This window comes from Oryctolagus cuniculus, chromosome 8 (genome assembly GCF_051225735.1).
Source record: "Oryctolagus cuniculus isolate XC-2025 breed Fujian yellow rabbit chromosome 8, ASM5122573v1, whole genome shotgun sequence".
NCBI classification, from domain to species: Eukaryota; Metazoa; Chordata; class Mammalia; order Lagomorpha; family Leporidae; genus Oryctolagus; species Oryctolagus cuniculus.
Window position 1 is genome coordinate 70,618,272 of NC_142874.1, and position 144,179 is coordinate 70,762,450.

Below are 144,179 nucleotides of genomic sequence, written 5' to 3' on the forward strand. Positions count from 1 at the left end.
GTCTCAGCATTTCTCCCAAATGAAGACTCTTTCCGTGGCTAATAGCCTACACAAGGCAATATAAATGCTCAGGTACCTTTGGCTATCTACATGGAAAATCCACAGCAATGCTAACATCCCAAAGGCAGGCCTCCAAAGACTCTCTCTGCTGCAGGCTGTGAGAAGCTGAAGCATTCAGAGATCAATGTAAGGGACACAGCAAAACAGAAATGGGGTCTCAGGGCATCTGCGCTAAGTGCTGACAGAGTTCACTGGAATCCACCCTCAGAACCACCACCCATCCTTTTGTACCTCACGTTCAGTTCACTCTATCCTATCTCATTTTCTGCAAAATGGTGGTGGGTAGCAATTTCTGGGGAAGAACTCACAAGAGAAAAGCTAGAGCTCATTCCAGCAGCTACTGCTGGTGGAACCATGGTCAGACCTAGTTTTGTAATCTCCTTCTTCTACCATTTACTGTGGATCCTCCACACCATGGCTTGTAACCCTGCTAAACTCCAAGGTTTGCTTGGTGAGATGACCAAGACATTCATCCTTGAAGGAACTGAGACCTTAGTTACAAAACCCTTCTTAGAGAGTTTGCTATACTTACCTATTCACAAATAAAACTAGGCACAGGAACAATGAGGAACAACCCAGTGGATGCCATGGGGTTCAAACACATTATTCTCTGCCTACATAATATCACAAAATCCCTCCCTTCAAATGATGACTGGGGTTAACTACATATGTTTGCCAGTGTGGAAGATCTTTCTTTGCCTGCCAACCTAGCAACATCTGAAGCCCAAAATGACCAAGCGTGTTCTTGCACCGTTTCTGTCTCAGGGGTTTTAATGTGTCCTTCCAGTGGAAGACTTTTCTATGGGAATCAGGATATCTAGACTCACAAAACCTAAGGCTGCAGAGACAGAAAATACAAATTTTTCCCAAGAGAACCACTTTGAATGATAACAAATGAACAGGTCCTCTTGGCTCCTAGACTTGCATATTCTATCTGTCATGAATAAAGTATCATATCAAAACGACTATTTTCAGATTTGTATTAGGGTTTCCCAGAGAAATAAGCCCAATAGGATGTATACATGTTGAGAGAAAGATAAAATTTATGGAACTGATTCAATAAATTGTAGGGCTTGTCAAGTTCAAACTCTGCAGAGTAAACTGGCAGACCATGGAAGAGCCAATGTTGCAGTTCAAGCTGGAAGCTTTCTGTGCAGAATTGTGTCTTGCTCAGTGAAAGTCAGTCTTTGGTTCTACTCAGACCTTCAACTGATCAGATGAGGCTCATACAAACTGCTTTACTCAAACTACACTGGTTTAAATGTCAATGTCATCCAGAAACACCCTCACAGAGACATCCAGAATAATTTTGACCAAATGTCCGGATGCTATGGCCAACCCAAATCTAAACACAATATTAAGCATTACAAGGTATACAAACTCTAATAAAAAAATTCCTGGAAAATGCACAGGAAAAAAAATCTATGCATGGATTTCAAAAATTGTGGCAGTAAAATAAACCTCTTTCAATAGTATTTCTCCGTCAACTTTTTGAAGTACTCAAAGGACAATGCTTTAAACTCAGACGGTTTGCTGTGCCTATAAGAGAACACTCCAAAGGTCTATTGAACTCATTTCTGAATGATGAGTGATGTGGCATGTGGTAGGCTAGGGTTCTCTGGTCATTTATCCATTGCTGCCTCTCCTTTGCTGAAAGGTGGGTCCCTTGGTTCAAGGAAACTTTATGCAGGATCTCATGTAAATAAATCAGATCTTCTGTGAGCCCTGCGTTAGCAGGAAAGCTGAGGAACTATAAGCAGATCTGGGAATACATAGAAATCCTGGCCATGACAAATCACTGCCCCATGCATGACAGAAAGTATCTTACCTTGGTGGAAGAGTGTCCTACTAGGTGATTAGTTGATCTCCCTGAGGGATAATATTATATTGGGGCCTCAGCCTTGGTCTCTGCTGCTGACAAACTGCAAATTGAGCAGCAACAGGTCATCCGCTTGGGGAGAACTAAGAAATGCCTTTTGTCCCTGCCAGCATGGCCACTCAGTGCACGGGAACATTGTAACAGCCAAAGACAGCACACTGTATACAAAGGATCCCTGGCATCTGCCGGATGAGTCATCCTGTCCAGCTGGTGGTTAGGAGTCAATTCAACACAGAATGGTCTCTGGTGGCCAGTAACATGCAATAGAAAGAGCCCCATGCTTTGCACCCACTTCCATAAGTCCAACCAACTGCCTCTAGCCTGGCCCCTGTCCTTGATCTTCCAATCTTGCTGCCTTCAGATCCCTGACTAGTCAGGAAAACCATTGTCTATTCCTCCCAGGAGTTTTTGTGTATCCTTACATTGGACTACTTCTCTCTCTCTCTTTCTCTCTCTCTCTCTCTTTCTCTCTCTCCACATGAAATGGATAACCAGGTACACTGACCAAAGCCCTACTCACTGGAAGAATTTTCTACCACTACCAGCTTTCTGGGCCACCCATAAATGGGCTGAGTGACAAACATGCTGAACCGACCCATCTGTGACCTTGCTCTTCCTCCATGAGAAAGTCACGACACTGTAGTATAAACTAAGATAGAAGCACTAGTGCTACAAAGGTGGGTGACATGAAGGTCAGAATTGCATTTACCCTCTGGAATTACACATAGTCCCTGGACTTGCTTGTGCCTGATTCTAGATGTACCATTTCCATTGTATGATGGATTGCTGCTGGGTCGACCTAAACCAATAACCTAGGGATCCGAAAACACCTAACTCAGGATGGGCAACTCTGATCATAGAGTTAATTGGTGTCTTACAGCCAGATGCTAAGTATCTACCAGGGCCAAATAGGATACCAGAAGCTGCTTTGTGACTGGTGTGTAATCCTGGGTTTCAGCTGACTGCTCCAGAAACCTGGACTCTGAACTATGATTCTCCTAATAGACTGTGCCCTAGACTCCATGTGCAATTGTCATCATATATTTCTCTTGGAAATCCACTGTGTCAAAGGCCAAAGAGCCAGTGTTGCTTGTACCATAGCCTGGACTCTGCAACTCTTTTTTCTCTGTGCCCCACTCAAGAATTGGAAGGCTTCCACACTATCCAATGACTCTAATCTAGGAAAAGGCTAATCTCTGTCATTCACTTAGCACTGGGGGATGAAATTGCTTTCGATTTATCATCTTGACCTAGGGTAGCATCCAGTCTGTCTTTCCTATTACAACAGCTCTCAGTCCACAGGTTAGAGAATCCATGTGAGTATTCTGTCAGATACTAAGTATATCTATCTTAATTATTCAGCTGGGAAATTGAAAGAAAGCTTCCAACTAGGTAGAGGCCCATTGGGTCCCCTTTGAGATGGTCCCAGACCAGAATTTCATTTATCACCTAAGCTCTATTCTCTTATGCGCTAACACAGAAGCCATGAGAGTGTTCTTGATGCTGACGTATTAGTACCATCTCAGCTTCTATATGGAAAAATCCTCAAAATTCTGAGTAGTCCCTAGAATCTGTCACAAAAGTTCATGTGCAAATGATCTCTTGGGAAAGTGCTCCCAGAAAGAACTGGATAGGAAGTGGGAGAAGGGGAAGGAGCCAAGAAAAGGTATAATTTCAGGTCAAGTCCCAGCTTTCAACTGATCTAACTCTTGAGCTCTCGACTGTAAAATCATAACTAAGGGCCAGCGCCACAGCTCAATAGGCTAATCCTCCACTTGCGGCGCTGGCACACCTGGTCTAGTCCCGGTCAGGGCGCTGGATTCTGTCCTGGTTGCCCCTCTTCCAGGCCAGCTCTCTGCTATGGCCAGGGAGTGCAGTGGAGGATGGCCCAGGTCCTTGGGCCCTGCACCCGCCTGGGAGACCAGGAGAAGCACCTGGCTCCAGGCTTTGGATCAGTGCAATGCGCCTGCGGCCGCGGCAACCATTGGAGAATGAACCAATGGCAAAAGGAAGACCTTTCTCTCTCTCTCTCACTGTCCACTCTGCCTGTCAAAAAAAAAAAAAAAAAAAAAAACATCATAACTAAGAGTGAGTTGTCAAAACAGGAGACAAAAGAATCGGACTTTCACACTCCTGCAACAGGCAGTCATTGGGTAGAGCCCCTGGGGGCAGGAAGGAGTGGAATAATGTTGAGTTTTAGGACCTTCTTACTTCTCTCTAAAGGGGGGCCACAGTGATGATCCTCTACACGTGGTCTTGGCCAGAGGCTGAAAAATGGTGTTGTGGTCTTCCAAAGAGAATTGCACAGGACCCGTGAGCAGCAAAGCCACATGCAGACCAGGGAAAGGAAAGCCCAAATGAAGATAAAAGGAATCCAAGGGGTTCTTAGGAAGCACCCGCTATCTCCACAAGAGTGGTTAAAAAGGCAGAAAAAAACCCAAAGGCAATAAAAAGTAAAAAATAAAAAAGGACCAAACAATTGGTGAAGAGGAAATGTTAAATATTGAAAATAAGCTTAGTGTGTAAAATGAGCCCAAATCCTCACTTAAGTCCTTTCATTTCTCCAAAGCTATTAACACTGCTCCAAATCTACTCTGCACTACACACTTGCCTCAGAAGAATTACCAAGAAACAAGCACCCACACGGTATCATCTCATTGAACGTGTTTTATCAGCTTATTTGCATCTCAAGGGAAACACTTCCTCAGTAGCATGGTCTAGCAGAATTAAATTACTGACAGCAGAAACCCTGGCTTTTAGGAATTGAGCAGATAACATGCACAGTACAAGGAGCTGGGAAAATTTAGTTGTAAAATCTATCAAGAAACTCTTAGTACAATGTCATATAATAGGTGCTAAATAAAAAAATAACTTTCTTGTTCCTTTAGACATGTCCCTGAACTTGAATATACTTTTCAATGTTTCTGAAATTCTTGAAAATAACTGGATCCCTGTTGGTACCTGATCCTAGAGGAAGCCTGTTAAACACAAGCAAAACAAAATCCAATACAACACTAGCAGATCTCTCAAATGTGGAGGACTCAGTTCTCTTTAGTTTTAGTGATGACAACGAGCAAGTTTATTTTTATAATGCATTTGAACAGAGAACTGATTTATATTTTAAGATAACTGAGGTGAATTTCACGTACGAGGAATCTTCAAAAAGCTCCTGAAAATGCATATTATGAAAAAATACATGGATTTCCATTTTTTGCATCAAAATAAATATCTTTAAATTCCATTTTTCCATGAATGTTTAATCGTGTATCATGACTTTTTGCCCTTTGTGACTGTCACCATTGTTTTCCACTTGGACATCAGTGATGAGACCCAGCACACAGGTCTATAGGTAAGGCATCTCAGAGAGAGTGCAGGCAGAAGGCCCGGCTTCCCAATCTTCTGCCAGGGTCCATGTTCCCACCTAGACTGAGCAGCAAAGCATCAAATAGAAGTGAAGCAATGGTACCATCTATAAGTTCTTAGAGAAAGAAGAAAAGAAAATATGTTCCAGAGTAAGATAAAAAGGAAAAATGTGTATAAGGGAGTCGAGATTGTGATGTGGCAGATAAAGTCGCCTCCTCCAGCACCTGCAGCCCATAACCCGGCTGGTTCATATCCCAGCTGCTGCTTTTCCAATCCAGCTCCCTGCTCATGTGCCTGGGAAGCTACAGAAGATGGCCCAAGTGCTTAGGCCCCTGCACCCATATGGGAGACCTGAATGAAGCTCTTGGCTCTTGCTTCTGCCTGGCCCAGCATTGGCCATTGTGGCTATCTGGAGAGTAACAGGAATAGAAGAAATTATTTGAAAGAATAAGAAATTAGTGAGCAATTAGCATTAGCAAATAGTTAATGTAAGAAATCTGTAGTTGTACCTTACTGCTTATATGTTCTGTTCTTCAAAATAAGTATGTCTAGATGGATGGGTGACAGATGGATGGAGAGATAGCCATAGCTTTCAGAGATATTACCATAGATTGACAGTTGCTGAACTGAATTATTAAGGGGGAACGTATTCCAGATTTCTAAATGGTTATGTGCTACAGTTCCCAGATGGAGGCTTTATTTTTCCATGTGTCTTTGTCATTTTCCTTCTATGTATTACCACCTGGCGCCCTTTTGTTCCCCAGCCTGGCCCCATAAGAATGCAAGTTGCCTGGCAACTGATCCATCCACTCAAAGTGTCTTGAGGAAATAACCCTAGTTCCTAGGATGGTGCATGATCCAAGTTATTATAGTAAGCTCTAGTGTTTACACCTAAGCCTGAAGAGATAATCCTTGTTCACAGTATTTCCATTGCAGTCTATGAAAAGCCGTGGACAAGCCAAAAAAGGTAAATGAGAGCAACACAGTCTGTTCTTTCTTTCCAGAACTATTAATTTGAAAATATGTGAACAGATGCTCATGCAAGTTACCTAGAGTAATGCTGAAATCTTCCTTGGCCAAATGCAGCAAAAAAAAAAAAATGTATGGATGTTTGGATGTTTGTAGCCAAAAAAAAAAAAGATTGCTAACAGGGTTTACCATTATTCTAAATAACAGAAGTCATAGCCCGTACAATGGGATCAAAACACTACTCTTTTTTTTGTCTCAGCTCTTCTAGCCTAAAACTTCAAAGCGCATGTATATGCACACATTTACCTGTCTAGCTAAAGGTGCCATTTTTCACTTCTAGAGAAGGCAGTAAAACACAGAGGGAAATGTGTGCACCCCTATTGCTTGCTTCAAAGGTGTCAGGGCTTGTGGAGCTGGAGACGGAGGTCATCTCTTCAGAGCTTCAAGGCACAGAGAAGGGAAGGGCCTGTTGGCTTACACAGATAGACTTAGCCCAAAGCCCATAAGTCTGCCAAGCGGGACACAGGAGAGTGGCTGGGAATGTTTCTGTCAACTAAAATACTTATTTTTTTTCCCCGGAAGAGGCAATGTTATCAGATACAGGAACTCTTTACAAAATTAATTCTCCCATGTCAATGTTCATATATACAGCTGTCTTACAACAAAACACAAACTTCTTTATTACTTACAGATAGTTTTGCAAAACTCAAAGAATGGGGTAAGAAGAGCTCAGATACTTCCAATAAACTTTTCTAAATCTAATGAAATAGAAGCATGGGGTCATTGGAGATGGTCTCCAGGTCTGCACGGGTGAGGTTATACTTTGGGAAGAGTGATTGTCTTAATATAATTTTTTTAAGTATTACACACTAAGAAAATCTTCCTTGTGGATCCCAACTAACCCAGCATCTGGCATCAGAATCAGAACATTTTGCTCCAAATATCAAATATATATATCAAAATAGTTTTAAATAATCAGGTTCCTTTTTCCCAACTAACATTCGGGAAAAATTTGAAGGATCATGCCCAGTATTTCTGAGAGGCCAGCGAGATCAACATTTCCATATACTATGGTAGAGGGCTATTCACTGTAAACTTTTTGGAGGAAAATTTACCACTACACGTCATTTTTTTATTGTGTACAAAATTTAATGTAGAAATTCCATTTCAGGATTTTCCCTTAGCAATTTTAGGAACTAAAAAACAACTGAAAGTTTTCTGTAGGAAGTCGCTTATAATAATCATTTTTGAAAGGAAACAACTTACCTATTCAATAATAAGATATTTTGATCAAGCATTCATTCAATAGATTTTTTTTGCATGTATACCATGTACTAGGCACTTTTATGGAAATACAACAGGAAATTTTTAAAAATTCTTTGCTTTCTTGAGTGTACATCCAAGTGAGGGAAACAGCTGATTTAAAAATGCATAATTCATGCAGAGAATAAAAGCAGCTGATGTCACTGATGTGGGATGTAAGAGAAGATTCAAAGATGAATCTTGAGTTTTCAGACTGAGCAACTGAATGAACTATAGCAGTGAATCTGTAAGGAAAAAAGACATCATTTCATCCCACTCCATCCTATCACAGGGGAAGGAGGGAGCTAATGAAAAACTCAGTCAAGTTTCGGGGGATCCAAAGGAAGCAGAAACATGTGCCTCTCTGGGCAGATGGACTCTCCCACACACTGAACAGTAACCCCAGAGAAGACCTACCTACAGGGGAAGTCGAGGCTCTCCTGTGCCACCAGAGACAGGTGTGTGGGAAAGAGTGGGAGACCCCCAAGGAGTCTCCTGGTCCAGAATTCAAAGCAACTCAAAAGGCCAGATGATGGGCATCAAGTTCAGTGTTGTGAACAAAAACTGAAAGGAATACATTAGAAGTCAGCACAGTGCCCACAGAGAATCAAATAAGGCCGAGGACTCGAAGTCCGTTCCATCACCTGCTTGCATCATTGCATGCTGTAGCCACACCCTCAGCCCCACTGCCACTGCCACTGCCAATATCCGACCCACAGCTAAAGGCAGAGCAGGAAGCAGGAACTGTGCTCTCACCTGCACTGCTTGGATGTAACTGAACCACTGTTTCCCAGAAAGAGACCAGATCTTCAGAATGGAAGTCCAAGTTAGTCTAGGTTGTGTCATAGAAAATTAGTATTACTCACTTTCCTTCCTTCCTCCCTTCCTTCCAACTTTCCTTCCTTCTTTCCTTCTTTCCTTCTTTCTTCATTTTTCACTTTTTGCGTACTGGGGTTTGACGCCGATAAATGCTTACCCAGGACGCAGCTCCAGGAAAGACCTGCTTGACAAATGCCCCTGAAGGAACAGCAGTACTCCCAAGAGGCAGGATGTGAGCCCAGCCCCATCTGAGTCTTGGGGATGTACCAAGCAGACAGTGATGTGGCCTCGGGGGCTCTGGAGCCTGCTGCACTCAGCACCCATCCAGTCTACTCTTGGGGAAAAAGGTCTGTACTCAGCTGTACACATTCTACTAACAAGTGGTGTTTCAACAGGAGGAAGTTTCCATTGCTCAAGATTTGGGGGAAAAAAATAGACTTATCTATAGAAAGAAAGTGTCAACATCCTCTTTCCTACCTCTGTATGGAGAATGCCCACGGTGAGAAGAAGGATCACAAGACGATTAAGGGTTAACAGAAACTGCCCCCACAAAAGGAACCCAAACATTTTGGCTCTAGCTCAATCCTAACCTAGTAGGAGGGGAGCCTTGTCCCAGGGTCAGATGTTTCTCTGCTCATACATTAGAAAAATGGGATTTTGATTTTTCGGTAAATCCCTACTAAAGTCAATGACTATCAGCAAATCCCCCAGAGCCAGAAACATCTGCACAACTGAATACCACAATGGCCCACAGCTGTCTCAGCAGGGCGCCTTCCTGCACTCCATGACACAGCCTTTTTGCTTAGAAGTTTTTGGACAGGAACGGAAAGTGGGGCCTGCTGGGACACCACCTTGAAAAGGGCCTGCTGGCACTGAGAGGCCTGGAAGTCGTGCCAACCCCAGGCCTGGAGATAAGCACAGCACACATCCTGCTGCTGCTGCCCCCACTCCCCTCACCCAACAGCCAAAGACCCAGCTCTAAGACCGTTCTAAGAGAATTGTAGGAAAAGTTCTCAAAAACCTTCATTTCATTTCTGGGTTCATGACTCTAAAATCTCATCATCAAAAAAAGAAAGAAAAAAAAGGCAAAGGATGAGTGCCAGAATAGTAGAGAGGCTGCACATCTTCCAACACCCCGAGCACATTTTTACTCACCGCACTCTTACAATTAATACCTTTGTGCCAGATAATGCCTTTAGAAGGAAGCAGTTCATTATACAATCGCTACACGCTGTTTCCAACCTAGTGTGCAATGTTCAAGCTCTTTAAGTTTATTCAGGGTAGGGTGGGGACATTTTCTTGGATTGGAAATTCATTTCAGAGTGTTCTGTGTATAGAGTACCAATTCAGCTGAACACACACACCAAAAAAAAAAAAACTAGAACTTTCCACATGCCTATTTCTGAGCTCCTGAAAAAAATGGAAAATGAGATTTGAAGCTAGGATACAACTATCAGGAATCCAAAAATCACTTGGTCCATATGCAGAACAGTCCTTGGAAGCATTTAGTCATATCATCACAGAGGTTATAAGATCTTGTAAACACTCGGTGCACCATCTGAGAGTCATGTGTGGTTGTGTGGTCCCACTTTATCATAGCCGTAAGAAGTTGCATGTGGGTTTGTGTGTGTGTGTGTGTGTTTGTGGATTTGTTCTTTTCTACCTCAGCTCAAACTTTTCATTTAAAGCCAAATAAGGACATCAAATTAAAACATTAACTTAGGAGACAGATCGGCAGGAAATTCCAAAGCTGAGTTTCTCATTGCCATTTTCACTTTCCCATGATACACATTTTCTGTCCTAGTTAACATCTTGCATGTGCAGCTTTGCACAAAGAGCCAGAGTCTGCCCTCAGTCACACTCGTTTTCGTTTGCCTGAAACCGTAAGGGGGAGCAATGAAGAATCAAAGTAAGGCCAGAGGTCAGCAGCAGGTTCTGCAAGGCACGCAGACATGGGCGACTGGGAGCGGAAATTCAAGGCACAGATGGACTTGTGTGAGTGGATGTGCAATTGCATTTCAAGATTTCTCAATACGCACATTTTCATGGACTTCTTTTCAAGTAAGTGTTAAACAACAATTTGGACCACATTCGCTTTATTTTTCTTATTTATATAGAACAGGAGCATTTGGTTCTCTTTGATTTCACCTCTTGCTTATAAATCTTCTGACCAGTCATTAACTGCTTATAAAGCCCTGGCACCTCATATATTGTCACTTAATTATGTTATGCTACAGTGGGCTTCCTAGGAGGCAAAAATTCTACACAAAAACACTTATAAAGAAAGCCAAGGCAGACAGCCTGGCTAAGCCAGTAAGAATAAAAAATTGTGGCTGACAAGGGAATAGAATTGACAACTAAAGCTTTCTGAACCAAAGGGGAAAATGAATAGCCAAGACATGTGAATTGTTGAGGAAAAGGCTGTTTCAGATCTAGGCAAGGGGGAGGAACAGAGCATAAAACTGGAAATAGAAGATTAACCACTAAGCCTGCTCAGAATGAATCATAAAGAAAGACAAGGGATTATTAGCCCAAAGGATCCAGGCAGGAAGGGCCCGGGGCAAAGCGTCCGGGTGCATCCCGCCTTCAAGTCTGAGACGTTGGAAAGCCTGCCCTGCTGGAGGAAGGGCCTCGCAGGGATAGAGGGAAGGAGGACTAACTCACTGGAACTGCGGGCACTACTAAATTCAGAACAAAATGCGATCATTTCCATGAGAATACTCTGTGCCAGCGCTTGCAACAATGCAGGAAGACCAGGACCCATGCATTCCTGGGATAGGTGTGGGCAGCACCAGTTGGTTCAATCTTTCTGATAAACAATAAACAATACCTATCAAAAGCCATAAAAGCATTATGGAATTTTCTTTCTATTCTAAAGAAATACCCTAAATACAGAAAAATCTCTACTCACAGAAATATTCATGATGTTACTAGACATCAAATGAAAAAATAGAAACAAGCTAAATAGAGATATATGTAATAAAAGATAATTAAGTATATTATTATACAAACACACATGAAATAAAAAGCTATTATAAAATTCCTGATTATTAATGTACATGGCATCATCTCTGAAGTATTCTTGCCTGCTAACACCACCCAAAAAAAAAAAAAAACTTAGTTGAACATTATTTAAAATGTTAGATAAGGCCTCCAATGTACAAGAACGGCCAGGTTAAAAGAAACAAGCTAAACTCTTATAAGGAAATAATTCAGAGTTATGGAGTTGACCTAATTTCAATAATTTGGTGATGTGGGGGGAAGGGGATAGGAGCTAATCTCCCACAGAACCCATCCACTGGGATTTTGTGCAGTGAAGAGAATGTGGTATAGCTCTGCACTCCAACATGGCAGTCACTACTGAGCATTTGAAAGGCACCTACTGAAACTTTCATCTGAATTTCATTATCTCATTAAATTTTAAAAAATTTTAATTTAAAAAGCTACTTGTAGCCAGTGGCTACCATAATGGATAATGTATTTCTGTATTTAAACGATTAAGAGACATACACTACAGGCAAAAAGTGGATTTTGATGGATCCTGAAGCAAACAAGTGAACTTAATCTGTCTGGGTCTTTTGGAGAACTCTGAGAATGACCTGCTTTAGACACTAATTTCTAATTGGGATAAGAACGTGTGGTCATGCAACAAAATTGCGTATTTTTAGATACTCATGAGGAAATGGCTGGAGGTAAAATGTCAAAACGTCTCAATTCCTGGAGATTCACTTTAAAATGTTTCTGCCAGTGTAAGCATTTAATCTAGCTGTTAAAGCATGGATCAAGACGCCCAGGTTCTACATTGGAGTACTTGGATTCAATTCCTGACTCTGACTTCCGACTCCAGCTCTCTGCTAATGGAGACCCTGGGAGGCAGCAATGATGGATTGGCTCATGTGATTGGGTTCCTGATACCCACATGGGAGAGACCTGGATTGAGTCCCAAGCTCCCAGGTTGAGTCCAGCCCAGACCCAATAACTGTAAGCATTTGGGGAATGAACCAGCACATGGGAGCTTGCTCTCTTACTCTCTCTGTCTCTGTCTCTGTCTCTCTCTCTCTCTCCTCTTTCTGTTTGCATCTCAAATACTTTCTATAAAATGAAAATAGTGAAAAAAACATTTCTGCCAAAAGAGAGAAAAGAAAGTAGTTGTAGCAAAATGTCAGATAATTGTTTAACCTGGAATATATGATCATCATAATTTTCTCATTGCTGTGTATTCTTGAAATATTTTCATAATTACAATTTCTAAACTCATAATTATAAGGAAAATGTTTTTGAATAATATTAAGTGAAAAGGCAGAATGTGAACTTGCCCATTCAACATGACTATAACCATTTAATAATGAGCTAAATGTGTTAATGCTGACTTGCAAGTAAATCTATTACAATGTTCCACTTCGCTAATGATTTTACTCACATTTCAGTGAAAAGGTATAATCAACATGCTAGCAAATGTTTATAGGAATATTCTGGGCATGGTTAAAGAAAATGTATTAAGTGTGGCAGGAAACAAAAAAAAGTATGAGAATCACTATTACAAACACAGAGACATGTCCATATATACCCATATACCAAATGAAAGCTAGACACAGACAGACACACCATGTCATTTATCCTATTAAAGGTGGGTTTGTTTTGTTCATGTGGCTGAGCTAGATAAAGAATAGACAAATCTTTGTAATACGGTTACATTACTGTTAAAATGACATGAAAGCCACATTTAAAAGAAGATAATTTTTTAAAAAGACCCATGGTTTGGAATATTGAATTATTCTTAACGGACCCCAACAACTTCTACTCACGTCCTTTTCCTCCAGGAGCTTCCCTGTCTCAAGTGATATCAGAGGCACATGAACAGAATTAAAAAAAAAAAAAAGAGTACTCTCAAACATATTTGCAAATATCATGTAAGGAGAAATTTAATGAATTTAATGTAATTTAAAGAGAAAGAGAATTGTATTACCTTAGAAGTCAAAGACATTTCTTCCTTCTTCTGACTTTAATGGTAATGTCAAATGATAAAAATAACATTTACCATCTGTAAAGTGGTGACTATAATCAAGCACTGTTTTAAGCACTTTAATTAGGCTAATTCACTTAACTTCCACAAAAACCCTCTGTGAAATGAGACATTACCATCCCCATTTCGAAGCTGGCAAAACTAAGACACGGAGAAGTAATATTTCCAAGGTCACACAACTAGTAAGCAGGGGAGTTAAGATTTAAACCCGGTTCTTCTCTGGAGCCCACCCTCTCGGGAGCTGTGCCACACTCACTCAAGGTAATATCTCTATAGCCCTTGTTCACTGACAAGTGAGAATGGAGTATATTCGACGCTCCCTACAACAGGCACACCTCCTGGTACGGACCAAGGAACTAAGGACCTGCTATCATATGAAGAGAGAAGCCTGTTGAGCCACCTAGGAGGTCTCGGCTTGCCAGGATTGCTCTTCCTATAACAGTACCTTATGGATCACATCTCATCCAAATTCCCACTCAGCCCGTGGGGTGAGAATCCTCCTCCCCATCTCCCCTTCGGTGGCCTTCAGTTGACCTTGGTGAGAGATCAGTTCAAGTGCTGCCTAGAGCTGCCCATCTTGCTGGATGTGCTTATTGAGGCGATTTGTTCACAAGTCTGACTCCAAACCTGGTCATGGATAAAAGTTTCCCTGTGTGTTGCTTTTTCAGGAACACCTGAATCCAGCCTCACTGAGAAGTAAGGTTTCCCGTGAAATTAATTATTCTCGACAGACCTAGAAGTAGAGTTTAGCCTTTTTAAGGGAACTGATTTTTGTAAGCACTTCTTTCTAACTGACAACAAGCAGTACACCGCCTTGTTAGACTAAGTATGCAGAATCTGATGCAATTCGCTCTCACCGTGGAGGTAGTTTTATGACAGCATGCATGGGACTGCAGCACATTGCCAGTCCTCAGATTATGGAGCGGGTAGGCATTTTCAAGCCTGCTTGCAATGGTCTTGGGCAGCTGTGTTTTTTGAGTTCCCAGACTTGTCTCTTTATGACGGTTTTCTGGCATTCTCAGTGGAGCTGATCAGTTGTACTATCAATTAACATTGTTCCTGTCCTTTCTCTAGCAATCATCCCTCTCCTAATTTGTGGCTTCTAATTTGCTGTGGCTTTGGAAACCATATATCCAGTCATGCTGCAAGCATGGATCTAAGGATGTGTTTATGTATGAATTTATGAATGTGTATACACTTATCCCTTTCCACAAAGGATTTGTGGCAGCTTTTAGAAATTATGCAGTTAAAAAGATAATGTTTGAGGGCATTTCAGCAGAAGGAAAATAAGAATAGATAAATAGCAAAGCCAAGGGTGAAAGCCATACACAGCCTGCATGCTCTGTAGCCTTCCGTCACTGCTAGTATGAGGTCACAAGTTCCTACAAGCCAGTGAAAAATGATCAATTGGTTACAGGATCACAATGCTCAGAAAATAAAAACAAGCCAGCTCTTCAGAAAAAAAACTGCTACCACTCATGACATAAAGACCTAAAGGATGGTCTTCTTGTAAAGGGATCATATAAGATAGAACAGATGGTATCTTCACTGGCATTCTGACAATCATTGGTAGAATACATTTCAAACTTGCTTCTTTGAAAATCCTGCAGTAAAAGTCAAAACCAGAAACCCAAGCAAATAACATCTACAATCAGACTGAGGAACTCTGAGACTCTCAGTAACACGCACACGCCTTCCTCCGTGGACTTTCTGGTCCCTGTTTTCTTAGATGGGAGACCACTGACACATATTTACGAACCGATGGCCATGTTCCAGATGTTTATAGACATCCATGCATAGTGTGTGGGAAATCTACTTCTCTTAGGTACTATCTATTTAGAAACCTTGAACAACCCACAGCCCTTAGACTTACTTAGTTTTTCATTCCAATTCTGTTGCTATCTTCACTTTATGAGAAGGGACAAAGAAGTCTTATCACGTGAGCCCTCTCTGCAATTGTGGGCTTCCAAACCTTCATTAAAAACACAAGTGGCAGATTTTTAAAGAAAACTTCTAAATTTGTAAATGAGCAGAGTGAACTGAAGAAAGACAAACTCTCATTCACACACTAACTAGCAGATAGTCTTTCATTATTGAGCCCGGCTCTGAAGTGAATTTAATCAAAGTTTATTCAGTGAATTTCAAAGCAAATCCACCAGGCCGCTTTACCTTCCATTTAGGTCCCTAACAACAGGATTTGAGGACTGTTCCTTACTTTAATTCTTTACTTGTGCAGTGCCTACTGTATGTAGAGAATGTTTGCATGTTTGGATTCTCTGAAAACACAATGAATTCCCTACATGATACCACAACACAATTGCTCGGCTATCAAGTCAAGCTTTTTGATCCTGCTGAGTTCAAAGTTCAAAATTTATTTCTGCGCTTAATGCAATGCTAGTGCAAGTGTGTTTAATATATTCATTCTAAATGCCATCAGAGGACGGTGGTGTCAACATTTTGGCTTTGTTTGGACAGCTTTTGTGCAAGTGCAAACACTGGGTGTATGAAATCTAATGAGATTAGGCGCTTACTGCAAAATTAAAGGCAGGCGACTAGACTTCAAAGACACTGCCACACCACAAATCCCTCACAATATTTCTTGGGCCGTTTCAGCAAACTCAAAGTTTTAGAATCACCTTTACCGAAAGATTTTCTTCATAGCAACCCTTTATTAGAATACTTGATATTAAATACCTCCTAAAGAATATGTGGTTTTTAAGGTTTTTTTAAAAATCATCATTACAGAGCACTATAATTAAGGAGGATAAAATTGAATGAGGACAAGTAAGAATTCACCCAAAGTTTTTACAGACCCAGAATTACTCTTGCATCTTTTCAAAGATGTGGATGTGGGATGTGGGGTTTTGAGGGTTTTGCTTTTTGCAGAAATATCGAAAGCAAGGAAGAGAATTTGACTCCAATATGAGTCAAATTTTCTGTTTTCATTAATATTTAATCCAGGCTTCCTACATCCCAGGCACTATTCTAGGTGACTTGTTTGTGTTCAGCTACTTTCACCCACAACCTCTGAGACTGTTAATATCAGTAGCCCCAATGTATAGATTATAAACCAGTTTACTGAAATTCAAATGTGTGTTAATAAATGGGCCTGGGGAGAATAGGAGAGGTGCACTGGAAAATTAATTTCAAACAAGAGATAACAAAGGATTTACTAAAGAAATAAATTAATACTACCAAATATCACTACTCTGGGCCCAAATCAGATATAAAAGGGGAATGTGAGCTTCATTATGGCAATTTGGAGATAACCTGGTTAGGAAGAAGAAAAAAAAAATCATTGAACAGAAAAACCCTCCTCGCTTGTCTGCGGAGGAGGGCGCTATTTCAGATGCCTCCAACAGCACAGCCTAGCAATCAAATGTCCAGAGATGTCAAGGGTAGTAATAGGCTAGTTGGAGAAAATCCAAGTTTGAATGAAGCCATGAACTTTTGTTTGGTAACATAACTATTAGACTGAGTTATACAATATTTCTATTTGACCATTTTTTACTTATAAAATTAGTAACTTTCGGGGTGGACATTGAGTTAAGACACTGCTTGAGATGCCCACATCCCATGGCAGATTGCTGGTCTCTAGCTCCTACCTCCATTTTCCTGCTAATACACTCTCTGCAAGGCAGCAGGTGTTGTCTCAAATAATTGGGTTCCTGCCACCTACATGGGAGACCTGGGCTGAGTTCCTGGCTTCTGATTCCTCCTAAGACCAGTCTCCATTGCTGTAGGCATTTCAGGAGTGCACCAACAAAGATGAGAGCTCTTCTTATTTCTTTTTCTCTCTCACTCTCTGTCTCCCTCCCCCACCTTCCTTCTGTCTCAAATAAATAAACATTTTTGTTTTAAATGTGTAACTTCATATGGTGCAGCCTGCTATACCGGACTTGTGCTGGTTACACTAAGAGCCGCATGTATGAATTTAAGAGTCATCTACACACAGCTGATTACTTGAAACCACCTCAGAGGCTGCATTTCCAAGGGGTGGCAAAGCAGAGGACTGCCAGGGATTCTCACAGTTAGCAAACAGGAAGAAGTCAATGATGTGAGGATAAACAAGAAATTCTACTGTCCTTGACATTGAGGCCAGAAATGATTAATGCTTAAAGGGGCAAAAGCAAAAACTTTGAGTACAAAGATGACTATGGTATAAGTCATTTCCATTTAAGGGCACTTGCAGAGGCCAAGGCTGTCAGATATGGGAGAAATGGGAGTAAAGAAACACGGATATAAAAATATTGGTACAAGTTCCAATAGCTTACACTTGAAGCGAAGATAAAGATGCTTCATTTCCTTTATTAAGGAGATCTCGCCATAAATGGATGGAGGTGGAGAGCACGTGGCATCTTTACAAAGATGACCTGGATGTCTTTCATAGTAACAAAAAGCACAGAAAGATCCTAGAGTCCCAGACAGTACCAGAAAGAAAAGGGTAGGACTACAAGGGGTCTTCAAAACATCCATACAAAATGTAGATTATAAAAAAAATAAAAAACTATGCACGGATTTCAAACTTGTTTTGAAGCAAAACAGTTGTGCATTTTTCCACAAAGTTTTTGGATGCACCCTTGTTCTGTATCTGTTTATAGAAGATAGGATCACCCACCGAGAGAAACCACAGCTCCAAAATGGGTGAACATGCTAGTGGAGACCGGAGGAAGAGAATTTCTACTACATAACTCCAGGGTACAGAAAGTTTTAGAAAAATAATAATAGTATGCATGTATTTGAAAGTCAGAATGACAGAGGGAGAGGCGGAGAGAGAGACAGAGAGAGACAGAGAAAGAGCTTCCATCCACCTGTTCATTCCCCAAATGGCCGCAGTGTCAGGTCTGGGCCAGGTCAAAGCCAGGAGACTGGAACTCCATGGGGATCTCCCACATGGGTGTCAGGGACCAAAGTACTTGAGCCACTGCCTGCTTCCTCCAAAGGTGTACATCAGCAGGAATCTTGAATCAGAAGTGGAGCTTGGACTTGAACCCAAGCATTCCAATATGGGATCTGGGCAGCCCAGGCAGTGGCTTAACCTGTATACCAAATGCCACTGCCAAGAAAAATTGGAGATAAAAACTTTCAATAAAAACAACAATATCTCTTATCTTCAATCACATCCTCAGAAATAATTGTAAGTGCTGATGTCCACTAATGCACGCATGAAACACGGGAGACCTTTAAGTAGAGAAGAGGGAGAGCGTCAATGGTGTTAACCAGCTTCCTGAGCCTAGGAGCAGGATTAGCCTTTTGGAGGAAGCCGAGACTTGTTAGACGTTATTGGAAGTTGTCAAAATCCATTGAAGTTGCTGGAAGAGACACTTTTAAGGGACAGGTAGTAAATTATATGCAAACGCCAGGAAGAATAGACACAGAATAGGATGATATATTATGTCATCCAGATTCACCATTTCCTTTATACACTGCTCATCTTATATTACACTAACACACACATACACACACACAACACACACACACATCATTTCAGGGCTTGAATTATTCCATACTCATATTTCCATTTCTAAAAGGGCACAGCACAATGTCTTACACATAACAGCACTTAATAAACACCCTGATGAATGGAGTGACCTTACACTAGGTTACTAGTTATGATTATTAGAATGTATAACATAATGGTTTTAAATGTACTAAGTGATTCACGAAAGTGAATGTAATGATAACATTTATAAAGTACTGCCCTTGGGCTGAAGTTTTTATATAGGCTGTCTGATTGAACACCCATAGTGATCATAAGAGGTACAGACTGCTGCTGTCATCATTTTACAGCTCAGGAAAAAAAAAAAAAAGGTTTGAATGGGTCAAGACACTCCCAAGGTCACATTTATGTTAAGGGGTACTGCAGGAATTCAAATTCGTGTGCCCTCAAAGTCATATTGTGTGAAGACATCTGGCCAACTGCCAGGCGCCTGGGAAGTGGAAGCAGTCCCACAGGTCCCGACGTGACAACTGGCCTGTCACCCAGCACTCACAGCGACAGTGCGGCTTTATCTGAGGCTCCACACTCTCCCGTGTCCTTGTGTGTGGAATAAGAAATTGGATGTTTTCTTTAAGTACCTTCCATGTCTGGACTTCTGCAGGCTTAGATTTATTCCCCATCATGGAATTAAAGATCATTAAAATTCTTACATCATCTTGGTTGGCGAACCCCCAAAGCACCAATAATCACATTCTACAACAATGAAAGGAGGTTGCAAAAACGTGAGGCTTCAGAAAGTTATCTGTGCTCCTTAGAAACGTTGTCAGTCTCAGACAACTAGTAAGGTCAACAATGGACAACAAGGCAAAAAAATTTTTTTTTCATTTTTGGTACAAACAACTCACAAAAAACACCCAGACAAAAAGTATATAATGTCGTTCTGACAGTCTCCTTAGCAATGAGAGCATCACACATGAAGTGGAACTGGGACCCCATCTCGAGTCACGTGAATTGAGTGACGCGACTTATGCCATTTCTCTTATGAGAAAAACATGTACTTTTAAAGCACAAGGAACCCAGATGACAATGCTGTTTTTGAAACATAATACCAGACACATTAAATTACATCCTCCCAGCGATCAGAAGACGCAATGCCTTGTCATCTGACGACTGCGAAGTTATCATATTTATACCAGGACCGAAAAACACATTCTTCGTCCCTGGACTGTGCAGAACATCAAATATTTAATATTTTACAGCTCTCTACTGCGGCTTCTCAAATGATATTCAAAACCTTCTCAGAGGGTCAGTGCTGTGGCAGAGCAGGTTAAAGCCTCAGTCTGCTTGCTGGCATTCCATATAGGTGCTGGTTCAAGTCCTGGCTGCTCCACTTCCAATCCAGCTCCCCGCTAATGTGCCTGGGAAAGCTGTGGAAGATGACCCAAGTCCTTGTGTCCCTGCACCCATGTGGGAGGCCTGGAGGAAGCTCCTGGTTCCTGGCTCCTGGCTCCTGGCTTCGGATCTGCTCAGCTCCAGCAGTTAAGGCCATTTGGGGAGTAAATCAGCGGATGGAAGACCTCTCTTTCTTTCCGTCTCTGCGTCTCTCTGTAACTGTGTCTTTCAAATAAGTAAATTATATCTTTAAAAAAGAAAAAAACCTTATCAGGCTGAAATAGCAGACTGGGGAAGGAACCCCCTTGTGGAAACAATGGACTTCCAGCCAGGAGACCAAAAAAATCAAGTATCCATGTCCTGCAGGTGCACAGTTAAGTTACAGAATCTAAGGTTGTAGGAAAATCAATGCACATTGCTTTCCCAAGAAATGAATGACTGAGTTCTGTTTAATTTGCCTTGATTAGAAAAGTGCCCCCTCCCCCGGATTCTGTCCTGGTTGCCCCTCTTCCAGGCCAGATCTCTGCTGTGGCCAGGGAGTGCAGTGGAGGATGGCCCAAGTGCTTGGGCCCTGCACCCCATGGGAGACCAGGATAAGTACCTGGCTCCTGCCATCGGATCAGCGTGGTATGCCGGCCGCAGCACGCCAGCCGTGGTGGCCATTGGAGGGTGAACCAACTGCAAAGGAAGACCTTTCTCTCTCTCTCTCTATCTCTCATTGTCCACTCTGCCTGTCAAAAAAAAAAAAAAAAAAAGAAAGAAAGAAAGAAAAGTGCTCCCTCAAGATAAAGATGTATCCCCTAAAGATAAAGTTTTGTGTTCTCCCAATGAAGAAAAATGTGAATTCTACCATATTTTAGGTGTTTCATTACAGCAACTCTCTCTACTTATATTGATTGTACTTGATGTGTACTGAGGTACATTGTCAGCAACCAAAAAATTACCATTATCTTGTGGTTTCTCATTGTTTTAGTCTCTCCAAATAATTAATGTGGTCCAAACCTTTAAGTTGCAACAGATTTCTTTTTCAAGAATTTCTGAGCTTTTTTAAATGATAGACTGCGGGCTGGTGCTGTGGTGCAGTGGGTTAAAGCCCTGGCCTAAAGCGTTGGCATCCCATATGGGCGCCGGTTCTAGTCCCGGCTGCTCCACTAACGATCCAGCTCTCTGTCATGGCCTGGGAAAGCAGTGGAAGATGGCCCAAGTCCTTGGGCCCCTGCACCCACGTGGGAAACTCAGAAGAAGCTCCTGGCTCCTGGCTTCGGATTGGCGCAGCTCCATCCCTCGCAGCCATCTGGGGAGTGAACCAGCGGATGAAAGACCTCTCTCTGTCTCTACCTCTCTCTGTGACTTTCAAATAAATAAAAATAAATCTTTAAAAAAGTGATAGATTTGGCCGGCGCCGCGGCTCACTAGGCTAATCCTCCGCCTAGCGGCGCCGGCACACTGGGTTCTAGTCCCAGTCGGCCGGGGCGCCGGATTCTGTCCCGGTTGCCTCTCTTCCAGGCCAGCTCTCTGCTGTGGCCAGGGAGTGCAGTGGAGGATGGCCCAGGTGCTTGGGCCCTGCACCCCATGGGAGACCAGGAAAAGCACCTGGCTCCTGGCTCCTGCCATCGGATCAGCGCGGTGCGCCAGCCGCAGCGCGCCGGCCGCGGCAGCCATTGGAGGGTGAACCAACGGCAAAGGAAGACCTTTCTCTCTGTCTCTCTCTCTCACTGTCCACTCTGCCTGTCAAAAAAAAAAAAAAAGTGATAGATTACTTTTTCTGTTCTTCAGTGGAAGCGGAAGATCCTGACCTTAGCCAAAGACACAGAAAAGTATTGGAGGGCTCACCATAAGACATTAGAGAAAATGCTTCAACTTCTCATCCTTAGAAATGTGTTAGCATTTTGCTTGTGATTCAGCTCATGGGGAATTATTTGCAGAAGGGAATAAGGACAAAATGTGTCCTTTCTCGGGCTAAGGGAGGGAGGGAGGAGACGCACACGAGGCCATGACTGTGAGTGCTAATTGAAAGGAAGTCTTGCTTTCACAGGAAAACCACCTGCGGTAAAACCGAGGACAACTCTGGCCCACCAGGTTGGCAGCTGGGTGCAGATTCTTGGGAAACCAGTCCCCATGGTTCACCTCACTCCCTGATAATAACAGGCCCTGCCTTACCCGCAATGCTGAAAAAGGGGGGAAAAAAGGGAACACTCTAAAAATAAGAAGAAAGACATAGAGAAGGGTGTCCTTGCCAACACGAGTAACCAGGAGGCCTAGAAAGAGGCCACTGGATACTCTGCTATTTACTGCCCGTTTCCACCCATAGGAAGCTGGCACGAGAGCTTGCCAAAGGGGAAGAAAAAATGCGCTCCCTCCTTTCTGTTGACAGGAATAGAACAGTCACGTGCGTCAGTCCAGCCCCGTTACTTCTCCCTGCTGCATTGAGTAGGTCCAAGATTTATAAAGAAAAGAATTTCTAATTCTATCTTCAAGTTTTAAGCGTCCACCTTTCCCACATCCTATGCTTTGTTCTATTATCGCAATCAAACTGATGAAAAGACCACTTATCTGATGGGGCCGGGATTTTTTTTCTTTTAATAGATAAAAGCTAAACAACTAGAAGTCCACTTAGTCTACTGTTCTAAGATAAACCAGCTATTTATGGAGATCGAACTCACATTTTAAAAAAAATAGAAAGAAATTTTTACCATAGGAAAAGCAAGGCCAAATTCCTGTAACAAGAAACCAGAATAAATTTCACTTTGCTACAGAAGCCAATGGTTTGAGGAAAGTTCAAACACAATCCTCAATTCCTTAAATCACTTTATGTTTAAAACAAAGGAAGAAAACACTGCTATCGATCCACAGTTATTGGTATACTTCTCTGAGTAGGAATTTTATCAAATATAAGAGCTCCCCCTATAAGGAAGAAGTTGATTGATTATAGGCTATAAAGACTTCAGAGAGACAAGGGTGTGCTCATGGTGCATTTGTTAAAATTTTAATATATATTTGAAAAAGAGGAAAAGAGAGAGACACTGAGAAAATTCTCATCCACTGGTTCACTGTCCAAATACCCACAATAGCCAGGAATGGGCCAGGCCAAAGTCAGGAGCTCAGAATTCTACCCAGGGCTCAGGATCCAGAGGCAGTGATCCAAGTACTGGAGCCATCACCTACTGCCTACTCCCAGGATGCACATCAGCAGGAAGCTGGATTGGAAATCGATCTGAACTGGGCACTCTGATATGGGATGCAGACATCCAAACTACTGCACCAAATGCCTGCGCTTTTAACTTCTCATATGCACACTCGACAATTTCCCCCAACAAGCCAGGACTCGGCTAACCAACCCTTTGTCGGCTGCTATGAAACTTCTAGATCTTTACTTCCTTCAGGCTTCTCACCACTCTGTTCCCCCTGCCTGGATTCACATCCCGCTCCGCCCCGCCCCCCCCCCCCAGTCCTTTTGCTCCTCTAACTCAATCTGATTCATCGTGTTCTAGTGCAAGCATAACTTCCCAGAGAAATATTTCTCTGAATTCCAAGCTTATATTAAATCCCACTCTTGACCTGCTACCTGCCATAATTTGCCCTCACATATCTAACTTATGTTTCATGGCCCTTAAAATATTGATGGTAATCAGCTCTTTGTGTAATCTTATTTCTTTGATGGCTATGTAACTAGGAAATGCCTCCCCTTCTGAATTTAACAAGATCAGAGGCAGCAGGAGCCATGTCCTTCGTGGTCACCACTAGGAGCATAATGTAAATACTTTAATGAAATATTTCAGATGAGCAGGGAAAGATTTGCACCAAATGTCCGTTACTCTTCCATCAGCTCCATATCTGTTTCGATTTTCTGGAAGCCCTCCAGTGACTATTTCATCAGCAATCATCCTGCTTGAAGTAATGGAATTTTAAAAGGAAAGCAGCCAATGAATCTCTTACCTGTGGGGAAAAAAGTGGTAGTTAAAAGTCAATATTTGGCCGGCGCCGCGGCTCACTAGGCTAATCTTCTGCCTTGCGGCGCCGGCACACCAGGTTCTAGTCCCGGTCAGGGCCCCAGATTCTGTCCCGGTTGCCCCTCTTCCAGGCCAGCTCTCTGCTGTGGCCAGGGAGTGCAGTGGAGGATGGCCCAAGTGCTTGGGCCCTGCACCCCATGGGAGACCAGGAGAAGCACCTGGCTCCTGCCATCGGATCAGCGCAGTGCGCCGGCCGCAGCAAGCCGGCCGTGGCGGCCATTGGAGGGTGAACCAACGGCAAAATGAAGACCTTTCTCTCTGTCTCTCTCTCTCACTGTCCACTCTGCCTGTCAAAAAAAAAAAAAAAAAGTCAATATTGATTCAAGGGGGGAAAGCCAAGGGCAGCAACCAATGGGGAAAATAAAATTCAGGTTAAATATCCCTTATCCAAAATGTTTGGGACGTGTTTTGGATTTCAGATGTTCTTGGATTTTGAAATATTTGTGTCCTCACAGTGAGAAACATTGAGAAAGGGACCAAATCTAAGCATGAAATTTTTGTACATGGCCTATACACCTTATTCACATGGCCCAAAACTGATTCTGTGCCATGTTTTTAATCCATCTGTGTTTGAGCTGTGACCCGTCACTTGGGATCAGCTGTGCAGCTTTTCATTTGCGGCCTCATGCTGGTACTACAAAGTCTCGGAGTTTGGAGCATTTTTGATTTTAGATTTTCCAATGAGATGCTCAACCTGTAATCTAGATCTGACCTCAATTATTGTGGTAGGAGTGGGAATGGGAAGGAAAGACTGGATTGGAAGAGCTTGTGAAAGAAAGATTGATACAGATTGGGGAAGGAGAGCTCAACATTGCAGGCAACATCACTCATAGGTGGATGCAGAGAACGGATGGAGGGATGAGTCCTTCATACAGGACTCTGCTCCAAACCTCCGGGGAAACTTTAACAAATCACTCGGCCCCTTTCACCTCACTTGGTTCATCTGTTAAAAATAGGAAGGCTAGACCAGATTAGCACCAAAATTGAGCATCCTTGAGTTCAGTCATTCACGGAAACCAGGGAGATAGCCAGAGACAAAAGAATCCTGTCTCTTATTGGATACTGTGACATAGTAAGAAATTTACATTTTGAGTTCTAGCCCTGGCTCCTGAAATAGCTCAGAGTTCCTTAAGGTAAAAGGAACATCTTGGGGCCAATGTTATGGCATAGCAGGTTGAGTTGCTGTTTTCGATGCTGGCATCCCATAAAGGTAACGGTTCAAGTCCTGGCTGCTCCACTTCCAATCCAGCTCCCTGCTAATGCTCCTGGGAAAGCTGTGGAGGATGGCCCAGGGGGAAGACCTGGAGGAGGCTCCTGGTTCCTGGCTTTGGCCTGGTCCCATCCTAGCAGTTGCCACCATTTGGGGAGTGCACCAGAGTATGGAAGATTTCAATCTCTCTCTCTCTCTCTCTCTCTCTCTCTCTCTCTCTCTCTTTCTCTTTCACTCTGTAACTCTGTCTTTCAAAAAATGAATAAATAAATAAGCTTATTTTTAAAAAAAAGAGTATCTTGTGTTACTCACATCAAGCCCCATTTAACCACATCAGAGCTTATGTTGATGAGATGACTTCTGGAAAGCCCCCAGGGATGGGGGCTCAGTTGTCAGGGAAACCAACCAAGTGAGAAGAGGGTTACAGCTTTCAGCCCCACCCCCTCCCTTGACCTTGGGAGACAGGACAGGAACTGAAGGTTGAGTTGATCACCAATGGCCAGTGATTTTACTGGTTGTGTCTACAGAGAGAAGCACCCATAAAAACTCCAACTGAAGGGATTCAGAAGCTTCCAGGGAGGGGAACAAGAATACATTCACACATCAGGAGGTTGGCACCCCCCAAACTCCAACAGGACAGAGGCCACTGTGGTTGAGACCCTACTATAGTTCACTCATGGATCTCTTCATCCAACTATTCAGCTTTATCTTTTAAAACGTCCATCATAATAAATCTGTAATAGTAAGTAAACTTACCCTTCCCCCAGTTCTGTGAGCCATTTTAGCAAACTATAAAACCTGAAGGGATCATGAGGACCCCTGATTTGTAGCCAAGTCAGGCAGAAGTCAGGAGCACCCTGGAGACCCACCGTTTGAGACTGGTGTCTGAGTTGGGAAGGGACAGAGCACTTTAACCTGTAGGATCTATGCCAACTCCAGCAGTTAGCATTGGAACGGAGTTAATTTACAGGATACTGGGACCAGCATTGTGGCTCAATGGGTTAAGCCGCCGCATAGAAATCCAGCGTCCCACATCAGAGTGTGAGTTCACATCTCAGTTGCTGCACTTCTGATCCAGCTCCCTGCTAATGTGCAAGGGAAGGCAGCAAATGATGGACCAAGTTATTGAACCCTGTCCCCCATGTGGGAGACCCAGATGGAATGCTTGGCTCCTGGCTTCAACCTGGCCCAGCCCTGGTATTTGCAACCATTTGAGAAGTAAACCAGTGAATGGAAGAACTGTGTGTGTGTGTGTGTGTGTCCCTCTCTCTCTCTGTTGCTCTGCCTTTCAAATAAATAAGCAAACAAATTTTTTTTAAAAAAAAAATTATATAATGCCTAGTCAGTGTCCATTGACAATTAGAGAATTGGCTGCTGTGGGAAAAAAAAATCCACATTTGGTGTCAGAAGTGTTGAAAGGTTGTAACGGAAGAAAGAAGAGTTTTTCATGCAAATCTGGTGAATTGAGGCAAATTGGAACATCCAGAAAAAGACTTCCAACAGGTAGTTGGGAACACAGGACAGATGAGCCTAGAAGAAGGGCAGCCTAGAAGCACAGGGTGGAGAGGAAGGGGCCTCAAGCCTTAGTAGCAGCAATGGGAGTGCCCAGAATGGCAGAGAGAGGTGTGGAGATGGAGGACAGAGGGGCCAGCTCAGACCTCTAATCCTACAAGGTCACTTCCTGTCAAAGCTCTTCCAGAGGCAAGGGAGTCATTTCCGCCCCCAGGAAAGAATTTCTGACCTAAATGTGCACTTGTGCCTTTTTACTGAAAATTCAGACTAGTGGCCAACTAATCAGTAAGGTGGAAAATCCCTAAACTCACTTTGCAAATGCTAAAGCCTTTCACCTATTACAAACCATTTTGCCAGCGCCTCCTCCCCAGGATGGTTTCAGAGCTGCGTAGAGGCAAAACTGACCGAACCATTCACATAACAAATGCCTCAATGGCAGTCTTGGCGAAGACCCTGGTCCTGGGTCTTTCAATCGAATGCTGTTTGCCAGTAATCATTCCACCCAGGAAAAGCATATTTGCTACACCTTTAAAATCCCCTTTGCCCTTAACTGTGAATACAGTCTCATTGTCTGTTGCCATCCTACCAGAGAGGGAGCATTGTGTAGTTGGACAGAACTTGCACCCCGGAGCAGCTGGGAGCTCAGTTTCTCTAATGATCCCCAGGCAGGCACACATTGCCAAGGGCATGATTGTATATGGGTTCTCCTTGAATTGCATATGAGAATATTGTTGCTATGTGGCTGAGCCAAACAACCCCAGAGTCACCTGACATCCTCCATCCAACATTTAGGAGTCATCAAACTTAATTTCCCCTTTGTGCAATAAAACACCAAGAGGAAGCTTTAATAGATCGTATTATGTAACGGTTCTATAAAAATAGCAGGCCAGCACTGGAGCACTTCCTTCCTGGGGCCCAGGAACCTATGCTGAAAGGATACACACTGGTTGCCCAGGCAACCATGAGAGATGACACTAGGGGAAAAAAAAAACAGCAACAATAGGACCATTTTTTGGCTCAGTCAAATGAGTTCTGGTTTCAAGCTTGTGATACAGTGAATACAGACGGCCCAGCACAGAGAGAGGGAACCGGTTAGCAATTCTACTCAGGCACCAGCAGCCTTGCAAACTCCCCCTGCTTTCCTGGGGGTTTTCTCTCCCTTCTCTTAAGAAGGGGGGAGGAATGCTTTTCCCTAGCCTTTTTATTTTAATAAAGCAGAATCTCTGACTGAGTTTGAACTGTAGCAATCTGCACACTGTTGTGTACTCTATTCTTTCTTTCTCTTCCTGGAGCTCCAAGAATAATTTCAGTTATGTGCAATTGCCTTTTTATTTACTCCTAATTTATTTGGCCTTGAGTTATGCAGGAAGCAACTGGTTTAAAGGCAATAACTTTTATTAACAACCTCTGAATAAAAAAGTAAATCAGAGACACACAAGCAATAATGCATGTCAACATTTTTATTTATTTATTTATTCACTTTTTATTTGAAAGAGAGGGAGAGAAAGAGATCTTCCACTCATTGGTTCACTCCCCAAATGCTCACATCAGCCAGGGATGGATGAGGCTAAAGCCAGGAGCTCTAGCTGGGTCTCCTATATGGGGGGCAAGGGCCCCGCTGCTTGAGCCACCAGCTGCTGCTCCCCCAGGGTGCACATGTACAGGGAGCTGGGTAGGAGGCAGGCTGGGAGTGGATTCCAGGCATCTCAAGGGGAACCATAGCAAGAGTCCCGAATTCCCACCCGACAATAAGGTGTCTTAAAAATAAACAGCAGCCACTTCTGAGACTCCTCTTCATCGTCAGACTTTGCTTTAATAGATTAGAACCTCCTCCCTCCTGCTGCACTGAATAATCCGAGCACTATCGACACCACCATCATCATCAATATCTGGCAAAACAGACTGACCTTTTAATGGCAGAAAATTGGTTTTCCTACCACCCTGAGAATAATGGCAGAAGTTTCTAAGTTCCTAACATGCACGGAAACATTTTCCCTCCCACAGGAGGAAATGGACCCGCAGGGATTTACAAGCATGATTTGGAACCTCCAAAAAATATATCCAAAGATGAATCAAATGAGATTAAGTTCAGATCTCCAATATAAAGCAGCATCAATAGTTCTTTCAAAGTGATTCTTGAAATCAGTGCTCATAAATATGTAATGCACTTTTGATCCAAAAGACCTGTTTAAATCCTCATAGAGTAAATGATTTATTTCAAGATTAGGCACTCCACACAGACACCTCTGATCGAGTGGGAATCAAATCTTTGAAAGCCCGTGGTAAAGCATTATGCAAATGTAAACGGCTGTGATTATGACTACCCTGTGAACTGGTATTTTGAAGGAAGAAAGCCAAAAAAACAAAAAAGAATCAATTATGGATTCTTCAGAAAAATATCCTCCATCCTCAATCCTGTGTCTTGAGGTCCTGTTCCTGCCTCTGGGCCTCTCACAAGTGAATGCAGACCCTAGCAGCGCTTTTCAAGCATTTCCTGGCTGGCAATTACCCAGTGCTCAGACTGCCTTCCCAGACCACGGGGACACAGGGATTCAGAAGCTGCTCCTTTGTGTTTATCAACCTACGTTGCCCAGCTAGAAATGCTGGTTCCTGAGGGATACCATCTAAGGCCAAATTCCAATCCTGCCCCAGAAACTTGATGTAGTCATCCCTGTTTCTCCCAGCCAGGCTCTCCTCATGGTGCACTGATTTTTAAACATCAGATGCTGTGTGAAACATAAAACATCCCTTATTATCAAAGTTGCAAACCCAAGCTCGAAGCCCTGTGTCTTCGGGGAGAGTAGACACAGAATATCTGTGCATTAAAGTTACAGGACTTCCTTTCCTTTTTTTGTGCTGAGCTTTTTTAAATCAACAGGATTAAGTTGCAGATAGTTGGGTCAGATCCAGATCTTTATTTCAACTCTAAGAACTAAAGAAGTCTTTGATACAACAGAGATAGGGTTTGTATGTATTAGTAGGTCAGGTCCAGAGGAGAAGCCTGACTTAGAGGAAAGAACAAAGTGCATAGTGCCTGCTTTCCTGATCTGCAATCTCCATTAAGGGATGTGTCAGTTCATGGCACAAAATACACTACACGGGAGGGACAAAGCTTGGGATGTGCCCTTAAATTCACAGATCCCTTTCAGTTCCTGAAGAAATGTTAAATAAAATGAAGCGGAGGGTAAACAGTCCCCAAGCTGATTGCTTCCTACATGGACTGTGTCAGCATGATTAGTGATGTTCACGGTAGGGCCATTCCCTTATTCCCTTCATCAGCAGGAATACAGCGCTCTTGGTGTAATTATACACAAGGAAAAGTACATAACAAAGGATGAGATACAGTTCCAGTGTTGGGCGAAGCTTGCTTACATGCGACGCTGTTCTGCCTGGAAGGAGCAGACAGTCTAGATTGGGGTTTAACGGATAAACTTATACAAAAATAGCTCTCAGGGGCTGGAGCTGTGGCACAGTAGGCTAAGCCTCCACCTGTGGCACCGACATCCCATATGGATGCCAGTTCGAGTCCTGACTGCTCCTTCTTCTATTCAGTTCTCTGTTAATGGCTTGAGAAATCTGAGGAAGATGGTTCAGCTCCTTTGGCCCCTGCACCTGCATGGGAGATCTGAAGAAGCTTCAGGCTCCTGGCTTCAGATTGGCTCAGCTCGGGTTATCGTGGCCATTTGGGGAGTGAACCAAGAGATGGAAGACCGTTCTCTCTGCCTCTCCCTCTCTCTGTCTGTAACTCTACCTCCCAAATAAATTAATTAAAAAAAAAAATAACCATCACTACCAGACAGTTGGTAAGCACCATGGGCTAACCAACGCTACAGGAGGAGGTCAGGAGGTTTTCAAGCCACAGCCTTTCCAATCTGTCACAGAGACCTGCGTGGGCTGCACAGACCACAGAAGACCTGCCAGAGGAGTGCCGGCAGAGGTCATCCTAAGAAAACAGGCAGCGGGTGAGCACACAGGAAGGAGCAAAGCTGAGCCGGGGCCCAGAGCCTAACAGCAAAGAACATGCAGAGGGAGGAACTCAAAGTGATAGCAGAGTTTGGAGGAGACAGAAGGTAGAGACTAGAAATGCCATTATTTGAATTTATAGGAAAGAACATACATGGATTATCCAACATAAAATACTGAGTTACAAGGAAACGTAGATATCATTTGCATGTGATTTGTGGCAGGATTCTGAATTTCCCTGTCTGTAAAATGGAGATAATGGTAATAGTAATGCTGACACTAATGTGTGATGCATTCAAAAATGCATCTTGCCCGGCTCCCCCAGTTTCCATTTCTATTTCATTTCATATACCATTTCCAGGTTGATTTATTCAGTCTTGAGTTACGATGTCTATACCATAAGATTAGACCACCATCACCACCATCACCACCATCTCCCCAATCTTCAGCCGATCCTTTGTAAAAGACCCGCAGAGGAGTTGAAGGCCGTGAGTTCCCCGACTCTGTCCAGTGGGCAGGAAAATGCCCTGAAAGAGAATGACTGTCTCCAGATTGAGCCAGGCCCCAAAGGAAGTCCCACCATTTACCCCCTGACATTCTCACCCGAGGGTGTCCAAGAGGAGAAAAGAGTGGAGGTCAAAGCAGAGGGAACACCTGTGTGCCACGGGCCTGGTCTGCCACGGAAAGCCAGCCCTCCCACGTCCTGTGTGGTCATGTGATCACACGTGTGGAAGGTCAAGGATACTCAGGACATGGACACCAGTTCTCAGGCTCCTGGGAAGGCTCTGACCGCAGCCAGTGCCACTTGCTTCCCGACCTTGGCACTCTGTTGACATCCAAGACAATAGAAAACGCTTGCCTTGACCCATTTTTGCGAAGCGTCTTGATTTGGAGTAAGGCCTCTGGTCCTTGTTGTACATCAAGCCTTAGACTCATGGAACCGCCTTCTTGTGGCCCACTTCATTTTGTTTACTTAAAGATTGTTTTCGTGACTTTTCAAAAGCCTTGCTTGCATCTGGGGTTTGTAATTCTAAGTCAGAGAAAGACAGTTGTTATGTATTGTTTAAAATTTGTTTAATAAAAAGGAATTTCTTTGAAAACATCAGGCCGAGCTTATGATGTAAATTTACTGTCGGGAAATATACAATGCAGTGACAGGAACTATAACACAGTATGTTAATTGATCAGCGCTGTAAGAAACATTCACTACTGCAACAAAAGAGTAGATGGTGTTCTGTTTAAAAGATAGATATTAACCCAAGAAGAGAAATAAGATGTTTTTTCTTCTGGGTAATTTTTCCTTTTATGGTTTTTTTTTTTTATCTTTTATGGTCCCTCTATATCTGCTAACCTTTCTACAAAAACAACATAAACATCTCACATTTAGAAAAGTAAACAAGATGTTAATAGTATGACTTCACTACCCAGTAGGTGACTTTCCACTGAAAATCACTTGACACCAAGAACTTAAGCCGGCCCTTCCAGCTGACCTGCACAAGTGATTCCAAGCAGCTCCCTGAGGCTGAGCCAGCCAGAGGTCTGTTACCCCCGTCCTCATCTACTCCAGAGCCATTTTGTAGATTGCTATTAAAACTTTTCAGAAATGAATCCTGGCCTTGACTAGGTATAAGGATGAAGCTTTCAAAGAGCAGTCATTGAATACCTCCAAGTTCACAGCTTACATTTTTGCCTGGCTTCAGATGAAAGACAGTAGGAGGTGATGAGTTTTGTTCCACGATCTTGCATATAGTGCCCCTCCCTTTTTTTTCTAAAGATATATTTAGCAAAGTGCCAGAAAGACTGGAGAGACAGAGAAAGCGATTTTCCATCCTCGGGGTCATTCCCCAAATGACAACAGCCAGGGCTGAGCCAGGTCAAAGCCAGGAGCCAGGAATTCCATTCAGGTCTCCCACTTGGGTGGCAAGGGCTCAGGCACTTGGGAAACCTTCCACTGCTTTCCCAGGTGCATTAGCAGGGAGCTGGATTGGAAGCAGAGCAGCCAGGACTCAAATCTGCATTCTGATATGGGATGCTGGTGTTGCAAGCAACAGCTTATCCCACTGCATCACAATGCCAGCCCCTACTCACACTGGTTTTGTGTTGTGTGATGTATAGTATACCTAAGAAGACAAAACAAATACTGGGGCTGGAAGCCTGTTGTTTCTAGAATTAGGGGAAAAGTCATAGGAGTAGAACTCTAATTACCTATTCAGAAAACATTGGAGACCTGTCCTGATTACAATGGGGCAGGGAAGGTAGTAAATTCAACACTCACTCAGACTCAATGGGCGTGAAGTCCCAAAAGAACACCTAAAACTTGAAATATACCCTGATATAATTACTAATGATGCAAGGTGTGATGTGGTCACCGTGAGTGCAGTTCCCTCGTGGGGGGAATGTTCCTTCCTGCCCTTTTAAAGATGGTTGGGGCCGTATAATTTGCTCTGGCAAATAAAACGCGAAGGGAAGTGCATTAGTCCCTTTGCACTACTATAACAAAACACCCAAAGCAGGCTACTAGTTAACAGAAGAGGTCTATTTTGGCTCATGTTTCTGGTGGTTCAAGATCAAGGAGCTGCATCTGGTGATGACTTTCTAGCTGGCAGAGTCTCAAAGTGATATAGAGTATCAATCACTTGGCATGAGACAAGAATTGTGCATGTGTGTGTGTGTGTGTGTGTGTGTTTTCTGGTCTCTCTCCCTCTACTTATAAAGCTACCAGGATTCAGTCATGAAAGCTGCACTCTCTGGATGTGATCTAATCCAAATGAGTTCCCCGAAGGTCCGACTTCTAAGCATGGTAGTTGCATTAAGTTTACATCCTCTTAATCCCACACCGTGGGGGATTAAATTGCAACAGATGAAACCTGAAGAGACACTCAAACCATGTCCACACCATAGCAGTAAGTCACATGCATTACTTGTAGGTAAAGCTTTAGGAACCTAGCCATAAATCACCACATGCCCCTCCTCCCTTCACAATGACCTGCATTATTCCAGAGAGAGCTAGCTCTGGAGGACAGGGCCTCTGAATACAGACAGTAAGAAGTAGAGTTCCTGTCAGCCTGGGACAAACATGTGGTATCAGCAAGGAATAAAATTTTGTTTTCTTAAGACATTAAGATGTGGGGTTAATCTTTCTGCAACAAAACCCATCACATGCTGTTTAATACAAAATGAATTCTTACACCAAGGCTATAATATTGGTTACTCTTGTGAGGGAGCCACAGAAAAGAATAGAAGTTCCAATGAGAGGATTACATACCATACCCACTTTAACTCTGGGGAAACTGAGTCTTATACAAAAGTGACCTAAGATCAGACACATCATAAATAAAACGACCAAGCCTGTTCTCAAGATGTTTCTCAGTGAGTCATTAGGACCAAACAATTGGTGGAGACAATAATAAGGGGCCTAAATGGGAAAGATCTCTTCACCCCAAAGCTAATGGGGAACTCTCAGGAAAGACCTAGGATCTGAACGCGCCTCATGATGTTCAGGTTGCCAAGCAGTAAACAGGCAAGAGAAACAGCATCACACGAAGATGGAAGAGCAGGAAGACCATTTGACAGCATCAGATCTATGTCCAGATAAGGAAGTTCGTGGTGGAGGATCCTGAGAAAGGAGACTGGGGACAGACTATATAAATCTTTGAATGTCATCCTTAGGAACACTAACTTTCTATAGGTGACTGGGAGGCACTGAGCGACTTATTGAAAGTGAAAGTGAGGATTAGGTGTATTCGTTGAGTCACATCTCTTCATGTGGACCAGAGGCAACGAGGACCCTAGCCATTCCAGTGATAGATGTTAAGGGCCTTTGGAATCGACAGGAGAAGATGCATCCAACATTGCTCATGAAGGAAGACTCCCAAGACCAAGTTAGCTGCTTGAGGAGACAGGCAGGTGGTTCTGGGTGTGTAAACATCTGTGTTGAGTAGAACCCAGATGCATGAATGTGTGTGAAGATTCTGATTAAATATATGATGCTATATATTTGAAAAACTCCATCCATTTCACTAGCAGCAAAAATGTATGCATGCTGGAAAAATAGACTACAGTGGGCAGCTGGAATTCATAAAGATTGGCATGTCACTTGCTACTTGCGTGATCTTGGGAAGGTTCATTAACTCTTCACAAATCTCAGTTCCTGCATTTTTAAAATAAAGCTAGTAAGACCATCTCCAAGGTCTAAGGATACCAGTGTATAGCAACAACCTTTAAGGATACCAGTGTATATTAACAAAATTGCTAGTTGATAGAGGGCACACAATAAACATCAGTTCCTTCTATTAGCATTCTAAACTACGGGGAGATACACATTATCACTTCATGTTGTTTCCCAAGAATCCACAATATAGACTTACAAATTTTGAATTAGTTAAAATACTTTGCAAATACTCTTGCTCATTTTCCTCAACGTACTTTTTCTAAAAGAACTCACCATTAACTTATATTTGTAGCTATATATTCTTTAATTTATTCACTTAAGAGACAGAAAGAGAAAGACAGAAAGAGAGAGTTCCCAGGCACTGGATCACTCCCCAAATACTCACAATGACCAGGGCTGGACTGTGCTGAAGCCAGGAGGCAAGAACTCAATCCAGGTCTCCCACGTGGGTGGCAGGAACCCATTACTGGTGCAGTCACCACTGCCCCCCAGGGCCTACATTATCTCTGGAAGCTGGAGTCAGCAGATGGAGCTGGGACTCAAACCGAGACACTCCAATGTTGTATGCAGGTGTCTGCTCCTAGGCTGAATGCCTGCCTCTATCTATAATTTAATTTTAAAATTTTATACAGGGCCAGCACTGTGGTGAAGTAGGCTAAGCCTCTGCCTGCAGGACCAGCATCCCATATGGGCACCAGTTCAAGTCCTGGCTCGACCTCTTCTGATCCAGCTCTCTGCTATGGCCTGGGAAAACAGGGGAAGATGGCCCTAGTGCTTGGGCCCCTGCACCCGCATGGGAGACCTGGAAGAAGCGCCTGGCTTCCAGCTTCAGATCAGCTATCTGGGGAATGAACCAGCAGATGGAAGACCTCTCTCTGTGTCTCTCCCTCTCTCTGTCTGTAACTCTGCCTCTCAAGTAATTAAATAAAATCTTTTAAAAAAAATGGTATACAGCAGAGTAGAGTTGCTCCCTAGGTGACATAGACAGAGCTGAATTGAGAACCATGAAGTGCCTTTAGGCCTGTTCCCCAGTTTAGAGACCATAGCAAACCAACGTTCACCATCATTGTTAGTGAAATGGTGCCGTCTTAGCTAAAAGTGCCATCTCAGGCAATGGACGCCATCTAGGGCTCTGGCCCAGCCACCACCCTGTACACCAAGTTTGGCATGTCCGGGACCCAGCCTGGCTTGCTAGAAGTCAGACCCTAACGGGATTCACTGCTCACACTTCCCAGCCCCCTGCAAGAGTATAACAAGACCTGCTTCCCCACTTACGTGTTCTCTCTTTCTTGTCCTCTCTCTCTTGACCCCCTCCCTTTCTGCCCTCTCTTGCCCTCTCCCTGCAACCTGTTGGGTTTCCCTCACCCAACAATAACCCTTTTTTTTTTTTAACTCCAGTGTTTGGTGTGTTTTGTGGTGGCCTTCCAATCATGAATAGAATGGGATTTAGGGAAAGATGCTGGAAGTTCTATAGCTTCCTTCAGCTACTTATGCAGGACCCAACTGTGGAAGAAACATCTCCATCCTGGCAAACCCAAAAGCTACTTACCAAAGACCAAGTATAATAAATGCTAAGCAAATATACACTGTAAATCTGTTGCACTTGTGTGCATTTTACTATCATTCAATAGTTGTTATACATGTCTTAGGGGCTACTTTCAATCATTAGGAAATAAACTTATTTTAAAATTCTTTGGCAACACAAGAAGGAATTCCAGAAATTGTGATGATGCTAGTATAGTATGTTGCTTTATTGTATTAAGTATAATTTGCTTTTTAAAAAAGTTTATTTTCATTTATTTGAAAGGCAGTGAGAGAGAGAGAGAGAGAGAGACAGACAAAGATCTTCCAACCTCTGGTTCACACCCCTAAATGACTGCAACAGTTGGGCGTGGGCCAGGCGGATGTCAAGAACTCCGTCTGGAGCTCCCAGTGGGTAGAAGAGGCCTAAGTATTTGAGCCATCATCTGCTGCTTCTCAGAGGACACATAAGCAGGAAGCTGGATTGGAAGTTGAGCCAGAACTCTGTCCCGGACATTGGATATAGGATGGAGGTGTCCCAAGCCACAGCTTAGCTCACTGTGCCACAATGAGAGCCCCACAAGTATAATTTTCTTAGACATAAGAAGTTCTCTTATGTCTTTTTAGGGCTACAGCATAAAACAGCTGTAGAAATATTATAAGTTTGATGTATAAGAAACATAAGAAATAATATGTAAAAAATATTGTAAGCTTAGTTCATGTTTGAACCGTGAATTGAGATCAAGAGGTGAATAATTTGGTAAACAAATATTTTATGTAAGCAATCCCTCCTCCTAAAATGAATTTGCATGCTAGAAGAGAAAAAAAGTCCACACAAAATTATGACACATAAACTGAGAGGTTCACCATGTGTAACTCACATATTATGAATTAGTTACAATCTCATCCTTTGTAAACAAAGCCTTTCCTTCACAAGACTTTGACATGATCAAGAATAAAGAATCAAGTTACTATATCTTCCAAATACCAGCAGCTCACAGCTTTGTCAGTCCTGTTCACTGTGGTCCAAAGCAAAGTTTAAAATGTGAAATAATTCTACTAGTGTTTCATTTAGCCATTAGTCTCTTCACTACTTGAAATAACTGAACTGGAGTGGAGATTTGGTATGGTGGTTAAGGCATGGCTTGGGGGGCTAGCGCCATGGTGCAGTAGGTTTATCCTCCACGTGGGACGCCAGCATCCCATATGGGTGCTGTTTCTAGTCCCGGCTGCTCCTCTTCCAATACAGCTCTCTGCTATGGCCTGGGAAGGCAGTGGAGGATGGCCCAGGTGCTTGGGCCCTGCACCCACATGAGAGACCAGGAAGAAGCACCTGGCTCCTGGCTTCAGATTGGAGCAGCTCCGGCCAGCCACTGTGGCCATTTGGGGAGTGAACCGTCGGATGGAAGACCTCTCTCTCTCTCTCTCTGTCTCTCTTCTCTCTGTGTAAATGTGACTTACAAATAAAAATAAATAAATCTTAAAAAAAAAAAAGAAAATGGGGAATATACTTAATTGAATAAAAAGTGTATTCTTTAAATTGTAAAGATTCTATTGAATACACTATTGAAGATTAATGATATTGCCCCGTAATTCATTTTCACCATTTATTCTAAAAGAACATCTACAAAATGCTCTAAAGAGTCCAACTATTCTTATCTCTATCATGTCAGTTGTTTGTTAGCATAAATTTACCACTTTTTTATTAAAGGTAACTGCAGTAGAATTGGTTGTTGTAAAGGGAAAGGGGAAAATTAAATCATAAAAAGAAAAAGGATTTTCTCCAACTAACATCGTTGTTATTAACAGAGCATGCAAGGAGGAAACCAGAAAATATCTTGCTAATTAGAACTGCTTCCAAGTAAGAATTTTCCAAAGGTTATCACAGGCCCCAGTCATTACTGGTTCTTAAATTATATATGTTTACATGCACTGTGGTATATTTTTTTAAGTTTACCAATAACCCAGAAAGCTCTGGGCACTTACACAAAAAAATAAAATAAAATAACCACAATTAAGTTAGACTCAGTGGTAAAAAGAAAATCTAAACCTTAAACTACCCCATAAAAAAGGAGGAAGGAAAAAAATGCAGTTAAAATAGAATGACAAACTGAAACCGCATACATTTGTTGTCCTGATGTCAAAGAGCTTGGGATGAAAGCAACCCTAACACCACCTTCTGCCTTATAGAGACACATGGGTGGTGGGCAGATAGATACCACCCATGGTATTCCAGAAATAAACACATCTGTAAGTCTGATCAGCCATTTTTTTTCCAATATAGGAAAGATCTATGGCTTTCCTGTCACTGTCTCTAATGACAGAGACAAGCCCTGGGTCTGAAGACACACCCTAGCACCTCCTATCTCCAAACACCCCAACTTGGAAACTATGGAAACTGTACAACTTCAGCTCCCTTCTCTGATCCAGTTATTTGCCAAAACTCTAACCAGATGGCAAAATACACTGGCTTGGGTTTCAGCTTTGACTACCCTTTTCCACCCACTAGGGGCGACCCTTAGGAGTAGTGAAATCACCAAGAACTAGCCAGGCTGAAATCTCTTAGATAATCAAGAGATAGCTGGGGTTTCCTGGGAAAGCAGAGCTCGGCCCAGGACACAGCCAGGAGCCAGGAGCTCAATCCAGGTTTCCCAGAAGGACGGTGGAAACCCAGCTACCTGCACAATCACCACTACCTCCCAGAATGTGCATTAGCAGGACACTGGAAACAAGAGCCAAACACCTGCTAGGCACCAAACACAAGTACTCTGATGTGGGACACAGGTGTGTTGAATGCTAGGCTAATTGCCATCCCCGCTCTAGTTCTTTTAAATACCAGACACGTTTCATCAAAATGCACTAGGGCAGAGGACAGTGGAAGGTGAGAGACTGGAGAAGCAGGGTGAAAATAATCCGATGGGGGCAGGCTCCTTACATCTGCTCTTCTAGAGCACGTGAAGAAACGTGCTGCTAGAATCATACCCTAACAAACGCGGTCATGAGATTAAGCTCTAGCACAAACCCTGGCTTGGGGACAAGACCCATAACCACCACCAGCTTGATTCAGTCCTTCTCCTCCAGCTGCGCCTCCACCATCTGCCAGGTAATGCCAGCTTTTCCCGATTGGGAAAGACCACTCAACTTTAATGAATATTTTTTTTCCCTTTTTGACAACACACATACTAGTCCTCAAGACTTGGAATTTACCAAGGCTGGTATAAGGACTTGGGCTCCAAAGCAGCAGCTGTGAGCAGGGGGTACCTGTCTCCTGCATAGGCCATTCTCAGGGAGTCTACAGAGGTCTAATTTTCACAACAAACCCCAGTATTTGCCACATGCAAGTATTTTACTTCCAAACCTCAAAATAATCCATCTCTACCATATTATTGCTCTTTAGCAGGCAGAAATCTCTTCACAGACTCTAACAGAAATGCTGGTAATCCTTCAAAACGCTGATGGGCATCTTTTCCAAACTGTCCTGGAACATCCTCCTTTATCATCATCCTCCAAGTAGGACTCCAGTCAGGACTGCATTGAATATCTTCACGACTCAGGTGGGGTCAGACACACGAGTGGACAAAACAGACTTCCGAGGTCTCTGCCAATGCAGGAAGGAAACAGTGGCACATTTTCTCTCCCCTAGCGACAAAATCTGTTCATAGGAATTATTGATTAAAAATATTAAAACAATTTCTTGGTCACAGAGTAACTTCTGCATGGTGATTACAGCAACCAAAAAAGAAAACAATCTATGGTTAGAATAGGTCTTAGAATATGGACCATATTAGACTGGAAAATCTTTCAGCAGAGCTCTGTCTTGAGGGGAGTCCTAGAAAAAAAACAACAATAAAAAGGAAGCAGAGAAGAAATTCTTACCTAAATGGTCATAAATGAAACCGACCCACAAAATCTTTCTGCCTCTTGTCTTTGATTTACCAAATTGTAGGGAGAATGGAGAAACTGGGACTCAGTTATCCAGATCCTTAAACAGCAAGCCCTTCAGTCCCCAGTTAATTGTGTAAGCCTCCATTTTTGTCTGTGGGTGTGGGGTGAGGAGGGAGAAGGAAAAGAGAAAGGGGACACAGAAAACAGATGTGGAAATAAATACTTATCAACGGAAGGTCTTGGCAAGCCTGACTCTTTCTATTGCTCATGCACTACATTTTCCAAGTTTCCTCATTTCTCCGAAGCCCGAGGAATTCACAGCTCCAGAGGAAGATAAAAACAGCACAAGGCGCGTTCCGCGGGGTGAGGCGAGCTGCTTTGGAGAATTCTGATGCTTCCCACCCTTAATCTACTATGAACACATGTTTTTGACCTGAGGAATTCCTGCCAGAGAACGGGAGAAATAAAAGCTTCAGCTAGCTGGTTTGTCCCGTCCCTGGACTTCCAGGCAGGATAAACAGCACCTTGTGACAAAGGCGGGCCGCACGCTGGCCCCACTCCAGACAGACACTGGGGCAGGCAGTCTGTTTATCAGACAGCATATTGTCTTCACCAGGATGCGGTCAGTCCTGCAACAACAAGTATGCAAATGAGTTTCCCAGAGCCCGACACCCTGTCGTCCCTTCGCTCCACAAACACTCACGGTGCCTGTGCTGAGACCGGAAGACTGAGCGAGAGAAAGCGAGGGCAGGAGGAAGCGTCCAGAATTAACCAGATTAGCCTCCCAGATCTTTTCAAGAAGCACACCACAAAGAAGACAACTCCAAACCACCCTGCTTCCCGAAAGAAACCTCTTTTAAAATAGGATTGCGCGTCTTGTGTAATGTACAAAAATTAAAAGAATCCGGCTTCTGGGTTCATTCGTTCTCAGTGTAGGGGAAGGTGACGAGGCTATCAGATGGTCTATTCTGTCTCTGGGGAATTCAGTCAGCAGACTCTTCACCCAAGTACTGCCAAGAGGGTCTCTGCAACTCCAGTCACTCCGTAGGCTAAAAAAGGAAAAGGATTAATAATCATACCTATGACACTGGGCTGCTGGGAGGGGTACATAAGATAATTCCTGGAAAACAGCTTAGCACAACGCCCAACTCATGGTCTGGGCTCTGAAGATGTCACTAAGTTTTTATAAAATGCACATTACTGAGCTGTGTATCATAAACGCACAAAGAATGAGAGAAAAATATCAGAGGGAAAGAATTCAGGACAGGAAAGGTAATTAATGAAGAAGGAAGACCAGTACCCCACTTGGTAGTTTAAAGGGTTTAATGAGTTACTAGTTTGTATAGACTTTGGAGTCGGACAGGCATCCATAACCTTGGGAAAATTCCCCAATCCTAGCCGAGTCTTGGTTTCTTGGCCTGGAAGATAAGCTGACAGGGTCATGACAATGAAATGGAACACACTGAAGCACACAGGACTAGACACATACTCAACACTCAGTAGTGGTAGTTATCTGCCTTCTTTCTTCACACAACCCTATGGCTGGGCTAAGATTCCAGCTCTCTGTTTTGTTGTAGCTGTGCAACACTAAGTAAATTGCTTAATCTTTCTGGGCTTCGATATTCTCACCAGTAAAATAGCAATCATAGTAACAAAATACTTCTCTAGTTTTGCTGTAAGGATTAAATGAGCTGATGGCTGCAAAGACCTAGCTCCTAGTACTAAACAAAGACTGACCGTTATGGGTGGTAACTGGAGTCTAATTTTACTGCTCAATCCAGTGAGGCATGGGGTGGCTACAGGGTGCACCTGTGATCAGCCATTTTAGGCCACTGGAATTGCACAGAAAGTCTTCACAAACTTTCATACGGTCCTACACACTCACATTGCTGATGCTTCCTGACTTCAAAATGTTTTCTTCAAAGCGGTAAATAATAATTTTCTCCTGATGGTTTGCTCACCTTCCCTCTGTCCCTTCACATCATCTTCCACCTGGAAAAGAGTCTCTCCCTCAGCCAGCTGCAAGAATAGGAAACCAAAATCAAAATCACCTCAGAAAAAAATCCAGTCCTACTAACTTCAGCTTCTCAACATGTTTAAATAGGAAAATGTTTCATCTGCTGTCTCCATGGTTCTACAATAATGACGCCAAGCACCTATATAACAAATATCAATACAACACATAAAAGAAAACTAATGAAAATACATCGAAGTTTTCTTACATATTTTCATACCAAAATGTTTCACTAATATAAGCATTGATTTAATATAAGTAAGATATCTGACTCATGTACTTCCCTAGCCCTCCTTCCTCGCCTGTGATGTATTCCTAACCACTGAGCATTGTTCTGCCTGTCAGCTCTGTAACCCCTAGGACTAACACATAGCCTTGTAGTGTCTGCAGCCTTTGCCTGGGCTCAAATCCCAACTTTATCCTTTAGTTACTGTGCAACCTTAGGCAAATCACTGAAGTTCTCTGTGCCTCAGTTCTTCCAACGATAAAATAAGAATAGTACCAACCTCCTGGGATTGTAATGTAGGTTAGGGAAGGAACCCAGTGGATGGACTTGGAACAGAGCCAGACTGAGGAGTTATGGTAGCTGCCACATTATTTGGTCATTGCCTGTAGTGATAACTAACAGGCATGATCCTACTTTCACACAGCTTACATACCAGTGCTTGCACCAGACAACGAACAAATCCATTAATAAGAAGAACCAAGTAATAACACGCCGTGTGTTGAATACAGGTAATGTGATAAAACTCGACTAAAAGACTACTTGGATTGGATGGTCAGAGAAGACGATCTCTCTAAGGATATGGCCATTGAAAGTAAGATCAAGAAGGACTCAGTCTTAGGAAGGCTTGGGGAAAGCACATTCCACAGAGAGAAAATAAGCCCCAAAGCCTGAGGGCAGGAAGAAGCTCATCTTGTTCCAGAGCAGAAAGAATGTCAGTGTGGTTTGGCTGGAGCGTAGTCAGCACAGAAGGAAGGCATGGGAGACGATGCTGGAAAGGTAGGCCTTGGCTGCAGAAGACAGACCACAGAGAATCTGAGAGAGAATCTGGATCATTTTCCAAGTGTGGAGAGATACCTTTGTTGGGTCTTGCAAACTTACATGATCTCATTTATATTTTTAAATAACCACTCTGGCTGCTATGTAGATTGGAATCGGGGAGATAAATTTGGAGGCTCTTGCAAAACAAGCAGAAAAAAAAAAAGTAGCTTATATTAGGATGGGAGTGGTGGAAACAAAAAGCAGATGGAGTTGTGATAGGTTTTGAAGATAAAATCAACAGGAAGTGCTGATGGATCAACAATATCGTTAATTGAGGTAAATACACGTATTAAAGTAAAAAGAGGTTCAGATGATGTTGTAGTTTTTAAATACTGCGCTTTAGATGTATTTCTGACTTAAAGCACACAATGACCAACAATACTTGAAAGTTTAAATGTAGACAAACATAGCCCTACCTATAGAAACTTTCCAAAGCAAGCAAAGGAACTTGAAAGAATCAGGGCTAGTGACCCTTCCCACGTGTCCTGCAGAGAGTGCCAGCCTCCAGGGAGATCCCTTCTCACACTGCCTAGTGCCATATCAACAGGACATGGGGAAAACAAGCACTGTGCATTGCAGAGTGCCAAGCCAATAGGAAGAACGTCTGCCCAGTCCATGAAAAATCAATTACACAAAAAATACTTAAGAATGTTGCAGATCAATTATACAACTGATGAGTTAGAACACAGTAGATGTATCTTAATAAATAAAGAAGTACATCTACTTTACAAGAATTCATACTGCATTTATAAAATTTTGACAGTAAATCAAACCAAAAAGAAGAGCAGAAATAGCACAAAACATACCATGGTGAATTGATGATACTAAACTATAAAAGAGGAAGAGTTGAGAAGGAAGAGAAGGACAAAAAGAAAATCAGTCTCATGAAACTAAGTAACTTATTCTTTTTTTTGGAACCAAATATTTAATATTTTAATTAAAAATTACAGAACATCACGAATTTGAGAGTCATCCTATTTTAGTATATGTGCTGCCATAGTGAGCAGGCAACTAATTATTAATCGACTTGGTTCAAAATTAAAATCAAGGGGCAGTCATTGTGGTGCAGTGGGTGAAGCGCCCACTTGGGACATCCGCATCCCAGATCAGAGTGGGTGGGATCAATCCTTACCTCCATTTCTCAGCCAGATTCCTGCTGATGCACATCCTGGGAGGCAGCAGATGATGGTGCAGGCACTTGAGTCTCTGCCACCCACGTGGCAGACTCAGATGGAGTTCCCCACTCTTGGCTTCAGCGTGGCCCGCCCCTGGCTGTTGCAGGTATTTGGGGAGTGAGCTAGTAGATAAAAGATCTCTATCTGTCTCTCCCTCTCTCTCTGACACTCTGCCTTTCAAATAAATAAAAAACGTTAAGAAATAATGTGAACAAATTGAATATTCAATATTTCAGAGAAAGGACAGCAAAATAAAATTGACAAACATAAAAAGAGAAATAATATGAATTAGACAAAATCAGTTAATGGTATTAGAATCCAAAAAAATCAGTAAGTAAGAATATTAGTGATTAATCCAAAAACTGATTCTTTTCAACAATTGATGAAATGACAAAACATTAGCCATGTTAACCTAAAAAAAAATAAAATGAATGGAACTATAAAGGAAAAATAGCCACAAATATAGAAAAATTGAAAACAATCATAAGAATCACTCAATGAATATATCTTTATTCATGCTTTCTTTCAGTTGGTCTAAAATACTTCATACAGCTTGTATTTCTATTTTTTTAAATTTGAAAGGCAGAAAGAGAAGAGTGAGAGAGAGCTTCTACTCCCGAATTCACTCCCCAATTACCTGCAACAACCAAGTCAGAAGGCTGGAACTCAACAGGACCCCATCTGCTTGAGCCATCACCTGCTATCTCCCAGGGTACACATTAGCAGGAAGCTGGGATTGGGAGTGGAGCTGGGACTTGAACCTAGGCACTCCAAACAACATCTTAACCACTGTGCCAAGCCCTTCCTCCTTTGTGTTTCTTTTTATTGTTCACATTATCAATGTCAAAAAGGCTATGGCAAACCAAAAGAATTTTAACACTGGTAAATCAAGAAAATGTTCAAGATTGTTTAAAATAAAACTTCTATAGGTTTTTAGTTTCCATTTTTGTCAGCAGCAGGTTTTTTTTTTTTTTTCAGTTTTTGGTTTTTTTTTTGTGTTTTCTCAGAGAATGTTTCACTGACTTGGCTGATTACTTCATGACCATAAGATTCACTGGGCACCATTTCTTAATTATTTTGCCCTAAATATAGAACCTTCTGATAGGGGCTAAATCTTAGCTTCAGCCAGCAATGAATTGTTAAATATACTCTCATGCCTCCAACCATCCCCGAAACTACCACTCAAATAAATTCCACAAATGTACTCTAATTAAAGCTAAACCGTGTCACGTGTGCTTTAAATGTCACTGCGGTAGTTATACCTGAAGGCAGGAACCCATCAGGGCCTCTTTTTTTAAAAATTAAACTCAGATGGAAAGTGAAGGAGTCGAGGGATATTTGCAGCTAATTAGTTCCATCCCTATCTTCCCTGGGCTGTTTATGGACGCTCAACAGATTGATGCATTTTTTGGAAAGGATAAATAAGGATTCTGTTTTTATTTTTGTCATCTCTGTTCCACCCTTTTCCGCTGGGACAGTTTCATTGTGAATTTATAAGAAACTGAGACTTCCATCTGAGGAGAGAATATGCAAGTTAAAATACAAGAATGCTTGTAGAATTGCATTTGTAGAGTGCTCTCCAGGAGGATTGGGCTATGCCACCCCAAAATATGCCACTTAGGCATAGGACCATTTTGATCCAAAGCAACTGAGAATTAATAGATGCAGGAAGGGTTCTATGCACCCCCAAGCCCCACTTTTCTGGCTAAAAGCAGGATGTACATTTCCCTGTAGGAAGGGGCATCATTACCACCAGGCTTGCCAGGAAAGAAAGGGCAGCTCTCATCGCCAGAGACAAGGAGTCAACATCAAAATGAGTTTGCCTCCGCGCATCCTACTGAAATAACTCTTATCTTCCATTAGTTTCCCCCATGGATTTCCTACTCATGTCCCACAATTCATCATCCTTTGAATTTCAAATCCTCTTTCTTTTTTAAAAAAGGTGATTAGTCCCCAAATCTAATGACTTCTTTCAGTTTCCATCCTTTTCTGTGAATGCCCTTGCATGGAAATATCATCAAAACGTGTATCCCTCAGCTGGGTGGGTGTTTGGCCGGTAGATAAGATGACACTTGAATCCCGTATAATGCCTGGGGCCAGCACTGTGGCACTGTGCCTGCAATGCCAGCATCTCATATGGGCACTGCTTTTGAGTCCCAACTGCTCCACTTCGGATCCAGCTCCCTGCTAATGTGCCTGGGAAAACAATGGAAGGTGGCCTAAGTTCTTATACCCCTGCACCCACATGGAAGACCTGGAAGAAGCTCCAGGCTCCTGGCTTCAGCCTGGCACAGCGTAGGCTGTTGCAGCCATTGGGGAGTGAACCAGCGGATGGAAGATCTCTTTTTATTTTTAAAGATTTTTATTTATTTATTTATTTGAGAGGTAGAGTTACAGACAGTGAGAGGGTGAAACAGAGAGAAAGGTCTTCCTTACGTTGGTTTACCCCCTAAATGGCCGCAACGGCCCGAACTGTGCAGATCAGAAGCCAGGAGCCAGGAGGTCTCCCACACGTGTGCAGGGGCCCAAGGACCTGGTCCATCTTCCACTGCTTTCCCAGGCTATTGCAGAGAGCTGGATTAAAAGAGGAGCAGGTGGGACTAGACCCGGGGCCCCTATGGGATGCCGGCGCCACAGGCAGAGGATTAATCAACTGTGCCACAGCGCCAGCCCCAAGATCTCTCTCTTTCCCTCTCTCTCTCTCTCTCCCCTTTCTCTCCCCTCTCTCTCCTCTCTCTGTAACTCCACCTTTCAAATAAATTAAAAGAAAAGAAGAAAAAGAAAAAAAAGAATTCCTAGGTTCAAGTCCTGGTTCTGCTCACAATTTCAGCTCTCTGCTAAAGCACACCCTGGGAGGCAGCAGGCAATGGCTCAAGTCATTGTGTCCCTGCCACCTACAAGGGTGACTTGGATTGAGTCCTGGCTCCAGGCTTCAACCTGATCCAGCCCAACCATTGCTAGTATTTTAGGAGTGAACCAGCAGATGAAAGCTATCTGTCTCTCTGTGTCTAAAATTTAAAAAGAAGCAAAAAATACAACCTTGTGTGTCTTGCTCCTGTTAGTCCAATTCATGGGTCCCCATGCCCCAGACCTAAAAGGGAAGAGGGCAAGTTTTTCTCCACGACCACGTCATATTCTCAAAATGCTTTCACAGACACCATCTCATTCCATCCCCACAACAGCTCTTAAAGTAAGTGGGCCAGGTATCATCATCTTTTTCACAGACAAGGAAATTAAAAATTAATCATTAAACAGTACTTACTGCAAGGTCATACCTCAATCAGAACTAAGCAAATTCACTGCCTATGTACAATTACTTTCTCCTTGTATACATCCCTGATTCATCAAGGTACTCTTTCCTGCAGAGGTCAAACACCCCCTGAGTCCTTCGCACTGTGGTTACCATGGAACCACTTCGCTCTGCCTAAACAAGGACTTCCCAGTCATTCCTACTGTCTATTAGCAGCTTTCCATTGTCAGCCTTTTCTAACAACAGAAAGGTATCTCTGACTCCCTTTCTTTGAGAAAACTCACTTTATTCTAAGGAATTCTCTGGGGTAGGCATTTGGCCTAGTGGCTAACATGCTGCTGAGGACACCCCCAGCCCATACTGGGGTGCCTGGGCTTGAGTTCCAGTGCTGCTGTCAATTCCAGCTTCCTGCTAATGTGCATCCTGGCTCGAGTAGTTGGGTCCCAACCATCATGTGGGAGATCTGGATTGAATTCCTGGTTCTGAAGTCTGGCCCAGACCTAATTGTTGAATGATCAAGTGGATAGGAGCGTACTATTACATTCATTCTCTCTCTCTTCCTCTCTCTCTCTCTCTCTCTCTCTCTCCCCTCCATCTCTTTCTCTGTTTCTCAAATAAATGATTAAATGAGCAATTATAATCAAATCACAAATCAACCCATCTCATAAGTTTTTGAGAACAATGTTTAATTTCATTAGTGATCACCAAGGAATACTGGATGCTTCGTCTTGAAAGTAGGAAAAAGGAGCCAACATGTGGCACAGTGGGTAAAGCCAGCGCCTGTGATGCTGGCATCCCATACAGGTGCCAGTTTCAGTCCCAACTGCTCTGCTTCTGACCTAGCTCCCTGCCAATGCGCCTTGGAAAGAAACAGAGATGCCCCAAGTGTTTGGGTCCCTGCCACTCACCTAGGAGACCCAAAAGGAGTTTCAGGTTCTTGGCTTCAGCCTAGCCCATTCTCAACCATTGCAGCCATATGGGGCATGAACCAGCAGATGGAGGATCTCTCTCTGTCTCTGTCTCTGTCTCTCTCTGTCTCTGTGTGTGTGTGTGTAACTCTGCCTTTCAAATAAATAAATAAATCTTTTTAAAAGAAAAAGAAAGAGAGTAGGAACAGAGAAAATGGCTTTGATAAAATTATTGTTACCTCTTATTTGGTAGAGCCAATCCTATGATGCTAGAAAGAAAGGCAATATCTTTAACCTCATTTTCACAAACATTTGCTCATTGAGACACACAGACACCACAAGGGAAAATCATGACTCACCTTAGAATGTGTTTGTCACCCTATGTTCTTTATCTCTAAAATATTTAAAGGACCAACTGGATATTCTCAAAACAGAGCTTGGTTATCCAGAAGTGCTCAGGAGTTGGATTTTAATTTCCTTAGTCATAGACTAGTACAAAAATAAAAAACACATCTATGAAGACATCTCTACCTGTGTGCATCCTTAAAATTTCGGATTATAAAGATGAGTGTGTGCTGCAAATGTTAAGTCACTTCTTGGGACACCCACAATGTTTTTTTGTGCTACAAAAGCAGAGTTGAGTAGTTGGGACAGAAAACATATGGCTCATAAAACATAACACATTTACTATCTGACCCTTTACAGGAAACTTTGACAACTCTTAATTTAGAAGATCCCTTGGGAGTCATTAAGTCAGTGGCAATCGTCACAACGAGGCTTCACTTATAACAAGTCACAACATCCAATTAGAATGAGACGTCTTCCTGCCAATGGATCAGTCTCATCTCTGACCTCCCCATGTGTCTGAGGCCCTGGGATCTTTCTTATGTGCCTCCTCTTATTTCTTATTACTCAGGACATTACTAGGAGTTCTGCTGCCATTGGGTTCCCTTCCTCATTAAACACAATATAATAATTCTGTCAGTGAACGACAATGGTAAAAAAAAAAAAGGCTCTAATAACACATTTGGAAGTAAATAGCAGGGATTGTAAGCAAACTTTGTCATTTTAGATGGGATACTTGACATAACCCATCAAGCATCTTTCTATGACATACCTAAAGACTTTTACTTTGAAAATTGAATGAGTAAAATCAAAAAAGAAATATGTGCAGTGCACTCTGTGATCACAAATATTTGCATTCTAGGGTAGCCATGCGGTGCAGTACACTCTCCACTTGAGACGCCCACATCCTGTATCAGAGTGCCCAGTTAGACTCCCAGCTGCTCCGCTTCCAATCCAGCTGCCTGCTAATAGCTAGGAAAAGCAGCAGAAGATGACCCAAGTGTTTGGGCCCCTGTCATCACCTGGGAGACCTAGATGAAGTTCCTGGCTCCTGGCTTCCGCCTGGCCCAGCACTGGCTGTTGCAGCCATCTGGGGAATGAACCAACGGATGGAAGATTCTCTCTCTCCCTCTCTCTCTATCTCTCTCTCTCTGTCTCTCCCTTCCTCTCTCTCTTTCCCTCTGTAACTCTTACTTTCAAAATAAATAAATAAATCTTTTTAAAAAATACTGTGCAAAGGTAAGGATAATCTACATTGTCTCACAAGAAATTTTATCCCTGAGGTATGGCAATTTTCCACCTGATATTCTGTAACTGAAAAATATATACATATAAATGTTGATTATATTGGGTTTTCCTTCTTTCCTCTGTAGTTTTTGACCTATTCAGCACACAAAAAGAATGATGAAAATTATATTTCTTCTCTCAGAGAAAATGAGAAGTACTTGAACTTTGAACTGGAAGAATCTTAGTTCAACTTTCTGAATTTAATAGATGAACTCGAGATCCACGTCACACGACTAGCTACAGGCCAAAAATTGATCTACAGCTCGGATCTGACGCTAGTCCCAGTTTCTTTTTGCTCCAAGAGGATGCGTTCATTTATCTTTGCCTGTTGCATAGGCCAGCAGCTAAGTTTCATGGTGCAGAAACATTAAGAGGGTACCGTGTTGCGCACACTTCCTGTGCGGTAAGGTAAGTGAAATTCTGAGGCCCCTATCCCTTCTGATGAACAGCTGAAAGCCGAGAGATAAACAGCTGGGCAATGAGCAGTCCCTCCCGATGCAGGCTGCCCACCCTGAGATGCAGGCAGTGCTGGGCTCCAACCGTAGCTCCCCCCACCTCCGCCCCCCTCTGCCTTTGCAAAGACTTCCAGTTCTGTTTTTGGTGACTGCCACCGCCCCTCCTGTTCCCTGGAGTGCACAGTAATGACTAGCTGCCTTCTGTATAATGACTGTGGTCAGCTATAAATATACGGAAAATGAACACGCACCATCTTGATGTCGGGCTAATTTTAGCTTAACAGTTTCATTTTCAGTGTGCCCAGCCTAGGCCGGGCACATCATGGTTTCCATCTAAGAAGTTTGAAAAATGGAAATTATAAAAACCACAGCGTGGAACCAAAATTGTTCAGACTGTAGTAACAGTGATTGAGACGCTTTGGGCGACACTGCCAAGAAGAGGCCCGTCAGTGTGCAGCGGTGAGTTCTTCAACCACAGGGGTAAATAGATCGGGTCATGGCGTGAAGGGAACAATAGACCCTATGTTGTGGCTTCCGCGTTGTTGTCGCGAATGTAAATAGTTTCTCAGCATTCGCATGTGGACAATGCGCTCTGTGTGCTCTAGGACACGTTTTGTGGGCAGATGTGATCCGGGATCTCGGCATGTTGTCCCGACCGACTTCTCCACCTTGTACCTTAGCTCCCAGCGTCGGTCGAGTGTCTGACTACTGTTTTCAATCCACAGAACAGCTCCAGAAGATGTCTGAAGATTCCAGCCTGTTATTTTTCTCCAAATCTGGGTTTCAATCTTGGTTAATGTTTGCCCAGAAATATGTAATTGCGGACTTCCTCCTCATAAACCCTTCCAGAGCCTGAGCATACTATTATTATCTCCTCGCCTGGAGGCTAACGCAGGGTGTGCCCTCAGACTCACAGGACAGATAACCTGCTCCCTGCCAGGAAACCTGCATGGGTAGCAGCTGTGGCTCCAATAATGTTGGTGTTTCTTCTCCTTTGGCTAAACCAATGCTCACTAGTTCCTTTATTTCAAAACTCCCAATTGCCCTTTCTCTGTATTGTTTTGGGGAGGGATAACTCCTCATTGACTCTGGTCACGTTAGTGGCGGGGAGAGGGACGGACCCGCTCCCTCTTCCTCTCCCTCACCCAAGGGGACTTACGGGGGAGCTTTCTTCATCACTTCCGGGAGAGGTCCTCCCCACCCCGGCTCTCCAGCAGGAGCACACACACACATGCACACACAGATAATTAGAGTTCATTGCAACCTTCTCTATGCTACCCTCGCTTTTGTTACACCTCTATTATGAAACATCTTGGTCTCACTAGTATTATACTTAGCTCTGTGCCTTCATGTTTACATCCTCAGCTACACTGACCTAAGTGATCTCTTTATTCTCAGTGCTTAGCGGTTGTCTCAGTCCTGGGATGAAACTAATATTTTCTTAGATTACGGTATAATTTACATGTCAAAGCCTCCTTTGTTAATGCACAGACCTATGAGTTTTGACAAAGGTATATGGTCATGTAACTACCACGGCAATTAAGATGCAGAGCAGTTCTGCTGACCCCAAATACACCCTCATTCTTCTTGTAGTCAGCTCCTTCCCTCACCCTCAGCTCCTGGCACCCGCTCGTTTCTGTCCTGTAGTGTTGCAAGTTTTACAAATGAAAGTATATACATTTTGCAGGCTTCTTTCACCTAGCCTAATGCTACTGTAGCAGTAGTTCAGACCTATTCATTACTGAGTAGTATGCCACTTACAAATGTGCCACAGTTCATCGACCCATTTTCCAGTTAGTCTTTTGAGTTGTTTTTAGTTTGGGGCCACAGTGAATAAAATAGCTACAATCCCTTTTGTGTGATCACAAGTTTTTATTTCATTTGGATAAATAACTAGGAATAGGATGGTTGGGTCAAAAGGTAAGTGTGTATTTTTTTTCTATTTATCTGACAGGTAGAGTTAAAAACAGTGAGAGAGAGAGAGACAGAGAGAAAGGTCCTTCTGTTGGTTCGCCCTCAAATGGCTGCCACAGCTGGCGCACTGCGCCGATCCGAAGCCAGGAGCCAGGTGCTTCCTCCTGGTCTCCCATGAGGGTGCAGGGCCCAAGCACTTGGGCCATCCTCCACTGCACTCCCGGGCCACAGCAGAGAGCTGGACTGGAAGAGGAGCAACCGGGACTAGAACTGGGTGCCCATATGGGATACGAGCACCGCAGGCGGAGGATTAACCAACTGAGCCACGGCGCTGGCCCAGTAAGTATGTATTTAACTTGATAAGAAACTGCCTGACTGCCAAAGATCCTCTTTCATTTCACAGTCCCACCAGCTACCTACGAATTCCAGTTTCTCCACACCCTTACCATCGCTTGGCATTGTTAGATTTCCTTCATCTCAGCTACACTAATTGGTGTGTACTGGCTTCTCACTTGGGTTTTAATTAGCATTTCCCTATAGATGTTAAGCATATTTCAGTGTGCCTACTTGGTACCCTGTACATCGCTGGAGAAATGTTTACCCAAATTTTGTTAATTTGGCGGAAGGGGTACTTGTCTGTTTTCTTGTTCTTGAATTTTGAGATACTTTGGATATGTCCTTTGCCAAATATTTAAATTGCAACAATTTTCTCCCATTCTTTTAATAAATATTTTTAAATGAAAAATGAGGAAAAACAGTTATTTTGTAAAGGGCTTATGAGGCTTTGAATCTGTACATGTTGCATATTTATGTCTTTACATCTTTAGATGAGTCTACAAGGTGCTTGGACTAATGTGGGACAGTTTGGGGGTGGGAGGGTGGGTATGGGGGGAAGAACCACTATAGTCCAAAAGTTGTACTTACGAAATTTATATTGATTAAATAGAAGCTTTCTATTAAAAAAAGAAGTAAAAATATAACAAATCTAAACCTACTACATAATTGGATATTATCTAATTACTACACATTAGATCATTTGATATTTGATCTAGAGGATATGCATATCTCTCAATTCACTAAAAAAAAAAAAGATTTATCACTACTTTTCTTCTTTGAAAGAAAACCATAAGAGAAAATATGCACTGTATATATTGTTACTGAAAAATCAGAAATTAGTCTTTCAAACAATTCCTATCACAGATATCAATATCAATGATGAGAATAGGTGTGTATTTCTACCAGGACAAATCTGCCAGATAAAACTGTTCCTACTGAGAACATGTTACTGACTCCCAGTGCCAGGGCACAGCTCTGGAGTCCGACAGCCTTGGGCTCCGACTCCAGCTCCATGAGAAAGCAAACCACCAAGGACCTGGGCCCTCAGCAGTCCTTAGGATCACACCATGCAGGAAGGCCACCTTGTACGCTGGTTCTCAATATGTAAGTTCCTGTGGAATATCCACTTAACAGTGCAACATCTTTTTTGTTTTAAAGTTTCGTTAGACCCACCATGGATTTTCTGCCTGGGAGATTACAAGGTACAAAGTCAGTGACCTTTTGTGAAACCCACACTTCCAAGCTTATCAAAACATTGCCCGAGTGTTGCACATCGCATTTTTTAATGGTATTTAACTTATTGTTTGCTATTTAACTTCTCACCAACTGCCTCACAATAGGCTTGTCTCCCAGAGGACAAAGACTGTCTGTATCTGTCTCCTACCACTACACCCAGCCCAGAGCCGGGCATGTAGCAGCTCCTCAACACATATTTCTTGAATGAAACAAAGCCTGTGGAAATGCTTCAGTCTCTGCGAAATAAATGGAATTGCATTCATATGGTGAAAAAGCACCTCTTCCTATATTTGTGCCACTTCAGCTATGTGCCTCAGCCTACATAGGCAGGTAGAGGATCCGTTCAAGGCACTGTGGCAGTCACACAGTGGAACGTTTTGCAGCCTTGCCTAATCACTTTTATAGACTAAGTCACCACATAGAATGTAGTAATGATGCATTAAGTTCAAAAACAAGAAAATAACAAGATGTATATATAGAGAAGTGTACTACTAGAGAATATGGTACAATGAAACTCCCTACTTGTTAAGGTAGAATGATTTGGGGCCGGCGCCACGGCTCACTTGACTAATCCTCCGCCTGCGGCGCCGGCATCCCATATGGATCCCATATGGATGCCGGGTTCTAGTCCCAGCTGCTCCTCTTCCAGTCCAGCTCTCTGCTGTAGCCTGGGAGGGCAGTGGAAGATGGCCCAAGTGCTTGGGCGCCATGCACCCACATGGGAGACCAGGAGGAAGCACCTGGCTCCTGGCTTCGGATCAGCGTAGCTCCAGCCGTAGTGGCCATTTAGGGGGTGAACCCAAGGAAGGAAGACCTTTCTCTCTGTCTCTCTCTCTCTCTCTCTCTCACTGTCTAACTCTACCTGTCAAATAAAAAAAAAAAAGAAGATAGAGTGATTAGATATGTTCTTTTTCATTGTGCAGATTTTTTTCTAATGTCTGAAAAACGTGCCAGTATGCCCAAGAATAAGGATTTTGTGTGGATGTTTCCTTTAATTTGGTAACAAGATTTGGTCTAATAAATAAGAATTCAGAGGCAAATAGCTATCTGAGGATTCTTTCTGTAAGAGACAGGGAAGCACAGTGCAGAGAACCTGTTGGCATTCCAGACATTTCCTCTTGCCCTAATCCTGATTCAACTTCCAACAGCCAGCATCGGCATTTCCCTGCCTAAGGGCTGTCTCAGATCACCTGGGTCTACTCTGTCCACATATGTGGCTGCCCAGAAATGCCAGGGAGTTAGCACACCCAGAGCAGCCCTCTATCTATGACTAAATAGATACCCCAGCTCTACCACTGCTCTGGATTAACCTTGGCATGTATGTTCCAAATTACGCCTGAATCCCCAGAGATGAGGCCCCAAATGCCCAGTTTGTTAATTGGCTCTCTAATGCACCCCTATCAACCTTGCCCATTCCTGTTTCATTTTCACCACTCTCTCACTGTTGCCTCCAGGGGTCACCTTCCAAATAAACCATAATGAATCCTTGTACGCGATTGTGTCCAGGGTTTGCAAACAGCCGGTCTGGGTTCCATTCCTGACACTGGGTGGTACTTACTAATTGTGCAGCCTTGGACATGTTCCTTGAGGTCTATGGGATCCATAAAAAACCAATGTGTGAACCATTTCTATGTTGAAATGTTATTATGATAACTGGATTATATGCGGCATGGTATATAAGCCCCACACATAGTGCAAATGGGATCCTACCTCTGGTTTTAATGGAAGAAACAATAAGAGAGGCAGTAGCAGTGATGCTGAGACCACTGCTCCTTCAACTTCAGGGTGCACTGGAGTCTCCTGGGATGTCTTGCTAAAATGTAGGCTCTGATTCAGAATCTTGGATGGGGCCTGAGATTCAACTTTTCTGACAAACTCCCAAATAAAACTAAGGCTGCCAGTCCTCCGACCATGCTATGAGTAGCAAACATACAGAATATCATCTTCTGCAGGGCAAGGAATGAGGGAGAGTAACAACCTGCATAAAAACTCCCTCTAGGGTGGTCTCTCAGTGCTGCATAATCACCACACACACACACTTTCAGCTGTTTTCAGCTCAGCAGATAGTTCCCTTTGCACCTGGATATCACACACTTTAATGCTAAAGGATTTCTCTCTTTTCCACTTGTGGTACCAAATTCTATCCCACTGATCCATTCCAAGGCTGTATAATGAGCTACTTTCAGATTTTGTGGCTCGGAGCAACAACGTCTGCATTATATCTCACAATTTTGCGGGTCCACCATTTGGGCAATGCTCAGCTGGGTGATTCTTCTGTCACGAGTAGTATCAGTATAAGCAATTCACTAGTATTCAACTAGTGACTGGGTTTGTCTGAAGGGTTCACAACAACTTCATCTCCAGGTCTAGCACCTCCATATGTTTACCTCCAGGCCTAGCAATCCTAACCTTGGTGGGGACGGGGAGGCCTGCAGAAACTGTGGAGCAGAGCACTTATGTAAGCCCTCTCTAGAATGAGGGTTCAGTCATCTCATCACAGGGCAGTGCAGGGTTTCAGAGCAAGTGCTGTGAACAAAGCAGAAGCCACCTAGTCTTATATAATCTAGTCTTGGAAATTGCACAGTGTCCTTTGTGTCATATTCTACTTTTTCAAGTAGTTATAAGCCCTCCAAGATTCAAGGAACGAAGATAAGACCCCAACTCTAAATATGTTTGCAGCCATGTTTAAAATGGCCATTGTCCATGGGCCGGCACCATGACACACTAGGTTAATCCTCCGCCTACGGCACCGGCATCCTATATGGGCACTGGTTCTAGTCCTGGCTGTTCCTCTTCCAGTCCAGCTCTCTGCTCTGGCCTGAGAAAACAGTAGAGGATGTTGCAGGTGCTTGGGCCCCTGAACCCATGTGGGAGACTGGGAAGAGGCATCTGGCACCTGGCTTCAGATTGGCACAGCTCTGGCCATTGAGGCCACTCCATGAGGGAGTGAACCAATGGACAGAAGACCTTTCTCTCTGCCTCTCTCTCACTGTCTGTAGCTCCACCTCTCAAATAAATAAATAAATAAAATCTTTTAAAAAATGGCCATTGTCCTCCCACTCAACACAAATTACTAAATTCCCCACACAAGAAAGACGTACCCTCTTAAAACCCTCCTCTCATTGTGGCATCAGACCCTGGCTTGAGTTCAGGCTAGAAGTGCAGAATCACATCATTGAAATTGGGTCCTTATCAGAAGCTCCCTCCAGGCAATTCAGTAACAAAATTTTTTTAAAAAGATTTATTTATTTATTTATTTATTTGAAATGTAGAGTTAACAAAGAAGCAGAGAAAGAGAGAGAGAGGTCTTCCATCCACTGGTTCATTCTCCAAATGATCACAATGGCCAGAAATGGGCTGATCTGAAGCCAGGAGCCTGGAGTATCCTTCGGGTCTCCCACAGGAGTACAGGGGCCCAAGGACACAGGCCGTCCTCCACTGCCTTCCCAGGCCATAGCAGAGAGCAGGGTTGGAATTGGAGCAGCCAGGTCTCGAACCAGTGCCCATATGGGATTCCGGCACTACAGGCAGCCGCTTCACCCGCTACACCACAGCTTCAGTTCCAACAAATTTTAAATCTTATATAAGAGAGTTCAGTTGCAAGTTCGAAATTCAGCTGTAAGTTAAACTGAGAATTATATTTTCCATGAAAAGATAAGAGATACCACAAAGAAACACTTTAAGGAATGCTTTCAATTTATTTCAGATAATAGATTGAATAGTAGAGACAATAAAACCCAAGGAGCTAAGGTCTCCCCCGAGGTTTGCCATAAATGAGCACTTAGAAAAGCACAGTGACTCTCAACCCACCGGGGGATCACTTAATGTTCCATTTTAGGCACATTCCTAAGCATCTTTCTCATTCCCAGGAACATTGCTCAACTAACATTTATTCAGTATGTAAAGGTTCTGACCTGTTGTTGGAAGTGCTATAGGGGTTCATTCAAATATGCTTAATCCAAACATGCCTACATTCTCTCCTTAACTCAGTGCCAACAAGGAGCAAGTAATTTATGATGCAATTCTCATACTATCATTAGAAGCCTAAACAAAAAACAAAGAGGTCTGGTGGATTTTTAACATTACCTCAATGAAAATGATGAACAGGCCACATTAGTAAACAAATTTACTACTCTGCAAATTAATGGGTCATCAAGTAAAGATGAAGCAGCAGAAAAAAAATGGCAGGAAGTAGACAGGAACCCTGTAAATGTGGATTCACAGTCTGGTTTCTGTCACTGTTATACTCTCTGCAAGTTACTTAACCTCTTTATGCTTCGGTTTCAACAAATGAAGATACTGGGAGCACCTTACAGATGGTTGCAAAGATTAAATGACTTATGAGAAGGGGAGTGGAGATAAATATTAAAAACTGTTGTTGGGCCCTGACTGGCTTCAACAGTAACTTTTCAGTTAAATCTCTACCCAGGGAGCCAGCATTGTGGCACAGCGAGCTAAGCCGCTGCCTGCAATGCCAGCATCCTATACGGGAGCCAGTTCCTGTCCCGGCTGCTCCACTTCCAATCCAGCTCCGTGGTAATGGCAGGAAAAGCAGTGAAGGATGGCCCAAATGTACAGGCCCCTTCCACCCACATGGGAGACCCAGATGAAGCCTCTGGCTCCTGTCTTCGGCCTGGCCAAGCCTTGGCCTTTGCGGCCATTTAGAGAGTAAACCATCAGAAGGAAAATTCTCTCTCTCTTTCTCTCTCTCTCTCTCTCTCTTTCTCTCTAACTCTGATTTTCAAATAAATAAGTAAACCTTAAAAAAAAAAAAAAAAACCCTACCCATGTACCCATGTATGTGAAAAAGTGGGGGACAGTTTCCCTTCAGATCAACCTATAGAAAGGAATACTTGTTGAGCACAATTATTCCCTATTTAACCTTGGACTTCGTGTCTGGCTTCTGCTTTTCAGATTAATAGAATTACAGATAGGGTCTATGAGTGACACATGTCACCTTGTCTCACAAGTGTATAAAGTGAATTGCGGCAGAATTAAGGCAATCTGTCCCCAAGTGCTTCCTTCTGTCATCACCTCCACCCATTCAAATCTCTGCCCCTCTTCCTGCCACAACAATGGCTCCATGGGAGTTTCTCCAACATGTGCTTCATCTGATTGAGATTGCGCCAATACCATTTTCTTATACTAATATTCCAAATATTCCTGATACTAATATTCCAAATAGTTCCCCAAAACCCTTTTCAGTATTATTTCTCAGAGAATTTTACAAATAGCTATACTTCAGTGAAACTCATCACCCTTGTTTTTCCTAGCACTCTCATTTTCTCCTTGCCTGAGCTATCTGCTCACATGAGAACCTCTGCACCCATCTCCTGACCAATACTTTAAGGAAACTTAAATGAAGCAATGTCAGTAATGATAGCTTATCACACAAAAAGTCACAGGAACTAATTTGATGGACCAGGCCAAACCATCACTTAGAAAATTAATATCAGTCTCAGCTACAGCAAAAGTTTCCGCCATTCCTGGTATAAGAGTTTTGGAAAAGCTCCTCACCCTGGGATTTTACTATACTGAGCAAGTAGACAGTACCCAAAAACCTGTCAACTATGACGATAACTGGCTTTCTTTTATGTACAGTTCTCATCACATAAGCTCAATCTAGATGGTGCCAAAACAATCCATCATTTTGTTTTATTTGGTATTTTAATGCAAAACAGGTCTCCCAAAAATCCCTCCAACTGTTGTATTTTCCAGACCTTTGACAAACAAGATTCTTAGTTGTTTTGTTTGGTTTTGTTTTTATGTCTTCTGAAACCTTGGTAAAGCAATTGCAAGCATATATTATCTTGCATATTTTATCTTCACAGGAGCTTAAAAAAATCAGAACCTCCTGGTATTATAAAGTGTGGACAAAGAATCCATAGGCAAGAAAAAGTAAAGTTAGATCAGATTTTAAACCATCGATTATTCAAAGAAAAGTTACTTTATACTGCCCAAGACAGTTTTATTTCAAAAAGCTTTCATGGGTTCCAAACATTGCACAGAGTGGTTAACTCAATGCATAAAGTGCCACAAGCCTATAAAAGTAACCCTTAAACAGAGGCTACAATGAGAAAGGGCCATCCTCTGAGGTTAACAAACCCAAATCCACATGAGGTGGCTGGAATTAGCCACTGACTGCTGAGGAGGCAAAGGGAGCCTCAGCAAGAACTACTGTAATTTTTAAATCCATAAAACTTCCCAACAATGGCAATATAACAACCACTACATGCGCTCTCGCTTTCTCTCTTTCTCTCTTTCTCTCTCTCTCTCTCTCTTTCTCTGTGTGTGTGTGTGTGTGTGTGTGTGTGTCTGGCATATTGAAAATATAAAAGGCATTGGTCCACCAGATGATTTCCCAAAGTGATCCGTCCTTGCAATGATATTTGGAAATAATTAGCCACCAACACCTAAAACCATCAAGGAAGAGTCCACTTTTAAATGAAACTAATTTACCCAGTGCATATTAAGCACCTATTATGTACAACACTTCACAGAAAGGTTAAGACAAGAGAAGACAAAGAAGACAACCTTCACTGAACACCTGGTACTAAGTATTCAGTTCCAAGTGCTTCTACATCTACCTCACTCAGTCCCTTTGAAGCCCTTGAGTTAGGTATTCCTATTTCTAGATTAATAACCTGAGGTCAGAGCAATTAAGCAACTCTTGTAGGTCACAGACACACAGACTGTGGTGAGATGAGGGACAAATTGGACCCAGAGCTCTCTAACCAAAATTCATGCCTCTTCCAGAGTACACCCTGCCTCCCCAAAACACAACTCTTCCTTCAAGGAATTTACTGTCTGGGATGTCTGTAACCTTTGAGAATCATAAGTTTAAAAATATGCTGGAATAAGACAACTTGGGTATATGAGCAGAGGACCAGTACCTTCAATATAAAATGAAATAAAGAGGGAGGAGATGGCAGGCATTTGGCATAGTGGTTAAGACACCATTTGGGATGCCCACACCTTTGTCAGATGGCCTGAGTTCAAGTCCCAGTTACACTCCCAAGTCCAGCTTCCTGTTAATGCATACCCTGGGAGCCAGCAAGTGATGGCTCAAGTACTTGGGTCCATGCCACTCACATGAGAGACTTAGGTTGAGTTTCTGGGCTTTGACCTGGCTTGGCCCTGTCTACTCCTATAGTGGAAGAGTGACCTTTCTCTCTCTCTCTCTCTCTCTCTCTCTCTCTCTCCAATAAATAAATTTTAAAAAGAGAGAGAGAAGAAAGAAATTTAGTGGTGTTTTGCAGACATTGTCACTAAAAGAGAGTAGGGGGGTCAGCTCCATGGACCAGTAGGTTAATCCTCCGCCTGCGGCGCTGGTATCCCATATGGGCACCAGTTCTAAGTCCTGGCTGCTCCTCTTCCAATCCAGCTCTCTGCTATGGCCAGGGAAGGCAGTGGAAGATGGCCCAAGCTGTTGGAGCCCCTGCACCCACATGGGAGACTGGTAAGAAGCACCTGGCTCCTGGCTTTGGATCACCACAGCTTTGGCCGTTGTGGCCATTTGGGGAGTGACCCAACAGAAGGAAGACCTTTCTCTCTGTCTCTCCCTCTCACTGTATGTAACTCTACCTCTCAAATAAATAAATAAAATATTTTAAAAAAAGAATTTCTTGAATAAAACAGCTAGAAGAAAATATACTTTTAATACCAACCAACAAAACTTACCCAAACCATATTTACCATATTTTTGTTCTAAGTCAGTTCCTCAAACAAGAATATCCTGACCAGCTAACACAAATGTCCAATGTATTAAGAAGTTAGATTCTGCATAGTAAAATCATAAACTGGTCTTTAAAAATGTAGTGTCTAGTCTCTTAAACTTACATAAATAAGATTCACATGCCCCTATCCCATTATCTCTAAATGAAATAAAACCAAATACCCAAATCTGCTTGGTGGTGATTTTTACCAAAGTGCAGAACTCCAAGCGCCACCCCCAATCCGAGAGCCAGCCTCCACTAGGTGCTTCCCTCAGCATTGCCCAGGCACTCTGTAGAATCTCTTCCCTTCCATTTACCTGGCCCATTCAGGCACAAAGGGACAAAAGCCCTCTGCCCATGAACACCTAAGTACCTTGAGGAGACAGTATTGCCTTAAATCACCCTCAGGGAGAGGATCGATACTCAGAGACGGAGGGCGTGATCAAAATCTAGGGCATTCAACTCCCACTGTCACACTGTACTTCACTCTATTCCCTAATTTTTAAAGCTTTATTTATTTATTTATCTGAAAAGCAGAGTTACGGAGAGGCAGAGGCAAGCCAGAGAGAGAGAGAGAGGCCCTCCATCCACCAGTCCACTCCTCAGATGGTCACAACAGCCAGAACTATGCTGATCCAAAGCCAGGAGCCAAGAGCCTCCTCCAGGCCCCCTACGTGGGTGCAGGGGCCCAAGGACCTGGTCATCTTCCACTGCTTCCCCAGGCCATAACAGAGATCTGGATCAGAAGCAGCGCCCACATGGGATGCCGGCATTGCAGGCGGCGGCTCCACCCGCTGCGCCACAGCATAGGCCCCATATTCTATTCCCTCTTAATGTAACACTCGCAGGAGCACATGTCCCTTACTGCCAGGGACAGCTGCTAAACATATCTTTACATTGCAGAGGTGGTTGAACCATACGAAGTAGCCAGTGGTTAACCTGGGTACTTTTGCATACAGAAATAGCAATTTCATAGGTATCAAGCTAACAGAACGTGCAAGTGCAAGATGTCTTCCAGCAGCACTCTCTCTCCCCCAGAGGACTGCAGTGCTTCCCTGATAGACGTCTGCTGGTTCCTTCCAACACCGTGGCTACAGGTCGAAGGTTGATCCTATAACTACCTTGGGAAGTTATGTGTCGGAGAAACTATAAAGCAGAAAATCCAGCCTTCTCTCAGTGGATAATTCCAAAGCCATAGGAAATAATGAGGAGGGAAAAAAAACCAAGACCTTTTAACTGTGAAGGCAATAAAAACATGTTCCAAGTATAAACAGTTTAAGATGGTATAATACCCGGCTCTTCTACCTCGGCAAAGGAGCTTGTTCCATCGCTGCTACAGAAAATCTCCATCAAGACATTACAGGCGATTGAGCTCCCAAACTAGTTGGGTCCTGTATGCGCTCCACCAAATTGTATTTATGGACTTCCATAAAGTGAAAGCATCAAAGACGCTTCACCCAGGTCCCCAGGCTGGGCTGGCACCAGGGCCAATGAAAGCAAATGCCTGATCCCTTAATTCTCAGGGCTTCACTGTTCCCCCAATCCCCCCTTTCTGCGGCTTGTCCCTGCCTAGCTAGGAAGTGTCAATGGAGAGATTTGGCTTTATCCCCTGGGAGGCACAGGACAGAAACACAGAGTGAAAAGGAAGTATACAGGATTACACACTTACTCTTACGGGTGAAAATGTTTATAATGCAGGTCCTCGTGGCAAGATCCTTCTCTTCCTCTGAACTGGTCTCTTCAGGCTGGCATAAATGGGTCTGATTAATGAGGTGACCTAAGGGCAGGTGTCTGACCCAGCAGGTATGCATCCCACACCAGAGTGCCTGGGTTCAAGTCCCAGCTCTAGCTCTTGATTCCAGCTTCCTGCTAGTACACAGCCCACGTAGCAGCCAGTGATGGTTCAAGCAATTGGGCTCCTACAACACATGTGGAGACTCTGGATTGGGTTCTTGGCCCCCAGCTTAAACCCTGGCTATTGTATACATTGAGAGTAAACCAGTAAACAGGAGCACTCTCTCTCTCTCTCTCTCACTTTCTCTCTCTTTCCTCCTCTTCAAATAATTTAAAAGAAAGAAAACTAGGTCTCTTAGGCCTTCTCTGCATAAAATAGCTTTTCTTTACAAGAATATGTATGTGCAATGTACATTTGTGTATACATACATGCTTATAAGAACATGTGAACTTAAGCCTTTCTCTGGGTCACACCCACGCGTTCTGGCCGAAATTCTGAAGTTACGATTCACAGACAAGGCAACAGCAAAGAGGTAAGAGATCTGGCTTTCCTCAAATGAAGGAAATGAGCCTGAAGTAGCCACTAACCTCACAGACAGAGAGACAACAGATACTAGGCACATCCCTTAAATTATTCCTGCTAAAAAGAAAAAGAATCTAGCCTGAATGAGATCAAGTCTCCCAATCTAACTACCAGTTCACAGAAAGATAGAGGCAACAGGGGAGCACAGTACAGTGCACAGGTAAAGGTGCAGGCACGTGGGTCACTGCGTCTGTGCACAGCAGGTGAAAGTTCTATATCAACATTAGACAAGGCAAAGGCCCAGTGCTTGAATCCATCGACACCATCCCTGCCACTGCTTCTAGAGCTAGTTCAGACTTGGACAGACTAAAAGCCATCCCTTTATTTCTGCCTTTTAGCTTCTAAAAAAGGATTTACTTATTTATTTGAAAAATCAGAGGTCAGATTTACAAAGAGAGCAGGAGAGGGAGAGAGGGAGAGAGAGGGAGACAGAGAGAGAGGGAGACAGAGAGAGAGAGAGAGAGAGAGGTCTTCCATACACTGGTTCACTCCCCAGAAGGCTGCAACAGCCACAGTTGGGCCAGGCTAAAGCCAGGAGTTTCATTCAGGTCTCCAACATGGGTGCAGGGGCCCGAACACTTTGGCTAGCTTGTGCTGCTTTCCCAGGCCATTAGCAGGGAGATAGACAGAGATAGGAAGTGAAGAAATGGGGACACAAACCAGCGCCCATATGGGATGCAGGCAACAGCTTTACCCATTAGGGCACAACGCCCAACTCTATTTTTTTTATATATATTTTTTGCAGATTTATTTATGTGTTTAACAGGCAGAGTTACAGACACGGAGAGAGAGAAATTTTCCAACTACCGATTCACTCCCCAAATAGCCTCGACAGCAGCGGATAGACCAGGCTTAAGTCGGGAGCCTGGAAGTCCATCTGAGTCTCCTCCGTGGGTGGCAGAGGCCGAAGCACTTGGGCCATCTTCTGCTACTTTCCCAGGTGCATTAGCAGGGAGCTGGATTGGAAATGGAGCAGCCAGGACCTGAACCGGCGCCGATATGGAATGCCAGCAACACAGGCCGAGGCTTAACCTGCTACACCACAACTCCACCCGCTACTTCTTCCTTTTACTGTTTTAGCAAAAGCCTGCCTCTTTTTGTGCTGTTTGCCTTAGTCAACTTGGTAGTCTGGCAACTACACTTCCTTTCCCCTAAGGATTCTGCGTTAGCGTTGCCAGCAGAGGAACTCAACAGGATTTGAGAAGCAAATGAAGGCTTCAGCCTCAGACCTGGTGACAGCAAAAGATGCAGAGGAGCCTGGCCAGGGGTCCTCACTGGCCCTTGCTCCTCATTTAGTCTTCCCAGCGATGACCCTGCTGAGCCACGGCAGCCTGGCTCCAGTCCCTCCGTCGCTCACCGACTCTGTGCAGCCACCCAAAGGCAGCAGCTTCCCAGGTGCTTCACCGGCTCCCCTTGTCAGTCCCACCCCAGCAGCCCGATGGGTTCAGCTTCTCAGATTTCCCTGCGAGCTCTGACTTGCTTACCCAGGCCAGAGCCTCAGTCAAGTCTGAATTGAATGACTCCGTCTCCAGTCTTCCTGCCCTCTCCTCTGGGTCTTCCGTGCCCCTGATCCTCCCACAATTGAGTAAGCTTTAATTCCTATAATAAATACCTCAGCCCACACTCCGAGCAGCCCTGCTTCCCTGTAGAACTGAATGATCCGTCTCTTTCCGACTGGTCCCAGTCGTGCTTCCTACAGCTTCCCACGATCTGCGACTCCAGTGCCTCCCCGAGGGCTTCCCAGCCCTGGGGAGCTGACGGGGTTTCTCACTGCAGATCTCCCTCCTTGCACATCTCCTCCGTAGCCAGCCCTTCAGCTTCCCCTGGGATAGGCTTTCGTGCCCTCTCACATCCAGACGGTCTCTCTCCCAAAAGCGCAGGGTAGTTTAATCAGTTTCACTTGCTTAAGTGCAGCTTATTCATGCCAGCTTTTGAAAATCGTTTTTCCTAGGGCTATAATCCACATATTTCCCCCCAACTGTCACATGTGACCAGCCCAGTGAACAACGGGCAGGGGCCAAAGACAAGTCGCTGCTGTTAGACTCCTCTTCAGGGTATGATTGTCAAGTCCAGGTTTCCACATCACCCTGGTTCAGGAGATGTGGTCAAATTAGATAGTGCAGAGGCCAAATAAATAAATAAGGATGTGTCACCAGTGGCTATAAACTTGGGAGGATGGCTGCATCACCGCTAATGGAAACAGACACAGGGCAGATGGCTTCCACGCTGTATGCAAGATACACACGATGATGATTTAATTTGATGCGCCTTGCTTGGATTGAGGTGCCTGGAGAAACACCTGACCTAAGCGTACATATTTAAGTCATTTGCATAAAAGTGATACTTAAATGCCTAGGGGTAGATTCATTCCTTGAAAGACAATAAAAACGGAAAACCAGGAGGTCAAGAATAGTATCTGTAGGGGGCCAGCATTGTAGCACAGTGGGTTAAGCCACCGCCTGTGACTCCAGCATCCCATGTGAATTCCAATCCAAGTCCTGGCTGCTCTGCTTCCAATCCAGCACCCTGCTAATACTCCTAGGAAAGCTGCAGAAAATGGTCCAAGTCCTTGGGTCCCTGCCATTCATGGGGGAGACCTGAATGGAGTTCCAAGCTCCTGGCTTTGGCCTCGCTCAGCCAGCCGTTGAGGCCATTTGGGGAGTAAAGCAGTAAATGGAGGATCTCTCTTTCTCTCTCTTTCTCTCTCTCTCTCTCTCTCTCTCTCTCCGCTCTGTAACTCCGATTTTCAAATTAATAAATAAATATTTTTTAAAAAAATAGTACATTGTTAATGTCTGTGACATGTGCATATGATCTTCTGAAAGTTAGTTGCTGCTCCTAGCACATTACTATCTACACATGAAAAGTTAAGGTCAGAAAACCACATCAATTTGGATCTACAGGTCTAGGAGCCACCCAGATAGTTAAGAAATCATATAACCTTGATTCTTCTACTATTGCTTCCCCGAGCCCAGTACTGTTGAATAAGGAAAATTCTGTGATCTTACACGTGCTATTGTGAATGGGAGACTATGATGTAAATTATAGAAGTTGTGCTATCTGATCTTGACCCTTTGCTGGATTGGATTTTTTTTTTCCACACAGAAATGCCTTTAGAATTTGATCAATATGTGTACAGCTCTTTAAGCAAGATTAGAAACAACTCAAACATCCATCACTTGGAGATTGGTTGAAGAAATTATGCAGCTCAAAAGTAATGAGAGTTATTCGCTTATACTGCTAGGGAGTGAATGCTAAAATAAATTGTATAAATAAAATTGAAATAGAGGAAAATACGCATAGTAAACTAACACTCATCTAAGTGAATATAATGGAAAAATAAGTGCCAATAAATATTTGCTTCAATAAAAAAAGAAAGATAAGCCATGAAGTTAAAAAAAATGGAAGAGTGGGAAGACGTAAATGGCAGTGAAAATTCTTTGAATATACTTTGTTTTACACACCTTTTTAAAAATTAATGCCACTATCAAAAAGATGAATGACAACCAGTGTTGGTGAGGAAGTGGAGAAAAGGGAACTGTTGTATACTATGAGTGGAAGTGGAAATTAATACAGTCATTGTGGAAGATAGCATAGAGATCCTTCAAAAATTAAAAATAAGACTGTCATTTGATCCAGCAGTCTCACTGCTGGGAATATACCCAAAGGATATAAAAGCAGTGTGTCAAACAGAAGCCTGCACCACCATGTTCTCTGCAGCATTATACATAATAGCCAAGACATGGAATCAACCAAAATGTCCATCAGTGGATGAATGGGTAAACAGAATGTTTTATATATATATATATATATATATATATATATAAATATAAATGTATAAACATGTATATGTATAAATGTATAAATATGTTTTATACACACACACACACACACACAAGATTTTTCCGCCATAAATCAACTCACTACCACTAGTTGTGAAAGGTATCCATCTAGTATTCATCCAACCTTCTCTCTGGAAACTGCTCTTCAAGGATAGCCAAACAGTTGGTATAGGGAAAGTATTTCAGCAAATAAATAAAGAATAAATGATAGAATATTACAGTTCATCAAAGCTGCTGATGTCACACAAAAAGGAGACTACAGATAAGATGTGTATCCCATTTAAAAACGTGTGATTGTTTTTCCAACTCTGTTTGCTTTTTCTTAGCAGTACTTACTGAAGCTAAGAGATGAGGGAAGCAGATGGAAATATAGATGGAACAAAACTGGCCAGGAGTTCATGATTGTTGCCTGTGTGGGGTGGGTAAACGGGGGTTTATCACATAGTCTCCCTAGTTTTCTGTATGTTTGAAATTGTCTATAATAATTATTTTTAGTTGATTAGGATTTGAAACTAAATTGCATAGGTTTGAATCCCAGTTCAGCCACTTGATAGTGATGTGATTCAAGTTGTACCACCTCTCTGTAACTTAGCTTCCCTATCTGCAAAAATATGAATGCTTACTGCCTCAATGGTTGGTAAGAGGTTAAATTAAGTGATACACATAAGTGGCTAGAACAACTCCTGAAATTCGAAAGCACACTTAGGTGTCAGCTACTATAATATTTAGAGTCCACGACACTGGTTGAATCCCTGACTGACTTAGAGTTTCTGGGCTTTCAAACCCATAAGAGGGCCTCATAATAAATTGTCATTCCTTCTTCTCGGTGAGGAATATGTCATAAATCCGATCTCCATCACCCACACAACCACTAAACAGACCACAAAGACTGGCGAACTTTGAATTCTGAACATGTTTACAAACGATCAGGGCCACCGGAAGAGAGGCTTCAGGACAGGTCACATCCTCATCTACACTCAAGGCACCAGCTCCTCTCTCAACACCACCTCTAGGGGGCAGCCCAGTGTGTCTCACTGCGACCTCTAGTGGTAGTGTAGAAAACACAGCGAACCTGAGTCAAAGAGCCAAGATTCTCACCTGTCTGTACCTCTGAATAGTTGTACAACCTTGGATAATCAGATTTTCCCAGAATTTAACTAACACAAAGTTGACATTTTTGGAATTTCTTTCTTGAATTCCTTTTTGAGACTATTAGAAAATTCTTTTGTGCGCCTTTTGCTCACGGTCAATCTTCAGACTTCCAGAGTAAAACCATGATCACGCAAAGTCAAAAATCACTTGAATAGGGGCAGGAGCTATGGAGTAGCAGCACATGCAATGCTGGCACCAGTTCAAGTCCCAGCTGCTCCACTTCCAATCCATCTTCCTATTAATGTGCCTGAGAAAGCAGTGTAAGATTGCCCAAATCCTTGGACCCTACACCTATGTGGGAGACCTGGAAGAAGTTCCTAGCTCTGGACTGACCCAACTCCAGCCATTGCAGCCATCTGGGGAGTTCAACAGCAGGTGAAAGTGCACTCTCTCTTTCTCTCTCTCTCCTTTTCTCTCTTTTCCTCTTCCCCACATTTGTCTCTCCATCTCTCTATAAACTCTGCCTTCCAAATAAATAAATCTTTTTTTAGAAAATCACATGAATGGGGTAGATAATATCACTGACTTCAGTTTAGAACCAGATGTAACTACAAATAAGGATGAATATTAATACTAATATTAATATGCTTATTTTAGGAAGCACATATTGGTTTTAAAAATATTCTTTTAAAAAAGCAGTGACAAAATTCTTTTTTCATTTATTTATTTTTATTTGAAAGTCACAGAGTTACCGAGAGAGAGGGAGAAACAGAGAGAGATCTTCTATCTACTGGTTCACTCCCCAAATGGCCACAACAGCCAGGATTGGGCCAGGCCAAAGCCAGGAACCAGGAACTTTCTCCAGGTCCCCCATATGGGTGGCAGGGACCCAACCTTTGAGCCATCTTCTGCTGCTTACCCAGGTGCATTAGCAGGAAGCTGGATCCAAAGTGGAGCAGCCAGTATTCAAACGAATATGGGATGCTGATAAAACAGGTGGTGGCTTTACCTGCTATGCTACAGATGCTGGCCCCTGACAAAATTCTTAGATTAAACATAATAGCTCCTTTAGAAAATGTCTGCCTTAGAAAACTTCTTTGGGGTTTGTTTACTAATTTTTCTTTAAACCAAGTTCATTATTTTTAAATCTCACCTGGAGCAGGCCGGCGCCGCGGCTCACTAGGCTAATCCTCCGCCTAGCGGCGCCGGCACACCGGGTTCTAGTCCCGGTCAGGGCGCCGGATTCTGTCCCGGTTGCCCCTCTTCCAGGCCAGCCCTCTGCTGTGGCCAGGGAGTGCAGTGGAGGATGGCCCAGGTGCTTGGGCCCTGCACCCCATGGGAGACCAGGAAAAGCACCTGGCTCCTGGCTCCTGCCATCGGATCAGCGCGGTGCGCCGGCCGCAGCGCGCCGGCCGCGGCGGCCATTGGAGGGTGAACCAACGGCAAAAGGAAGACCTTTCTCTCTGTCTCTCTCTCTCACTGTCCACTCTGCCTGTCAAAAAAAAAAAAAAAAAATCTCACCTGGAGCAGAACCACAGTTTTGTCATTTACAAAGGACTTGAATGTCTAGGGTTTGTCCTTTGTGAAGGTGTAACCATATAGATAAATTTGCAAGTCAAAAATCACATTCCAATAGCACAGCTTTAAGGAACTCATAAGTACAAGGAGTTAATTCAGTTGTGTTTCACCCTCTGTGAAATAAGGGTGATAATAGTGCATCTGCTTCATAGCATTATTTCAAGGATTAAAGAAGTTAATATATGTAAAGTATTTAGACAAACTACCTAACAATAAAAGTCATATAAATATTAATTACTATTACCCCTGTTAATACTTCACTGTTTTCAATTCTCAAAAAAGTAAATGTCTCTCATTTAATCTCAGGTTTTTTTATATAGTCAGAATCTTTTTTAAAAAAATATCTATTTATTTATTTGAAAGTCAGAGTTACACAGAGAGAAGGAGAAACAGAGAGAGAGAGGTCTTCCATCCACTGGTTCACTCCCCTATTGGCTGCAACAGCCAGAGCTGCGCCGATCCGAAGCCAGGATCCGGGAGTTTCTTCTGAGTTTCCCACATGAGTGCAGGGGCCCAAGGACTTGGGCCATCTTCTACTGCTTTCCCAGGCCACAGCAGAGAGCCGGATCGGAAGTGGAGCAGCCAGGACTCGAACCGGCGCCCATATAGGACGCTGGCACTGTAGGTGGCAGCTTTACCCACTACACCACAGTGCCGGCCCCAAGTTTCAGTTTTAATTTACCCTGGTTATGGCAAATGCAGATTCATATTACTGAAGGCACACACATGGTTAAGGATTTGGAAGGCTCTTGGCGCGTTTTCAATGTTTAGGCAGGGTAGTCTTATCTACCGAGATAAACTTATATACAAAGAAATTGGTTTCTACATAAGGGCTCCAACACATACATTAATTATAAGATGACAACATCCTGTTGGTTTCCAAGAAAATGTCAATAAATATCTATCAATCAATCAAATATTTTTTGCATGCCAACTCTACCAACGGCCACATGTTAGGAACTACGGAAATACAAGGACAGAAAGGGCATGAGACTCATGTCCAAGGAGCCTGCCTGTTGAAGAATGGAGGGAGCCACAGGTGCATGTGAACATGGATGCCAGTTTAAGGAGGCACATGGGGAGAGCTCTGGGCGGGAGCGCAGTACCCAACGATGAGCTCAGGAGAAGAGCACAGGTGCAGGGTGGGCAGAGAAGTCCCCGAGGACCACGACACTTCAAAGACGCTTTCCAAGAAGACGGTCTTGCGCCAAGGCTTCGGAATGAGTGAGAGCCTCGGGACACGGAGAGGAGGAAGACGGACGTGAATAAGGTCAAGAGACATTAGGTAGCCATTCAGAGGTAGACACCGACTGACGCAGAGACCCTGCGGGAGAGACAGCTGGAGAAGGTACTGAGAGTCTTAAAGAGCAGCTTAAACTTTATCTTCCAAGTGATGTGCAGGGACAGGGCTTCCGGACGAAGTTGTGGCGTGCGGAAAGTGCTATGTTACGAGAACTTCCAGGATGTGGGGTCGCTGCAGGCTCCGATGACTGCAGTGTCTGCAGATGTGTGTGTCCGTGGCTCCCTTCTCTCCGTTTGCAAGAACTGCAGGGTCCATTTGCCTGTGCCTCCAGCACCGTGGGTTCATAAAGCGCCTCAGGCTAGCCTTCAGCTTTCGAAAGAGTAGACTGAGGTGTCAGGTGAGTGAGTGGCCACACACCAGAGTCTGCCTTGTTCTCGGAGCATGTGGCCACGTGCTCCTTCCAGATTTGGTCTATGGGCTCTGGCAGGCCTGAAATCCCCGGAAAAGACGTGTCCAGCTTCTCTTCCTTTGACACAAGAGTTACAAAAATAGGAAAGCATTGCTTTTCTCTTTTCCTCCTATAGTAAACATATTTTAATGCTTTTCCTGATTATCAAAATAAGACATGCTTATTGTCAGAAATTCAAATGCACCAAATGCAAGGATCAGAATACCAACCCCTCTAACACCACCACCCCTGATATCGTAGAGACCCTCTTTGTACCTCTCTTCTTGTGTAGAGACACATGCATACATTTTGTCATTTTCATCACTCTATTGGCGTTGTGTTGCTAATGGGAGTATTGTATTATTTATTGTGCTGTTTTTCAACCTCCTTTCTCCTTTGTTAGCCCTCCGTGGTGCCCTTCACACAGCCAGCTTCACACACCCAGCACACATCTTCTATGATTTTACCCTCTTATAGGCATCCTAAGCTCGTACCTATGGAGAAATTTCCTCTAACTAATGAATTTATTTATTTATCTGAAAGAGGGAAAGACAGACACAGAGAGACAGAGAAAACTTTTCTGAGGGCTAACTTCCCAAATGCCTGCAACAGCCAGAGCTGCGTCAAGTCAAAGCCAAGAGCAGGGAACTCCATCTGGGTCTCCCACGTGAGTGGCAAGAACCCAAGTACTTGGGCCAACATCTGCTGCCTCCCAAGCACATTAATAGGACGCTAGATTGGAAGTGAAGTTGGGACCCAGTCCTAGGCATTTTCAAGCTATGACTTAACTTGCTGTAGCACCACAATGCACTCCCTCCCATAGGAAGGATTTTTATTATCATTGTTAGATTTGCAACACTAGTATCCATTCTATGTATTCCTCCAAATTATACATCATGGAAATTGATTATACTTCATGGAAATACCTCCAAGTTAAAATTGAGCCATTGCCTTTACTGTTTCTTGAAATAATAGTAACTGATATTTATTAGGCACTTATTATGTTCCAGGCACAGTCCTAAGATATGTTGCCTATATGAATTCACTTAATTCTCACAAATTCTAGACTAGCATCAGTAATTTTTAAGGTTTATTTATTTATTTGAAAGGAGAAACAGAAAGAGAGAGAGAGATTGTCCAGCCACTGATCCACTCCCCTAATGGCCGCAAGGGTTGGGGCTGGGCCCAGCCAAAACTAGAAGCCAGAAACTCCATCTGAGTCTCCCACATGAGTGGCAGGGGCCCAAGCACTTGGGCCATCTCCTGCTGCTTTCCCAGGCCAGAGCGGAGAGCTGGATTGAAGCATAGCAATCAGGACTTGAACCAGCGTTCCTACATAGGATAACAGCATTGCAGATGGCAGCCTAGCTTGCTGTGTCACAGTGCGAACCCCTAACTTGTACCATTACTGTCTGCATCTTAAGGATAAGAAAACCGAGACTCGGGACCTGCATATCTTTCCCAGGGCTGCTCCTTAGACAATCAAGGTGAATCCCGAAGTCTAATGCCAGAACCATGCCAAGCTCCCTACACCACACTGCCTAGCCTAGGATGGCAGAGCTCCCTACCCACCCCTGACAGGCATTTTCTTTTATACAGTTGTTTTGTTGTTACACGAATGTTACACTAAACAACCCTGGACACACATCCTAAGGCCTGCATGTTTTATTTCTTGCATTCAATAAATATTTAGTGCCAATGTGGCGCCAGGGACCATTCCAGATGCTGAAGTTCCCATGGGGAGGGAGACGGACAGGGTCCTCGTTTCCACAGAGCTCACAGTCTGGTGGGACAAGACAACAAATGAATGATTCAGTCAACCAATGAGCGAACAAATGAGCAACAACAAAAATAGGAGATAACGGTAAGTCATACACACAGAGTTAACAGAGCACAATGTGAAAGTCCATGGGTGATAACTGTAGATCATTTTTATATAGGAGAGATCCCTGCATTAGATTGCCAAGTTGAAATGATATATGTAGTTTTGATTTTAATAATTATTGCTGCTTTCCTTCCCAAAAGGCAGATTTCCAATAATTCTCATTTTTACCCACAACCGAAATGCAGATTTTAATAATAAGTATTTTTTTGTTTTCCTTTTTTGACTGTCTAGGAGAACTTGAAAAGATTCTTCCTTATCAGTTAACTGCTGGCCTATTTTATTATTATTATTATTATTATTATTATGTGAGTATAGGGAGACAGAGATCCCTTATATGCTGGTTTACTTCCCAAATGCCCACAACAGCTGTGGCTGGGTCAGGCCAAAGCCAGGAGTTTGGATCTCCCACCTGGAGGGCCGGGACCCAGACACCCCAGCCAGCATCTGGTGCCTCCCTGGGTACACATCAGTAGGAATAGGGAATCAATACTTGAGTCAGAACGTGAACCCTGCACTCCAATGTGGAACACAGTTATCCCGAGTGGCATCTTAACCAATAGGCCAATGCCCACCCCATTTAACTGACCTATTTTAATTGCAACATATATAAATATACATCTGCTATAAGGTAAACACGTAAAATTATATTATGTAAGCACATAATGCACACATGTATTTCTATGAAACAAAAATGCGCATCTTGCGGAACACTCTCAGAAACGCATGCCCTTGTCTGTTGGTAAGGAGGAGGAAGGGTTGTCTTGTCTCGCATTCTTAACACAGATTGCAAAAGAGTGAACATTTTTAAAAGAGAGTTAAATGCAACTAATTTTTAAGACACAGAAAAAAGGCACGTCTCATAGGTCGAAAGAGACTCCCCTAAAGATAAATCTTGATAAACATTAAAAAAAAAAAAAAAAAAAACAGCCCTTGAGGAGCTGAAGTATGTTCAGGAGTGGCAATCAAAAGAATGCCACCAAATCTCCCAACCGTAGCCTATGGGGTCAGACTCCCCACACATCTCCTACCCTCCCTTAGGGGGCCGCCTGGTTATCACAGGTTCTCAGGAACTGTCATTACTTAGAGAACTCATAAATGTGCAACAAGAATTTTATGGGAGAAATTGCAAACGGAAAAACTTCCAACCACCCTCAAGGTAGAGAAAGGAGAGCGCAGTGCACTGCCTCTCACCAGTCCCACCACCTCTGCGGCCACTCTGAGGACACGTGGGGCAGTGGGGGGACACCTTGTCTCTGTAGAAAGCCCTGCCTCATCTGCAGGAGGGGATGCCAGCCTCCCACCTCCATGTAACCTCTCCCTGTATACGGCTGCACGCTTCGTGTGTGCAAGAGAGCAGGGTTTCAGTGTAACCGTATTCCACAAGCAAAAGCAATGGAAAGAATTCCAAGCCTAATCTTTTTTTTCCCCCCTCCCTTGAAATTTGATCATATTCCTAACTTTAGTCATACTGCCTGGTTTCCTTTCCTTAATGGAGTGAAATTTATGTCTGTGATTAGAGAATTGGCTGGGGAAAACCATTTGAGTTTTAAAAGTTATATGTTTTAACAATAATAGATATGGGAATCCTGGAAGAAAACCAGTGTGTTTTGGATGTTAATACAGACATCATAATGACCTGCTATTTCCATCCAGAGTTCAGGTAATGGCGGGTATTAAACTTATTGGGGTGAGGGGGTGGAGGGAAGGAGACAAGACACTGAGTTGAAAGTTTTCACAAGGATAGCATAGTGATAAATTAAAAATTACAGCCTAGATGTACGACTATTTTGGCTAAGATATCTGAGGGTTATTTTGAAAATAAGTAAGGTGCCAGGCATTAAAAGAGTAGCTTTCCTGGACATGCATTTACCACAATTACGACGCTTGTACCCAGCACTCACAGACACAGAGAAACAAAGAAACGCTCCTTGCTTTATGCAGCGTGCACATTCCTTAATTTGACCAATTTTTTTTTCCAGTGCCTCAGGGAAACTCACTGTCCAGGAGACAATGTGATCAGACCTCTAGGGGAAGCGAATCAAGGCAACGAAATGCCCTTCACCAAATCCCTCCGGGCTGGAGGCTGCCGGGGAGCGGCCAGAGCTCTGTCCTCACAGCTGCACACACCTGGATGGAAATCCCTCGACCTGCCTGCTGTGGGACTGGGAGCAGTTACTACAGATTTCTGAGCTGCAGCTGCACAATTCAGCGCCTCCCCCCAGGGTGCGTCGTGAGCAGGAAACCGGAGAAGTAGGTAAAACAGGGAAGACAGTTCCTACATTTTAGTGCCTTCCTGCTTCCCACTCCACTGTTATGTTGGCTTTGAGATCACTGAATTGGAAGAAAGGAGTCCAGGAGCAAAAGAAGAGGCAGATGTGGGGTGAAAAGCTGTGGTTGGCACTTGGCAGAACGGCCTCAATTAAAACCCCAAGAAACGCCACCCATACCTGAAGCAGAACCTGCAGCCAGCACCCTCCTCCAGGGAGGAACGCTTTTGCAGTGTGACTAATTGCCTTCCAATGCTTTTCCTTTCTGAGATTTTCAAGGCAAGGCCGACCCCTTCATTTCGGCAGCTGCTTCTTGCAGTTTGGGGACACGACAAATACTTTGTTTATGTCATTCATTTCAACACAGCTCATTCAAATATTATAGGCTGGTGATAGTCTCCAAGTTCGTCGTAAATATTTATCAATTCCTACACCATGATAGTTTAAAAAATATATTTTCCAAGACATCCTGAGCTTAACAAAAAAGAAAAACCAAATGTGTGACCCCCAAGCTGGTCATTTAAGAACATAAATTCTCAAATGTCACCTTAGCATATAACATCGTCCATAATACGTCAGAAAGCATGTTTCAAGAACCTAAGCAACTCTTTAGGTCTCAATAAGTTAATGAATCGTTAACGCACAGGATTGAAAGTCCTATAAACAAATTGTCTCGCTTGCATTTTCTTAGGGACTCATTTGTCAGCTCCCACAAATGCGCAGGTGACTTTGTTTGGAGGCCCACTTTTCACAAAGGAACCAAATGTTGGTGACTTGCCAAGAATTACAGGCGCATCTCCAAGCTGGTAAGAAAAACAACAGAATCACCCTGAGGTGTCGATGCTAAGGTAGCCGGCCAGTTCATTCACTCCATGTGGGGCTGACTCTCACACCCAGGATGAAATTTCAGAGCTTCGGGCCCCAGATGGACCTTGAGGATGGCCCCTGAGCAGCTGAGACTGCCGGTGGCAGCATTATCTGCCTGAGGCCCAGCGTTAGGGCCACAGGAGGCAGATGCAGTGCAGTTGCACCCCCCCCCCCCAAGTCTGAAGCATGCCTGGGATCCGGTAGGGAGTAGTGTGGACTTCCAGCCAACGTCAAGGCCAGTGTTGTTTTGCAGATGGATGCCTCTTTCGAACAGAGGTGTGTTCAAATCAGATATGTGTTGGGAAACCCAAGCCCTGCCTCGTAGATCTAACTGACGATGGGAAAACTGTCTTCGTTCAGGAATTTAAATTACCCAATCTCACTGCACCACCGAGTGAGCCATCATTTGGCAACGGGCATACTGAAAATCATCTCTTTCCTTGCTCTCTCCTTCCCTGAGACATAACTACAGAGTTAGCAAGGTACCTGGTTTCGTGGACAATTTGTCACTTTTTTTTTAACTTGTAACTACCAACTACTAAAATATTTGAGACTCTCTTTTTCATTCCACGCTATAAAAACAAATCATTCATTTAAGCTTTTAAGAATCCAATTTAATCAAGGAGAGGAAAATGACACAAACCATTACTCATGTAATAAAAGTCCACACATCCAATAGTCCCCTGTCTTTAAACCTTCAACCAGTTGCTCTGGCATCATATAGATACATATTTAGATGGTTTCCCATGGCACCAATCCCCTGATAAAAATGTTTAAGTGAGATTTCATACCAACACGGCTTTATGCTAGCATTTCTTAAACAAATGCAGAAAAATTCCATTATAGTAAATTCTCTGCTTCCCACTCCTGCCAACATCCACTCCATCACCACCAGCAGCCCCAAATTGCTTTATTGCAGTGGAATTATGTTATAATGCTAAATTGCCATAATTCAGTTTCCAGGCTAGAGGAAAGAGCCTGCATACAGTCAGTCTTTCAGAGGCAAATTAGCAGATGAAAAGAGGTGCATTGCAGGAGAACTAAGGGAATGGGGGAAGGCACTTTGTGGGGAACAGAAGGAAGTAACCCCCACAGGCTAGTTCCATACCCTTTCACACACCACCCCCCCTTGTGTACTGCCAGGTTTTGTTTTCCGGGACACAGAGATGTTTGAGGTAGTGATGTCTGCAGAAAACTTGATGACAGGGCTAAAGAACCTTGGTGAGAAGCAGTAGTTGTGGCATCGCAGCAGGTTAAGCCACTGTGGGTTGAATCACTCGGGATGCCCGCATCCCATATTGGGACTGCTTTTCACTTCTATTCCAGCTTCCTGCTAATCTATCCTGGGAAGGCGACAGATGATGGCCTAAGTACTTGGGCTCTTGCCACCCATGTGGGAGACCCAGATGGAATTCTTGGTTCCCAGCTTCAGCCTGGACCATTGTGGTCGTTTGGGGAATCTTGGTGAGTTTGCCTGTGGCTCCTATCTTCTCCCCACTTTCCAGACGCCTCAAGACTCAGCCGGGTGCTCCCCGTGTGAAAAGTGACCCACCCCGGGAGCGAAGCAAACGTGTTTTAGGACACAACTGCTTGTGGTAGGCAGTGAGAGGAATCGCATCAAGACGGCAGCTTTCCGACCCGACACGGAGACAACACCGCTGCGTCCCACATCCGCGTGATCGGGAATCCCACCTCCAGTCAACATGCGGTCTGAAACATTGCGTGCGGAGTCTAACGCGCCACACAGGACGGGGCGGGGGAGGACGGCCCGTGTCAGTGTCCTGCGCAGGGCATGCGGACGAGTGAGAGGAATGTCCAATCTAACTTCTTCCTGTAGCTCTTGCTCCTCTTTAATCAAGCCCACATGTGGGACACCGGGAAACTAAATGTGGTGAGGAGCGAAGGATTATAAAAATGTTCACTTTCATCCTACAGATATGAGAAAACAAGAACATATTGCCATTACTCGACAACTTTATTGCTCCAAATAATGCTTAACACGCAGTAAATCAGTGGAGACTTTCGCGGGCTGTGTCATAGGGGTGCCTCCCGCTCGCTCTGGGAGGCAGCCCCTGTGAGTCCATCCCCGTGCCAGGCGGCCGATGGCCCTGGGTGGGATGGAGGAGAAAGGGCTGCACACCACGGGAGGCACAAAAGCCCAATCTGCTCCCTGGGGCCAGCCGAAGTTCTCCCACCCCCCAGGCCCTGAGCAATCTTTCTTCCCTTCTTAAGAAATGACAAAAATCAGGAAATATTACTTTGGCTTGCAGGCTTCTGTCCTGGCCTATCAAACCCACAGAGAAGCCCCAGCAAATTACTGGAAACTGCACTTTGAACTTGGCCCTTGGCAAGGAGCCCAGTCAAACAGAAATGTAAAAGTTCCTTTCCTCCGCAGGGCCCCTGCACCAGGGTGTCCCTATAGACGCTCCAAAGCTGATTGCAACAGGTTGGAATGAGGCGTCGAGCCAGGAAAACAAGCCCTGACCAGTATGATTTCCTACTGCCTGTGTTGTTTCTTAAAAAGGTTTTCTTTGGCTTGTTCTCCCTCGTTCTGTTGGCCTGCATTGCAGGCTCAGGTCCCATCGAGGAAAAGACTGGCACCACTTGCAGAAAATGCTTAATCCTTGTTTAGTTCCTAAAGGGCTCCATCAAGCCCACCAGTAAGTGTAGTAGTGTTGGGGGCACGGTTGAGGAGGGACTGGTCAGGCCAGTTGCTAAGCAAACACTTAGAACACCCAGGAATTGACAAGTAATTAGCTTGTAAACCCCCGCAGATACTTCCACCACCGACAAGGGAGAGGCTCTCTCTCTGCCCACCAGGCTGCCCTGCACAATCTTAAAATAAACCAACCACAGGCACAGTCACACAATGGACAACCCCACAGTGCACGGCTCGCTATGGGTTTCTTCCGGGGAGGAGGGAACAATCAAAACACTGGCGTCTTTCTAGCTCTGGTCTGTGTCTCTCTAAGAAAACTCCATTTGCACAAGCAAATAAACAGACTCATTATAAAACTAGGAAGAGGTCAACGAGAGGCAGATAAAACTAAAGGTTAGACAGCTGGAGAAACAAGTCTCTCTCGCAGCTGCAGTGGGAGCTCCTAGGAGGAAGCCACACATCCCTCAGGGATCTGTCATGAACCTGTGAAGGGGAGGGGCCAGCCGGCCGGCAGGAGGAAGGGCTGGGCGCTTCGGGAGCCAGATCTGTGGGCAGTGACCTAACTCTCTTAATGTGCAATTATTTTAACTGCTTGCTCCTCACGGGTTTGTTTCCTACAAGCTTTGCATGGTTTCATATGCAAAGTGTCAACACAGCAGTGATCTCCTTACTCTTCTGATCATTTCATAACATTTCCCAAGCCTGTTTTTAAAGCCCCACATATTGGTGGAGCTGCTTGTTCCCTCCCTCAGCCCACAGCTTCCCCCACTGCCTGCCTCGCTGACCTCCGACTGACCCAGTTCTGCAATTATCAGCAGTCAATGAACACCACTCAATTCAAAAAAAAAAAAAGCTGCTATCTGCTAAAGTCTCATTTTCCAGCACTCCTGGTCAGCCCTGTCACATTGTAACATTGTAACATGGTTCCCACCTGTTTTCTCCTTTTATTGTTAATGCAGGACTCTCAGGCAGAATTTACCATTTGTGTCCCCCTCTCCTACCTCCCAGTGATCCTAGGAGAAGCAATGGGAGAGAAAGAGCAAACCCAGGATTCACGGGAAGTCTACAAAGATAGCATGTCCAAGGGAGTCATTCTCTCACCCATGGACATTTAGTATGCCTCTATCACAATTATCCCAACAAAGTAAGTCCCATCACACACATCCACCATAGCCTCTCTCCTGGATCACAAAAAAAAAAACCTGATAGAAAAACACCAAGGTGTCATTCAAATAGAAGGCAAATGTGAGTGGTCACACCCAGCACACAGGAGATTCACTCGAGAGACGAGAGCAGATGCTAGAGAAGAGGGGAGAGCAGGAGGGGACTCTCCAGGTGGAAGGAGAATGACACCTGCCAGGCATAATCTCTCCAAGGAAAGGCTGAAGGATGGTGCCATGTGGAAACCGGAAGCGAGCCTGATGGTCCTCTGGAAACAGAACGGTATGTCTTAAATGCTGGTGAGCATGGGGTGCCCAGGAGCACCTGAACAACAGGCAGAACCTCCGCTGCCCCTACTCACTCTAGATGTTCTTTATTTTTTTAAGATTGACTTATTTATTTGAAAGGCAGAGTTACAGAGGCAGAGAGAGAGAGAGAGAGAGAGAGAGTCTTCCATCCTCTGGTTCACTCTGCAGATGGCCACAATGGCCGAAGCTGCACCAATCCAAAGCCAGGAGCCAGGAGCTTCTTCCGGGTCTCCCAATGCCGGTGCAGGGGCCCAAGGACTTGGGCCATCCTCCACTGCTTTCCCATAGCAGAGAGCTGGATCGAAGTGGAGCAGCCGGGACTAGAACCGGCGCCCATTTGGGATGCCAGTGCTGCAGACCGGGGCTTTACCTCTGCATCACGGCACCGGCCCATCTAGGTGCTCTGATGCAGTAGCCTCATCAGGTCCCAGGTGATTCTGATGCTAGGTATCCACAAATTTTGCCGAAGGTTAGAGAGTAAGAGGGAGAACAGCAATCAGGAAGGGTGAAGCAGAGAGGCAAGAAAGGCAGCAGGCGGTGACCTCAGACACAGAAGACCTACGAGTGCAGTAGTTGTCCCGAATTACAGGGGGAGTTTGTTTGCTAAGGAGTTGGGAGTAGGTAGAGGCCAAAGCCAAAGCCACAGGGAGGGCAAAGCCAGGAGAACTCTGACCAGGCCTTGACTCTACATAGCAAAGACAGGTTCAATAGAGAGGAGGATCGCTCACATGATTTGAGTTTATACTGTTGAATTCTCAATTTCTATGAAAAATACAGTACACAAGCCAGCATTCTTAAGTTGTTATTTTGCTGATTTGATATTCTAGCAGAAGTATTCTAAAACTCAGCTGAATGCACCTGTCATTGTGCAACATAGCTTCACTCAAGAGATACAAGTAGTTGGCTGCCTGGAGACAGACAACTGAAATCATCAGGATCTATGCACAACTAAAATCACCCTTTGTCCACTGGAAACAAGTCACTCATTTGTCATCACCTGCTGCTTCCATTTACATCACTGACTAAACTCCAAACTTGGGGTGAGCATTCGGTACAGCAGTTAAGACACCTGCAGCCCATGGGCCGGCGCTGTGGTGCAGGGGGTTAACACCCTGTCCTGAAGCGCCGGCATCCCATATGGGCGCTGGTTCGAGACCTGGCTGCTTCTCTTCCGATCCAGCTCACTGCTATGGCCTGGGAAAATAGTAGAAAATGGCCCAAGTCCTTGCACCCCTGCACCCATGTGGGAGACCTGGAAGAAGCTCCTGGCTCCTGGCTTTGGATTTGCACTGCTCCGGGCCATTGCAGCTAATTGGAGAGTGAACCAGCAGATGGAAGACCTCCCCCCCCCACCCCGTCTCGTCCTCTCTCTGTGTAACTCTGACTTTAAATTAATTAATCAATCTTAAAAAATAAAAAAAAAGACACCTGCCCCAAGTGCCTGGCTGGAGTCCTGGCTCTGCTTCAGATCTGGCTTCTTGCTAATGTGCACCCTGGGCCACCACTCCCATTCTGAATCCAAGGAGCCATTGAACTTCAGCCATGTCAGATCACACAGATGACCAGGGCCTTGTGGGTGATTACCAACTGCAAGTGCGGGTAAACACAGGCTTTCTCAACAGAGCTGAGTCTCAATGCCAAAATGCCTTCCCGATTTCGTCTCCACTCATTAGACTTGACCACCTTCTTGATGACAGGAGGGGACAAATATGAAACGTAAGACAATTTTTTTAAAAAAATTAAATTGTCTTATAAAGAAAGCTATATTACAATCCCAACTTTAACAGTAAAGGGATGAGAATTTGGAGAAAAAAAGATATCCAAAAAATCCAGCATGTGACTAATAGGGTTTCCAGAGAGAACAGAGCCTGTCACAAGGCGGAAATGGTCAATGAAATGACGTGAGAGATTCCCCACTCCTGAAGGGCATGGGTGAGGGCCCATTAAGGGAGCAGCACACTGAATGACACAAGGCGTCTGCCAAAAAGCATTCCACACCAGACTAGGGAGACTCCCAAAACTTTTAGAAAAACAAAAAAGGCCATAAATAAGGAACTCGTGGCACAGCGGGTTAAAGCGCTTGAGATCATGCCGGCACCCCATATCAGAGTGCTGGTTTGAGTCCCGGCTACTCTTCTTCCAATCCAGCTCCATGCTAATGTGCCTGAGAAGGCAGCAAAAGATGGTCAGGTGCTTGGGCTCCTGCCACCCACGTGGGAGACCCAGATGGAGTTCCTGGCTCCTGGCCTTGGCCTGACTCAGCCCTGGCTGTTGCAGCTGATTGGAGAGTGAACCAGCCGCTGGAAGACCTTTGTCTCTCTGTCTCTCCCTCTCTCTGTTGCTCTCCTTTCAAATAAATGGCTTTTAAAAAAAGAAAGGCAAAGGAATAGCAGTCAGGATCGCTATCCTTCCCAGCATCAGCTCTTGCTGCCGCAGGCCAACAGAACAATGCCTTCATGATTCTGAAGGGAACAGGGAACGCCATCCAGCCTGGTTCTGACCGTGAGGCCCACCAGTAACTAGCATCCGGCATTCTGCACAGGCTGGAGGGAGGTCACTCTCTCTTCTCTCACTGCACATGTCTTTTTTGAGTCCTTTGTTCACAATTATATGACCCAGGTTGTCTCTTTTAAGGCAAGAAGCACTGGAAACAATCTCCATAATGCCCTGAGCTCAAGGATTTACATCCTACTACCAGGGCTGGGCTTAGGCACGGGGGTTAAGTCACCGCTTGGGACGCTGCATCCCATATCAAAGTGGGTTCAAGTCCCACCTCCACTCTCGAGTCCAGCTTCCTGCTCATGTGCACGCTGGGAGACAGCAGGTAATGCTCAAGTACTTGGGTCCCTGCCACTCACGTGGGAATCCCAGGTGTGAATTCTCAATTTCCAACTTTGGCCTGGCCCAGCCCTGGCTGTTTTGGTATTTGGGGAGTGAATCAGTGGATGGGAGATTTCTCTTTCTGTATCTCTGTCTTTCAAATAAACTAAATAAAGATTTGTATAATTAATTAATTCTGCCATCTAAGCTCATCACCCCTTGCCTTGCTTCTTCATGTCTTGATTACCTTCACTTTAACCTCGCTGTCTGTGTCCACTTCCATTCAGTTTGGGCACTCACTTCATATTTTCACTGTAAGCTTTGCTCTCAGACCCAAAGATTCTGCTGATGATTCTTTACTTACACCCTTGCCGGATGTAGGGGCAGCCCCCACTTTGTCCATTCCACTCTGCCAATGAGTCCAAAGCAGGAGAGATCAAGCCAGGCCACATTGAGGCTCACAGCAAAAGGGAAATAAGGAACTGTGCTTCCAAGAAATGCCCTGAACCGGGCAGAATCCGAGAGTGTTGTGCATTGTCCAGTGTGCACACTAAGGTAGAATCCCAGCTAGAGATTCGGGGCAAAAGTCCCTTTAAGAAATGTGCGTTTTCCTGGAGCATGTCTTGGTCATAACTGTCAGGATCCTTAAGCCCAGCGGGGTTAGGGGGAGGGAGACACTATGTAGGTGGAGTATAGCAGAGAAGAGAAGAAGATACCGTGTTGCCTCCATCCTAACTTAACAGAGGCCCCTACAAAATGACTCACAAAGCTCCAAAAGCGTCTGAGATATGAGGACACCCTAGACTTTAAGATAAAAAAGAAACAGGTGAACTTAATATTCACTTGGAAAAGTTCGATACAAGGGGTCTTCAAAAAGTTCGTGCAGAATACATATTATGAAAAAACTATGCATGGATTTCAATTTTTTTTTGCATCAAAATAAACTTTTAATTCCATTTTTCAGCAGACTTTTTTTTTTTTTGAAGTGCCCTTGTGCAAAATTCCCGAAGCCCTAGTCTACTGAATAAACTCAACATGGCCAAAACCTAATTCATGTCCTTTCCCGACACTTCTTCTCCTTATTTTAGTCAATAGCATCACCAGGATCCCTTCCATGTGGTTCCCAGATGAGGTCTGATCTCTGCACACTGCCTCTCCCAGGTGCCCAAATGCCATCCAGCCTGGAGAGGGCTTCTGGCCTCCCTCTGCAGTAAGTCTCCCTTTGGTGCCCTCCTCATCTTGCCTGGGGCACTCCAATTCAGGCCCTCAACCTTCCTGCTAGCCCAGTTTCCCAACGGCTGCCCTGGACAAATGAAGCCAGGGCAGAGGTCCATTCCTTTCACATAGCTGCCTCGCCATTTCCCTTCTTTTTCCTAGAAGAGAAATCTCAATTTTAGCTGGTCACATCACTGCCCAGAATAAAGTCTCCATATGCCATAGCTCTGGTCAGTAAGATGCAAAAGAAGTGAGCTGTGGGCCTGCGTCGCCTGGGATGCCTGCCCCTCTTCCCACTCTGTCCCCTAGCCTGCAAAGCAAGTGTGGTGGGTGGCATCCAGCCACCATTCCAGACCAGGAGGTGACTGTGAAGAGGAAGGCCTGTTTCATTAGAACAGAAAAGAAGAAAATAGGAGAAAGCTGCATCCCTGATGACCACATGGAGCTCGCACACCTGCTCGGAACTGTCATCCCCAGAGCCTCTTACAGGAGGAAATAACTCTTGGTACTTCAGCCACTAGTCTCTGTTTTTCACAGCTGCAAGCAAATCATAAGTGACCACATTTTTCCTTCAAAAATCATTGATGGCTTGGGAATTCCAGTGAAACAATGTCCTGACTTCTTGGCCTAGCACCCACGGCGATCTGGAATCTGGACTTAAACCTTATTTCCAGTCTTGTCTTCTACTGCCTTCCCTCACACACTTCATAACCCAAAGTAGACAGCTGTGAGTCCCAAGCTGCCTGGCCATCACTAACATGTGTACAAGAACCATGGATGATGGTTGGAACTAAAGAGGAAGGGGAGCTCAGCCAGCCTCTGGAGCAGGGGTCACAGGGGGTTTTTCCACTGAATTCCCCTTTCTGTTTTTACCTAAATGCCTTACACAACACTCCACTAAGTCAGACATAAAAGGCTGAGCTGTCCTGATTAGAAGACTACCAGCCTAGTCCTAGTGCTCAGTTTATGTTCAGATGAGAAAACGAACGCTCACAAGGGGGTTGGGGGATTGGTGTGACTTATTAGTAGCAGGCCCAGAACCATAATCCAGGGTTCCCAGTGCCCAGTCTGTCCTTTCCATTGTTTTTACGCAAGAAGGGACGCAAACAGAGGTGCTTGATAGAAACAAAGCCAAGTAACAAGTCTTCAGGTACCCAGATTTGGAGTTACCAGAAGGGTTTACACTAAACAAGGATTTCCAGGCCTCCCAATCCCCGCCAACCAGGCTGACTAGGGACTCCACACAAAGAACAGCATCCTGGAGTTAATTCCTTCCAACCCGGAATTTTCCTAACACCAGACCATTTTCCATTCAGACCCATGCCCAAGGGAGCTGCAGTAATTAGCCTAGCGTCCAGAGAAGTGAGATTATACACCAGGTCAAAGGATGTGTCTCCCCATGATACTCATAAAATCCTATTGGCTGGTCTTGCACACTATTAAAAAATATCAAAATGTTGGCTTACCTGGGAAAACCACACTCTGTTTGGTCTTTAGTCATCATGAGGGAGTTCAACGACCATATGTGGCAAGCTGAGTGGAAGACGCCCATCCTGTCAGACTGCCCTGGGGGTACCGGGGCTACCTGCTGGCGCTTGGGGAACGTTAGAGGGCAGGATGGAGCGGCTACCGAGCCCCACTCCGCCAAGGTGAAGTCTGCTTTACGGAGGTAACTGTTTTCCATGAGGTCTCTCCTGTCTACTTGGATAACACCACAGAAGCCAGGGCAAAGTGCAGGCACAAGACCCATGTTAGAAACGAGCCTGGGTGTGAATGCTGAGAGCAGAGCTGGTGTAGGGACGGGGTGGTAGAGAAGGCACTCCTGGGTGACCTCTGGCAGTGTCCTGGAGTTCCCAGGGGAGGGCACAGCCAGGAGAGCTGGGGGGAATGCAAGCCGCCACTCACCTTCCGTGGGTGCTAACAGGGCCACCCTGGCAAGCACAGCTGGCTCCCCTGGAGGGGCCGGTCCTGCACACTCTGTGCCCTGGGGCAACTGACCGCTCTTAAGGGTCTGTAAAACTAGCTAATACGGTGTCTGCTGGCTGGGGGGCTATAGGCAGGAAGGGGCCACCAGAGTCTGGCACGTGGGAAGAAGGCTGTAAATGTTGGCTACCATCACGGCTTAAACTCACATACCCCGCGTGCCAGCTGAACCTGTCCATAGCCTGACTTCCCTGCAGCACCCAGCACTCACACTGGATGCTGTGGAAGTGTTGGCTGATTGGTTAATGGGCACTGGAAACGAAGGCTAGCTCATTAGATTACATGTGACAGCATGTTCCTTCCAGTTCTCAAAGAAACGCCCTCCGAGCCCTTCATTTGGCGAGAAAGCAGCAAATCCTCGTGTCTTTTAAAGGATATCAAAGTGTCCCCCAACGCGCCCCCACCCGCCCCCCAGCTCCCAGATCAAAGAAGAAAGCTGTCAAGAGAGAAAGAGGGCCCCCCGCGAGAGCCAGGGAAACGGGGCAGAGGGCTGGGCGGCCCAGGCGAGGCCTGCAGCTGGCAGCTCGGGCTCCTGGCAGCACGGCCCTGCCCTCCCCGCGCCGAGACTCCGCGTCCAGACTTGTGCCGCTGCTCCCATAAAACCCGCTCCGCCTATTCCTCCCCGGGATGGCGCTGCCTTTGTCTTGCAGCTCGGCTCACGCCATAAAACCCCACGGCCAACCGTGCCTTGTCATTTAGGATGATCAAAGTGATAGCTGGCTGAGGCAGCCAGCAAGCGCCCTTTTCGTAAATACTTGTTTGCAGGGTGCAAGCCTCGCGAGCGCGCTCCGGGCTCACCCGTCCCCTAGTTTTCTTAGCTAGGTAGGTATGCGTTTCCCCGCAGCGGGCAGGCAGGGTCACGTGGCCGCGCCTCCCCTTGGCTGCGGCTGCAGCCGCCGCCTATCCCGACTAGGGGATCGGGTTACCCGGAATGCCACGCCGCTGCAGAGCCTGGGTGGAGGTGCGGGCCGTGGAGGGGCGCGGGGAAACTGGGTGGAGAAGCCAGAAACCCGGGAGGAGGAAAACAGGTTTCCTTTTTTAGGGCGTCCTGCTGCAGGCGCAGGTAGTTGGGGGCGGGCGTGGAGAGGGTGAACTGCCAGCTACTTTTGTGTGTCTGAAACAAAGACAGGAGAATGCTGCTTTCTTTTTTTTTCTTTTTGCCTACAAATATATGTGAAATGCATAACTTGAAGTTGCACTGAGACCCCCCAAGTCCCTGGCAACCGCATCGCAGTGGGGCAAATCACAAGGGTCATTGTCTGAGCACTGGCCACTGAGCATAGCGGTATAATAGGCGCATTATGGGAGGCACACCTGGCTCCTGAAAGCCTGGGAGTGAAAAATGTGCTTTTATAGAGCCATCGAGTGAGCAAGTGGATGACGGTCTTCCGCTGTGTCAAAACAAGGCGGCACACAATATACAATCCCAGGCATTGTGCACAGAGCCCCTCGGATGCACGAGTATGCATGCCAACCATTACCGGCCACGTGGGGCTTCCCTTGTCCTCGTGATCCCTCCTTCAAGCGGAGGGGGCACAGTTTCACTCTGGTCTCCAGGCGTTTGGGGAGATCAGAGCCCCACGACCCTGGTTTCTCCTCGGGTTGCACTCAGTAATCAGGAAGAAGGGGACAGCTGAGCTCAGCCTGCAGGAAGGCAGACACCTCTGCAGGGGAAATGGGGCACCGTCCAGATTAAACCTTAACTGGAAGAGGAAGAAAAATCAGATAATATCCTTTCTGCCATCCCTTAATACCTTGAGGAGTTCAAAGGTTTTCCAAGCCTGCGGCACTTGGCAATTATAATTACACAGTAAAATACCTAAGGTTAATGAATAACCTCTAAAGGAAGTTACTTCACATAATGACAGCAATTGCTCTGAACTAAATGTTAATAATAAGGCCTGTAATACTGCGAGAAGGAAATGGTGGCAATTGGCAAATGGAACGCTGTTGCTTGGTAACAAAACCCAAGGTATGAACGTCTTCTTCACCTGCTGGCGAAGATCGCAGCTGCAGCCGGAAGAGCTTGACACGCGGGCCAGTGGCCGACCCGCAGCACCTAAAGTGGAAGCAGATGTGGCCGATCCTTGGGGAAGCCGGCAGAAGTTGGGGGGCGGCGGGGGAGTAATCCGCGAAGAATTACTTAGCAGCCCGGGAGAGGAAATGGCGTGTAATCTGCACAGAGACCGAGGGCAGCCTAGTTCACGTGAGCTGGTACAAATCACTGCTAGACAAATAGAACATTTCAGCAAAAGCCACCTAAGAGCTGGATCTTCTCTCCTGTTTGTTCCAGCAGAGACAGACACTTTGATCTTCCTGTTTGTTTTTTCTGTTTTGCAGCAACTGTGACATTTGAGCAATGAATTAGAAAAGGAATGCAATTAAGACAGCCCGAAGAGTGCAAGGTTCCCCTGTAGAGGAAAACTTTTCACATTTGAACTGCAGGCATGTATTTAGTTGAGTGGTTATTGGCAGTCGGAATTGAAAGATCCTCTAGACAACTTCTTCCAGCTGGTCATTAATCAACAGGAAATAGCCTACAACAAAGTCATTATGACCTTAAACCATTACAGGAGCATATTCAGGGAGAGACTAGCATAAGGTTGTGAGTTTTAAATCTCTGTTTGCTTTATGACACTGGTTCTCAAATCTGCCAGACCATATCACCTCAACAGCCTTTTGTTTTTGTTTTTGTTTTTTTGTTTTGTTTTGTTTTTCTTTAATGAAGAGTCCCAAAGTCCTGAGGCCCCACACTTGGACATTGCTAAGGTAAATCAAGGGCATGTACCTGGGAATCTATACTTTAAATTCTCCGTGGGGTTCTGATCAGCAGCCCTGCATGGGAACACTGCTCTGAGTGATGTTAGCAGTTGTTTGTTTAGTTGACCAAAGATAAAAGTCAGTAACTTTTTGCACTTGAAATTTAATGTGCATGCTTTTTGCTTTTCTTCAAGAAGTTGACTTATACATTTCAAAAAAAGAAAATGAGAGACGAGTGTGTAGCCTCTCCCATTAAGATGTCCATGTTCCATTCACATCAAAGAACCTGGTTTCAATTCCCAGCGCTGGCTCCTGACTCCGACCTCTGCTGCTGCAGACCTTGGGAAACAGTGGTGATGGCTCAATGACTGGGCTCCAGCAAGGCATATGGAGCACCTGGAGTGTGTGCCCCACCCTCTGCTCTGGCTTCAGCCTGGCCCAGCCCAGCCAGTGGACATGTGGAGAGTGAACCATTGGTTAGGGGCTTACTCGCTCTGCTGCCTGTCTCTCTCTCTCCTCATCCCTCTGCTTCTCAAATAAATAAATAAATATTTTTAAAAAGAAAACTAAATATACTTATTTCAAATGCATTATTAGCTCATGTTCATTTTTTAGTATTAAAAAACTTTTAAAATTGGATGTAATACCAAAACAATTGACTTTCTGTCTATATCATTTAATTGGAGGCTATTTATTGTAACTTTAGCATCTTCCTAAGTAGTCAAATAAAATCATCTTCGTTTAGGAACCTTAAAAGGCTTACCCTAGGGTTTGATGTTGTAGCACAGCAGATAAAGCCACTGCCTGTAACCCTGCTGGCATCCCATAGGGGTGCTGGTTCAAGTCCCAGCTACTCCACCTCCAATCCAACTCCCTGCTGATGCACCTGGGAAAGCAGCGGAGGATGGCCCAAGTGCTTGGGTCCCTGCCATTTGGGAAGTGAACCAGTGAATGGAAAATCTCTCTCTCCTCCTTACCCCTTTCTCTCTATATATCTCTAAGTAAATCTTTGTATTAAGAAAAATCAAAATCATTCAGAATAAACACTATCAGAACGTGTGGATCCCCAGAGCCTCAAGAAATGGGGGTCAGAAATAACAATGACAAAAGCCATTTATGCTACCCACAAATTACATACCAGTCATCAACACAGTTCTTTAGAAGTGAAAAGCAGGTTTATCATAACCCTAAGGCCTACTTTATGGGAAGGTTCTGTAGAAAGACGTTACTACTCTACCCCGTGTCCATGCTCTGGAACTAGCAAGAACTTCATGAAACCTCCACTCTGCTGCTAATAACTCCCTTGACATTTACAACAACGCTTCTCATGCCCAGTTCTACCACACAGATGCAGAGTACCTTACAGATCACATGGAAATCCTGATTCATCCACCCAACCCATCCACACGGAGGTTGCCCAACACTGCTGAAAACCACGAGAGCTGTTTGACCCTCACATCTCACAGCTTGAATGTGAACCTTAGAAAATGTGACTGACTAGGCAAGAGAAACTCCTGGCCGCCCCCAGCAGCTCCCTCTACAGGGACACCTTCACATAAAGAATTGTGATAGCACTAACATATCTGTCAACTGTATTGAAATATAAACTCACTGAGGGCCAGCCAAGGATTTTGTTCAACCTCACTCTTCGGGGTTGAGCTCATACCAAGGACAGTAAAGGATTAGACCCCAATGACAAACGAATACCTAGAGATTGTCAAGGAAACCCAGAACTGCAAAGTAGTTAACTTGGTAAAAACAGATTTTATTCAGGACGATTGTAATAGAGGAAAAGAGACCTCAGTATAGAACTGGGCTCAATTCCAAATACAACATGAACAAGTGGCCATTTGTACTCAGAGAGCAGACTGGACATTGGTAGATGCAAAAATTACTAGAGGAAACCTCATGAGCTAGGGGGGATTCTGACTTAACTGACCTAACAGGATTTTGCTAGAAGACAGGCCAGGACGATCAGACAATACCTGGGGGATGGCAAAGGATGAGATATCCAATTAGATATCAAAGTGATAAGATGGGGGGGGGCGATTCTGACCAAACTAACTTAGCAGGGTTCGGTCAATCAAAGAATTTTGCCAGGGGTTGCTTTCTCTACTAACTATTATCTTCTCTTCTGCTTTCTTTCCTTTTGAAAAGACACAATGTTTAGTGATAGCATGTAGTCACTGATACTGTGACATGAATTGTTAACAGCTGGTGATAGTTGTCCAAGTTAGAAGCTGGTGGATTTCAGACTCAAGCAGGGACAATCACAAAAGTCAGAGCAAAGAATAATAAGAGGAGACATTTTTTAAAAAAAGATTTCATTTATTTATTTGAGAGGTAGAATCACAGTTAGAGGGAGAGACAGAGAGAAAAGTCTTCCACCCGCTGGTTCACTCCCCAAATGGCCACAGTGGCTGGGGCTAGGAGCTTCTTCTGAGTCTTCCACACAGGTACAGGAGCCCAAGCACTTGAGCTATCTTCCACTGCCTTCCCGGGCCACCAGCAGAGGGCCAGATAGGAAGAGGAGCAGCCAGGACACAAACTGGCGCCCAGCAAGGCAGGTGGAGGCTTAGCTTATTATGCCACAGCACCAGCCCCCGGAAGGTTTATTCTTCAAAATCATGGACCCTGAGACCTAGTTGTTTGAAATCCTATCAGGGATTACAAATCCAAAGTGAAACAACTTTAAGCCAAGCAAGTTAAAGCAACTTAGCTTTGGCCCAAGAGCCGATCATCATTTTTCTTAGCTTCTACAAGAGATAATAAAAACTTTTCTCTTTCTGTCTGAGCACGTTGAAACTCTCTGTACTCGCTCAGAAATGTGTCTAAGTTCTGTTCAAGCAATCTTCAAGAAGACTGGATTCCCATATCTTATCTCCAGTGCTCAACAAGACAAAGCCAGCTTTTTCCCCCAGATTTGTCAAACAAGGGAACTGATAGTATTTACAGTCCTTAAAGTCTCGGTGAGGAAGAAGCCCTGATGTTCAAAGTGTCTGCCTTTAGGTAACTTTATGCCCTTATCACCTAAAGAATTTGGCTTCTCCTCTGGAGACCTTGTTCCTGAAATAATATTCTTGTGTCTTCTGGTTTTTTGTTTTTTTGTTTTTTTGTGGTTTTTTTTAGATTTTATTTTATTTGACAGGTAGAGTTACAGACAGTGAGAGAGAGAGAGACAGAGAGAAAGGTCTTCCTTCCATTGGTTCACCCCCAGAATGGCCTCTGTGGCCAGCTGCGTTGATCTGAAGCCAGGAGCAGGTGCTTCCTCCTGGTCTCCCACATGGGTTCAGGGGCCCAAGCCTTTGGGCCATCCTCCACTGCCTTCCCAGGCCACAGCAGAGAGCTAGACTGGAAGAGAAGCAACCGGGACTAGAACCCGGCGCCCATATGGGATGCCGGCGCCGCAGCAGAGGATTAACCCAGTGAGCCACGGCCCCTCTTGTGTCTTCTGAAACACAGCACACACAGTCGGTGCTGGGTAATCTGCATGCATCTGGGCTCACAGGGCTTCACCTAGATGAACGCAGATCAAGATGTTAAGGAGCCTGAGTGGTCTAGGTTTCTAGTTCACCAAAAAATCTGCTTCCCGAGGACTGCTGGTCCTTTCCAGTCTGGTGGCCCTAGGGCTAGGAGAGACGGGGAAGCAGCCTGGGCCTTGCCTCTGATGGGAAACAGGTTCCTTCCGGCCACCCAAATCCAGGCTTTGTGGCTTTCCTGGATTCCACCTGCTTTGCCATTTCTCTGGACACAGAGCCCACGTCTGTCGCCATGAGCTGTCCCTGTTCCATAACTTCTTCGCTCTGTTTCCTAGCCCATCGCTATCTGTCAAACTCCAAGCGCCCTGGCAGCTCTGCTTTCCAGCTACCCACCCACTACAATCTCTCTTTAAAATTCCTATCTAGTTTTAATCTTACTTTTTTCTGACTTTTGAGAATCACTTCTTTTAAATCCCGTGTTGCTCCCAAGTACTAATATTAACGTAAATATTTCTAAAACCAATCACATTGCAGTACTGGGTGAGGACAGGGTAACTAATTCTCCATTTCCTAATGATTTTGAAGCAGAGCTGACATCCTGCTTTCCCAAATCACCAAAGTGATTTTCATTTATTTTCTATGAGCTCCCCACCACACACACCCCTAATGTGCATACAAAATAAAGCTTTCCTCATGTCACTCTGGCATCTGTAACTCGGCCCTGCACCTGCATGGGAGACCAGGAGGAGGCACCTGGCTCCTGGCTTCGGATTGGTGCGCTGCCGTAGTGGCCATTTGAGGGGTGAATCAACGGAAAAGGAAGGTCTTTCTCTCTCTCTTTCTCTCTCTCTGTCTAACTCTGCCTGTCCAAAAAAAAAAAAAAAAAAAGCAGCAGCTTTGGAATAGAATACCTAGGGTACTACAATTATTTAGTTTTTATGCCATTAGACAAGATTTTTTAAAGTTCATAGAAAATGGAATTAAAGGATAACTCCATTTTGATGCAAAAGATTTTTGAAGTCCATACATAGTTTTTTCATAATATACTTTTTCTATGAGCTTTTTGAAGACCCGCTTGTGCTCTAATACTTTGCTTTAATCTTCTGAGGGTCTTATTTAAAATTTTTTAAATTATTTTTATATATGAGAGGTAGAAAAAGAGACAAATCTCTCATCCAATGGTTTGTTCCTCAAATGTCCAAAACAGCCGGGGCTGAGCCAAGGCCAAAGCCAGGAGCCAGGAACTCGGTTCAGTCTGCTACATGGGTAGCAGAAATCAAGCCACTTGACCATCACCTGCTGCCTCCCGGAGTGTACATTAGCAGGAAGCTGGAATCAGGAGCAGAGCCGTGACTCACTCAGACCTAGGCACTCTGATATGGGATATGGACATCCCAAGTAGGATCCATAACCACTGAGCCAAACACCTACCCAGGAGTTGTTTAGGAAAAACGAGATAGATTTGATTTCTATTTTTATTCATTTTCAAAGTTTAGTTATTTATGCTTTTTATTTGAAAGGCAGAACAACAGAGGGAGAGAGAAGAGACCAAGAGAGTTTCTTCAATCCACTGGTTCACTCCCCAAATGCCTGCAATAGCCAGAGCTCAGCCAAGGCTGAAGCCAGGAGCCCAGAACTCAACCCAGTTCTCCCATGTGGGTGGCAGAGACCCAACCACTTTAGGCACCATCTGTACCTCCCAGGGTGCATGTTAGCAAGAAGCTGGATGGAAAGCAGAGATGAGCCTTGATCCCAGGCGCTCTAATATGGGATACCAGCATTCCAAGGGTGGACCTAAACCACTGAGCCACAGCACCCTCCTCCAGATATCTATTTTTACTTTTTCTGGAGTTTTAGTATGACTATTTAGTTGTATAGATTGGTAACAGAAGCCTATGCAATGGACAAGGCTTCCATTTATCTGCACTACACCTGTTTTCCAATTTTCTGGGACCAGTCTTTCCCCACTCCCTAAAATAAAAAACTAGACCACCTTCTATTTGGATGGGTCTATATATTCCACCCCCTCTGTCTACATCCTACCCTCTAGCCACAGGGAGGCCCGAGTCCAAGTGCCTGAGAATTGGATAACCCCTGCTGGTTCTGTCAATTGGTCCAGGAATAAGCACCTGCCCAAAGGTGAGCCTTTCTGAACTTTTCTTTGACAGAGATTTCAAAGTGAAGTTGAAACAAAGAGCTCCCTTTCTCTCAGCACTGCCCAGCCTTTCCTCTAGGGATTGCCCTGTAACTCTCCATTCAATAAGCCATCTGCAGTGACAGAGAGAGTGACAACAAGAGAAACAAGACATAGGGCAGAGAAATGGAAAGTCAGTCCTAACACTTCCAACCTTGGGTTAAAGGGCCTTTATCTCTCTTCCTTTGCTGCTACAAGAACCCCCAAATTTCCCTTTGTAGATAAGTGGGTTTGAGACCACTTTCTGTTACTGTACCTCAATGCTGTCTGACCAATGCCTGTGTATGTCCCACAGCCTGGGTTAAACATGCGGGAGTATATTCATAGGTGAAAACTGTGTGGGCCTTGAAAAAGATCAGAGAACAGCTTTTAATACAAGCTAAATGGATGACATGCCAAGATGATCTGACACATCACGTGAGCAAAAGCTTCCTTGAAAACAACATTCACTGTGGCAACCAATTTTGTTTAAAACTCATGAATTATTAAAGATAATAGAATGTTGCCGGCGCCACGGCTCAATAGGCTAATCCGGCACACCGGGTTCTAGTCCTGGTTGGGGCGCCGGATTCTGTCCCAGTTGCCCTCTTCCAGGCCAGCTCTCTGCTGTGGCCAGGGAGTGCAGTGGAGGATGGCCCAAGTGCTTGGGCCCTGCACCCCATGGGAGACCAGGAGAAGCACCTGGCTCCTGGCTCCTGCCATCTGGATCAGCGCAGTGCGCCGGCTGCAGCGCGCCAGCCGTGGCGGCCATTGGAGGGTGAACCAACAGCAAAAGGAAGACCTTTCTCTCTGTCTCTCTCTCTCTCTCACTGTCCACTCTGCCTGTAAAAAAAAAAAAAAAAAGGTAATAGAATGTCAACGGTGGCTTTTCCTGGGTATTGAAATGACACATGATTATGTAAAATTATGTTCTGTATTTTATCATTTGTGTCTATGATAAGAAAAATAATCTAAAAAAAAAACAAACTTTTCGTCCAATCTTTTGATAGGTCTATGTACAAATTAACACATAATTACCCACTTGTTCACTTTGAATTTTACCACGCACGTTTCCTTTAACATGGTGCCACGCCATTTCTTTCCTTTTTTGAGCATTAAGACTTTGAAAGATAACATTTGTCAGGAAAGTAAACCGTATCACCTTCAGTTTGTGGCATTGGGTAAGTGTCCTGATCCACACAAGAAACATTTCAATCTAAATGAAGTCACCCAGTATGTTTCTCCACAGAAACATATCAAATCTATGTTTATTTAATTTTTCTGCTCTTTTTTAACTATTTCAAAGAGCCTTGAGTGTGTGTTTTAGACCTCCTTGAAAAAAATGGCACCCTGTAGATGGAGTTCCTTTTAACACTCGAGTCTGGGGCTTTGCACCAATAACTGACTTTCTTACTGCATTGCTGATGAAATGCACTCAGAGCTTCAAGTTTCTTTATTGAAGTTTTTTTTTCCTCAGGAAAATGACTCTGAAAGCCTTGGAAGGCATTTCTAAAATAATGTCGTATGAAAAGTGAGCCTTTTATTAGGCTTCAGACCACAGAAGAATCCCGTGGACTTTTTTCTAATATAATTTAACCCCTTCATTCAAGAAGTTAAGAGCCGGCCTAGGGTTTAATAGGTAGATTTAGAGGCTTCTGTGCCTCCAGCGATCCTGCTTTCATCAGAACAATGGCTATAATTAATATTTATGATTTTGCCTTTCACCTCAAAGGACTTTACAAATTGTTACCACAGGACTCATGACACTCACTAATGAAGTACTTACTGCTCAGTCCAGAAGGGAAATTTACAGTCAGCTCAAGTTTATTCCATAACCACACGGCTACAAAGGAAGGTTGTTTGTGTCTTGGCCTCTTCAACTCGCCATTACCCAACGAATGACTCAGGAACAGGAAGTCAGTCATAACGATTCTCCGAAGACTCGATAAGAGGATCCTGCGTGCCTTGTTTTCCAGTAGCTTCCACTATGACGTCCTGCAGGGTTAGGCAAATTACCGAGCTAGGGCTCAAGCCCTCGGAGTAATTTTAGACACGAGCCCCTTGCCCCGCTTCCAGCCCCACCACAGTGAATGAGTTTCGCCTTTTCAAAGGAGTGAACAAAGCAGGAAACATGAATATGTGACACACACTATATGCTACCTGAGAAGCCCAAAGCGTCCATTATCTGGTCCTCTACAGAATGAGTTTGTATTCCTTCCAGTGAGAAAACTGCAATGTCACACTTCTGCAATTCAAGGAATAAGCATCGTCAGACATTCATGAGAGTGTCTTCCAGAAAACTGGACAGCGCACAGAGAAATACACTCTGTGGAGGCACATTTTATGGTTCATCCTACTTTCTTCAGAGTCAGCACATTGCACTGGACTCACAGGATGCAAAGAGCAAGTTCACGTCTCAACATGCGTATGGGAAACTCTATACACACAACAGGAGCTAACATCAAGTACGCTTGCTGCTCCACGGTGCCACACAACACTGGTGCTGAAAGGGAAGGAGGAGAAGGGAGAGAAACCCATCTACTTACGCACACTTGGGAAGACCCACAAGTAAGACTGAGCCCACTTGGGCCCCTGCACCTGCGTGGGAGACCTGGAAGAAGCTCCAAGCTCCTGGCTTCAGATTGGCGCAGCTCCGGCTGTCTCAGTCATCTGGGGAGTGAACCAGCAGATGGAAAACCTCTCTCTGTCTCCACCTCTACTTCTGTAACTCTTTCAAATAAATCTTTAAAAAAAAAAAAAAGACTGAGCCCATGAGGATTATGGTCAGACCAACAGTCAGCAAAATAGCAGCATGGCTGTGCCGCTGCACACCTTTTGTCTGGACTTTAAGCTAGCATCAGTAGCTACGCGTACAGTTCCCAAAGTTGGTGGAAAAGCGGAATTCAAAGGTCAGTTTGTATGGTTGTCAAAATGTTTGAAATCCAGGCATAGTTTTTTCAGAATGCGCACTTTCCATGGACTTCCTGAAGATGCCTCTTACTTCTCTCATTTTGTTTACAAGCTACCAAGATAGCTTTATCAGATGCGCAATACATGAATCACAAAAGCTGCTTTTGTATGTGGTACTGTGCTGAGCTTACTACATCTATTACATTCAGTACAACAGACACTGGCATCCTCATGCACAGGTGGCTTGGTGGCACACCCCACCTATGGAAACCATCTGACGTAGGGTTAGTGGGGCTTAGGGGAACTGCTTCTGGCTCATGTCAATCTTCCTGCCAAGTTCACTGACATCCATCCCACATGACAGGTTTTCAATCCAAAATCCTTTGGGGAAGTAAACCACATACAATTCAGAAATTATTCTTTGTCATGTTCCTATCTTTGAAAGGAGTAGTTTAAAAACTACTGAACCACAAAAATGTATCCCATGTGGGAAAGTTATATCATGATAAAAATTAGCCCAACTTCTTCCAACCCTCCAGTGGGTACCTGAGCAGATGACTAACAGTGAGTGGAAGTCAAGAAGAGACTATATTAAACACAGGACCAAACTTAGGCAATTCTAGAACAAAACATTAGGGCTGCTCCACACACTTTAGAAAAGGCACTAAGGCCATTGGATTTGGGTCTGAACAAATTCCCACCGACCCTCCCAACAGCATCCACGAGCCCACTGGCCACCCACTGGCATAGCAGCCAGCACTCTGAAAGCATGGTCCATCTCAGCCTGGTCGGCTAAGTCAGTCCTTGTGCTCCTGCCTCTGGGTGGTGTGCTGCCCATGCTCGCTTCTACCATGGTGAATGGCCTCCAAGCCAGCTTTTCACTTTCCATGGGGAACTCACACAAACATAGCAGCCCCCTTGCTAATTTTTAGATTTGGGGGTTGGCTCCCAAGTCCCTATTTAATCCACAGGTCAGCTATCCAAGCACACTGAGACTCCTAGCATGAATTCTTAATTCTTAGAAATAAAGCTTCAGGGATCAAGAAAAAAAAAAAAAAACCACAGATTTTTAAAAAGGAAAGATTTTTTTCTCCTCCCCCTTGATTTTTTGGACAGGAAGCTTGTTCAGAGGAAAATACTCAAATGGACAAAGTTGGCTTTGACAGTCACATGTTATCCTTTCTCCAGCCCTGAGCACCACAGCAAGCCTCCTCACCCTGGCCATTCCAGGGCCACAGGCCCTCCCCCTGGCTCCCTCTCCTTCCCACCCCCAAGCCTCCCCCGCCAGAGCGTCTCACGAAGAGCTGCACGTCTTACTGACCTTGCACCCCGAGCACCCACCACAGTGACAGGCACACAGAACTCTACTTCCAGTTCTACTCTCCACAAACAAAATGCCACCCCTTCAAGGATGGATGATGCCATTCACCAAAGCAATGAAAGGTAGCAGGTCACGCTGAAGTCCATTTTGTACTAGAAGTGGAGTTGGCTTATTTTTAAAGATTTTATTTATTTATTTGAAATGCAGAGTTGCAGATGGAGGGGACAGAGAAAGAGAGAGAGAGAAAGAGAGAAGGAGAGAGTTGTCTTCCATCTACTGATTCACTCCCCAAATGGCCTGTCCAGGCTGGGCCAGGCCAAAGCCAAAAACAGGAAATCCATCCGGGTCTCCCACCTGGATGGCAGGGGCCCAAGCACTTGGATCATCTTCAACTGCCTTCCTAGGCAGATTGACAGGAAGCTGGACAGGAAGTAGAGCAGCTGGGACTCCAACCGGCACTCATATGGGATACCAGCAGTGCAGGTGACAGTTGAACTGCTGTTACCTCGACGCCAGCCCCAGGGTCGACATTTTAAATTCATTATCTTGTTTAACACTCTGTTTTGTTACATTTTTATGACTTTTCATTGTAGAGAATGTTAAACAGCACAAAAGAAGAGATAATGACTCACAAACCTGCTCTCCCCTAAATCCAGCCTCTCATCAGCCAACCATCAGCCTGGGTCCAATATTGCTTTATCTATATGCCGTACTCGCCCCAATCCCCTGCACCGTGGGTTATTTAAAACTCTAAATACTACATTATTTCATCAATATTTAATGAGGTCCGTTAATTTTTCAGACATTAAGCATTTGTTTTACTTTGTTTTGTTTTATTTCATTTTTATTTTTATTACTTATTTATTTCATTTCACTTATTTATATAGTTTACCTGAGAGACAAGGAGACAGAGACAGAGAAAGATAGAGAGACAGACAGGTGTAGATCTCCAGTCCACTGGTCCACTTTCCAAATGTCCACAGCAGCCAGGACTGGGCCAGACTGAGGCCAGGAGCCTGGAATTCATTCTGAGTCTCCCCTAGGGATGTCAGGAGCCCAACACTGGAGCCATCACTTGCTGCCTCCCAGGGTATGCACCCTTAGGAAGCTGTTATTGGAGGCAGAGGTGGGACTTGAACCAGGCACTCAGAAATGGGATGCAGGCATCTTAAGTGATGTCTTAACTGCTACACCAAATGCCCACCCCTGAGCATTTATTTGTAATTAGTAGACAGCTGGTTCTTTCATGCCAACTGTTAAGAATTTCTGAATGTAAATAGTATCTCAGTTTTTCTTTTCTCATGCAGGATTAAGATATAAATTAAATACAAGTAAGTTATACTTAGTCACCTCATTAAAAGAAATAATGAAAAGATTTTGCTTATATATAAATACTTAAATCTGAGACATCTCACACTCCTTTTTCCATTATACTCCAATATTATATTAGCTTTAAATCTATATATGCAAGCATATATATTTTCAACTTGGGGAATAAACAAATATAACAAAGTGGATTACACAACTTTTTATATATAAAACTTAGATTTTATATTCGATGCTGTATTTTAATCATACATTTGAATAATTTTCTACTGGGGAATTATTACCATGCATGGTAATAAATATAATATTCAACCTAAAGAGACAAAAATAAAAGATCACAATGCAGTAGTCATTACAATGTGACAGACTTAAAAACTTATTTGCAGGGGCAAGCTTTTAGCCCAGCAGTTAGGATGCCAGTGAAGACACTCATATTCACAGAGTACCCGGATTCAACACCTGGCTTCATATCCCGAATCCAGCTCCTGGCTAACGCAGATCCAGGAAGATGCTGGTGAGGGTTCAGTAATTAGTTTCCTGCCACCCATACAGGAGACCCAGGTGGAGTTCCAGGGCCCTGGCTTCGGCCTGGCCCAGCCCCAGTGTTGTAGGGTTCTCTCTCTCTCTCTCTCTCTCTCTCTCCCTGACTCTTTATATAACTCTGCTTTTCAAAAGCATAAAATAAATATTTAAAAATAAAAAATATACCATGCCGTTTTTCCACAAACCTTTTTAAACCCCTTGTATCAACATGAATTAAACTTTTATGAAACTTTCTTGAACTTCATATTGTAAAATTCCTCATGTTTTAAAATGCAAGATGATTTTCCATAATTCGATTCTGTAAAGATCTAGAAAGGAAAGAAAAAAGAGCAAATTACCAAAAAAAAAAAATACTCCTAAGGCAAAGATAAAGAACAGTGCCTCTGTTCTCTCGTTCAGTTTCCAAGTCATGCCAGGGCCCTAGGTTGCAATTCTTAAACTACAATGGATGTTAAATAAATATTTGATGGTGTTGAGGGCTTAAGTAATGATTTCTGTAAACACCAGGATCTGCTGCACAGAACACAGCCTCATGGTAAGATTTTAAATTGACCAGAGGGATCTCACCGTGGTGTGTCTGAGACAGACTGTAGAGTATAAGAAATTGTCACTAATTAGTCAAGTCCACAGAGTCTGGGAGTTTGTTTTGTTGTTGCAAACTCAGTGTTTGGAAAACCAGCATTCTTTTTTTTTTAAGATTTATTTATTTTATTTGAAAGCTAGAATTACACAGAGAGAAATGAAGAGGCAAAGAGAAAGAGAAAGAGGAAGAGAAGGGTCTTCCATCTGCTGGTTCACTCCCCAATTGGCAGCAACAGCTGGAGCTGCGCCAATCTGAAGCCAGGAGCCCGGAGCTTCCTCCAAGTCTTCCTACGCAGGTGCAGAGCCCAAGGACTTGGGCCATCTTCTACTGCTTTCACAGGCCATAATAAAAAGCTGGATCAGAAGTGGAGCAGCCGGGACATCCCATATGAGATGCCAGCACTGCAGATGCTTTGCCAGCTACACCACAGCACCAGCATTGTTAGTATGAGATTCATGGGTCTGAAAATTAGTACAATATTATGATGAATAATTTGTCAATATTCATTAAAAGCACTCTAACTAGTATCTTTTGGCTCAGCAATCCTACTTCTAAGAATTCATCCTGAATAAGTAGTTCTGGAATTTACATGCAAAGATCTAGGTAGTTGTAGATGTGTATATAATGTTATATTCCAAATAAAGCATTGCTTGTAGGGAAAAAATGGGCAGCAACATAAAAGCCCAATGATATGGAAGTTGTGAAACAGACTGTGGTGCGCCTCACTTCTACAACATGAATTTTAATGGTGCTATGGAATTCTTAGAAGCAGAAGGAGGGAGGGAGGCAAGGAAGGCGGAAGGAGAGAGAGAGAAGAGAGGAGGGGAGGGCAGAGAGAGACAGAAAAAAACAGACCAGTGCAAATCTTAAGAACTAAAAAGCAACCACCATTTTGTTTTCCTCGTGTTTCTGGGCTGCCCAAGCTGACTGGCTTCAGATGAGCAGTCCTTGTGTTAGCCTCCTTTTGGAGACTACCTTAGGGGGACCTATTCATCCTACTTTGTTCAGGACTTTCCTGATTTTAGCACTGAGAGTTGCATGCCCAGGGAGCTCCCCCTTGGTCCTGAGTAAGCTGAGACAGTTCATCAGACTCGCCACCACAGCTATGCACCTGAAATGCCAACAGTTGACAATGGGTGGTGGGATTATGGATGAAAAGAATTATCTTTTATTTCATTTATGTAAACCTTCTATCCTAAATCTTGTCTACATATGCTTACAAAACAAAAACTAGCTTTTTAAAAAACTAGAACTTCATTATCCATAATTCCCGTCATTTGCAACCTTTTTAGTTCAGCTGCAGGCCGAGCCCTCCTTTCCTACCGCGTGTGAAGAAGTCGAGTGGCAGAAACGTGCTTGTCTGGAAGATGTTTAAAACCTCACCTTGTGGGTCAGCAGTTCCCAGCCTCGCTTCCTGCCCCATCCAGCTGCAGATCTGACACACTCCCAGCAAGCACAGTGGCTCGCCTGGCAGTGATTCAAAGCCAGGTGCAGGGGGTGCAGAACTAACCATCGCCAGAAGCCCAGAGGCAGTCAGAGGCATCCCCGCTCTTGTCTGGTTAAGAATAAGTAAAGCATTTTTTTACAGTTAACTTTATATACTTTTTAAAAGGCAAGTTAGGTTTTACTATCCTGTCCTGCAGTTATTTTCTTAGCTCAAATTTACGAAACTTCACACGTTCATTCTAAGCTTCGTGTCCTACCATTCAAGCTAGTTAAAGAATACTGTAATGCTTTGGGTACATAGGCTGACTGTGGTAGGGACTTTGGGTCTTTTATATGGTCTAGCATACTTGTTATATACATTCTTCTTTCACCAGTTGGAAATTATCCTGTTTTCACTATTCATTAGGTGGGCAGCCACAGGCTAGACTCACTTCCTTTCCATAATGAGTGTTCTTATAACTTTAATCAGTCCAAGTTGTTGATTACATAGTCAGGTGCAGAAATTAAGATGATAAACTTGGCTAGCAGAATCCTCTGTTAGCAAAGTTCAGCCCTGTCTTTCTCCCCCTCTCAGAATTACATACCTATACAAATACACAGGATTTTGTTTTCCGGGCACTTGCCTTTCTGCCATAAAAGATTTCTTAACGCCTTAAGGGAAGTACGGGAGGACAACTGTGATGGAGATGGGGAGAGAAACAGGCGTAAAATCCTGGTTCTGCTAGAGACATAATCATTTTACAGCATGTGAGCAGTTTGATGACAAAGACATGGCTTACTCACCGAGGCTGCAAGTACATACAAATTGCCATAGGCCAAACATGCAAAAGATGCCGGCAGAGCTCTTCCTTCCAAACACGGCTTGTGAGCTTCATTCATGTGGCAAGGTCACATTCAACATTACAATTCCCGAAACTTGGTGGAAGAGCCATTCCAGATGCATCGTTAGCTTCCTTGAGGTCATATTCTTATTGCCAGGGCAATAAAAGGTTAAATGAGAGAAGGGGTATTTCCTACGTTGCGTGTGACCCTCCCTCATGGAGTTTTATTTTACACTGCAGTGTCTTGTGTCTTACAGATTTCATTTCCACTAATACAGAAAACAGGCCCTAGCCCCTTCCTGCCACCCCACCCCGCCTCCCGAAAGGAGCAAATAGAGGAACTCTGTCTAATTCCATGTGGGCTTTGGCAGGACGATCTGGATTTGCTCTGGCTTAGACCCTCAGCCTCTTTGCATTTCTGAATCGAATCCCCTCAAGTTTGCTATGGCTGGGGCCAGGCTTAAGGGAGAGGAAACCAATACTTTCTTAAGCAAGGGGCACTCTCTCTTTGCTGCACAACCACCGTCTGATTAGTTGTCAATGGATTACCCCAGGCCTTTTCAGAGGAGAAGAAGGCTGAGACCTAGGACACAGAACCACTTTAGAAAGCTTCCCTCACACACTCTTTGACTTCGTGTAGGGATCACCCATAAGAAGAAGACAGACAGCCAGTGAAGAGTGAAACAAACTCGGTGGAGATAACCAGGAACGAAGAAGAATGCTAGCGCACCGATTTCCTTCCTAAGACATTTTCAGAATAAGCTTTGCTTTCTTTGGTTGAGCCGTGATGTCCTGAGAGGCTTTAAGACACATATTCAGCATCTTGTTTTACAGGCATAAACAACCTTGGCATTGAGAAGGGTCTTGCAGGTCGCTTTTCGCAAACATTGGTGCCCACCAGAATCACCTGGGAAGCTTAATCAAAGGCCTTGCATTCTAGGACCTGTATTTTTGAGGGCTCCACGTGTAATTTTGTGGCACCCCAACACTGAAGACTCATTCCTCTAGTCTAAGTACCTGTGTTTCCCAGCAGCTTCCTCCAGGTGCTGACGAGCTTTCTCCATCGGCTCTGGCCGACCCCTTCAGGTAACGTGAACCTACGTGAACACTGGTGGGAATCTAGAGTCCTCCCGCGTGCACGGCATTCCCTCTCTTGCTATGCATGTGCACAGGCCCCTCTTATTAGGACGAAGTAAACAGAAAATGACTCTTCAATAGGAAATGTATGGCTTGTTTTCAGTTTTAGCTATTTTCAAAGCTAATGTTATGTAAGAATTTCTTCCCGGCTTAGGGTTGCTAAGCATGCCATACTTGAAGAAGTAGCAAGAGTTGTGAAAATCACTGGGCTTTTGTTTCCCACACAATTTCGCACCAACTTAGGGAATCTCATTAAATTAGACTAATAGTAGAAGCCTTAAAATATCAATAATTTTTCAAGTATTCCTCTCGCTTATGGCTAATGATTAGCATTAAATCTTCAGTTCTGATACAGATGTATTTGATTCAACTGCATACAGTTCTTCACTATGTTAAACCTTGCAGGAATTCTGAAAACTATCACGAGAACTGAGATTTTGTTATGCACATAAGCTACTGTCTATTTTCATAGCACAGGTGATGAGCGCAGGGGCCGTGCGGTTCCTGCTTGCTGAGCTGACAGCAGCGGTTCGTCACTCCAGCCGAAAGCCCATGTGTGGATCTGCGAGCTGCAGGCTTTCGTTGCTCTCCAGGCTCTGCGGCTGCCATTCACCGTTCTGAAACCCCAGCAGACCCCTTGACAGGAGCGCTGCTCCGCAGATGTGCAGAGGCCGCATGCACACCTCGGGGAGAACGCGCTCGCACTGGGCTGACACGTTAACCCTTCTTTTGACAACCTACAAGACATTCTTGTTATTCGTTGTTGCTTTGACTTGAAATACATACCATTAAAATCCATATGAGACGAACACCTGGTCCGTCTATGGACTCGGTTATGTTGTAGATCAAGTCACATCCCCGAGGACATGGTGACATAAGGAAAGCTCTCTCATCATCACCCAGGAAGCCAAAACTGCTGGGGGTTTTCTCCTCTCTGGACAACAGGTTACCATGGGATTCCACATCCTCAGCACTGGCAGCTCACAGAAGTCTGGGTTGTTAAGCATAGGCTTAGTGTGCAACTGATTTTCCTGACCCGCAGCTCTTTAGGCTAGCCTTTAAAGCTGCAGCCCAGGACATCTTATATGCCTGCAAAGCAGCGTTGTGCTTTTTATTTTATTTTTTATTTTTTTTTTATTTTATTTTTTGACAGGCAGAGTGGACAGTGAGAGAGAGAGACAGAGAGGAAGGTCTTCCTTTGCCGTTGGTTCACCCTCCAATGGCCGCTGCGGCCGGCGCACTGCGCTGATCCGATGGCAGGAGCCAGGTACCCCTCCCGGTCTCCCATGGGGTGCAGGGCCCAATTACCTGGGCCATCCTCCACTGCACTCCCTGGCCACAGCAGAGAGCTGGTCTGGAAGAGGGGCAACCGGGACAGAATCCGGCGCCCCGACCGGGACTAGAACCCAGTGTGCCTGCACCGCAGGCAGAGGATTAGCCTAGTGAGCCGCGGCGCCGGCCGTGTTGTGCTTTTTATAACATCCAAAGACATCACAAAGTCTAGGAGTAGCCCCTCAGGTTTCTGCCACCACCAGGTCTTGCCTCTGGCAACCCTGGTCACCACGGTGACCTCCAAAATGATGACCAAGTACAATCAACTGAGCTCTGCCGACAGCCAAAGAAAAGCTTGGAAAGAGTGTTCTCTCCTAGAGTGGGAGGCCCAGCTTCCAGAATGTGGCATTCTAGAGATGATGGCCCAGCTCCTGGTGGACAGTGTCGAATTCTGGCACCAAACCTGGGCTCAGGGGGTGTAGAGCAGGAAAGGGAAGTTCTATGACAGGTCAGTAAAAGATAGGGAGAGAAACGGGTTAAGCAGAGGTCTGTATTATTCTTCAGATTGTAATCCAGTCCTGGTGTTAGACCTCATATTACACTGGTCAGGAATAGGCTATGTTGGAGAGAAACGTACCTAAATATTGAGGCTTTTCAACAAACCAATGAGCCATTACACATCTGTTCAGATGCTAGGCTCCTTGTTGTTCTCGGTACAAAATGGTAGAATTGATCATTCACTGAAGTTCTACCACCATCATCAAAATTATGTTCTCATTTAGGGTATTCATTTTTTCCATATGTTTTCATTCATTCATCTAATCAGCAACTATTTATTGTCCAGTTGCCACACATTGTTCTGAGCACATGCCCATGAGAAAGTTCCTCCTTAAGACGCACATGCTGTTGGAGAGACAAAAAGGTACACAGCTAATTAGAGCATAAGAAGTTATGTGCTGTAATCAAGACATGAGATGAATGCAATTTATGGGAATATAAAGGATGGAGCAATAATTCAGCCTGGGTGGTTGGGGAAGGCTCCCTGAGATGATATGCCTGGATTAAACCTTGATAAAGCAAGATGAAGGCTGGACTTAGCAATATGACAATAGAAGAGGAATGATACAAGAGAAGACAATTCTAGGTCAAGGAAAGAGCATAAATAAGGACAAGCCACCATAAAAATGCACAAGGATGGGGGCTAAGACAGTTTAATGGGGGAGGGAATAATATTTTCAACAAATGCTGATGGGACAACAGGGCATCCACATGCAAAATATGAATTTGGTGCCCCAACTTCATCACACACAGACACAGACACACACACACATACACACACACAATTAACTCAGAGTAGGCTACAGACCTAAATGAAAGATCTGAAACTACAAATGGCCTTCAAAAAGTTTATGAAAAAATGGAATTAAAGGATAATGCGAATTCTCCATGAAGTTTCTGAAGGAGAAGAACATACAAGAGTAACTCTTTGTGATCTTGGGTTATGCAATGGTTTCTTAGATATAACATCAAAAGCACAAACCACCAAACAAAAGATTGGTATGTCAGACTAAAACAGAATTAACATCTGTGCGTCAAAGGACACCATAAAGAAAGTAAAAGGAAACCACACAGACTGGGAGAGACATTTACAAATCATGTAAAACTTGATAATTAAAAGACATAATGGGCGGAAGTGCTAGGTGCAGTGATTAAGATACCACTTGGATCACCTACACCCAGATTAGAATTCCTGGGCTTGAGTCTCAGCTCAGCTTCTGATTCCAACTTCCTGTTAAGGTACACGCCAGGAGCCAGCAGGAGCGAACTCAGATACTGACCCCTTCCCATGTGAGAGACCTGGATTGAATTCCCAGCTGCTGGCTTTGCTCTTAAGAGCCCGGTCCTAGCTGTTTCGGGCATCTGGGAGTGATCTGATAGAGGAAGATCTCGCCCTCACTCTCCCCCACATCCGTGTGTGTGTGTGTGTGTGTGTGTGTTCGCCTTTCGAATATTCTAACATTTGTTTTGGAATAGAAAGTCGAAAGGTGTTTCTTATACAGCAGTTTCAAAAACAAAACAAAAAGATACTCATTAATAGTAGCATTCCTGAAGGAAGTGTAGAGTTTCTCCAAACCCCTGCTGTGGAAGAACCCATTCTGTTCTGTCTTGTTTTCCACAAACTCCGTAACACACGTGCTGGGCTGGACCCAGGAACTCTGAAGACATACTCCCTCGCTTTGTTAGCAAGTTGTTTTGTTTTAAAGGTTAACATTACTGATTATATTACTGTTCATGCCTTGGTATTGCCCCCTATGTTGTCTTGTCAGAGAAATGGAGGAGAAGCAAGTAAACACTAGTTCAAGCAGAAAAGTTGCTGTTTTGATGGACATGAGGCCTAAAAGTCAGCTGTATCGAGTGGTTTAAAATATCCATTATAGGGTGGGTGTTTGGTATATGTAGGTAAGATGTCACTTGGGATGCCAACATCCCAAATCAGAGGGCCTGGGTTCCAGCCCTGGCTCTGCTCTCTATTCCAGCTTCCTGATAATATGTAGATCAAGAACTTGGGTCCCTGCCATCGACACAGGAGACATGCATTGAGTTCCAGACTCCTGTCTTCAGCCTGGCCCAGCTGTGGCTGTTGCAGGAATTTGGAGTGTGAACCAGCAGATTGAAGATTTATGTATGTGTGCCTTTCAAATAAAAAAAGAAAGAAATTTAAAAAATTTTAAATACACATTTTGCCTACAAGTGGGAAAGAGAGTACACTCTCATTGCTATGGTTCTAGGTCATTTATTAAAAAAAAAAAAAAAAGGCCAGCATTGTGGGCATATTAGGTAAATCTGCATCCATTCCATTTTGTGGGCACTGATTCAAGTCTCTGCTGCTCCACTTCCCATCCAACTCCCTGCTAACATGCCTGGGAAAGTAGTGCAAGATGGCACAAGTTCTTGTATCCCTGCTGCCCATGTGGGAGACCCAGAAGAAGCTCCTAGGTTTAAGCTCATGGATTCTGGCTTCAGACCAGGCCAACTCTGACTGATGCGGCTATTTGGGGAGTGAATAGGCAGATGGAAAATTCTCTCTGTCTCTCTCTCTTCCTCTCTCTCTCTCTCTCTGTGCGTCTCTTCCTCTCTCTCTGTAAACTCTGCCTTTTAAATAAATAAACCTTAAAAAAAGAGTACCTATTTTTGAAAAAAAAAATTTAACCAGTTAGAAAGAAAATTATTTCATGATGATTTAAATAAAGTTCTCTCATCCCTATAGACTATCAATAACTTCACAAGTTCTAGTTATGTTGGTAGTTTGTACAAGCTTTTTAAGGCATGCCTTAAACCAGATCACCTGAACATTTATTAATTGAAAACCAGAGGATATGAGAAAAATGATTAACTACTGCCCTGGCAGATAGGGATCAGGAGCCAGAGAACTGGAAAGAAATGGACTCAGAGAGGAATCAATGAACCAAATCATCTCGCTGCTTCCAACTGCAGGGATAGGGAATGAAATTTTTGCCCCAGGGGTTCATAAACTTCTTTGCTTACATCAGAAAGCTTAGACTCTACTCCCAGAAAAAAAGACACTAAGGTCTGAAAATAAGCAAGGTAAAAAACAAGATAAGTGTTTTCAGTGTCATAATACAAACAGGGAGATGGGAAAAGCTAGTGACACAGTGAACACGAAGTATGGGCTGCCCCGAGGTGATGATCCTGGCTTCAAAATCTCAGTGTCAGGCCATATGCAACATCTTGTGTTAGATAAACAATAGGAGAGTACTCATATAACAAGCTTGAATGGTTTGTGTAAAATTGATGGATGTCTAGAAAGATTCATAAAAATAAATTTTTAGACAAACTAAGCTTAGGATGTATTTCTCTGTCACCGGCGGAAAGTTCATGAATTTGCAGAAAATCAAATGGTGGATAGCTATTTTTCACCTCTACCAAGAACACAGGTTGCATTTGGATTGAAATACCAGGGGCAAGCAAAAGGAGAAACTTTCCATCATAAGGTCTCATCTGCTGTTGAAGGACATCACCCATCTCCAGGACAGGGTTTTAGAAGACAAGTGTGTTAGCGTGTTGGCTGGGAAGGGAAGGGACAGCCATGCATACAATGGTATGAGAAGCATGTGGGCCTATAAATTCTGTCCTGAAGAAGTAGTGATTAGCTTAAGCTGGCTATCACTTGATGTCAGATTTTGATGTGGTTTTCGTATTATCTGGCTACTCTTAAACTAGCAGCTAACCACTTCATGATGAGAAAATTAAAATTAGGGAGAGTCGTGTGTTTTCAAAGTTAAGTCTCAGATATCACATAATTGTTCCACTTAGAACTCCTAACTAGATTTTTCTTTTAAACCAATAAAGCATTGAATACCAAAATATATTTAGGAAAAATAAACTTGGACAAAGCTGAAAGAACAGTGGGAAAAAAACATGACCAAGAAAGTTCCTAGCGCAGGAATGAACATATAAATCAAGAGGAGAAAATGGAAAATAGGAAATATCCAACAATTTGTAAGATTCCAATATATGACACCTCCTCAGACAAGACAATAGGGAAGAATTTTTAAAATGATGTTGGAATAAATAGTTGGCAAGTAAGGAAAAACTCACTTACAACCATGCCTTGTCCCACATAACAAAATAATCTTTAGGTGAATTTATATAGTCATCCAACAAACAACAAGGAGGGCCAACCCTTTGCTGGGTACATATGCCAAAATGAAAGACCTAGTTTCTGCCTCCAAGGTGCTCACAGTGTCACGGGGAGAAAGACAAGTAATCAGATAATAACCAGACTTCTTGATAGGCAAAGTGAATTCAATTTGCTCCTTCTATGCCCCTCAAGGGACAAGAAGAGTGTAGCCAGGCAATGAGAGAGCACTGAAGAGGACAGCTGTTCCCAGAAATTCACAAGCTCTCTGTGCCTAGAGCCCAGAGCACGTGCTCTCAGTAGGAGAGGAAAGGAAGACACAGGAGCAGGACGAGGGAGGAGGGATGGCAGGAGGAGACTCAGGCTAGGAAGAGTCTTCGAATCTCTGGGGCTACGTGGAAGGACCGTGAAGCAAGCAAGAAGCAGGATCCGCTGGGTGGTAGAGAGCTCACTTCACAGCCATGGGGCAGAAGTTCTGAGCAGAGAAGGGCAGGCAACTTGCAAGATCAGCTGGAAGATGAAGGCCGACTTTCTGGGAGGGTAGAAGGAGAATGTAGAGGAAAGCAGGGCAGCGGGAACAGGGAGGACCAAAGCAAGAATCAGGTAGGAAGTCAGCTTGATAAGCCTGAGTTACCACACTTTCATCAAGGCTGGAGGCCCTGTTCATCAGAAGAGCATTCAAGTGGGAGGTAGGTTTGTAAAGCTTACAGGCTATCCAAGGGGAAAGGTCGATTTATAAACCTTTTTTTTTTCCGTGCATTTGAGAGTTGCAAATAATATAAGCAGTAGTCACTAATGCAGTATATTTCATTTAATATAAATGAACACTAATATACTCTTTAAAATGTTTTAATTCAGTAATTCATGAATTTGAGAGGCAGAAAATGACAGTGACAGGGAGAGAAAGAGCGAAAGCTCCCCCATACGCTGTTTCACTACTCAAATGCCTGCAATGGCCGCCAGCTGGGGCTAAAGCCAGGATCCCTGAATTCAAACCAAGTCTCTCACATAGGTGGCATGGACCCAGTGAATTGAATCATCACTGCTGTCTCCCAGGGCCTGTGTTAGCAGGAAACTGAACTCACGAGCTGGAGCTACTTGTGTCTGGTTCAAGTTCTGGCTCCTACACTTCTGATCCAGCTTCCTGCTGATGTGCATCCCGGCAGGCAGCAGATAATGGCTCAGACTCCACCTATGTGGGAGACCCAGATGGAGTTCCTGGCTCCTGGCTTCAGCCTGGCCCAGCCTTAGCTGTTCAGAGCATTTGAGGAATGAACCCACAAATGTAAGATCCCTCACCCCTCAGCCTCTCTTTCTCACTCTTCCTCCTCAAATAAAATAAGTAAACATTTTCTAAAAAAAATTAGAAGGAGGGGCCAACATTGTGGCACAGAGGGTTAAGCTGCCACCTGTAATGCCGGTATCCCATATGGTTGCTGCCTCAAGATCCGGCTGCTCCACTTCTGATCCAGCTCCCTACTAATGCAACTGGGAAATCAGCAGAATATGGTCCAAAGTGCTTGGACCACTGCTACCTACATGGGAGATCAGGCTCCTGGCTATTGTGGCCGTTTAGGGAGCAAACCAGCAACAGGAACATCTCTCTCTATAACTTTGTCTTTCAAATAAATAAATAAATCATTAAACAGAAAAGAAGGAGGAGAAACCAGAAACGTAAAGAATAAGTAGGTGGAGCCACCATTGTGTAGCAAGTAAAGTCACCACCTGCAACACCAGCATCCCATACGGACGCCAGTTCATTTTGGCTGCTCCACTTCCAATCCAGCTCTCTGCTAATGGCCTGGGAAAGCCGCAGAGGACAGTCCAAGCACTTGGGTCCCTGTGTCCATGTGGAAAACCCAAAAGAAGCTCCTGGCTTCAGCACAGCGCAGCCCTGGCTGTTATAGCCATGTGAAGAGTGAATCACTGGAAGACTTCTCTCTCTCTCTCTCTAACTCTTGACTTTCAAATAAATAAATAAATCTTAAAGAAGAAGACGATGAAGAATCACTAAAAGTGTCCTGCCTCCAAAGCCAGGGGAGGACGTAGTTTCCAAAGATGTGCCATCAACTCTGTCAATCACGACAGAGATCAGGGACGAAAACACAGAAATCTTTTAGGTGTGGCAAATGGGACTTCGTCCTGACTTTGGGGAAAATGGTTGCTGACTTGGAGAACTTTCCCAAACTAATTCCATACCTGAAGGGAAATTTTGATGTGTACTTCTAAACAATCTTCTTTCTGGTATGAAGGATCACCATAATTATATCTGTTCTGGACAAACCCAAGCAATACAGACACTAAAAATTACAGTTCCATTTGCACACTTTCAACCCAGACATAATAGTCTTCAAGGAACTGATTCATAACTAAAGCCTCTGAATTCATGTCTCAGCTGGCCAAGCCCTCTCCCATAAGTAGGACCAGTGCAGAAGTGGCCTGCCCCTGTGGGAGTAAGAGTCTCCTCCTGTGGCATTTTTTAGGAGACCAGGCTGGTCCCTCTCACGACACTGGTCTCGGGAGCATGCTGGGAATTCTTCACCCAACAGAATATAGTCGTCCCCAGCCTCTTCCCCCTGGGCTAGAGTGCAGTTGAAGCACCACAGTCAACAAGCAGAGAAACTCTTTGCAAGATGGTGTAGCTTCCTTTGAACGACCTTCCAATGCCTTAAGGAATTTGCGGCTTCGCAGTTTCATCACCAAAATTCACTTACCAACCAAAACCAAATTACAGATATCAGTGATTATGTGTGGGGTTTCACGGTTTCATCAGAATCGCAGGGGGCCACCATCACAGTACTGAAGTGGAACAAAAGGCTCCTTATATAAAATCAAAAGAGAGCCAATGAACTTAATGCGCCCAAGACCACACCTGTCCATGGAATAATAATAACATTGTATTCCGGTTTTTCACTATTTGGAAGAAAAACCTTTAAGAAATTCCAAGCAAAATCCTCTAAGTTTCTTCTAACTTTTGAATTTCTAAAGCAATTAATTACTTACTGGGTAATGTCTGAACAAATGAAAAAAAAAAACTTACTCCCCTATCCTCATCTTATTTTTATTAATTCTACTAATAAAACAGCATTGAAACCAGCTTAGACAAAAATCTCTCCCCCTCTGAACGCTGCTTCTACAAAAAATAGGAACTCCATGCTACACCTGAGGATCCACACTTGCTTCTGGCTTTTTCCTGTACTAAGAAAGCAAAATGAAATGGAAATAATGCCAGAATTCACAGTTGAGGGTCAATTCATGGCCCGGGGGCAGTGAAGAAAGAATGCTTGGATACTAAACCGAAGATCCCTGCACCCGGCTGCTTAGAAAGCCTCTCTGGGTAACAGAGGCAGTAATTAATTCGCAGATCCAGGTGTCTCGCGGATGTTGTGTTTGCTCTCAGAAAGAGAGCAAGTCAGGACAGCGCGAGAGCAAGCAGTCTGTGGCCACGTGGCAGGTAAGAGAAAGTGCCTTTTAAGAAAAATAAAATAGATTGTGAGCATTTCATGTCGTCAAATGTTTGCATTAGAATTAGAGCCCAAGCAGACATCTGTCTCTTTATATAAATGTATTAACATGCCCCAGATTGAAACACCTCAAGATTAAAACACTTCAACGTCTATTTTCCAAGGTGTTGGCTTTATCCTACCTTCCAAACCACAAGACAATAATCCACTTCCTCTTTAATCCTTACTGGAAATGGGAAAGGATCTGAGTTTTACCCAACCTTTGTCCAGTCAGGTTTTTCCTTTGGTGTATTTGTGTTTCTCTGGCTAGATCAGTCCAGTCAGACCAGGACTGCACATCTTCAACAAAAACTGGGACAAGAAAAACAGGTCATGTGTGTGGACAGTTGGTTGGCCTCATTCCAACCTGACTGGGGGTGCCATACAACAGTCCCAGCAAGTGCATCTCTGGATGTTGTCAGGACTGATCAGAAAATCCCTCTCGGAAAATGTCACTGTCCTCAAAGCTTCTATAGGCTGACGACTTTTTTTAAAGGGAAAAAGAGCGAGCGAGAGTGATTCAGTTCACTAAAATGTCTGCAACAGCCAGGGCTGAGCCAGGCTGAAGCCAGGAGCCAGGAACTCAGCAGGCGCACCTCCCATGTGGGTAGCAGAGACCCAACTACTTGGGCCATCAGCCGCTGCTTCCTGGGGTGCTTGCTCATTAGCAGGAAACAGAAGTCGGGAGCGGAGGTGAGACTCGAACCCGGGTACGCTGCTATGGGACCTAAGCAATTCACCACTCCTGGTGCCTCGGGCATAGGAGTACACTTCCACAGCCTGCGGTTCAAAACCCTGCAAATTTCGGCCCTGGCCTGCCAGGCCGGCCAGCTCAGTGCAGCGAGCCCGGGCGGCCTTGGCCTTCCTCCGGGCTGTGGGAACCGACACAGTCGTCCTCCCTGTGTTTTGGGGCCCAAGAGGTCACCGCACAACAGCAGGGCCCCTGAGGACAAGGCGTCCTCCCTTTTCCCCCGCGTTGCTAGTGGGGCATCCTAGAAAGCAAGAATTTCAGACAAATGTCCACGGGCTGTGCGTGCTCTGCCTAAACTCAGAGGGCACTAAAAGGGTAGTGGGGTCTCCAGGGTGTCGATGACTTCCCCAACAAGGCAGACCTATGTCCAGCAATTTAAATTATTTTTTTAAAAAATCAGCGGCGCTTCTGCGGGGCTGCCTCTCGTGGTCTGTCCTTGACAAAGCACCAGGGAAAGGCAACAGTTAAAAGAGCGGACTACCTTAAGGAAAGGGGAAAGCGTATTTCCATATTCCCCAACAAAGGGGTTCCGCGCCATCTGTCCCTGTCTGGGTGCCCCCTGCTCCACACTGAGAGGATTTGCGAGGGATTCAAGTGCACCTTGCAGATTAAATAGTCCCTCGGTTGCCGGGACAATGGCGGCCGCGGCGCCCCTTCCTCCTTCCTTCCTGTCGAGCGTCTCGCCTGGCTACACAAACTCAATGCGCGCCGCACCCCCGGTGCAAGGAGTGGACTTGACCGGAGCTAAAACCAACAAAGGCAGATTCTGGTGGGAGCTGCGGAAGCGCCGGGCACTGAGTCAACAAGCGCCTCTCATTGAAATGCAAATGGCTCGGCCGCGGCCCCGGCGCGCCACCTCCCGCCCCTTAACTTCTCAACCCCTGCGCCAGGCCCTCAATGGGCCGCAAGGGCGCGCAGGCCGCGGGGCCGCGGTCGTGGCCTTGGCCGCGCCGCAGTGCCGCCAGGGCTCAGCGCGGGCCGCAGCTCCCGGGTCCCTGCACCCTGCAGACCTACAAAGGAGTGCCGGGCCTGGGACGCAGCATTCCCGGATAGCTGGCCCCAAGCAGAAGTTCGGCCTGTTGCGGAGTTTGACAAGAAAAGAAAAAAAGTGTGTGTGTGTGTGTGTGTGTGTGTGTGTGCAATCCCAAAGTGGCGGTCAGGTATTTTATTTTTTTCCTCCCAAGTATTGACTCACTTAATCTTAAGTACTTACTTGAATTCTGTTCGTTCTTTAAGCCAGAAAGCACCAGACTTTTTTTTTTTCAGGTACTAGGTACTAGTTGCGATTTGTAGCTTAGGAGGACGCTCTCACTCATGTCTTAAGTAAAACAACTCCATTTGGTGTTGACTTTCTCCCTGCTGTCTCTTCCCCACGCCCCTATCCTTTGCTTTCCTTCCACAACATATTATTATCAACTTGCTGTTTGTTTTGTGCTTTCCTGAGGTTTACAGTTAATGCAAGCACTGTTAAAGCTCCTGCAGTACTTAAAGGGGAAGGTGATGTAAGTTTGTTCTTTAAAGAAATAAGAGGTTAGTTCCATTTTTCAAAACAAGCTATGAGTTTCTAGTAATGGTTCGAAATAAAGCTACTCCATATTTGTAAGTCATCTGAAAACATGGGATTACTTTCTACAGGAGCTAAAGTGATTTCAGACTGCTAAGAACCAGGGACTGATAACAAATATAATAAAGTAAATAATTTTAAAAGCCCTTAATTGTGTAAGTTGACCAGAATATCATATGTGAACACTTATAGATGTGTACTTAAGTTAATTATACAGATTATTTTGCTAAAAGACAACTAAAGGAACATTCCTGGAGCCCCATCTGAGACTCCCACGTGGTGGGCAGGGACCCAAGGACTTGACCATCGTCCACTGCCTTCCAATGCACATTAGCAGGGAGCTGGATTGTAAGCAGAGCAGCCAGGACTCAAACCAGTGCTCATACGGGAGCAGCGGCTTAACCCGCTGGGCCACAATGCCATCTCCTACTCTGCTCTTCTGACCCAGCTCCCTGCTAAAGCACCTGGGAGGCAGTGGATGATGGCCCAAGTACTTGGCTTCCTTCCACCCACGTGGGAAACCCAGTCATTTCCAGTTTCCTGGCTTTGTCCTGGACTAGCCTTGGCTATAGCAGGCATTGGGGGAGTGAACCAGAAGATGTAAGATTCATTCTCTCTCTCGTTCTACCTCTCAAGTATATAAAGAAATTATTAAAACACACACACACACACACATACACAAAGGGGCATCCATGCTTTGTAGTAGAGTTGATTAAATGGTAGCATGTAGACTTGGAGCTACATGTGACCGGAGAAGGGGAAGTCAGCCATGAAACCAGGCTCTTCTTCCCTGTCTCCCACATGGGTGCAGGGACCCAAGTACTTGGGCCATCTTCATTGCTTTCCCAAGCACATTAGCAGGGAGCTGGATCCGAAGTGGACGCCAGACTCTTAAATGGCACCCATATGGGATGCCGGCGTTGTAGGCAGCAGCTTTACCCACTACACCACAACACCACAACACCAGCCCCGGGTGACAGATAATTAACTTATCATATGAGCACTAAGAGCCAGCCATATCTGACTTAATCACCTCTTCAGTTATGTGAGTCAATAAATTGCTTCTTTTTAACAAGTTGGCTTATTGATTTTCTGCCATTTGTGATCTGGAAGAGTTTTGAATTATATAATTGTCACAGTGGGAGAGCATAAGTCTCACAGTAAATGATAATTATGAGATCAGAGCACTTCATGGCTATTTCAGTTATAGGTAAATCAGTATAAATTAACCTGTGCAACCATTCAATTCCCCCTGCCATTCCTTCTTCAATATGTAATATATGAAAATAAAATGCATAGGGGCCAGCGTTGTGGTGTAGTGGGAAAAGCGCCAGTTCGAGTCCTGGCTGCTCCATTTCCAATCCAGCTCTCTGCTAATGTGCCTGGGAAAGCACTGGAGGATAGTCCAAGTGCTTGGGCCCCTGTACCCACTTGGGAGCCCTGGAATAAAATAAAATGCATGCATGAATGTTTATTTCCTTTAGGGGTTTGAAAACTTCAAGTTGCTGTGCCCATTGATGAATAAAGTTTGAGTATCAAGTGGAGGGGTTAGGTGATGTGGGGGCTCAGAACACAATACCGCGAAGTGTGGCACTTAGGCATGCTGGGTCCTTAGAATTAAAGAATGTTGAAAGGACACAGAAGCAAGATCTCTCAACCTTCTCCCATCCTCCTGTCTCCTGTCACTCTGTTTTCCCTGAAGTGAGTCATGGAAACCGGAATTCCTCTTCTGCAGGTAGGGCATAGAAACTGGGCTCTTTTGCAGCCAAAGCCAGCCCTAAAACCTAGAAAGATCACTCTCTCCCTTCTCCTTTCTCCCTTGAAGACCTTCATCCCAGAGCAATCCCACCCCAAACCCAGGAGGAAGAACTTAGTACATACAGAATACACCGCGGCCTGGCCGAGTTTCCCTCGGTCTCTTACCATTCAGAGATAGTACTTCACATTTCTGCCCAGCTGTTGCTTCTTCATCTAATCTAAGAGTAAAAATAGGCAGCTTTTCCTGGGACTTCATTCCTGAAAGCTGCTGTGTCACCTAAAACTTGGATGAAATAAACTGGTAATCTTTTCTCTGGTTAGAGCGGGATCAGCCGTCACCCACCTGGTGAGCAGGGGAGGATGTCAGCGCTTCTCGCCCCTACAGTCAGCAGGCTTGGAACTACCCAAGACACGGATCCCTGGACATGTTTTATTTTGATTGTAAGTGCCAGATACAGAACATACTGGGATTGGCTTTTAAAAGGCTTTCATACCTATGGAGAAGTTGAATGAACCTGGAACTGCATTAGTAAGTGAAAGAATCGAACAGATAGAACTTTAAGATAGGAAGCAGTAATCACTGGGTAACAGTGAAGTGTCATTAAAAATTTTATACCAAACAAATTCGCTCTTCATTTGATAACCACTGTGGTCCCTTGGTTCTTTGTCCTCCAGAAAAGCCAGATGGAAGACAGAGGATGGATCATTTGTCAAGGATACAGGAGGAAAAGTCCTGCCTTGCAGAGAGCAGTAGACAGGGTGCCTTTTAGTTTTACATCTTCACTTTATGGTTCTAACTTTTTATATGTAGCAGATAGGAACTTGCCTCCTAATTATCTTATCATCTCTTTAAACTGTTGTCAACTCTCTTCCCACACTTATCATTCATGTTTATCATTATAGCACTTTGAATTGTGTTTATGTGGATCTGAAAAAATTAAATCTTATTTTCAAAAAAAGTAAAACCACCTGAATGGCTTCCAGTTTTAGCCCAAAGCCAGGTTCCTGTGCTGTTTTCATTGTCATAGCTTAGAGGATTGGAAAGCAATGCCAGTGGCTCCTTGTTTTGTAAATACTGACTTCTTTTCCTTCCTCGCTGTAACATCTGACACGTTTGTTTTCTATTTTTGGATCATGATAGCTAGTACCTTTGGTTAGCTCCATTCTTCCTTTAAAATTCCTCATGTTTAAGAAGAAATAACCCACAGCTAATAAGACCTCCCTGACTGCCACCTGGGACCTGCCCATGTTATCTGCTGAGTTTAAAGAAATGGGGGGAGGGGGGCTGTCATAGTAGGTTAGGCAAATGCCTGCAGTGCCGGCATCCCATATGGATGCAAGTTCGTGTCCCTGCTGCTCCACTTCCAATCCAGCTCCCTGCTGGTGGCCTAGGAAAGCAGTAGAAGATGGCCCAAGTGCTTGGGACCCTGAACCCATGTGGGGGACCTGGAAGAAGCGCCTCGCTCCTGGCTACAGATCAGTGCAGCTCAAGCCATTGTAGCCATTTGGGGAGTGAACCAACGGATGGAAGACCTCCATTTCTCCCTCTCTTTCTCTCTCTTTCTCTATTTCTCTCTCTCTCTCTCTTTCTGTCTCTCCCTCTCTCTCTGCCTCTCAAATAAATAAAACATTCCTGAGTCGCACTTCATGTATTGTTCAGGCTACTCTGTTCTAAGCCTGGTTGTCAGCCTCCTGAAGAGTCTCTAAGCTATATATTATCTGCTTAAACTGATGAGAGTGCATTCTGATAGGAAAAGTGCAGCTGCTCCTCGTAATACCGTAAGCTGAAAATGCATTGAAAAGCCCAACACAGCACGCACTGCAGCTCAGCAACACAATACACCATGCAGCACTGCTTGTGACCCATTGGTCACTTAACTGGCTAGGAGCTGTGTCTGCTGCTGCTCTGCACTACGAGACAATATTACACCCATATATTGCTACCCCAGGAAATGATCAAAACTCAAAGTATAGCTTCTAATGAACATGTATGGCTCATTGCACCATTGTAAAGTGGAAAAAGTCTTAAGTTGAGCCATTGTTAAGCCAGGCACTGACTGTAATTGGTAACAGAAGTGGTTCCAGTGAGGGACATAGGAATCAGAGACTGATTGTTGAGTTGGTTGGATTTGAAGGCACGAAGGATCTGATGACTCTCAGAGGATGGGGCACAGTGGGGGAACTTGCCTGACTATGAATCCACTGGAAGTCACCAGAATGCAGTTCCTGGAAGCGCCTGAATGCTTATGGAATGCAACATTTTACTTGACCCCTGGCTGCTGAACGCAAACAGAGGGACGTAAAAAATATAAAGTCTGTGCATTAGACTAGCTTTCTAATTGTACTAGAGTCCTTAAAGAAAGAAAAGGATAACATCAAACTTCCGAGGTCTTGATTGAAGACACAGTCAGAGACCAAGAAATTAATTATAACTGCCATAAAGACTTTTTCTTCTGTGAGCCATTTTTGTCTGATCTAACAAAAAAATGAGTTCTAGAGTCTGAGCCTGGGAGTTTACAGATTACAGCAAAGATGGATTTACATTCACATGAAGTCTCTTAGGTGAAATGTTGGATGACTTGATACACCACCAACCCTGGCCTTAACCAGGACGGGGATGTCTGATATTAGCCTCAATGAATGTCTGAAATGTCAAGACCCACTGCACCACCCAAGGATAGTCAGCACCTCCTCTCCTGTTTGTTGAGGCTGTACCTGGATTTAAGAGTCTGCAATGATCTCACTTTGGGTAGGTAACTTACAGTGGATGCCAGTTCCCCTTAACCTCCCCTGTTAGCTCCATTCATGGCCTGCAAACACAATGACCAACACATTCCAGGATTCACTAGGTAACGAAACCAAACTGAAGAGGCAAAGATTTAAACACAATTGCAACATTTTCTGATTTAGATCATCACAAACATGAATAATATGTTTGTAAACGGATTCTAAGTTCTCCAGACTAGAGGAAATAATTAGTGATAGAGATCTCTTCAAATGACCAACATAGCTCACAGCTTGGTCAGATGTTTGGGTCTTGCAAGAAACAAGTTTACAAGACTGTTAATAAGGGAGCTTGAGGGGACTACTCAGAATATACCTAGAGAATGGAGCGAATTATATTCTGTGTCAATATGCACAGAAAATTCCTCTGCAAAGGAGGTTTTCAATAATCAAGTTATTGCAATGATCTATTTTTAGATGTTTGTTCATTTTCTTGACTCATGTGTGCTTGATTGGATTATGAAATAAGAAGTACAGTATTGAGTATGGGTCCAACACATTTTCCTCACCAAAACTAACCAATCTTCTGCTGTAAGTTTCCAGTCTCCAAGCAGCAGAAATCAATGCTGAGCCCCAACAGGGTAACCTATACGTGAAGGAAGTGGTCAGCCACCTAACAAGGCCATCAGAGCCTTTTTCAAGTGTCCTCATAGATGTTTATTTGGGATATGGATTGGATCATTCGGCCTGCAATTGCTTCTTTGTGCAATTTATTTTCATATGTTGAATGCATGCCTTACTCGCCAACATGGTACCCTAAACACACTTCTGCTTGTAACCAAGAGGGTAAATTCACTGTGGGGAATGGGTAAGGTAAAGCACTGGTCACACGCCTGTAGGAGTCACTGGTTTCATCATCTACTCCACACCTAAACAGTTGCCCTGATAAAAATAATTGTGGGCTGGCTTGATAAAGACTAAGCTACAGTGCTGCCTAAGAAAGATTTAGTGCAGTTGGAGAGCTGCTCTACAGGAGGTGGTCCATTCTCTGAAGTGGTAATGGCACTGTTTACTCAGTAGCCAAGACACATGGACCCAGAAAAAGGGAAAGTGGCTTCTCTCTAATTACAACTAATGACCTATTTGCAAAATGTTTTTGTTTCCAATTTCCTTGGCCTTATCTTTACTGTTTTAAAAGTTTTACTATCCAAAAATAAAAATAAGAACATTTTTTAAAAGCACTTTTTTTTTCTAGATGAACAGAACAATGTTCCATCAAACTGGAAGTTGAGGTTGCCCCTAAACCTCTAGATCTACAGACATAATGCAGTTACCATGTTGGCTGGAGGGACTGCTCCAGAAATCCAATGAGGAAAATGATAACTGCTACCAAAGGGACACAGAGAGGCATTCAGCTGAACCTGGGGTATGTCCCGGGTGTTTTTCAGTTATCTCAGGTCCTGTGTTGACAGTTGTTGGTTGACATGTAAAAGATACCCAACATCCATAATTATAGGTAAATGTGAATCAAACCTACAGTGAGATACCACTTTATCCATACTAGATGATTATCATTTTTAAAATTTGAAAATAACGAGTGTTGGAAAGAATGTTGAGAAATTCAATGACTTGTGCATTGCTGGGAGGAGTATAAAATGATGTAGCCTTCTGTGGAAAAGTCTGTCAGGTCCTCAAAAACTTGAATCTACTGTGTGATGCAGCAATCCCCACCCGTCTCCCTCCAGGTTTATATCCAAAAGAGCTGAAAGCAGGACTCAAAGAGACATTTTACACCAATGTTTACATTGGTAGCATTCACAATAGCCAAAGGTGTCCACAGATGAACAGATCAGCAAGGTGTGCTATATACTCACATTGGAATACTACTCAGCCATAAAAAGAAGGAAATTCTGAAACACATCACAACATAAAAGAATCCTGAAAATCTTATGCCGCGTAAAATAAGCCAGACATAAAAGGGCAAATATTGAACAATTCCACTTAGATGAAGAATCCAAAATACGTCAGTTCATAGAGATAGAAACTAGAGTTTACCAGCACTGAAATGGAGAGGGGTACAATGGAGGAGGTATTGCTTAATGGGTACAGAGTTTTGTTTGGCATGATTAAAAAGTTCTGGAAGTAATGGTGATGGTTACACAACATGGTGGTTATAAGGGTACGCCAACAAGTTCATGGAAAATGGAACTAAAAGATAAGTTTGTTTTGGTGCAAAGAGTTTTGAAATCCATGCGTAGTATTTCATAATATGCATTTTCCATGAACTCTTTGAAGAGCCCTTGTATACCTGGTGTTCAGAAATTTTTGCTGGCAAAGCAATTTGTTTTGGAGCCACTAATGTGGGACAGCAAATTAAGCTGCTATGCGTGACAGTGGCATTCCCATATCAGAGCGCCAGTTCAAGTGCAGCTGTATTGCTTCTGATCCAAATCCCTGTTAATGCACCTGGGAAAGCAGTGGCTATGGCCCAAGTACGTGGGCCCTGCCACTTATGTGAAAGACCCAAATGGAGTTTCTGCCTTCTGGTTTTGGCCTGGCCCAGGCCCAGCTATTGAGGCCATTTGAGGAACAAACCAGCAGATGGAAGGTAGCTCTCTCTGTCTCTCCCCCTCTCTCTGTCACTTTGCCGTTAAAATAAATAAATAAATAAATAAGCAAAAAATAAATCCTTTAAAGTCTTTGTCCTTCATTATATTTTTCCATGAACTGTTTCAGATTGTCTTGTATACGTAATTTAACTGTTTCAAATCCTCTTATATGCCTACTTTCACTGAATTATAAGCTCACAAGGAGTTGAGATGGTAAATAGTATGTTATGCATGTTTTACCACAATGAAAAAGAAATTTAAAAACCTTCAAAAGACTAAAGCAAGAATACCAAGAGTTCGGACCTCTCAGGCGTGAAAATGAGGTTGGTTCAGCAGGAAAAGAACACGACCAGCTGAGCTGCTGGCAGAAGGTGCTGGAAGAAAGCATGGCTAATGTTGAAGGAGTAGTGGGTGGAAAAAGCAGTAAGTGTCCACCGTAAACTTGTGATGGAAAAAGAAGAGCACAGCTGTAGCAGCTCATCATTTTCTTCCTTGTTCTTTCATCTGTCTCCATTATCGTAAAAGAGGTGCATTGATGGTGTTCATTGGTAACATTTCATCTCAAGGACACAAGGCAAGCGCATAGGATTGTGTCTAAATTAAAGGAGAAATGAACACCATTCAGAGATAGATGCACTTATTGACTTTTCTACTCTCCTCTTTTGGGGGAGGGAGTGAGAATGTATTTGCAAGGGGGATCATTGCATTATGTTAGTCATTAGTCAGTAGCATGCTGCTCTTGCTATTCCTGCTTGGATGTTTAAATATGGAAAGAATAACTGGATATTGAATAGGATAGGAGCAGACTGTGACAGATAATGTAATTCAATTTGCACCCATCCCAATCCTCCTCTAGCCTAAAACTTTCTACCCTATAGAGACTGAAAACCTAAATACTCCATTCCCAAGGTCCCTTTACCTACAGTTCTTCTAGGCAGACACCCCCACCTGAGACTGGCATGTAGATCTAGGCAGTGTTAGGCTGCACACAGGAGATTAGGTCTGCTGGCAAGGACAGCGACTGATCTGATTCTCTTGGAGAGCTGCTAGCATCAACTCCTCTTTCAAGTTTCCCTAGGGAGCCAATTTTGTAAAGGAGGTCAGCATGGAGAACGCTAACTACAGGGAGTGCTCTGGACCAACACCTGTACACTGGTCTCGTCCTATCTCTCCTCTACCACGTAGTCTAGCTCTCGCCAGCCTTTGGCTCACTTTTCTGGTGTAAGTAAAGAAGCTCATCCCTGGCGGATATGATTTCCTGATCACGGTGCTCTTCTCAGGCCACAGTCACTGCCTGGGTTAGAAAGAGTGAAGAGATGCAGGTGGGTCCTCTGGGTGTCAACACTGTGAACAGCCAGACCTTGTCCTGATGAGCAAGGTCAATTATCAGTGCCTCTGGAGCAGCCATACTTTGAAGTGAGATGGGACTTGTGCTCTGCCTCCTAAGTACACATTCTCTTTCTGGGAGCCAGGATCCCCACACTATCAAGTCTCTAGTTATAGGTATGGGAAGCATAAATTCCTCAAATGAGTCACTCATTATGATGGTAAAAGGGCCAGTCCTGTTTCCATCCTTTGGTTCCTGGACTCATATCGTCTACCTAATGAGGACGGAGCACCATATAACGGCTGTTGACTACGGAGCATACTACAGCCTAGAAAACGATGCTCCTTCTTCACAGCTGTCATCCATGAGATGGTGCCTCAGCTGTGCCCTCAGCAGTCACTCCATGGCTTTATCAGGTCAGGACTTCTAGGCGGTGTGGTGATAGGACTTGAAGATTTCATGCTCACTGGAGCAGCAGTAGTAGCTAATCAGCCCCAGTGGCTGGGAGTCCATGGCTTGGAGTCCATACATCCTTTGGTCCTTCATCCAGGCCACTGTATCTGCTTTCTTCACGGAACCATTACACCTGCACTGGAAGGGCCCATGTCAGAGGCTGGCTGACAATCGGCCGAGTCAATCTCACTGCTTGGTTGTTTGGATCGCCTTCCACAGTGAATTCTACTGGTGAGCACTAACAAGTGTACAACAGAGACCGTCACACTCCATCCCCTCTGCTGTATACCTTACTGCACATCTCCATGTTCCCCATCTTCCAGTCATCCTCCTCCTAGCTCCTGGGCCAAACTAGTTGTCACTGTCCTGAGCCCATGCATATTCATCTCTGGACCGCTTCTGTTTCCACGAACAGTGGACATCCACATACATTACCCCAAACCCTGCCCTTTAAGAGAATTCCCTTGTATCACTTGCTTCAAGCCCATTTGTGAATGGAGCTTTTACGCTTCACTAGCATTTACCCTGAGGGCTGAGGACTCAGTGTGTGTGTGCCTTCATTTGGGAATCAGTGAAATGACCATCCATGGGATGACTGGTAGTGGAACCATTAGACGCATCAGGACTCCTATTTGAGAAGCACCCTCCAAGTGACCCGCTTCCCAGGGGCCTCCACACTCACAGAGGAGCATGGTGACCCTTCAAAGCCCTCAATGTCAACTTGAGTCCTGCATGAAAAAAGCTCTTGATGAAGTTCCTAGCTCCTGGCTTCAGCTTGGCTCAGCACTGGCTGCTTTGGCCACCTGGGGTATGAACCAATGGATAGAAGATTCTCTCTCTTTCTCTCTCTCTCTCTCTCTCAATCTCTAACTCTGACTTTCAAATAAATAAACTTAAAAAAAAAAAAACAGGAAAATACTTAGAACTGAAAGAAAAATAAAAGTACTGTCTTTTATATGAAAATGTGTGGTATAAGCTAAGGTAGATATTTGTTTCTTGCTGGTATATAGCAATTCTCTTGATTGTATATATTAACCATATACTCAGTAATCTTGCTTAATTCTCTTTTTAGTTTGTATTTGCTTTTGGATCATGTTGGATTATCTCTGTATACAATAGTGTCATCCACATATATTCACAGTTTGTTGCTTAAAAGTTGAGCCTTATACCCTAAAAGACTGAGATTATTGGATCATAAAGCAGTTCTATATTTAATTTTTTGAGGAACTATCATCCTGATTTCCATAAAGTACATGGGGTTTCCATGACATTTGACACCTTTGTCAAAAAAGAAAAGAAACATTAATTATTAGTTATGGCCTCAGTATGACAACAAATTTGGAGGAAATGGAAAAATACAGAAAATTCACTAATTCATACTACTAAAAAACAAGACTTAAATTCCTAATAAAAGTTCATACATTAAGATAAAAAAAATTTTAAATAAGCTAAGGTAGATAGTAAGAAGGACAAATGAATTTTAAATGTTGATTTGAGAAACACATGGAGACAGAATAAAGATCTTTTAATCCTAAGAGAAAAATAGGAATAACTTGGTTTGAAAACTTACACACAGTGGATAATTCCCTAGAAAACATAATGGACTCCACAAGAAAAAGAAAATCTGTGAGACGTATGAAAGAAACAATCAAGTCTAGTATACATACACAAAATGAGCACCAGATTCAGATGGTTTTAAAGGGCAGTTCCACCCAATAGTTGAAAACAATACAAGACTCCGGAGTTCTACCAGCTTTTCCCAGGAGGGAGGAAAAGAGGAGCCACTCCCCACATTATTCTACAAAGCCGGTTTAAGCCCAATACAAAAATCGGAGAAGGACAATACAAGAAGGGAAAATTATAGGCCAATCTCACTCACAAACTGAGACTTTAAATCCTAAATAAAATATGCATCCCCTGAATTTAGCAGGAAATTAGAAAGAAATGCTAATGAGAACAGTTTATTTGCTCATTACAAGACTGGTTAGGTGTTTTAAAATTTGTGACCACACACCAAAATGAAGAATTATCACTTCTAAAGGTTCAAGAAAACATTTGATAAAATTCAACATTCTTTTGTGACAGACACTCTCAGAAAACTCGGAACAAAAGAAAATCACTTTAACGAAATAACGGATACCTAACAAAACTTACCAGCAAAGATAGTACTCAACGGCAAACTAGCATAAACGATCCCTTTAAAGTCAGAAACAAAACAAAAATAATTCTCCCATTACTATCTTTCCTCATAATTATTCAGCGATTCTGGCTTGTGCTTAAACATGAACATTTTGTTGCACGAGTTAGGTTGGCCTAGGCTAAGCAGTGGTAATAGCTTAAAGCAGTGGTAAAAGCTCACATCTCAGTGACCTAAGTCTTAAGTTTTCTTTTTATTTGAAGCTCATTGCAGATCCTAATGGTGAGGACTCACTTAATAAAAGTGTCCCCTGTCACTGTGCATCTCAGAATGGGGCTCCTCAGCCACTGTGCCAAGGGCAGGGAGAAGTGGAGGGTCTCTCCTTATTGCTACAGTGTCCAGTGGTGATGCACCTCTCTTCCACTTACACGATATTGGCCTTCGCTTTGACTGCAAAGAGCCTGGGAGGGGGAAAGAGCACAGGAGGATCCCTGCCCCAACTGGAAAAGGGGAAAAGAAGTGTCATGGTTTGCAGAATGATATGACTCTCTCAATACAAAATTCCAGAGAACTTATACACTAATATGTTGACAAGGTTACTAGTGGCTCACAAAAATCAGTTTCATTCCTACAAAGCAGCAATAACTAGTAAAGACGTGATTTTTTGAAATATGATTTAACAGACTTTGGAATAAATATCAGGAAAGATGAGTAAGATCTTTATGAAAAAAATTTTTAAAGCTTCATTGAAAAACATCAAGAGAGAACTGAATTTAATATATGTGTGTGCATATTTATGTACAAATAAATGTACATATATATCTATAAATTTCATAGACAAAATACCTAACATCATTAGGCCGGTGCCGCAGCTCAATAGGCTAATCCTCTGCCTGCGGCACCGGCACACCAGGTTCTAGTCCCGGTTGGGGCGCCGGATTCTGTCCCGGTTGCCCCTCTTCCAGGCCAGCTCTCTGCTGTGGCCAGGGAGTGCAGTGGAGGATGGCCCAGGTACTTGGGCCCTGCACCCCATGGGAGACCAGGAGAAGCACCTGACTCCTGCCTTCGGATCAGTGCGGTGCGCCGGCCACAGCGCACAGGCCGTGGCAGCCATTGGAGGGTGAACCAACGGTAAAGGAAGACCTTTCTCTCTGTGTCTCTCTCTCTCACTGTCCACTCTGCATGTTAAAAACACACACACACACACACACAAAGAAATATATTAAATTTCCCCAGATTAATCTTTAAATTCCATGCAATTTAAAGCATCATAATAGATTTTTTCTTCTTTTTCTTTTTAATATACACATTAAGATTTGACAAGCTGTTCCTAAGATTTATAGGGAAAGGCAAAGATCCAAGAAAACAATTTTGTGAATCAAAAAACAAGGTAAGAAATATCAGTATTATGTCCATCAATATCGTGTCACAGTTTCAAAAAAATTGTCTGCAGAACTTAGACTATTAGGGTATTATTTGTATAACATAAGAACCTTTACTTATATATAAAGGGAAAAGGTGAAAATGTGCTATCACATCCAGATCTGAATATACTTGCCAGTTATTTCTTAATGTCAGTTAATAAGCTGGTGCTGAGATTATCCGTCAGTCTCCACGATCCTGACTATGAGTCAGCTGCTAGAGAAGGAAGCATTTTCATGATGCTAAACTCTAGTTTCTCACCCCACAAGGTCAGATCATTAGGGATTCTTGCAAGTAAATACCACCCAGGAAGGCCACTTCTACACAACCTGATCTCCTACTTCACCACATTTTTTTAAAAAAGATTAAAAGATTTATTTTATTTATTTGAAAGACAGAGTTACAGAGAGAGGTAGAGACAGAGATAGAGGTCTTCCATCCAATGGTTCATTCCCTAGATGGCCACAACGGACGGAGTTGCCCCGATCTGAAGCCAGGAGCCAGGAGCTTCTTCCAGGTCTCCCACGTGGGTGCAAGAGCCCAAGAACTTGGGCCATCTTCTAGTGCTATCCCAGGCCATAGCAGAGAGCTGGACTGGAAGAGGAGCAGTGGGATAGAACAGGTGCCCATATGGGATGCCGGCGCTGCAGGCCAGAGCTTTAATCCACTGCGCCATAGAACCGGCCCCTGCTTTGCCAAATTTGAGGCCTACCATTTGATTCTAATTCTTCTTGTGCCAATTCCATGTTTATTTACTGTCCTTTTTTGAAATTCAGCTTCCCATATCGATCTGTAGAAAAGAGGTTTCTTTTTTTAATCTAGATGCCAATCCCTACCCCAGCAAATTTGCTTACCCTGTGCTAGACACGGTTCTGTAGTTGGGAAGCTGAGGACTTTACATAACATTACAGAAAAACAGAGGTATCTACTGGCTAACAAAATGATCACTGCCATTCCCAGGTTCTAGGGGATGGTACTGTTGTCTCAATAGCAGTGTGCTTTGTCTCGAGGCGCTACCTGAGAATTGGTCACCACGACAAATAAAAAGAAACCAGCACAATGAACTCTAATGTTTGGATATGAAAATTTCCCAGCAATGTTTCCTTGCCATGTTCGTATGACTCTCAACATATGCCTGGCAGTCAAGCCATTCAGCATGGGTTAAGGAGGCATGCAGCTCAGTGACGCAAGGGCCTCGTCAGCTCACCTGTGGCTCCAGTGTCTCAGCGGGTGATTTGCAACACAAGGGTCAGCATATATGAGCATGTGGTTAAATGCACCATGGACTCACAAGAGAAGGGTGTGGGAGAAGGACTACATTTTATTTTTTTTTCTTTCAGTCAAAAAATCAAATAAAACTGCGGTCGGTCTACGCCCAGGACACTTCCTGGTGGTTTGGAAGGAGTTCTTGCAGCTCTCCCGGAGTCTCTTTCCTTCCCGTTGCTGGAACAGACTTTCTTCCTTAAAGAGTCTACACAAGTCACTACCGGGGAAATAATGTGCAGTCACAGTGGAAGGAAGAAGGGAGGGGTGGGGAGGAAGGAAGGAAGGAAGGAGAGGGGGAAGGAAGGACACTCTCCCAGGCTACAAAGCAAGGACTGGAGTTATGAAAGGAAGCAGGAGGCAGCCGGGAGGAACGGGGAGCACGTGCGCCCCAGCAGGCTGCTGCTGCTTCATAGTGCAGGCAATCCAAGCTGGAGCAAAGCGTGCTATTAACAGTTTGGGGGGAGGTGAGACGCAGGAAAGGGGAATGGCGGACCACAGCAGGCTCCCCAGAACCAGCAGCCTTCAAACCAGCCACACTTGATACACAGTGGGAGAATCTGCAACCTCGTCTTTCCAGTGCACCCCAGAAACCAAGATTGTTTCTTACCAGGAAGACTCCAACACAGGCAGAAGACAAGATTTGGAATAGGGTTCTATGGAGACACAACCAAGAAGAATAGAGACAACTCTTGGCATATCTCTCCTGATGTTTCAATCACAACAATATACAAACGAGACTGCAAATCTCATTTACATCAGTGAACAACCAGAAGGAAGAATGATCAGTGTCATTCACTATATGGCCTACTTTTCAAGACAATAGGGACTTGATATTATTCCTAAAGGATAGCCTCGAACAATCCTATATTTATCTTCTTCACCTTGTGAGTCATTCTCTAAGAGGTAAAAATTACCCCACTAGCATACAAATTACTGCATTCAGTATAGAACTTTTTTATTTAGATAAATTTTTGTATTTGAAAGACTGAGAGAGGGAGAGACAGAGACAGACATTCCACTTGGTTTACTCCACAAATGCCAGAAACAGCTGGAGCTGGGCTAGGCTGAAGGCAGAAGTCAGGAACTCTATCCACGTCTCACACATGGGTGGCAGGGACCCAAGTACCCGAGCCATCAGGGTAGTCACAAAACTGGATCAAAAGCAGAGTAGCTAGGACTTGAACCAGGTAGCCCAATATAGGGTGTGCGTGTCCCAGGTAGCATTTAAGCACTGTGCCATGTATCCACCCCAATACAGACCTTCAAACTGAAATATTTGTTCTTCTGAAATTGTGATGGACTGAAATTTTTTGGCTGTCATCTTTTTTTGTTGTTGTCAGGCACTCTGGAGAAATCTAGTCCCTCAGAGAGTCAAGGCTTAGATCGCGGGCATCTCACAAAAGGACCAGAGGACTCGGTGAGCAGACCCAGCAGTGCAGCCTTGCGTAGGTGAACCACACACACAACACAACATCTCAGCCTGCTGCTTCAGTTGAAAGCTCTCAATTCTGCAGAGAGTTCTCGAAGGTGGACCACATCTGTCCAATTAAAATTTATGGGACGCCTACTCTCCTACTCTGCACAAGACTTGTAAGGAATCAAACATAAGTGATCTAGCTTTCCTATTCTCCGGGAGCTTAAACCTCACAGAGGAGCTAAGAAGTGCATCCAGACAAGTCTGCTACAACAAGGCACTAGGCAAAACCACTAGCAGAGGTGCCTGTCGATCTAAAATGCCCCCCGTGGCATCATATCATCAAAAGCTGTAATTATTATTTGTGGGTGTTATTTGTACATTAATTATACCGGGATCAACAGGGATTGCTCCATCTCTATAGAAGAAGTGTTCCTAATGCATTGCACGCAGCTTAGCTACTCAGTGCTAACTGTAAAATTCAAGTCTTTCAAAATATTCAAAAAATATTTTGTTGAATGAATGAATGAATGAATGAGTGAAGGAATGAGCTTTTGTTCGGGATTATGTCAAACGTTATTTTCCCGTGGTCATTTAGAGAAGTAGGCCTCGTGTGCTGGATGGTCCGCTGCCAGCTTGGCGCCACTGCCACCCCTTCTAAGTGTGGGAAGTCCTGCAGGGATGGGGCAGGGACTCGGGTGAGCCGTGGAAGGTGAAGCCCGGGCTCTGGAGCGCTCACTCCCGCTGGCACGGGCAAGGCCGCGAGAACCGCCCGCCTGGCCCCACACACTGGCAGGGGGACGGCTTCTCAGAGCTTATCACGAAGCGCAGCAGCTTGCAGACAAGCGCTGGAAAACTGCTCCTCAGGTCTTAGGCTGTGGGCTTCAGCGCCCACGCCTCTGATCTTTGTGTGTGTGGGGGGGGGGGAGTCTGTGACCTTTAGGAGCAGCTTTATGATGTTTGCCCTGGTGCATCCCTACACATATACACACACTCACTCACAGTCACACACACACACACACATGCACTCACACAGTCACACACACACAGTCACAGTCTCACACACACACAGTCACAGGCACACACACACACACTCACAGTCACATATTCACACACAGCCACAGCCACACACAGTCACAGGCAGACACACACTCACAGTCACACACACAGTCACACACATGCACTCACACACACACTCACAGTCACACACTCACACACAGTCACAGTCACACACAGTCATAGGCAGACACACACTCACAGTCACACACACAGTCACACACATGCACTCACACACACAGTCACACTCACACACTCACTCAGTCACAGTCACACACAGTCACAGGCAGACACACACAGTCACACACTCACAGTCACACACACAGGCACACACACAGTCACATGCACACACTCACACAGTCACACACTCACAGTCACACACACAGTCACACAGTCACACACACTCACAGGCACACACTCACACACACTCACACACACAAGCTCTTCTGTAAGTTGTGTCAGTTCCCGATTCTGAATTAATCTCTGTATCTAGAACACCAAGGAGTGGCTTCTGTTATCCGGACCAAACCTTGCCTTGTGCCCTCCGCTGGGGAATGTGTCTGCACCTGGCCCGACAGAAGGCCACTCTCCCGTGAGCAGTCTCCCTCTCTGGGACATTTCATCTCAGCTCTTTCAGATTAGTCCGCCTTCTGTACAAAAAGAACCCAGCCCACATGGAGAAAGACTTTCTGTTTTCACATGAGCCCCGTGAATTACAGCCAAGTATTCTTTAAGATATCAAGCTAGTCCTGTTTGTAGAGTAAACATTCTATACCCCTCAATAGTAAAACATTTTAATTTTATGATGACAGTTTTGTTGGACACATCCAATAACTTAAAATGAATCCATACCTCTCAGCAGCTATTTTTCATTCCCATTTATAGGTGGAAAAGCTGAGACATTTTAGAGCCAGCAGTAGCTCTGTCTGATATATCACATTCCTTTCCTTGGAATAACATTAAAAAGCCAATATCATTTGAAATAGAGAGTTTCAAAAATAATGGCATTTTGAAAAATAGAGCCAGTCTCATGAACGTTATGAGAGGCCACACCTTGAAACTTAACTTTAAACTTAAAAATGTAAGCCACACATATTCAAGTGATTAACTTTAAGTCTCAGGAACGGTTTATTGTATTTTCCTGAAGATTTTTACTCATATTTTCCACTTCTGGCTTTTCCCAATGCAAGTTGGTCCCAATCTCTGCCAAATGCACTAAGACTGTTCACAGATAATGCCAAGGGAGTAAGGGTAGCAACAATGAGAGGGGGGGGGGGCAGAATATGCTGATTTATCATAGTTGTGGGATGAGTGGACCTCCCTTTCATAGGACAGGTCTCTCCAAAGTCTCAAGATTACCGGATAACTATAGTTTTACTATCTTTCAAAATTTTTTTGAAAGGCAAAGTTAGAGAGAGAGAGAGAATAAAAGAGAGAGAGAATGAAAGAGAGAGAAAGAAAGATCTTTCATCTGCTAGTTCACCCACCAAGCTTGCTTTGGTGAACTGAAAATCTTACAGGGGCACAAAATAAAAAGTACTAGGGAGCCCTGGTATGGAATAAAGGTTATCAAATAACTTGATTTCCATCATAATGCTTTAAACCAACTCACATTGAAAACATAAAAACAAATCAAGGCATATCCTATCAGAATTTTTGTCCTCCAAATTTAACAGGAAACACAAACCATACCAAAAGCTCAATACGAGAAGTTACGCAGGCTTTATTAACCCCTTTAGCTGGCAGCAGGAAGGAAGAGGTTGTTAGTTCTCCATTCTCCCGAGTAGCCAGTGTTCCCAGCTCTAGGCACAACACAGCCTCTCGCAAACGCCATTCTTTCATTCCGATTCGTAACCACACAGCCTCTCCATCTGCTTCAGAACTACATGCATTTTACACCTGAACACACGCATGGAATCAAAGCGCACATTGTGGAAACTGTGCTTCTTTTTTCAACAACTCAGTAGAATTACAAGAGCAAGCTGGAATGTCGTTATGAAATCTGGGCATCAGTGACTATCGGGCAGAATTCACACAGGTAGTCAGGTTTCTGTGGATGGAAGAGAAAGAAGTTTCAGTTGGACCACAGTCAACAGGACGTGGGCCCGGAAGGACTACTTTGGTCTTAAAATATAAAAAGAGGCTGTATAAGTTGAACAAATGTTCCTGTCTTTCAGGAATGTCTTACACAAGTTGCACAAACTGGCAGAGCCTCAGGATGTGGCCGGTGGTGGTGGTGGGAATGTTTGTCCAGCGCTCAGGTGACAGGCATGCGCTGGGAAACTCTCCCTGGTACTCATTACCCACCCCCTGTCCCCACCACGCGCACCTGCCGCAGCATCCGGTGACAGTGAGCTGTAGCCGAGTGCAGCCTCACCACCGTCCAGGTTCCAGGCAGCAGACCAGGCTTCCTGTGCTGAAGTGGGCCTCGGACAGCATCTCCCTGCTTCCTGCTGAGGCCAGACCTGTTCTCCTGTTCCGACCACACACAGAGGCCTCCATCCCCACAACTACCCCTCCTCTAAAAGTCAATTTAGGGGCAGGCTTTAGGCAAAGCAGTGAAGACACTACTTAGGACGCCTGCATCCAAGTGCCTGGGTCTGAATCCCAGCTCGACTCAGATTCTAATTGGCTGCTAATGCACACCCTGAGAGGAAGCAGGTGATGGCTCAAGTGCTTGGGCCCCTGTCTGCCACGTGGAAGACCTAGATGGAGCTCCCAGCTCTGGGCTCCAGCCTGGCCCAGCCGTAGCTATGGCAGGCAACTGGGGAGTGAGGCAGCAGGTGGAAGATCTATGTCTGTCCCTCTCTCTCTCTGACTTCCAAATCAAAGGAAATTAGCTAGTTGTTCTGTAAAAACCACATTATTCAAAGCATTCTATATAAATTGTCCCAAGAAAATATCAGCAGAAGTAATTTAAATGACCTAACAATCCCTAGCTCTAATGCTATGACTATTTAGAATTATCATAGGGAAGAAAGTCCAGTTGGGCTGAGAAGATGGAAAGACCAAAAGAAAACAGACAGAAAGACATCCTTTCAAATCCCTTGACCTTTTATAGTGTCCCCACCCTAACCCTTGCACCCTCATTTACTAAAATTACTGTTGAGTGTTCCCACAGTGATCTCTAAATTACCATTCCTAGTTTGTTTTAGTGTGATACACATGTCTAAGTACAATGTTCATGATATTGAAGTCAGGAAAGAACAGAGTATTCTCCCCATAGACAGGACATATCTGCCTATGTGTTATTTATTTATTTATTTTTTTAAAGGGGGCTTATTTATTGTCACTGTTCCAAATGTACAAAAAAAAATTAGAAAATAACCCCCCAACTCAATTCTTCCCACCCCCACAACATTCTCCCCAACACAAATTAATTTTCCCCAAAACCACAAACATGAACTGGTCCTGGTATTTTCATAAATAGTGCAGCTAAGAAACAGTTTAGAGAGAATTGAATAGGATTCAGATTACATCCATTCTGTCCTCTCAGCTCCGAGAGGTAATAATCCCACATGGGTCCCAGTCCTCCCCAATACTTACCCCATGTCTGGTAAAGAGTCCTTTCACAAAGTGGTGTATTTGGCTGCTGCTTTAGAGATCCTCCTGTGCCTTCTTCTTCTTCTTGGGTTTTTCATCTTGAATTATCGGGGGATTTGTAGCCTCTCGCTGTAGATAGCTAATAAAATCACTTAATTCACGGCCACCTTCATATTTCTTTGGACTTAGCTTCTTGTTGGCTGGAGAGAAGCAGATGGTAGGAAAACCTCTGACTTCATATGGAGAAGGCACATCATTGGCTGTGGCATCCATCTTGGCAATGACAACATTTGGGTCTTTGCTGAGCTTCTCTCCCAGTTCTTTATACTTGGGCTCCAGATTCTTACAGTGACCACACCAAGGAGCATAAAACTAAATCAGGACATCTTTATTTTCATTATTCACTATTTCAGCAAAATTTTCTGCTACCACTACCTTTACCTCTTTTTTAAGATCAGTTTATTTGGGGCCGGTACTGTGGCGCAGCGGCTAAAGCCACCTGCAGTGCCGGCATCCCAAATGGGCACTGGTTTGAGTCCCTGCTGTTCCACTTCCGGTCCAGCTCTCTGCTGTGGCCTGAGAAAGCAGTGGAAGAAGGCCCAAGTGCTTGGGCCCCTGCACCCGCATGGGAGACCTGGCCCTTGTCTTTGAATTTTTTCAAGTTCACTTGGATGCTGCCTTTCTGGGACCTGTTCTGCAGGGACTTTGTACCTTCTTTCTTCCTTGGGCTGTTCTCACTACTGTTGTCATTCGCCTTCCAGTCACACCTCGGGCAGCTTGATGAATGAAAGCATTTTTGAAGGAATGGTTAATTATTCCCCAGGTTGTGTGTGTGTGTGTGTGTGTGTGTGTGTGTGTTTCCAGATGAAGCTACTCTGGAAGCTGCTAAGGTGTGTAGAAGCACCAGTTTTGTGGAAGAGCCATTTGGTACAGTGGTTAAGAGTGCCTAGATTTGAGTCCTTCCTCTACCTCTGACTCCAGCTTCCTACTAATGTGCTCCCTGGGAGGTAGCAGGTGATAGCACAAAGTCTTGGGTCCCTGTCACCCATGTGGAAGACCCAGATTTAGTTCCTGGTTCATGCTTTCAGCCTGGCAAGCCCCAGCTGATGGAGACATTTAGGTAATGAACCAGTGCATGGAAATGCTCGCTCGCTCTCTCTCTCCCTCTCTCTCTCTCTGCCTTTCTAGTAAATAAAAATTGTAATTTATTAAATAAAAGTTTTCTATAAAAATAAATGAATAAATTTTTAAAAATTAAACAAAACTCAAACTTTGGAATCAAACAATGGTGGTTCAGAAACCCAACTTTATAACAAGCTTTTCAGGACCCATAGGAAGATTACTTAACTTTCTCAAAATTCAGTGTCTTTACCAGTAAAATCCGAGTAATGATAATTCCTACCTCAAAAAAATGTGCACAAAAATCAAATAAAATTTTATATAATATGGAGTTACCATTTCAAAAGTGATAGCTACTATTATTGCTATTTTTCAAATGTTCACTCTGCAAATGTCAATATCATCATTCATGCAATAGTATTCCATTATATGACCTAAAAATTCCTTACTTAAGTGGATTCCCCAGGGAACTTGCTCTTATTTGCCCAAGGAGACCTTTCTAGGAATGGCATTGAAGCATTGCCTGTAATAGCTGTTGTGGGCTACATTGTGTCCACTGAGATTCATATGTTGAAATCTCAACTCCAGCACTTGGAAGGTGACCATCCCCAGAGACAGGGCCCTTACAGAGGCGATAAAGTTAAAATCAGCTGATCAGTATGGGCTGTACTCCAGGGACTGGTGACTTCAAAAGAAGGGAAATTGGGACACAGATGCAGAAGGAAGACCCTGGGAAGACATGTGAGGAGCTGATGGCCGTCTGCAAGCCCAGGACAGAGGCCCCAGAAGAAACCAACTACATGCACACCTCCATCTCAAAGGCCTTGGCCTCCAGAATTCTGAGAAAATAAGTGTTCATTTCTTAAGCCTCGTACTTTGTGGTGCTTTGCTTTGGCAACCCCAGCAAACTAATATTATCATCAATTTTGTTATTAGTCTGGTGTCTATGAATTGCATTGATCCTTGGTTCATGACACATTGTCATCATTGGGCTGCGAATGTCTGCCTTATATTTAATTAATAACTTATCTTTAATAATCTGATAAGCATCTGTGAACTCATCTCCCGTGGCAACATTAGGACCAGAAAACAACTCACGTTCAGCAACTTCAGGCTGTCTCCTAAGTGCTCATCAACTTGAAAGTAAGTAAATAAAATACAGGATGTTCAAATTGTGGAACAGTACACGGCCATGAAAATAAATGAATTAAAACCATAATCATTGGTGCTGGTGTTATGGTGCAGGGAGTTAAGCTGCCACCTGTGATGCCAGCATTTCAGATGAGTGCTGGTTCAAGTCCCAGCTGCTCTACTTCAGATCCACCTCCCTACTAATGCACCTGGGAAAGCAGCAGAAGATGGCCCAAGAGCTTGGGTCCCTGCCACCCATATGGGAGACCCAGATAAAGCTCCTGGCTTCAGCCTGGCCCAGCCCCTGCCATTGCTGTCATTTGGGGAATGAACCAGTGGATGGAAGATCTCTCCTTCTCTCTCTCTCTCTCTGTGTGTGTGTGTTTCTGTGTGTGTGTCTGTCTGTCTGTCTCTCCCTCCTCTGTAACTCTACCTTTCAAATAAATAAAATAAATTTTTACAAAAAGAAAAACTATAGTCATCAATATGCATGAATTTCAAACAAATATTTCCCCTGGGGAAAGAAGAGAAATGAAGAGGATTGGGGTGGATACAGTAAGCGTTCTCATTGTATTTTTTTTATTTATTTTTTATTTTTTTTTGACAGGCAGAGTGGACAGTAAGAGAGAGAGACAGAGAGAAAGGTCTTTCTTTGCCGTTGGTTCACCCTCCAATGGCCGCCGTGGCCGGCGTGCTGCGGCCGGCGTACCGCGCTGATCCAATGGCAGGAGCCAGGTACTTATCCTGGTCTCCCATGGGGTGCAGGGCCCAAGCACTTGGGCCATCCTCCACTGCACTCCCTGGCCACAGCAGAGAGCTGGCCTGGAAGAGGGACAACCAGGACAGAATCCGGCGCCCCGACTGGGACTAGAACCCAGTGTGCTGGCGCTGCAAGGCGGAGGATTAGCCTAATGAGCCATGGCACCGGCTCTCATTGTATTTCTAAGTCATTGCTTCTTCTTTTTTTTTTTTTTTGACAGGCAGAGTGGACAGTGAGAGAGAGAGAGAGAGAGAGAGAGAAAGGTCTTCCTTTTTGCCGTTGGTTCACCCCCCAATGGCCGCTGAGGCTGGCGCACCGTGCTGATCCGAAGCCAAGAGCCAGGTGCTTCTTCTGGTCTCCCATGCAGGTGCAGGGCCCAAGGACTTGGGCCATCCTCCACTGCACTTCCCGGGCCACATCAGAGAGCTGGACTGGAAGAGGAGCAACCAGGACAGAATCCAGCACCCTGACTGGGACTAGAACCCAGGGTGCCAGCACCGCAGGCGGAGGATTAGCCTAGTGAGCCGCAGCACCGGCCAAGTCATTGGTTCTTAAGCATAATGCTAGAATGCAAATATTTATCATATTATTATCTATGTTTATCATATGCCTAATTATTTCACAGTAACAAGTTCCATAAAATAATTGGGATGTACTTTTTTCTGCAGCTTTAGTTTCATCACCTATTACTAAAGGTGGGGGAAGAAAGATGTGGTATGGCCTAAAAGGTATCCCACTGTTCACTGCAGTCTCCACCATCATCCTCCTCTTCAGAATAATTGTTGGAGTGTTCTGTAACCATGGCATCTTTAATATACATAACACTGAACTTCACCAAGAATTTCCCGGTAAACCCACAGGCAAGCTGTTATAGAAGCCAGATTTCAAATCCTACTAGTTGGTCAGTAGTTTTGCCATTTGCCAAGGAGGGTGACTGTAGGTTCTCTGTGTGAACCTCAGAGTTCTATGTAACCAGCAGACATATGCAAAATGAATGAAAGGGAAAACTAATATCGCTCTTAGAGTTGTAACTTAAAGTAAACAAAGACAGCAAGGAGTAAATTCTGCCCCTGGTGTTAAGACTCTGGATTCTGGGAGCCAGCATTGTGGCATAGCAGGCAAAGCTGCAGCCTGCAACGCCAGCATCCCACATGGGTGTCAGTTAGTGTCCTAGCTATTCTACTTCCGATCCAGCTCTCTGCTATGGCCTGGGATAGCAGCAGAAGATGGCCCAAGTGCCTGGACCCCTGTTACCCATGTGGGAGACTCAGGTGGAGTTTCTGGCTCCTGGCTTTGGCCTGGCTCAGTTTTGCTTCTTGCCACTCTTTCATTGAGTGAACCAATAAAATGAAAGATCTCTCTCTCTCTCTCTCTCTCTCTCTCTTTCTCTCTCTCCCTCCCTCCTCTTTTCAAATAATTAAATAATTTTTTTTTTAAGAATTTTCTCTTACATCTCATCAGACACAATGGAACCGGAAGGTAATGGAATATCCTCTTTCCAGTACTGGGAAAAAAATAAGCCATTAACCCAGAATACTATATTCCGCAAAAGTATTCATAAAAATGAAGCTTATCAAGTAAAAGAAATGGAGGAAATTCATCAGCAGACCTGTACCACAAAAAAACAAAACCAAAAACTACTCAACCGTTCTTCTGTTGATAGAAATAAAAATCAAATCAAATAAAAATGACAGCTGAGGGAAACTTGGATCTACAGGTAGGAATGGAGAGCATGAGAAATGAGAAAGGGACAATTTATTACCCACTTAGTAAGACTTGTTTTGTTTCTTCTTTTAATTTACTTAAAAGGCTACTGTTTCAAGCAAAAAATAAAAACCTGTAAGTAATATTTATAATGTATGAATCATGACAACAAGACCATAAGTCAGAAGGAGTGAAAAAATGAAATGGAATGCCAAAACAGGATTTCTCCAATAGAAACAGGAAAAGAAGAACAGAGAAAGGACAAAGAGAAGGATGATGCAATTAACCTCAATCACATCACTAATCATATTCAGTGTAGAAGGCATAGACATCTCAATTTGAAAGCAGACATTGTCAGACCACATGTTATCTACAGAAGACAAATAGAAAGAAACAGATAACTTTAAAAGAACAGAAAAACTTACCATGCACCTAGTGAGTGTAAGAAAGCTAGAGTGCCTACATCAATATCAAAGTAGACTTCTATACAGAGAGTGATGTCATTTAATATTAAAAGGTGAAATGTGTCAAAAAGACGACAATCTAATAATAAACCTAATAACAATATCAAAATTCACAAGGCGAAAATGAAAAGACTCAAAGGGAGAAATAGACCAATATACTTGGGCAATAATTCTAACAACCCTCTCTCAGTGGACTTGATAGAATATGGATTTAGAAGAGAAAAATAACATGATCAATCAAATTAATTCAACATTTACTATATACTACATCCAACCACTGCTGAACACACAATTATTTCCAGTACACAGACAATGATTATCCAGACAGACCATATTGCCATAAATATGACTCAATAAATTTAAATCTTACAGTGTATGTCCTTTGGCTATAACAGAAAAAATAACAGAGGGCCATTATATGGATAATTTTAAAATCCCAGGATTTTATGTATTTATGTATTTTCTCTTTAAAACAATTATGTATTTTCCTACTTATTTTTCTTTTTAAAGATTTATTTCTGTGTTTTGAAAGGCAGAATGACAGAGACAGAGAGAGAGAGAGAAATCCTCCATCTGCTGGTTTACTTCCCAGATGCCCACATGGCCTGGGCTGGCCAGGCCAAAGCCAGGAGTATGGACCTCCATCCGAGTCTCCCCTGTGGGTGGCAGTGGCCCAAGCCCCCAGTCCGTCATCCACTACCTGCCATGTGCATCAGCAGGGGGATAGACTGGAAATGGAGCAGCTGGGACTTGAACTAGCACTCCAACACGGGAGGCAGGTACTGCAAGTGGCAGCCTAACCTGCAGCATAATACCAGCTCCAGAAAACTGCCTGGAAGAACACACCACCACCAAGATTAGAATGAGCAATACAGCTAACTAATGAGAAAAAAAATAAATGACTGAGGAGTCTTAGAACCGAAAAAAAAAAATGTAGCAAAGAATGTTATTATGAAAGAAGTAGAAGAGCCATTAATTTTATTCCTCTCAAAGTGGATCCTAATAGGCGGTTTTTAGTAATCTGGATCCTCTAGAACTATTTTAGAATATCTTTGATGTTTTCTCAGTGTTCCTTAGCCTTTATGTGCATCCAGAAGACATGGGGCTCCAGTTAAGCTGCAGATTCCATTTGATACCTCTGGACTGGGACCTGAGATTC

At 44.1% G+C, this 144,179-nt stretch overlaps 3 long non-coding RNA genes across 8 annotated transcripts; 2 read left to right on the forward strand and 1 right to left on the reverse strand.

The window, feature by feature from the left end:
* The first annotated feature begins 10,146 nt into the window (after positions 1-10,146).
* LOC149125045 (uncharacterized) lies at positions 10,147-50,483 on the forward strand. Of its 3 annotated transcripts, none has more exons than XR_016211995.1 (2): positions 10,147-10,453; positions 12,240-13,252. It is a non-coding gene; the product is annotated as an uncharacterized LOC149125045 (long non-coding RNA). The 3 variants fall into 3 exon arrangements; XR_016211993.1 differs by lacking the exon at positions 12,240-13,252 and adding an exon at positions 50,119-50,483 and having other exon boundaries at positions 10,179-10,453; XR_016211994.1 differs by lacking the exon at positions 12,240-13,252 and adding an exon at positions 35,746-36,071 and having other exon boundaries at positions 10,190-10,453.
* On the reverse strand, positions 39,962-41,180 carry LOC138843492 (uncharacterized). 2 transcript variants are annotated; one of them, XR_016211992.1, is made up of 2 exons: positions 41,044-41,180; positions 39,962-40,463 (listed from the first exon to the last, which is right to left on the reverse strand). It is a non-coding gene; the product is annotated as an uncharacterized LOC138843492 (long non-coding RNA). The 2 variants fall into 2 exon arrangements; XR_011378258.2 differs by lacking the exon at positions 41,044-41,180 and adding an exon at positions 40,571-40,712.
* A 685-nt stretch (positions 50,484-51,168) lies between the features above and the next one.
* Positions 51,169-84,876, forward strand: LOC103350843 (uncharacterized). 3 transcript variants are annotated; one of them, XR_007909501.3, is made up of 4 exons: positions 51,169-51,457; positions 76,584-76,854; positions 77,563-77,677; positions 79,065-79,762. It is a non-coding gene; the product is annotated as an uncharacterized LOC103350843 (long non-coding RNA). The 3 variants fall into 3 exon arrangements; XR_016211991.1 differs by having other exon boundaries at positions 51,251-51,457; positions 76,584-76,858; positions 79,065-84,876; XR_016211990.1 differs by lacking the exon at positions 51,169-51,457 and adding an exon at positions 75,486-76,264.
* The last annotated feature ends 59,303 nt before the right edge of the window (positions 84,877-144,179 follow it).